The sequence below is a fragment of the Aotus nancymaae genome, unplaced genomic scaffold (genome assembly GCF_030222135.1).
Source record: "Aotus nancymaae isolate 86718 unplaced genomic scaffold, 86718_ANA_hifiasm-v0.15.2.pri h1tg000012l, whole genome shotgun sequence".
Taxonomy (NCBI): Eukaryota; Metazoa; Chordata; class Mammalia; order Primates; family Aotidae; genus Aotus; species Aotus nancymaae.
Window position 1 is genome coordinate 334,097 of NW_026988423.1, and position 144,179 is coordinate 478,275.

Genomic DNA, 144,179 nt, shown 5'->3' on the forward strand with positions numbered 1-144,179 from the left:
CGTTCGCCCGCTCCTGGCCTTCACCGACCAGCGCGCGGGGGAGATCCTGGCGACCTCCCCGGGAAAGGCTGGGCGGCGCTTCCACGCTGGGGGCCACCTGTTAATTTGCACGAGAAAGTGCTGCCGAGGGCCCGCACGTGGGAATCCGCCTGTGGAATGCGCCCCTCCCCAGGGGGCAAGGCCTAGGGCAGGCCCGAGCGGAGACATTGCTGGAAGACCGCAAAGTAAGAGCAGAGGCGTCGGAGGAATCGAAGGCGCAGCGACGTCAGGCCCCGACAGCCGGCGGACCCCTCCCAAGATGCCCACAGCCCTCCCAGGCCTTCGTCCCCGCGTCTGCGATGCGCTCCGGCGCCCTCCGTCTGCGATGCGTTGGCACCTCCAGTCGGGTGATGGCTGCGCGGGATTTCACAGTTTCACCCGCAGAGGGCAACCTTATTCCAAGTTCCTGAGCGCCCCAGGGCTCTCTCCCCTCCCTGCCAGGTTTACAGGCGTTTCCTCCCGTCTCAGGCACTAGGCATTTCCAGTCGGTCCAGCAGGTCTAGCTTCTCTCACATACGCACGTCTTGCCTCTAGCAGAGTGTGAAGGGGCTCTGCTGAGGAGGTGGCTGTCCTTTTATTCCTTCTCATTTTTTAAAAAAATGTATTTGGGCTCTGGGGTACATGTGCATACCCTGTATCCTGCAGGATTGCTGCATAAGTACATACATGCCTCCCCTTCCTCCCCGCCCCACCCCCCACCTAGCCCTGTGAGTGACGTTCCCCTCCCTGCGTCCATCTGTTCTCATTGTTTATCACCAGCCTATGAGTGAGAACATGCGGTGTTTGCTTTTCTGTTCTTGTGTCAGTTTGCTGAGAATGATGGTTTCTAGGTTCATCCATGTCCCTACAAAGGACACAAACTCGTTGTTTATGGCTGCATAATATTCCATGGTGTATATGTGCCACATTTTCCTTGTCCAATCTATCATCTACGGGTATATGGGTTGGTTCCAGGTCTTTGCTATTGTAAACAGCACCACAATGAACATACGTGTGCATGTGTCTTTATGATAGAATGATTTGTAATCCTTTGGGTATATACCCAGTAATGGGATTGCTGGGTCAAATGGAATTTCTATTTCTAGGTCCTTGAGGAATCACCACACTGTCTTCCACAATAGTTGAACTAATTTACACTCCCACCAACAGTGTAAAAGTGTTCCTATTTCTCCACATCCTCTCCAGCATCTGTTGTCTCCAGATTTTTTAATGATCGCCATTCTAACTGGCGTGAGATGGTATCTCAATGTGGTTTTGATTTGCATTTCTCTAATGACCAGTGATGATGAGCATTTTTTCATATGTTTCTTGGCCACATATTTGTCTTCTTTTGAAAAGTGTCTGTTCATATCCTTTGCCCACTTTTGAATGGGTTTGTTTTTTTCCTGTAAATCTGCTTTAGTTCTTTGTAGATGCTGGATATTAGCCCTTTGTCTGATGCATAGATTGAGAAAATTTTTTCCCATTCTGTTGGTTGCTGGTTTACTCTAATGATTGTTTCTTTTGCTGTGCAGAAACTCTTAAGTTTAATTAGGTCCCGTTTGTCTATTTTGTTGCCATTGCTTTTGGTGTTTTGGTCATGAAGTCCTTGCCCGTGCCTATGTCCTGAATGGTTTTGCCTACATTTTCTTCTAGGGTTTTTACGGTGTTAGTTCTTATGTTTAAATCTTTAATCCATCTGGAGTTAATTTTAGTGTAAGGTGTCAGGAAGGGGTCCAGTTTCTGCTTTCTGCACACTGCTAGCCAGTTTTCCCAACACCATTTATTAAACAGGGAATCCTTTCCTCACTGCTTGTTTTTGTCAGGTTTGTCAAAGATCAGATGGTTGTAGATGTGTGGTGTTGCCTCCAAGGCCTCTGTTCTGTTTCATTGGTCTATATCTCTGTTTTGGTAACAGTACCATGCTGTTTTGATTACTATAGCCTTGTAGTATACTTTGAAGTCAGGTCGCGTGATGCCTCCAGCTTTGTCCTTTTTGCTTAGAATTGTCTTGGCTATGTGGGCTCTCTTTTAGTTCCATATGAAGTTTAAAGTGGCTTTTTCCAGTTCTGTGAAGAAGGTCAATGGTAGCTTGATCGGGATAGCATTGAATCTATAAATTACTTTGGGCAGTATGGCCATTTTCATGATATCGATTCTTCCTAACCACAGGCATGGAATGTTTTTCCATCTGTTTTTGTCCTCTCTTATTTCCTTGATCAGTGGTTTGTAGTTCTCCTTGAAGAGACCTTTTACTTCCTTTGTTAGTTGTATTCCTAGGTATTTTCTTTTCTTTGTAGCAATTGTAAATGGGAGTTTGCTCATGATTTGGTTCTCTGTCTGTTATTGGTGTATAGGAATGCTTGTGATTTCTGCACATCGATTTTGTATCCTGAGACTTTGCCAAAGTTGCCTATCAGCTTAAGGAGGTTTTGGGCTGAGATGATGGGGTCTTCTAAATATACAATCATGTTGTCTGCAAATAGGGACAATTTGACTTTTTTTCCTAATTGAATGCCCTTTATTTCTTTTTCTTGCCTAATTGCTCTAGCTAGAACTTCCAATACTATATTGAATAGGAGTGGTGAGAGAGGGCATCCTTGTCTAGTGCCTGTTTTTAAAGGGAATGCTTCTAATTTTTGCCCATTCAATATGATATTGGCTGTGGGTTTGTCATAAATAGCTTCTATTGTTTTGAGATATGTTCCATTGATACCTAGTTTATTGAGAGTTTTTAGCACAAAGTGCTGTTGAATTTTGTCAAAGGCCTTCTCTGCATCTATGGAGATCATCATGTCGTTTTTGTCTTTGGTTCTGTGTATGTGGTGAATTACGTTTATAGATTTGCATATGTTGAACCAGCCTTGCATCCCTGGCATGAAGCCTGCTTGATCGTGAGGGATAAGCTTTTGGATGTGCTGTTTTCCAGCTTGGATTCATTCTCCCCATCACATTCAGGTATGCCAATGAAGTGTAGATTAAGTTTTTTCACATAATCCCATAGTTCTTGGAGGCTTTGTTCATTTCTTTTCATTCTTTTTTCTCTAATCTTGCTTTCTCATTTTATTTCATTGATTTGACCTTCTATCTCTGATATCCTTTCTTCTGCTTGATCGATTCAAGTTGTTGAAACTTGCGTATGCCTCGCAAAGTTCTCATGCTGTGTTTTTCAGCTCCATCAAGTCGTTTATGTTCTTCTCTAAGCTGGTTATTCTAGTTAGCATTTCGTCTAACCTTTTTTCAAGATTCTTAATTTCTTTGCATTGGGTTAAACATGGTCTTTTAACTCAGAGAAGTTTGTTATTACCCACCTTCTGAAGCCTGCTTCTGTCAATTCATCAGATTCATTCTCTGTCTTTTTTTGTTCCCTTGATGGTGAGGAGTTGTGATCCCTGGGAGGAGAAGAAGCGTTCTGTTCTTTGATGGTTTCATCCTTTTTGTGCTGGGTTTTCCCATTTTCACGGATTTATCTCCCTTTAATCTTTGAAGTTGTCGATTTCAGGAGGAGTCTCTGAGCAGCCTTTTTTTTCTACTGAGGTTGGAGGTGTATCTGTTTGCGCCTGTAGAGGCGTTGCTGGGCTCTCGGGTTCAATCATGTTGCTGGGTGGGTGGGCCCTCGTGGAGTTTGTCTGCAGGTGAGATGGGTCCCGCCCTCCCCGTGGCGTCTCTCCCAGAGCTCGTGCTTCCTGGCTGGGGACTAGCTGGTGTGTTTGCCGCCCAGCTCTCTAGCAGGGCTTCCGTGTGAGCTCTGCGGCCTGTTTCCCTGCTTTCAACTCTGCCTCGCTCTGTGGGACGGTCCGTCCAGCCGGGTCCAAACTGCCGCCCAGTCCCTGCCACACCCCGGGCGGTAGCTGCTGCTCAGATTTGCACCGACCACCCACAGCGCCGCACCGTCTGGCAGCGCTCTCGTGCACCGTGGGCTGCAGGAGGGATGAGGTAAGCGCAGGGTCCGAAAGGGAGCACCGCGGGGGTTAAGCCGGCTGCACATTCCAGGCGGGGACGTGCCATCCCCACCCCCACCCCAGCCCACCCCAACCCCCTCCCCCACCCCCACCCTGACCCCACCCCTCCCCCACCCCCACCCCACCCCTCCCCCACCCCTCCCCCACCCCCACCCCCACCTCCACCCCTTCCCCTTCCCCAACCCCCACCCCCGCCCCCACCCCTTCCCCACGGTCTCAATTCGACTCCCTGGGCGGCCCTCGCCGGCAGCTCCTTCCCTGGGCCTAAATTCAGTGCCCAAACCCGGCACCGCCTTTGGAATTGTGAAGTCCTCCAGCCCTCTGAGCCTCATTCGCTGAGAGCTGCGTTCGTGCTGGCTTTTCTCGGCCATCTTGGCGCCGTCCCCCACCCCCAACCAAAAAAAAGAACTGTTTATATTTTAAGGAGCTTCGCAGCCTCCAGCATAAGGAAAGCAGAGAGGAACTGATCATATAGGGCTTTGCAGGCGTTTTAGACTTTGGCCTTACTGGGGAAAGAAATGGGGAGCCATTCGCGGGTTCTTGAGCAGCAGGTGGACGTTGCTTTTCGCGAGGACGGTGCCAGCTGCTGTTTGGAGAATAGACTGCGGGGGGTGACTGCGCCAAATGGAGACGGAGATCCAGGTGAGACGCAGGTGAGAGAGAGCTCGGGCCAGGGCGTGGCTCTGGAGGTAGAGAGAAGCACTCAGACTCTGGATGTGTGTTTTGAAAGCAGGTTAAAAGAGATTTCCTGATTGTTTGTGGGGCATGATGACTCCAAACAGCTGGAAGAACGGAGGTGCTGCTGGCTGAGATTGGAAGATGTTGGGGTAGAGGGGTAAGAGGTCTTCATTTTGCATATTTTAGGTTTGAGGTGTCTACTAGAAAAACACGTGGAGAGGTTGATTGGGTGGACGCGCAGGTCTGGAGGGGGCTGGGCTGCAGATGGAAATACGGGTTGTCATGATACAGGGATGGGACTGAAAGCCGTGAGGCCAGAGAGGTCATCAAGGGTGAGTAGAGACGGAGCAGAAGCCCTCAGCCCCAGGGTCCCCGATTGTACATGCAGTCCGTTTCCTCCTCTCAGCTGCAGTTCCCGTGGTCTGGTCTTGCTCACAGAACCTGCTCAAAGAGCATCTATTAAATGAAGGAACCCGACTTTCATCACATGTAAACATCAGTATAATCCCACCTCATAAGATTGTTGTCAGAAAAAGTTAAATGCAGTAACAAAAGTGAAGCCGCCTCATGATTAGTAGACACCTGGTATATTTTTAAAGCGTGGGCGTCGTTATCTCACTGTCTACAGCTTGTATTACTTGACTGTATCTTCACAGTTTCCGATGCGCGTGAGGCAGACACTTGCTCTCACATTATTGATGAGGAAAGTAGGGTCGGTGGGACGAAGTCAGTCCCTGAAGGGCACAGCTGAGAGTAACACCAGGCGCGGGCCTGTTTGAGCACATGTGCGTCAGGCGCCGTGTTGATGATCTGCGTGTGTTTGTTACCCGGCGACAACACAACGAGGTGGGGATGATTATCTCCACCTGCGCATACGAGGAAACCGAGGCAGGAGAGGGTGCTTGACTTAGGTAAGTGGGTGGCAGAGCCTGGGTCGTGAAGCAGACCTCCCCATCCTGATTCAGTGTTCTTTTCCTGCCCTCGTAGCTCCTTTTCTTCATCCTCCTACTAGACTCCTGCCCGGGCCAAGCCTCACCACTCCCTCGCTTGAAATTGGCAACGTTCCTCTCTCTCGAGGTTTCTCTCCTACCAAGCCCGCCCGCCGCAGGATGTGCGCTCAGTCACGCCTGGGGAATATCCGCAGGTGAAAACACTTTGGCTCATTGCTCCCCTTCCTGGAAAGTCCTTTCACTTCCTCCCTGCCTTATGAACGCCTGTGTGTTCCTCCAAATTCTGGTGAACTCCTATGTGGCTTTCCAAATCCAGTTAATATGTCACCTCTTTGTGAAGCTTTCCCTGCTTGCACCAGACAAGAGGCATGATTTATATCATGTGACACTTCGTTCGTAGGTCTATCAAAACAAACTGACAGTTTCCTATGGGTTTGACTGACGTCCCTGTAAAATTGTGATTTTTCTCTCCGAAAGGTTTTTATGTTTTCATGTCTTTTTATCCAACATGCTGTTTGATACATGAGTACGTAAATGAATAAATGACCCATTTACAATCACTATCAAAGCAAATTTATGGATATCAAATACTCTTTTAGAGAAGAGGAAATAGGCTAAAAGGAGTAATTTGCCCAAAGTCACTCAACTGATTAAATATTGGAGCTTTGTCGGGTATAATTGTACGTGCCTATAATCCCAGCTACTCAGGAAGCTGAGGTGGGGGTGAGGGGCGGATAGTGGTGATTGCTTGAGCTCAAGAGTTTGAGGCCAGTCTGGCCAGCATAGTGAGACTCTGCCTCAAACAAACAAATATAAATAAACAAATACTGGAGCCTGAGCTCGAGCGAGGTGAGATTTTGTCTGGTGAAACCCAAGATTTCACACGACTGTTGCTTCCCTCTCTGCCATCCAGGGTCCTGGAACCCTCCTGCAGGTGGCGACAGAGGCTAAGAAAAGGTGAAGCATTCTGGCCAGAGCCCCGAGACCAAAAAGAAGCTGAGCTTCCCGAGAGCAGGGGCGAGGTGGCTGGAAGGAAGCCAGGCCAGAGGGAGCATTTTATGCATCCATCATTTGTCACCCAGAAAGAAAAGGTTTAGACAGTTTTAGTGTAAGCATTAATCATAAAATTGACATTGAAGAAAGGAGAAAGCAATGGAAATAAAAGGACAGTAAATAACAAAGTATCTTACAGGAAAAGCTATACCGTGCGCCCCAGGACACTGAGCTGGAAAGTAGCAGGGGTGGTCCGTCTCCGGCCGTCAGCTCATGTTATCTGCACGAGGGGTCCCTGTCTGATATCTGGGCACAGAGAAACGAAGTCCAGGTGTAGTACATTAGATAGGATGAGAGGGTGCTTATGCATGGACTCATGGCCACCTGGAGGGTCACAGCTTCTGGCTCATTGTGTCCCCAACTCTGTCCTAAAATACATTTTTACCAATGGCTTGCTGAAAAAACAGAGGAAAAATTAGCGAATTTGCCAAGGACAGGAAGCTCTGAGTGCTTGCAAGTGCCGGTGTGGAGAACAGGGAATTGTGCAAGTTGGAGCCCTGTGGGCCACGAGGGAAATGGAACGAAGGATCATTTTATCTTTGTGTTCAAAAGAATTAAACAAGGACAGCATGGAAGAGACGTGGCTTTAGCATGTGGAAAAGAATGGGGCTGGGGCGTTTCTTACCACAGCTGACACTGGAGCAGCATTGATGAGGCATTTGCCTTACTCCTCATGACACATTAGAAGTGGTAACGGGGAAACCAAGCCTGGGAGTATCTTGTGTAATTAAGTCGCAGAGCTGTCGGATGCATTGCGTTTCTGTAACCCTGGGATTACTTTCCTTCTTTGGCTCGCCATCTCTAACCAAGCTGCATGCTCTGCTGATTCTTTTTTGAGAATGTCTCTCACCTCCAGTCCAGCCAGCCATCCTGTCAGAGGCGTGCGCTGTGTCTTTCTGAGACTTGTACAACCTCCTCATGGAATCTCATTGTGCCTTTCCTCCCGTTAATTTTATATAAGCCACGTGAGCCAGATTACTAGATTTAGCAAAAAACACAAAGCAGAAAGCCAAGATACTCAGTTATATTGTTACATTTGAATTTTAAAAATGAATAATTTTTATTGTATGGGACATACTTATATTAAAAATTATTTGTTGTTTATCTGAAATTCAAATTTAGCTGTGCATTCTGTATTTTATCTGGCAACCTTGATAATCATGAAATCCATTTCCATCATTCCAAAAATATGCATTAGTTCCCTTTTACCTGAAGGACTGGGGCCTGGAATTTTTATAGGTAGGTAACATAAACACGAATTACGTGACTAGTTGGGTAAGTGCAATCTGGAGCTAAATTCAGAATTGAAGAACAAATGTTCCCTGACCCCAGACATTCAAATTCGGACTTTAAACATATATAATCAACTTAAATAAAAGCAAAAAAGAAACACACACACACACACACACACACACACACACACAGACACACACACCATGGTCATCAAAGAGTCTGGCTTCCAATCTGAAACCTGGGCTAAGCCAAACCACTTGACCTGGAATTAAAGGCCTCTGATTGGGCCTTCTGCCCTTCACTCTCACGACTCTCCACCGTGGGTCCTCCCATCTCTCCTCCACCAGCTGGTCATGGATGGCCTCCTTCACCCATAGCTGTCTTCTCACCATGCCAGTCTCACAGGCCACTCAAGTCCACAGTGGGCTTTCCCTTCCATGGTCAATTTTGACTCGTCTCTGTCCCAGGGACGCCTTTCGTGGTCACATCATTTTCTCTCCAACACCCCAAAGGGAATCCAGAAGTGACTTTGAGAGGCCCCTACCGTATGCCAAGTCCTCTAAACAGATGTTTGCTTATTTTTGTTCCCTCTTTCCTAGTGAGATGGTGAATCACTCGGGTAACAACCTTGTCTCACATGATTGCAGATGCTCTACTGAGCTTTGCTGTAACACCGTGCTCAATGTATACTTTCTTACTGACAGGTCCAAGAGGGTACAAACTCGTGAACTCAGTGACTGCAGACTGGAAGTAAGACCCTAAGCCAGGGCTTCCCCCACCCCCACGCTTCCTTTGCACACCTCTGTCACCTCCCAGTTCGTGGGCTTAAGTAACATCTTTTTTTTCCCCAGAGCTGATAAGAACTTACATTTGAAAGAGGGTTCTTTTTTTGGTATCAGTCTTGCTGGGTAGTTGTGCCTTATTAGAAAATTATCCACAGAACTTTGAAAGGCCTTCTCATGCGCGTGTTGAACTGAGCCAGACTTGGAGCTTTGAATGGAATGCCATTTAATCTTGGCAAAGCTCCTTTTGTTTGTAAGGAGGGAAAAAGCCTAAGGCACATAGGTGACTTGGGGACCATTTACACCCAGACCTGATCTGCTCGGGAAAGGTTTGGAATCTGGAAATACACAAATTGGACACTGAGCTTGAAAAAAAGAAAGAGACAAGCACTGGCCAGGCAACCTTCAGTTTTGCTAACGCTAGAGATTTTAAAAATATCATCCCATCTCAAGATTCCTTTGCCTGCCTAGCCTTGTTCTGGCTGAGATGTGCTGAGCTGAGATGGGCTGGGCTGGGCTGGGCTGCCGGCTCCGGGACTGGTTTGTAGCCAGCTGTGCCTTCAAAGAGCTCTATCTTCAAGACTTCCTCCAGCTCCAGATTCCACAACTGCCTCCAGGAGCTGCTGGGCCAGGGAAGGTCCTTCTGGAAGCCCACTTGCCCTTTGAATTCTGTTTTTACTTTTTTTCTTTATAAACAGATTCTCTTCATTTCAATGGGAAAAGGTGTCATGACAGCCATGTCTCTCTTTTACCCTTTGACTCCAAACTTCTTCATGGGAAAAAATGAATCAATGAACTAGAAGAAGTTTTTAATTGAATGAACTAGAAGAGGTTCACTGTTACTCGCCAACTTCAAAGAGGCCACATGAGGCCCCTTGGCCAGGACTACAGGGCAGTATTTTTTAATCAGAAATTATGACCAAAAAGAATAGGAGACCAGGACACGTGGGTGGATTTTACCGAGTTAGTGGTTTTCCTTAACTAGTCTGGCTTTGGTGTGGGAGAGGAGGAGAGTTGCATGTGCTTATGGGCCAGGTACTGTGCTAAGAGCTGAGGCTGCAGAAGTGAAGGCAATGCAGTCCCCGGCCCTCCCGCGTGATGGAGGAAGGAGTGAGGAGTACACCGTGTGCTGCAGTGGTTAGAAGCACCGGCTTTGTCATCACAGGGCTGGCTTGTTCCCTGGCCCTGCTGTGGGCTGTGTTGCATTGGCAAGTTACTTAACTTCTCTGTGCGTTATGTCTTACAGCTTAAAAACGGGGTTAGTGATAAAATCTATGTTATAGGGTTCCTGTGGGGATTTAGCAAGTTAAAGTACTTAAGCTCAGTGCTTGGCACATCGAGTGTTTACTGCTCATTGAGAAGATGTAGAGGAAGTATATGGGCATAGATACAAAGTGCAGCTGACTGCTTGGATGAGGCAGGGGATGCTTCAAAGAGGAGGTGACATATTCTTTGCACTCTGAAAAATGAGTGGGAGTTCAGTAGACGCGGGTGACATAAGGGAACCCAGGCAGTGGGGACCGTGGTCAGGGACAGAGAGAAGGTGATGACTGGAAGGAGCAGTAGAGAGCTAGTGTGGCCGCAGCCTGGGACTCTCATGTGGCTTGGGAGAGGGGAATAAAATTACAGGCTGGGTATAGAAAGGTGAGTTCAGGCTAGACAGGGAAAGGCTTTAAACTTCATGCCATTAATTCATTCATATAAATCTGTTATCCCCATAAAGATGAAGAAGGAAGGCATTAAAAAGATACATAATTTGCCGGGCATGGTGGATCTCGCCTGTAATCCCAGCACTTTGGGAGGCTGAGGCAGGTGGGTCACTCGAGGTCAGGAGTTCAAGACTAGCCTGGCCAACATGGCAAAACCTCGTCTTGACTAAAAATATAAAAAATAGCCAGATGTGGTGGTGGGCACCTGTAATCCCAGCTACTTGGGAGGCTGAAGCATGAGAATCGCTTGAATTCGGGAGGCAGAGGTTGCAGTGAGCCGAGATCATGCCATTGCACTCCAGCCTGGGCGACAAAGCAAGACTCCATCTCAACATCACTGAACCAGCAGGCGGCAGAGCTGGGTGTTGAGCTTGGGTGTGTCCGACTCCAGAGCCTAAGACGGCACCTTGACTTTATGACTGCTGCCTTAAAACAGCACTTTCGGTTTGCCTTGTGAAATGAGATTGTATATGAATTATACTGCACTGTTTATTTTTAGAGAAATAAAAGAACCTAGGAAAGGAGTCTGACACGGACCTTATGTGAATAAATACGCCCTTAGGCTGGAGTGTATTTCAGAAAGCCTGGGTAGGGAACTTGGGTGGTATCCCCAAGGCTCAGGCCCTAAGAAAGCATGGCCATCTGATACCCTGGTTCCATAGCACAAAATCACCATGATAACCTCAGTTCACATTTCTTTGGAATCTGTTTGACGGAGCTGTGTGATACCTGAAACTCTCAGGGTCATTTTGCTTTGATCAAGGGCTTTGCTCTTACAGGGGCGTCTCAGATCAGGTGGTGGAGGTCACCAGGCCTTGGAGAAAAGCCCAAACATCTTCCCATGGGACCAGGCCCTGTGATAGCATCTTTCCAACCCATTAATGGTCGGCTGGGCTTTTTTGCGTGGGTCCATTCTGAAGTTCCTCACTCCCTTCATTTCAGAGACACTCACTGCGTCTTTAGGTCCCTGGCACCTCCTCGGAAGTACCTGGGGAGAGAAGAACAGGCTACAGTGGGAAAGCCAGGCAATCCCCCTTCTCCAAACACTTCCCTGTCTGTCGTGCCTTTGTGTCTTCAATGCCGGAACTTGAAGAAATTGCCAAGGATTCCCTGACATTCACCCTGGGACAGCTGCCGCTCACAAGCATCCTAATGCAGATGAGCAAAGAACTCTTCCCTGCCCCACAATTCACTCTTTTTTTGTTTTTTGTTAGATAGGGTCTTGCTCTGTTGCCCAGGCTGGAGTGCAGTGGCACTATCTTGGCTCACTGCAACCTCTCAGGTTCCAGAGATTCTCCTGCCTCAGCCTCCTGAGCTGGGATTACAGGAGTCTGCCACCATGCCCGGCTAATTTTTGTATTTTTAGTAGAGATGAGCTTTCACCACGTTGATCAGGCTGGTCTCGAACTCCTGACCTCAGATTATCCCCCACCTCGGCCTCCCAAAGTGCCGGGATTACAGGCATGAGCCACAGTGCCCAGCCCACAATTCACTCTTATGCTCTGTCTTTCCCCTTATAACGCTGTCTACAATTTGTAGTTCTATAATTTTGTGATTTTCTTGCTTACTGTTCACCTTCTTACTCCCCTGACTATGAGATCCATGTGGCAGGGGCCACATCCATCTTATTTCCTGTTGTGGCCAGCACTGGGAGGGGGAGGGGGGCACGTGGTCTTTTCTCTCACACCTCTGGCAGTTCCTTTTCTCTCTGCTTCATCCTCACTATTGCATTCTCCTCTTCCTGGCCTTTTTTTTCTTTTTTTTTTTTTTTGAGACGGAGTTTTGCTTGTTACCCAAGCTGGAGTGCAATGGCACTATCTCGGCTCACCGCAACCTCCGCCTCCTGGGTTCAAGCAATTCTCCTACCTCAGCCTCCTGAGTAGCTGGGATTACAGGCACGCGCCACCATGCCCAGCTAATTTTTTGTAGTTTTAGTAGAGACAGGGTTTCACTGTGTTGACCAGGATGGTCTCGATCTCTTGACCTCGTGATCCACCCGCCTCGGCCTCCCAAAGTGCTGGGATTACAGGCGTGAGCCACCGCACCCGGCCTCTTCCTGGCCTTTAAGTGTTGGAGTCCCTCAAGACTGGCTCTTAGGTTGCATTTATCTCTCACTTTTTCTGAAACCTCAGCCAGGTATAAAGCTTCAATTAGTCTACCTGACATCTTTGTAGATCTTAAAGGCATCTCAGATTCCCAAGTTACCAAGGCAATACGTGGATCTTTCCCCTAGAACTTGGCCTTTTCCCAGTGTTCTCTGAGTAAATGGCTCCATCAGGCTGCAATATGGGTGAGACAGAAACCGAGGAGTCATCCTGACGCCTCCCCACGAGCCAGTCACGTAGACACGTAGATTTTTACCTATTGCTCAAATCCACCTCCCTCGCCCCATCTCTGCAGTGCGTATTGTAGTCTTCACCGCCTGCTCTTTTCACATGACGAGCTTATTAATGAGCCTTCCTGCTTCTGTTCTGGTCCACCTCCTTTCTTTGTGCTCCAGCCAGAGTATCCTTGAAATGCACATCTGATCGTTTTACTATCATTACCCTACCACACACACACACACACACACACACACACACACACACACACACACAATGTAAACTTCTCCAACAGCCTCCATTGCTGTTACAGGAAAAGCCAACATCCAGCTGGGTGCAGTGGCTCACGCCTGTAATCCAGCACTTTGGGAAGCCAAGGCAGGCGGATCACTTGAGGTCAGGAGTTTGAGACCAGCGTGGCCAACATGGTGAAACCCCGACTGCTAAAAATAGAAAAATTATCTGGGTGTGGTGATGTGCACCTGTAGTCCCAGCCACTTGGGAGGCTGAGGCAGGAGAACTGCTTGAAGGCAGGAGGCAGAGGTTTCAGTGAGCCAAGATTGCACCACTGCATTCCAGCCTGAATCAACATGGTTAACATGGTGTCAACATGGTGACAGAAAAAGACTCCATCTAAAAAAAAAAAAAAAGCCAACATCCTTTGTTTGTGTGGGCTTTAAAGGCTTTTGTAGCCCAGATCATACAGGAAGCTGACTCCAGTGATGCACTTTTCGGCTGATCTCATATGATCCCCTCGCCTCTGGCCTTTGTGTTTTGGGACACCTCACTCTGGCAGGCCACCCTCTTGGGCAGTGTCCCTTCAAGACAGCTCCAGCCTGTTACCTTCCAAGGCCTTCTCTTGACCTACAGAGAGCTCACGTTTCTTGGCTCTGCCAAATACTGGAAGGGCAGTTGTTCTTGTGGCCGTCCCCTCTCTCGGGCTAGCCTACCTATATATATACATGCAGCTCAAGCCACCTGGATGCTTTCTTTTAGATTGGAGTTGAATGCCAGTCTATATTGTTCCTTAAAATCCACAAGATTTATATAAATCTTTTAGAATGAAGTCCTTGAAGGGAGCTGGAACTCAAAGCATAGCACTTTCTAAACAAATCCTCTCTCCCTGCACCTTCAGCCTCCAGCCTTTCATAGCCAGGAGTGAGGCTGAGGTAAGGCTCACAGAATGGGTTTGGGATCACCACTTTTACAAATCCTTAATGTGCCATCATTTCACTTTGCAGTATGGAAACATTGCCTCTCTTGAGTGAATCCTTTTGGGGCCATAGCCAGTACTGAGAAGTTCTATTTACAGAATCCTGTTTTAGAGAGAAGATGCTCACTTGATGGAAGGAGTCAGTTAGAATCTACCATTTTCAGACAAGAAGGGGCATGTTCCTTTTGAAAAAGCTGGGTAGGTGCAGTCCTGAGCAGTTAGAGGCATAATAACAGCACCAGGAAGCTGAATGCAAGTGCATAGGGTTAACCTGGCTCCTTCGCTGATATGCCTGATGCCTGAAGTTAGAATGAAGGTCTTTTGAGACTCCTAACTTGGCCCCACAACCCCCCTTTTTTTTTTTTTAATTTTGTATTTTTTTAAAAAATTTATTTAACTTTAGGTGCATACTATATCTGGCATTTCTCCCCATGTTATCCCTCCCCACCCCCCCACTGACTCTCCCCTACCCCCGCAACAACTGTCCCCAGTGTGTGATGCTCCTCTCCCTGAGTCCACGTGTTCTTGTTGTTCAGCACCCACCTATGAGTGCTCACATGTGGTGTTTGGCTTTCTGTTCTTGTGTCAATTTGCTGAGAATGATGGTTTCCACATTCATCCAAGTCCCTACAAAGGACACAAACTCATCTTTTTTTATGGCTGCCTAGTGTTCCATGGTGTATATGTGCCACATTTTCTTTGTCCAGTCTATCATTGATGGGCATTCGGGTTGGTTCCAGGTCTTTGCTCTTGTATGCAGGGCTGCAGTGAACATACGTGTGCATGTGTCTTTATAGTAGAACAATTTATAGTTCTTTGGGTGTATACCCAGTAATGGGATTGCTGGCTCAAATGGAATTTCTATTTCTAGATCCTTGAGAAATCGCCAAACTGTCTTCCTCAGTGGTTGAACTAATTTACACTCCCACCAACAGTGTAAAAGTGTTCCTATTTCTCCACATCCTCTCCAGCATCTGTTGTCTCCAGATTTTTTAAGAATTACCATTCTAACTAGCATGAGATGATATCTCAATGTGGTTTTGATTTGCATTTCTCTAATGACCAGTGATGATGAACATTTTTTCATATATTTGTTGGCCTCATATATGTCTTCTTTTGAAAAGTGTCTGTTCATATCCTTCACCCACTTTTGAATGGGGTTGTTTTTTTCTTGTATATCTGTTTTAGTTCTTTGTAGATTCTGGTTATTAGCCCTTTGTTAGATGGGTAGATTGCAAAAAATTTTTCCCATTCTGTTGGTTGCCGATTAGCTCTAATGATGGTTTCTTTTGCTGTACAGAAGCTCTGAATTTTAATTAGATCCCATTTGTCTATCTTGGCTTTTATTGCCATTGCTTTTGGTGTTTTAGTCATGAAGTCCTTGCCTATGCCTATGACCTGGATGGTTTTGCCTACGTTTTCTTCTAGTGTTTTTATCGTGTTAGGTTTTATGTTTAAATCTTTAATCCATCTGGAGTTAATTTTAGTGTAAGGTGACAGGTAGGGGTCCAGTTTCTGCTTTCTGCACATTGCTAGCCAGTTTTCTCAACACCATTTATTAAACATGGAGTCCTTTCCCCATTACTTGTTTTTGCTGGGTTTGTCAAAGATCAGATGGTTGTAGATGTGTGGTACTTCTTCTGGGGCCTCTGTTCTGTTCCATTGGTCTATGTTTCTGTTTTGGTACCAGTACCATGCTGTTTTGATTACTGTAGCCTTGTAGTATAGTTTGAAGTCCAGCAGTGTGATGCCTCCAGCTTTGCTCTTTTTCTTAGGATTGTCTTGGCTATGCAGGCTGTCTTCTGATTCCATATGAAGTTTAAAGTGGTTTTTCCAGTTCTGTGAAGAAGGTCATTGGTAGCTTGATGGGGATAGTATTGAATCTATAGATTACTTTGGGCAGTATGGCTGTTTTCACAATATTAATTCTTCCTAGCCATGAGCATGGAATGTTTTTCCATCTGTTTGTGTCCTCTCTTATTTCATTGAGCAGTGGTTTGTAGTTCTCCTTGAAGAGGTCCTTTACATCCTTTTTTACTTGTATTCCTAGGTATTTTATTCTCTTTGTAGCAATTGTGAATGGTAGTTCACTCTTGATTTGATTCTCTGTTATTGGTGTATAGGAATGTTTGTGATTTCTGCACATTGATTTTGTATTCTGAGACTTGGCTGAAGTTGCTTATCAGTTTGAGAAGATTTGGGGCTGAGACAATGGGGTGTTCTAGATACACAGTCATGCCATCTGCTAATATACGCAGTTTGACTTCCTCCTTTCCTAATTGAATACCCTTTATTTCTTTTTCTTGCCTGAGTGCTCTGGCTAGAACTTCCAATACTATATTGAATAGGAGTAGTGAGAGAGGGCATCCTTGTCTAGCGCCTGATTTCAAAGGGAATTATTCCAGCTTTTGCCCGTTCAGTATGATATTGGCTGTAGGTTTGTCATATATAGCTTTTATCATTTTATGATACATTCCATCAATACGTAGTTTATTGAGAGTTTTTAGCATAATGGGCTGTTGAATTTTGTCAAAGGCCTTCTCTGCATCTATTGAGATAATCATGTGGTTTTTGTCTTTGGTTCCATTTATGTGATGGATTACATTTACGGATTTGCATATGTTGAACCAGCCATGCATCCTCAGGGTGAAGCCTACTTGATTGTGATGGATAAGCTTCTTGATGTGCTGTTGCAATCTGTTTGCCAGTATTTTATTGAAGATTTTTGTATCGGTATTCGTCGTGGATATTGGCCTGAAGTTTTCTTTTTTAGATGAGTCTCAGCCTGGTTTTGGTATCAGGATGATGTTGTTCTCATAAAACGAGTTAGGGAGGATTCCCTCCTTTTTGTATTTCATACAGTTTCAGAAGGAATGGAACCAGCTCTTCTTTGTATATCTGATAGAATTCGGCTGTGAACCCATCTGGACCTGGACTTTTTTTGGTTGGTAGACTATTGATTGCTGCCTCTACTTCAGCCCTTGTTATTGGTCTATTCAGGTTTTCAACTTTCTCTTGGTTTAGTTTTGGTAGAGTACAAGTGTCTAGGAATTTATCCATTTCTTCCTGGTTTCCTGGTTTATGTGCATAGAGTTGTTTGTAGTAATCCCTGATGGTGGTTTCTATTTCTGTGGAATCAGTGGTGATATCCCCTTTATCGTTTTTTATTGCATCTGATTCTTCTCCCTTTTCTTTTTTATTAATCTGGCTAGTAGTGTATTTTGTTGATCTTTTCAAAAAACCAGCTCCTGGATTTATTGATTTTTTGAAGGGTTTTTTTTGTGTCTCTATCTCCTTCAGTTCTGCTCTGATCTTAATTATTTCTTGTCTTCTGCTAGCTTTTGAGTTTTTTTGATCTTCCTCCTCTAGCTCTTTCAATTTTGATGATGGGTGTCAATTTTAGATCTTTCCTTGTTTCTCATGTTGGTTTTTATTGCTATAGATTTCCCTCTTGACACTGCTTTAAAGATGTCCCAGAGATTCTGTTAAGTTGTGTCTTCCTTCTGATTGGTTTCGAAGAACATCTTTATTTCTGCCTTCATTTCATTGTCTATCCAGTCGACACTCAGAAGCAAGTTGTTCAGTTTCCAAGTGGTTGTGCGGGTTTGAGTGTGTTTCTTGATCCTGAGTTCCAGTCTGATTGCGCTGTGGTCTGATAGACTGTTTGTTATGATTTCCGTTCTTTTGCATTTGCTGAGGAGTGATTTGCTTCCAATGATGTGGTCAATTTTAGAGTATGTGCATTGTGGTGCTAAGAAAAATGTATATTCTGTGGATTTGGGGTGGAGTGTTCTGTATATGTCTATTAGGTCTGCTTGGTCCAGCTCTGCATTCAAGTCCTGAATGTCCTTGTTAATTTTCTGTCTTTGATCTGTCTAATGTTGACAATGGAGTGATAAGTCTCCCACTATTATTGGGTGGGAGTCTAAATCTTATTTTAGGTTGTTAAGAACTTGCTTTATGTATCTAGGTGCTCCTGTGTTGGGGGCGTATATATTTAGGATTGTTAGCTTTTCTTGTTGGATTGATCCTTTTACCATTGTGTAGTGTCCTTCTTTGTCTCTTTTGATCTTTGTTGCTCTAAAGTCTATTTTATCAGAGACTAGGATTGCAAACCCTGCTTTTTTTTGTTCTCCATTTGCTTGGTAAATCTTCTTCCATCCCTTTATTTTGAGTCTACGTGTGTCTTTGTCTGTGAGATGGGTTTCCTGAATACAGCATACCGATGGGTCTTGACTTTTTATGCAGTTTGCCAGTGTGTGTCTTTTGATTGGGGCGTTTAGGCCGTTTACATTCAATGTTAATATTGTTATGTGTGAATTTGATCCTGCATTTTGTTACTGGCTGGTTTTCTTTCCCATTAGTTGACTCATTTTCTTCATTGCATTTTTGGTCTTTGCCAGCTGGTTTGCTTTTGCGGTGACTGGTACTTGTTCCTTTCCATGCTTAGTGTTTCTTTCAGGAGCTCTTGTAGCTCTTACGAAGCTTAATTTGGCTGGATACGAGATTCTGGTTGAAAGTTCTTTTATTTAAGGATGTTGAATATCGGCCCCCACTCTCTTCTGGCTTGTAGGGTTTCTGCTGAGAGATCTGCTGTGAGTCTGATGGGCTTCCCTCTGTGGGTGACCTGACCTTTCTCTCTGGCTGCCCTTAGCATTTTTTCCTTCATTTCAACCCTGGTGAATCTGACGATTACGTGTCTTGGGGTTGCTCTTCTTGAGGAATATCTTTGTGGAGTTCTCTGTATTTCTTGAATTTGAATGCTGGACTGCCTTGCTAGGCTCGGGAAGTTCTCCTGGATAATATCTTGGAGTATGTTTTCCAGCTTGGATTCATTCTCCCTGTCATATTCAGGTACACGGATCAAGCATAGATTAGGTCTTTTCACATAATCCCATATTTCTTGGAGGCTTTGTTCATTTCTTTTCATTCTTTTTTCTCTTGTCTTGCCTTCTCTTTTTATTTCATTGAGTTGATCTCTGATATCCTTTCTTCTGCTTGATCGATTCGGCTGTTAAAACTTGTGTTTGCTTCACGTAGTTCTCGTGCTGTGTTTTTCAGCTCTATCAAGTCATTTATGTTTTTCTCTAAGCTGGTTATTGTAATTAGCATTTCGTCTAACCTGTTTTCAGGGTTTTTGGTTTCTTTGCATTGAGTTAGAACGTGTTCCTTTAGCTCAGAAAAGTTTGTTATTATCAACCTTCTGAAGCCTGTTTCTGTCCATATGTTGCACTCCTTCTTGGTCACGTTGTGATCCCGTGTTGTTGAGGAGTTGTGATCCCTTGAAGGAGAAGAGGTGTTCTGGTCTTTGATGGTTTCATCTTTTTTGCGCTGGCTTTTTCCCCATCTTTGTGGATTTACCGGGCTGTGGTGTCAGAGGGCTGTTTGATGAGGTCGCTTGTCTGCCTGTGGGGGCGCTACTGGGTTTCCAGGGACGCCTTCAGGTTACGAGGGAAGCTTCTTGTGTCCTTTTTGTTTACACTGGGGGTTTAGGCCCGCCTCTTCTGCTGACCTAGTGGTGCTGCTGGGTGGTCAAGAACGCCGTCCAGTTGCTACGTGGGCTTCCTGTGTTTTTTCTTAAAACATGTAGCCCAGTCCCACCCCTGTAGCCGTGGGTTGTGCCCTTCCCCCACTGGGCTGGATCATTAGGGTTCAGCTCAGACTGTGGCACTGACTATGAAACCCACTAGAGTCAGAGCTTCAGCCCTCTGGGGTTTGTGGGGGAGGGTAGGGACCCGCCCAGCCACACCCGGCTGTCTCCCCCTTTCACCTCCCTCTCTCTCTGTGGTCATGGGTCATGGGGTAGGGACCAGCCCAGCCACACCCGGCTGTCTCCCCCTTTCACCTCCCTCTCTCTCTTTGGTCATGGGTCATGGGGTAGGGCCCTCTCTGCTGCTCCCACTTAGGCTTATGGCTCCCTCTCTCTCCAGGCAGGGGGAGGGGGTGGTAGCTTGGTGTGCATCCTCTCCCGGCCGCCTTTTGGGCTTATGCATCCGTTTAGGTATGTGCAGCAATCCAGGACTCCATCCTGGATTATTATTCAACTCCACACTTGTAATTCCTGGAGTTTGGCAGAGATCCCCTGTTCTGTGTATTGCTGAGGCTTTGGGGGAAGCGCTGTATCCGGACCTGAGCGCCAGAGGGGGAGCCTCGGACTCGCCTGTCAGATGCACTTTCTGGGTGAAGCAGCACCCCTCCCCGCCTCCATCTGCCCTGCGTGGGCTTTGCTCACCGTTGGACCAGACCCATTGAAATGCACCTGGTACCTCGGTTGGAGCTAGGAGAGCTCTGGATTTCTGCGTCTCTCGCTGGGTGTTGTGCGCCGGAGTTGTGTCTATTCAGCCATGTTGGATCCCCTCGGCCCCATCCCTTTTTAATCTCTCACCGTCCCAGTCATTCCCTGTACCTCATCTAGGGTCCCTCCCCAGCGATGCCTCCTGGCCTCAGCCTAGAGGAGCTGCTTGTGTCAGAGATTATAAGAGGCATCCCCCAACCCTGGGCCACACCCGGAGACCCAAGTTCTGCTTGCACCCCAGCCAGGCTGCACAGCCACACTTCTCTTGAACACTACCCAGAATCTCCACTTCAATCAAGTGGTAAGAAGGATCCTTCTGTCTTGCTCAGAAATCCCATGGCTGTCTGGCCCTTGCCTCTCACTGAGTCGTTGGTCCATTCACAGGGTATGTCTGTCTCATCTCACCAAGGTCGGCACTGGATGAATTCATGGAGATGCAATTTGTCAGAAGTGCTCGTGACCACAGGGGGGCGCATTTCATGCACACTGCTGTAAATGGGCACAACGTTTCTGAAAAGCAATTTAGAAATGTGTGTCAAGAGTATTAAGAGTGTTCTTGTCGTTTGAGAAATTCCATTTCGGTAACTTCCATTTCAAAAGCACTTTCTAGCAGGTTTGTAATGGGGAGTTTATTTTCACCTTGGGAAATCCATCTTTGATGTCGCGTCTTCTGAATTCCATTTGATTTGCTCCTTTAATAACTTCATGAAACTCTGTCAGTTTCCCAGTTATATATGGAGCACAGAAAGAGAGTGTAGGCGGTCAAGGTGGATTTAAGGCTGTGTAACTCTGTGAATGATGTTGTCTAAGAGAGAGGCTGCTCCCAAAAGACATATGGTTTCCAAAAGCAGACTGGTGTGGTGCTGAGTGAATAAACATTGTGCGGGATCTTGTACAACGGGAAGTTTTATGAGCCCCTCACCTCCCGTTCTGATTCAGCAAGTCATGGTGGTTTCCAGGAATATCTATTTTTAACAAGATTTCCTGTAGATTTTAATGCTCAAATAGAGGTCTGATAATCACAGTTTAGAATGTAATCTACCATAGTCTATTTCATTTTTAAGAAATTCTACTAGATCTTATTTTCATGGAATATAGTATGTCACATGGGATTCATGCATTCAAGAAATATCTGAAATACTAGACAAGCATTCTCACTGCCAAGTTATAGGGAGGAGTGTCATTACAACAAATATTACATAACCAGTATGCCACACTTGTAAGTGCACACACTGCATACACAGCAGCGTATTCTGCTCAGTAGCAAGCAGAGGCACTTTGTTTTTTTTCCTAGGGGTCATGTGACAACGGGCGCCTGTTTCTATTTCTCCTTTCCAGCACTTCTTAGGCCCCATCCAAAAGAGGTGCTCTTAGAAAAAGCTACGTTTCTTTTTTCTCATTTCTGCCTAATTCACCTGTTGTCTTTCCAGTCCACCTGTCGGCCAGTTTGGTACATCAGAACTGCAATTATTTTTGCTGTTAGAGAATCTATTGGTAGAGTTAATAATACAGTTATGACCAGTGGTTTTCAAAATGTATCATGCTTTGAAATCACCAGGAACACTTTTCAAAACCGAATGTCCCGGATGCACCTCAGTGCAATTACATCAGCGTCTCAGGTCCTCAGATGATTCTAGGTGCAGTATGGTTGAGAATTATTAATTTGGCTTAAGTTCCACCTCGAGTAGTAATAAATGTAGCAAGGGCCAGGCGCGGTGGCTCATGCCTGTAATCCCAGCACTTTGGGAGACCGAAGAGAGTGGATCACAAGGTCAGGAGATCAAGACCATCCTGGGTAACATGGTGAAACCCCATCTCTACTAAAAATACAAAAATTAGCCAGGCTTGGTAGTAGTGGGCACCTGTAATCCCAGCTACTCGGGAGGCTGAGGCAGGAGAATCACTTGAACCCGGGAGGTGGAGGTTGCAGTGAGCTGAGATAGCATCGCTGCACTCCAGCCTGGGTGACAGAGCAAGACTCCATCTCAGAAAAAAAAAGTGTAGCCTGAATTGAAAAGTCAGGAGAAAAAGCTGTCTCTCTCTTGTGCCCTCCCTCTTTGATGATGTCATGGTTGCCTCTGCGGCCACCTGTCCTCCTGTGGTTTGGTTTGCTTTTTTTTAATTCTTTTTTTTCCTTACAGCCTTCCATTATTCTTCTATGGTGTGTACCTGTATTGAAGTTTTATTACATTTAGACCTGGAAATCTCCTTTTATAATCTAAGCATTTTCCCTTGGAGTATGGCCATGTTATCCAGGATACTTTAAAAAAAAAAATGGAGGTTCCTGGTCCTGGCACTGTACTCACTAGATCAGAACCTTTTTCTCCCTGTCTCTCTCTTTCTCTTTCTCTATGTATATACACATATGGGGATTTGTTAGAGGAATTGGTTCACGTGATTATGCAAGCTGGAGAACGAGGGAAACCACCAGGCCCAGTCCGTGTCCAAAGGCTTCAGAACCAAAGAAGCCAGTGGCGTGGCGCAACTCTCAGTTTGAAGGGGAAGGCCAAGACTCCAGGGAGCCGCCAATGCAAATTTCAGAGTCCAAAGGCCAGAGGACCTGGAATTCTGACATTCAACAACTCCAGGTAGGAGAAGGGCATCCTAGCTCCAGAAGAGAAAGTAAGAATTTGCCCTTCCTCCATCTTTTTGCTCCATGTAGGCACCCAGCTGATTGGATGGCACCTGCCCATGCTGAGGGCAGACCTTACCCGCTCAGTCCACCAACTCAAACACCAATCTCCTTCAGAAACGCCCTTGGAGACACAACTGGGGCAGCTCAGTGATTCTAGTGAAATGCCAGAGCACTCTGTTTTTCCCTTTCAGCAGGAGAGGGATGGACTTGGTGCCACTGAGGTGCTGGGGATAATTAATGCTTGAGTAGCTATCTGTGTATCCTTTAGCCCAATCAAGTTGACACACAAAATCAACCGTCACACTCAGTGATTCTTTAATGTTCGAGTATTTCTGTCCTAATTGCACCAGTCCACTTACAGATAAAGTCATGCTTAGGGTCTAAAACACTGAGGGTGAAGGCTTAAGAACAGGCTTGGCTGGGCACGGTGGCTCATGCCTGTAATCCCAGCACTTTGGGAGGCCAAAGTGGGCAGATCACAAGGTCAAGAGATTGAGACCATCCTGCCCAACATGGTGAAACCCCATCTCTACTAAAAAATACAAAAATTAGCCAAGCATGGTGGCACCTGTAGTCCCAGCTACTCAGGAGGCTGAGGCAGGAGAATTGCTTGAACCTGGGAGATGGAGGTTGCAGTGAGCTGAGATCTCGCCACTGCACTCCAGCCTGGCACCTGGAGACAGAGCAAGACTCTGTCTCAAAAAAAAGAACAAGCTTAATAGGAATGTGATACATTTCAACTACACAAAGGTGAACATTCCGAGGGCAGAGGTGAGCAAAGGGCTGATTATTAAGTTACCAACTATAGTGACTCTAGTTCAGAGATGTAAGTAAAAATCCCTAAGACTATCCAGGGCTATCCTTAATAGACCGTGATATAAGGAAGAAATTTTCCAACCCAGCTTTTCTATGGATAAAGCACTGACTACCTCCAGCATTTACATTCTGTCGTTTACCTATTGCTATAACAATGCTGTACTGTGTAAGATACAACCAGAAAACATCAATGGTGCACAACAGTAAATTCCAAGTTTTGCTCACGAGACAGTGGATTGACTGGGTGATTTTGCTGGTCTAACTGGGTTTGATGGTGTACCTCCACGAGTTTTGCAGTCAGTTCTAGGTAAGCTAGTTGACGTTACTGGTTTTGAGTTTCCTCATGTGTCCCTAGCCTTTGCCAGAGTATCTGGGACAACCGAGCTTGCTGCAGGTGGCTCATTCTCCAGCAGCCTAGCCCAGGCATGGCAGGATCCAGAGAGAGAGAGAAAGTGGAAGCGTGCAGCTCTTAAAGCCTCGGTCTGCAGCGTGTGCAGCGCCGCTCCTGCTGCCTTCCGTTGGCCATTTCAAGTCACAGGATGAGGCCAGCTCCAAGAGTGGAGAAATAGACTCTACCTCTTGATGAGAGAACATATAAAGTCACATTCTAAAATGTGTGAATATAGATTTATGCAAACAATCAGCTTCATTCACTGGGGCCAGTTATGTAAATAATCAGCCGCATCCATCACCCAAGCTTTACCTGTTTACCTAACGCGTAGTTATAAGGCATTAAGTTCTGAAGGTTGTCATATTGCTCCCAGGCATCAGAAGAGTTTGTGTGCACATACCTGGCAAGGTAAGGCCTTGCATGTCAACAGCTTGCTTTGAGTATCTTATGCTTTATCAATGATGTACATCAAAGGGGATATGCAATATATTCAGGAAGTTATTCAAGATATTCAGAAAATTCTCACATAGTCAACAGATGCATTATGGTTACCTTGAAGATCCTGTCTTTATGCTGCTCCGAAATTCTAGACGGTCTCTGATTGCCAAGAAGATGCTGTTGTTTCAAAGTGGGACACATCATTGTGCGTTGAATATGGCTCCGTTTAAAATCTGCTCAGTCTGGCTTTCGCTTCCTTTTCTAAGTGAAGAAATACAAATCCCTTCGCCTCCAGCCTTTGGCACTGCACTGTCTGACCGAACTCTATGACCCGAATTCATCTTGTGACGTGAAGTCCAGCACATGGGGCCTGAACACCACACTCTGTTTTTGTTTCCTCTGTCTCTTTTACCTTCAACGTGATGTTCCTCAGTCTCTGCAAATCCAAATCTTAACAGTCCTACAGTGTCTTCTTAAATATGGCCTTCTGCTTAAAAAACCCTTCACTGATAACCCCAGACAAAAGTGTGTTTCCTCTTTATGTTTCACAGAGACAGGAAAAATAGCAAGTAAACTCAGACAAATTTGAGAACAGTTCTACTGTTCACTTACTGTTAGACTTAGACATGGTGCTTCATTTTGCTACACCTATTTTTCTTAACTTTCTAAAATGCGGATAATACCCACCTGCAGGGCGATTATGATAAAAATACTGTATGTAAAGTTTCTAACGTTTACAAGGTCCTTGATAAATGATGGCTGTTTTTATGACCCCATATACAAGTCATTGCCTTCTTATTTTCTATATTAATGCCCAACCAATGCCTGTGTTACTGTTGCTCCCTGCATTCCCTCTTCTTAAGGACAGGAGTTATGTCTTCCTTCTGATTACTTTTCTCTGCATTTTACAGATGAGGAAACTGATTAAGTAACTTGTCTAAGGCCAGATAGTTGGCAGTACTGGAGTTGAGATTTGAATTTCTTTTAGGAACTGCTTTCTAAACCCCTACCCTGTATGTACTGCCTTGTCTTAGCCTGGCTTCCCCCTGGAAATAAAGCCTGAGACCAATGTTTATTTGAGACTGGGTTGAAGGAAGCGGGCAGGAGTGAAGGACGGGGGAGTGAAATAGGAAACGGACAACGGATAGAGCTGGACTGGTGCTCGATCCCGCCAAGCCCTCTAAGTTTCAAAACTGTGGCTTGGGGAATGAAAGGAAGCCCCGGTTATGGGTTAACCAGAGTGAGCTTCCTGCACTTTTGGTGGTGCAACTTAGTGGAAAGGAGTACCCGCTGGCATCCTACCAGAAGCACTCAGGGAAGCCCCAAGGCAGGAGGCCAGAAGAGCAGTATCTGTGAAAATCGCTCAAACGCTTGCAGAGAATTGGTTGCCACCATACCAGCACTGAAGTTAAAGATGGGCAAGGTGACTGTGAAGGGGTGTACAAGAGGTGTGCGCTACGTGCCTCTTAGCAAGGAGAGAGTCAGTGTGTGCCGAAAAGTACTGTAACCAGGAGAGTTTTCCTGAATTTCACCTTGATGTGAAGATGACTAATTTATTTATTTTAGAAGCATACCTGTGGAGGAAGGATTAAGAATTTTTGTTAAGGCTGGTTGCAGTGGCTCACGCCTGTAATCCCAGCACTTTGGGAGGCCGAGGCGAGTGAATCACTTGAGGTCAGAAGTTCAAGACCAGCCTGGCCAACATGGTGAAACCCTGTCTTTACTAAAAATACAAAAATTTTGGTGGTGCATACTTAGTGGAAAGGCAGTACCCTCTGGCATCCTACCAGAAGCACTCAGGGAAGCCTGAGTGCTTGGACATGGTGGCGGTGCCTATAGTCCTACTACACGGGTGGCTGGAGTGGGTGAATCACTTGAACCCCTGAGTTGGAGGTCATGTTGAGCCAAGATCAGGCTATTGCACTCCAGCCTAGGTGACAGAGTGAGACTCCATCTCAAAATAAATAAAAATTCTTGCCCTCAAATTCCTTTTAAAGAGTTTTATGGGAAGGATTGGGCTCACTTGTGTTTTGAAACATGTAAAGTAGGTGAGATTATGAGAGAAGAAACATTTTCTGAGATGTTCTTCTAAATCCACTGAAAGGGAAGCCCGTGTTAGAAAGTTACATGCATTAAAAACTATGACTTGAATTCATAATTCTTTTTTTTTTTTTTGAGATGGAGTCTTGCTCTGTCGCCAGGCTGGAGTGCAATGGCGCAATCTCGGCTCACTCCAACCTCCGCCTCCCGGGTTCAAGTGATTCTTCCCCCTCAGCCTCCCAAGTAGCTGGGACCACAGGCGTGTGCCACAACACCCGGCTAATTTTTTTGTATTTTTAGTAGAGACGGGGTTTCACCGTTGTTGGCCATTGAATTCATAATTCTTACCATACAGTAGAACATTCCTAAAATAGAAATGCAACACAGCTGTAAGTTTTCCTGAGCCTTCTTTAGGATCAGCCCTATTGTTCCCTTAGAACTTTTAGACTTAAATTTGCAGGTACTGATTTGATCTCTTGGTCTGTGAATCTTCCCCTCAGGGACCACCTTTTGAATAAAAAGTCCATTTAGGACTGGAGGAAAAAAAATATATTTTTAAAAATTAAAATCATTGCAAATAAACCAGAAAGGAAAGTTATCTAACTTTGTCTGGAACATGGATTATCCTTTTACTTTTCAGTAAAGTGTCACATAGATAGCATGGTCATTTATATTATTCAACAAGAAACTTAAGCTGAATTAAGGTAGTGAAGTTCAATAGAAAAAATGATGTGAGGAAGGCCAGAGTTCAAATCTCCACTGTGCCATTTCTGAACACTGTGCCAACTCTTAGGCAAGCAAAGCTTTCTATGACTTAATTTTCTTATCTATAAAATGAAGACAACGTCATTGCAAAATTATTGTGAGGATTTGTTCTTCACAAAGTTGTGAGGATTAAATGAAATTGTATATGTGAAAGGACAAAGTACACACATAAACATGAAGTATTATTTTACTTTAAGAATGGCTCAAAGTTAATAAATTCATGGGAAAACTAGTGTCAAAAAGCCTACTTTTGAATCGGGAGAGGCCTTGTAGAAGGACTGGGTTGTTCGCTAAGTTTGGCCCACTGTGCCCTGTCCTTGGTCTCCTGCTGGGGTTACATATTATTGAAAAAAAAAAAAAAAAAAGACTTTTTTTTTTCATTTCTTTTTTTTTTTTTTTTTTGAGAGAGAGACAGGGTCTCACTATGTTGCCCAGGCTGGTTTTGTACTCCTGGGTGCAAGCAATCTTCCTGCCTTGGCCTCTCAAAGTGCTAGGATTACAGGCATGAGCCACCACACCCAACCAAAAAACAGACTCTAATCAGCAAGCAGCTGGTTTCTACTGATCTTCCATTACAGCTAGACACATGGCACAAAGGAAGAGATCTTGCCTTTGTGATAAATTTTTATGTAATATGTGAACTAAGATAAATGAAGTCAGGTCCTTCCTTAGAAAACCTTGCACAAGACTGCACATCCCTCATAGCTTTCCAAAAGCCTTCCTTAGAAGTCTTATCACCACTACACGTTACACATGTATCATCTTCCTCTCTCCGTTAATTTTTCTATTTTATATGAAATAATAACACTATTCTCTGGGCTTGTCTATCCAAACTCATTGTGCTGTGTATTTCAAATACATTAGTACACATCACCTAGTTCTTAACCATCCAAGTAGCTATTACTCTTGATAGAATGTAGTGCAGAAATCAAAGATCATAGAGATTAATTTACTTTCAAGGTTGCAAAGCTAGTAGAATATGAAAAAAATAGGTTTTGGAATCCAGGCCTCAACCCTATGTTCAGTGCCTCTTTCCTCATTTTAATTATTGCTTTGGTTAACAAGAGTTAATAATTAATTTGCCTGTTGCTGAGATCACAGTTGATATTTTCAAACGTAACAGTAACTATACATTTTGCACACCTTACACTATCGCAGTATTCCATCAATGGAATATCACCAGGAAACTATGGGTCAGGAGAAATACAGTGAAAATAAAGACTCCTATAATGCTGGTATCTTTAGGAATGCATGTCTCAGTAATCAAGCAGAAATAAACCAAGTGAGAATGCTACTCAAATATAAATAAACAAAGTAGGCAAATGATTGGTGTTCAGTTTTGCCAATTTTATTGAACCAATAAAATTCCTACTAATAACAATGAAATAAATTTCTGCAAGTATAAATGTGATACAGTTTAACAAAACCCATTGTTCTGTACCTATAAATAGATTTTTAAAATGTCATAAAAAGTGCAGTTATGAATTGTTAACATGTTAATACACAGTTCCTTTATTTCAAATGTGTTTGTCTTGACTCACTAACAGTTCCTTCTGCATCTGTCCAAATAATATTACCCATCCCTCCAAAAAAAAAAAAAAAAGCGGCATTAAAGCACTAGAATATTACAGATAAACTGATCCATTTAGGTCAGCTTTAGTCAGAACTGTAAAATCAGCAACGTAAGAAAAACAAAACCTAGTAATACATATGAAAAGCTTTCTTGGGTTCTACAACCGTCTTAACTGCTGACTCATGTGGAGGGCATTAACAGCTGAAAAGGCTTATATGGTTAACTATCTAGATTCTAACTACAGCAGGGTCTGGTTTGCCAGAACAAGTTTAAAGTGGCTGTTTATTAAGTTTGCTATTTTCAGAATAGAAACTATAAGACCGCCATTTGACATTGAAACTTGTGTGAATCCTAAATTGCATCAATTATCTATTTGACAAAAGCTTATTCTAATTTAAAACCTTACAGAGTAAGAGACTGATATATAGAGCAGTCTTAAAGATCACGTCATCTGCCTTACATTAGTCCACTCGTGCTTCGTAAAAAAAAAAAAAAAATTACAGTAACAAAGCACAGGACTACAAAGGCAAAAACATCACAGCTTCTGATTACATTGAATAAAAAGTACCAAGGAACGCAGAAGATAATTCTGTATTAATACTGATGAATTAAAGAACTATAATAGACGTTTCACAGCATGCTACATATATCGCTCACAACTGAAGGATAAATGTCTAACGTTGAAAGTCAAGAAGTTGGCAATCTGATTTCATGTGCAATTCAGCTACCAAGTCTTAATATATACATTCATTATGTAGCTGTCCTGCAAAACCAGGATTTTTTTTTTTTTTAAAGTTTTCAAGTTCAACTTCTATTTCATAAGTTAAAAGATACATCCAGTTCTTCCATGACCAGGAAAGTTATTTCAGGCTTAAAGGAGCTAATCCAAGTAGAAGGCCATGTTCCAAGTTGGCCTGACAGGTGTCTTTATTACCCTGCTCAGACTGCACGTGTATGTGCCTACACTAGCAGTACTGAGGAGATACCAAACTGGCTGTGGTTTGCTTTCTGTATCTCTTATTTTGGGTTGAAAGGAGTAAATGTGAAGAGAAAGAGGAAGGGGAAACTGTATTTTCTCTCTAGAGAAGACTAAATAATGCAAAGGAAATATCTGCACTAGAGACATAGTTTGGATCACTTTCCTTGGTGAACAAGGGTACCATTTAACTCTTTTTACCTTAGAGAACTAGCGAAATTCAGAAAGCAGAAATCTCTCAACATTACAAAGGAAACTTCTTGGCCACCCAACTGATTTCTTTTATTCTACCTTTTGATCCTTCCTTATTAGACTTGGGGAGCCAGTTGAAAATGTGCAACGATATTAATTTAAGAAAGATGTATATTAAGTTTTATTCTGTTTCATAATGTATGGACTTAACTAATCAGGATTTGTGAACAATATTTTAACACTATAGACCAGAGAGATTCTCTCTGATATTTTTTCGGTAGAAATTATACATTCATTTTTTTTAAGAGGTTAACTTGAGGGGTGCAAGAAAATAGACTGTTTTTAGCAAAATTTACATAACAAAAATTCTATTCATATTTAGACTAATGTTTGATGTCCTATAAACTGTAAAATTGGGTATTTCTTCTAAAGGCTATTTTGTGGTATGCCCTGCACTATTTCCACAAGCATTCAAAAGAATCAGATATTCATTCTGTTTCCCCCCATATACATATCTAAATATATTTTTTTTCATTCTGTACTTCATGGTGGTACAGTCATAATTACGTTAAAGCTAAAATGAACACTTCATGGCATATGATTTAATACAAACCACCTCATTCAGTCTCCATTATTAAGTCTCATATCTTAACTAGGACATCAATTCATTCCTGAGCCCTTTAAAGGCATTTATTGGATACTACTATCAGGTTGAGTTGTTCATGAATGAGATGGAGAACATCCAAATAGCACAAGAAATAATAAGAATCTATACTTGTCAAACGGGATGGTTCATCAGGTCAGACAAGCGTCTGCAGTGTCCCATGTTAGAAACCTGACCTAATTTTACATCTGTGAACAACCTCCAGTGCACCCAGCTGGAGAGGAACGATTACATCTTCTTCCTCTTTGCATTTCCTCTTCCTTCTGGATATACCTGATGTGTGGCTAGGAGAATAAAGACTACAAACTCAATGCATTTTCTTTTCATCCCATAGAACATTTTTTTCCTCCCGTAAGAACAAGATAGGAACAGAGGTTAGAGGCTTAGTCTAACTAACAAAAGCCTAGTCAAACCCTTATGGACCCAATCTTGTGGTATTTTATCTATGTTATAAATCAAATGGGCTTCTGTGATCCCATGGGACCATCTAAATACCCTTTGCCTTATATCCTTCTATTAGAAATGTGTTTCAAGGCCCAAACACCACCAATAAAACAAATGTCTGGAACACCGCCCTATTTGTATGCCAGAAATTTCCCATTCCACTGAAGGGTTCAAGTCCTTCTGGATTGCTGGAGAATTTTTACTTTACATTCAAATAGCTTGGACTAATAACAGTACTCATAACCTAATACAAATCCAAGTTAGGATGGCAATTCAGTCACTTTAAAATCCTGCTAAATGCTTAATTCTGCATAATAGAAATAGTTCAATTTCTGTATCATGTATAAATATAAAGATTCCAACTTTGATAAAGGCAAAAATCTTTTACGGTTTATTTAAAATATGGAAGTTGTGTTACTGAACAACAGTGAGTGAATCCATGAAAAGGTTGGATACTCTGAATTTATAGGCTCTTTGGGGATGAGGTAGAGGAGAGCAAGATATTTCGGCAGCTTGGAAAGGGGTAGAACAGAATGGGGTGACACGATTTACACTTGATACTGCATAACATCTGGTAGGGTGTCTAGGGCAAAGGTTAGCCAAAATATAGCTGGATGGTTGAGGGATTTAGAAGGTGTTGGGGTGAATCCATAGTTTCAATGAATGGAGAAAAAGGAACTCAGAAAAGTAAATGCTGGTGACTGTCAGCAGGTGGCTGGTGATGTTTGGTTTGCATTGTGAAAGCTGTTCAGACCAACATGGGCTGAGGGAAGGGGAGGAGAGTGAGCACGTAGAGGCTGAGGCACTTGGAGGAAGAAGCAGCAGCAGGAAAGGGTGGACTGAATGCAGGTTGGAGCACCCGCATAGGAAATATTTTCTCTAGATTAGGTGTATGATGCTGAGGGCAGCCACACTCTTAGCACTCTGTTCCTTGTATTTTCTGAAAACTTTTCCTTCCTCATGGGGCTCTGCCTTGACATATACCTCTACCTCTATTATCCATTTCACCCCAGCTCTTTTTGTTCTAGATCTCACCTGGGCATATTCTAGGTCTGTTAACTAAGCCAAATTAGCATTGAATTAAGCTCCACATACAGTGGACATGTAAGTTCTGTTGACTGAGATAAATACATTCATGTTACAGTACTGCTTTGAAGACTATTTGATTCTCAGTCTCCAGAGGGATATAATAGGGAAACACAGTTTACATTGATGGCCACCTAGAATAGGTTCTGATTACATAAATAATTATTAGGTAACTTAAAACTCAATCTGAACAGAGGAGCCACGTCTTTCAGTTTGCTGTTGAATGGTATGACTAAGCAAATGTCGTATAGTATTTACGTAGCATTATTGTTATATATTCTTTACTCCATGTAAGACCATCTCTTTGCATAAAAGCAGTCCTATTAAAGAGAAGAATTTAAGATCTTTCTTTCCAGAGAAATGATTTAGAATTGCCTTTAAAATACAACCTAAAACACTTTATTTTGCTAACACAGTGCAAATCATTTTTATAACATGCACTAAAATTTATTTTTTCCATGATGAATTGTCCTTAGAGTTGAAAAGAATCTTACCATCATGTAGGCATACACCCTCCCTTCACTAAAAATGGTGAGCTATTTTAAGTACAGATCTTTGTTGATCATTTTATTTTGCGGTGGCATAGAAATCTAAGATTTTGGATTTTTAAAAAAACTTTCTAAGGGGGAAAAGGAAAAAGCAGCTCTGGAATAATAATTAGCTTTCAGACACATTTAAAATCTTTAGGAGACATTATAACAAATAGGAACTCTGGTTCAAATTTTATAGGATTCTTATATAAAACTTATATTGAGTTTTCTGTTGTAAAAACAGCCCTGTGTTCCTCTGCCATTATTTGGGCTTAAAACCATAATTAAAGGCCAAGGCCATGCCCCAGATTCCATGTTAGCCATCTTTTATTTTAAAAATACCCCAAATGGGACAAATTTGTACTGGGACTGAGACAACGTACTTAGTTCAAAAAGGTGAAGGAGGTAATAAGCTGTCTCAAAAGCCTCTTTTCCCCTTATGGTCACACATCCACCTGAAGAAGCCTCGTCTGAAGAAGCCAATGAGGCACCTGCCTGGCTACTCCCATAGTCAGGTGGGTCAAATAACAGATTATTTTCAGATGGGAGAGTATTTCAGTATTTCTTAACATGATGATCTAGAAGTTACAAATTATCATTGAAGCTGGAAATCTTGAAATTCCCAAGTAAATAGACATTATTCAAGCATACACATCAGTGGACTATTAGACTAATTTTAACATAATAAGCAAAGAATTAAAGAATCCACATTCACATGTGCTTTTCTCACGTACACTTGCACAGTTAAATTTGGCACACTGTGAGCGCAAGGTGGAGATTAGCATATTGCATAATCACATCATTATACCAATTGAACCAGATATCTCTTTTTAAAAATATCACATTTTAATATAAAAAGCTATACTATAAATTACTACATAGTAAATTCAATACTCTGAAAAAATACCACCCTGGAAAACCGCATCAGATTTCAAGTTTGCATTGGATAAAGAGAGTTAACAGCAAACTCGTTGTAAAATGGTATTCACAACCTGAAATGCTGTGCATGCTGCGTATTAGTAGGTGCTTTAGCACCTTCAGAAGTCAATTCTTCTAGGCTGGTTCACTGAGGTTCGTAAATATATTGTTTTTTGTTTTTGTTTATAATTCCAAGTCAACTTATTTTCCTGACTATTGATGAGATAGATCAATGCTGAGCTAAAAAGAAACTTTGCAAGGAAAGAGATCTATTAAAGGCACTAATATTTTCATAGCCTAAACTCCAACAATTTACATTTCCAGGGAAAAAAATAAACAAAAACTAAGTGGCCATTTTAGTTACTTAAACCTTGTTTCCCCTTTTGGTCTAAAGCTCATACGATGTTCTGTGAGAATTTCTCCTTCTTTTCAATACATACTAGTCATTTTTTATCCTGTTATACAGTTCACCTGCACAAAAATATAGGGCTATTAACTGAAAGCACATAGTAAAAAAAACAAATTCAAGAATAAAAGACATCCTCAACTGGAAAGCTGTGAAGTTAGGGAAGTCAAATGGACATTTACGTTGCCATTTGTGTCTTGCCATTCTCCTATTTTCTTTGTGTTACAGATCTACATAATGTGATATTTACTAAAACATATGGCATAGGTAATAAAACAAAGATATGGCACAAGTTCTCTGAATTATCTCTTTAAATAAATCACCCGGTCTTTAAAAATATTAGTGATTTTTTCCTCACATGGAAGATTTCAGACAGGATCCTGGAATCCAAAAATGCAGAACTACCTTGTTAATAAGTTTACAGTCATCTTTGTTTTCCTATCTAGAACAAAATCTAAAAGAAAGCAACCCAATGTATTGTACCAGAAGAGGATGATAAATGGAAGAGGAAAATGATTTAATGAAATACTAGTTCACAATTCTTTCACAAAAGAAAAGTTAAATCCTGTATCACAAGTAAGTCTAAAATGAAATCATTGAGGGAACTCTTAACAGAACATTTTACCTATATTATTTACTATGAAGAAAATGGATGTGTTTTCAAAAATTAGCATGTATGTGTACAATTCAAGTCACCCTTAACTAACCAAAAAGTATTTAAGAAGCAGTGCAGTTGTGTCCTACTGGATAGTTGTAAGCATCTCTTTAGGCACTTCACTGGTTCGTTGACATAATACAAATTAAAGCTATAAACACATAATGTTGTGCTCTCTGAAGATAGTCTAATCAAGCAACGTAAACCAATGCAAAAATGTGACTTTTTGGCCGCTTATTCCTCCCCTATGACTTGATATCTTTTTTTAACCAATTGTCCAAGGAAATTTTTATGGGGAAGGGAAGGGAATGCTTTGGCATTATGAAAGGAACATTGTTCAATCCCAGTAAGGTAAAACTGAAAACAGCCTGTTCAATAAAGAAATTTGAAAACATTTCTTTATGGCTCTGTTTAAAAGGACACTTTTGCAGTGACATCAGGGGAAGTTTAGTTGAGTATTTTTTGAACATATTGCACTCTGTTTTTTTGTTCAATCACATTAATGCATAGAAACACAATTTTTACCTTTGAATAATAAACTGTCTAACCTATTATAAGAAGAAAAATCATGGAAAATAATTTCTAAAAGCCTAACAGGAAAAAAATAGGCATATTAACCTTCCTTTGCTTAACAAAATATAGAAAAAAACTATGAGAAGGGAAAAATGTGCAAAGAAACTTTTCGGTCCGTCTCGTGTGGGTTCAGGGTTATATGTGCCGACTAAATGAACTGTAAGCAGCACTGTGAGCACTGATTATTTAGGATGACTGAGGATTACTGTCAGTGATAGAATTGTGTATAATTCCACTTTTAATATATACATCTGATAGGAAAACTGAAACTTCCGTTTTAGAAGAGAAAGAAAATAGCTGAATTTGGCATTTCAGTAGCATGCTATAGAATTCATCATGATTAATTTCACATTAAATTATGGACAATGGCTGTATCACATTTCATGTTATCACCAATAGCAGTAAAACAACAACAAATAAACAAACAAACAAACAAAACAGTGCCTGACAAATAATCTCCTGAGGACACAAATAATAGGTGTCCAGTGAGCAGCTTGGTTCAACAGCGCATGCTTTTCCTCCACCAGATCTAGGACACAACATGAAAATTTTAGAATGGCCAGAGAGGTCATTCTTTGCTGAATTCCAACATCTGAAAAACAATTGCTTGAGCAGATTGTAAGCGCTTGTCCTTATTGTTAAAAAAAAAAGGGCGGGGTTGGGGGGAGAAAAAATACACATACACACAACCCAAAAGCGCCAAAGTTAAGCATTAATAAGCCAGATTTGTGATTTATGATCAGTATCCAAAACTCCAACTATAAACAATGCAAAGTAGTGCTCCTCAGTATTATTTTTGCAATTGTTAGTCATGTTAAGCATCAAGGAAAATAAAACACATCATTGCACATTACAGCCGCAAAAAACAAAAACGAAAAACAAACGGCTAAACTTTGACACTAGATGACTGAATAATTTTTGATGCTATATCACAAATAGCTTCTGCTGTTTATCTTATGTGAAAGGTCTTTACACATGTATGATGTTTTCCTTGGGTGATACTTCAGGTCAAATGCCGAGTTATGGCACGAAGAGCATAAAGAAGTTCAGCTTGCATTCGTGCTTCCATTAAAAGTAGATTGACATGAACCTAGAAGCAAAAATGTTATCAGTTTAGAAACTATTACAAATACCTAAAAAACTTTAGACTTTTCTCATACATTAGACATTCACAAAGGTTTTTTATGTGTCTATAAGCAATATACAAACACACGCCTAGGCATATTTATCCATGTTCATGATGCAACACTCAAACCTGTGTCTGTACAAAATGGCTCTGCGAGCAGTAAAAATAACCCATAAAATCTAAAAAATTCTGATAACTTTATTAGAATAAAATTTTATTTTTGTAAAGTCAATCTTTTGGATTATAAACTAAAAATCAGCCTTTTTTTTTTTTTTTTTTACTGCTTATGCTTATCCTGAAAAAGCTTTTTTTTTTTTTTTCGAGAACGAAAGAAAGAGAAAGAAAAAGAGGGAGAGAGAACAGGATTCTTGCTCTATTGCCCGGGCTGGAATGCAATCTAAAAATAGGTATTAAAAACCTCTTTTATGCCGATAATTGTACTTAACAACGGAGACAGGAAGGAATAAGGGAGGAAAACAACAAACAAACAGCCAACCAATATTTCATTTAAGTCTGTGAAATGCTATGCAGATGCTGAAGAGTGATTTACTTCCAATTATGTGGTCATTTTCAAAATAGGTGCAATATGATACTGAGAAAAATGTATGTTCTGTGGACCTGGGGTGGAGAATTCTATAAATATTCACTAAGTTTACTTATTCCAGGTCTAAGTTCAAATCATAGATGTCCCTATTAATTTTCTATGTCGTTGATCCGTCGAATATTAACAATGTGGTGTCAAAATCTCCCGCTATTATTGGGCAGGAGTCCAGGTCTCTTTATAAGTCATTAAGAACTTGTCTTATGTATCTGGGTGCTCCTGTATTAGGTGCATATATATTTATAATCATTAACTCCTGTTGTTGCATTGATCCTTTTACCATTATGTAATGTCCTCCTTTGTTTCTTTTAGTCTTTGTTACTATTAAAGTCTTTTTGTGAGAGACGAAAGCTACAACTCCTGTTTTTTTTTTTTTTTTTGCTCTCCATTTAATTGGTGAATCTTCCTCCATCCCTTTGTTTTGAGTCTTTGTATGTTGTTGCTTGTGAAATAGATCTGGATACAGCGTACTGATGGGTTTTGACTTTTTATTCAATTTACCTGTCTCTTTGATTGGGGCATTTAATCCATTTAAATTTAGAATTAATATTTGTGAGTTCAATATTGTCATTTAATGCTAGCTGGCTATTTTGCCCATTAGTTGATGTAGATTCTTCATTATAGAGATACTCTTTACGTTTTGTTAAGTTTTTGGGATGACTGATACTGGTTGTTCCTTTCTGTTTGTAGTGCTTCTTTCAGAAGCTCTTGTAAAGCAGGCCTGGTGGTGATGAAATCTCTGAGTGCTTGCTTGTTCGCGAAAAATTTTCTTTTTCCTTCGCTTATGAAGCTTAGTTTGGCGGGATATCAGATTCTGGGTTGAAAATTCTTTTCTTTGAGGATATTGAATATTGACCCCCACTCTCTTCTAGTTTGTAGGGTTTCTGGTGAGAGGTCTGCTGTGAGTCTGATAGGCTTCCCTTTATGGGTAACATGACCTTTCTCTCTAGCTGTCCTTAGAATTTTCTCCTTTATTTCAACCCTAGTGAATCTAGCGATTATGTGTCTTGGAGTTGCTCTACTTGAGGAATATCTTTGTGGTGTTCTCTGGATTAGCTGGAGTTGAGAATTGTCCTGCCTTACTAGATTAGGAAAGTTTTCCTGAATAATATCCTGAAGAATATTTTCCAACTTGGATTCATTCTCTTCATGACATTCAGGTATACCTATCAATCGTAAATTAGGTCTTTTCACATAGTCCCATATTTCTTGGAGACTTTGCTCATTCCTTTTTACTCTTTCTTCTCTAATCTTGTCTTCTCGTTTCATTTAATTAAGTTGGTCTTCGACCTCTGATATCCTTTCTTCTGCTTGATCAATTCGACTGTTAAAACCTGTGCATACTTCACGAAGTTCTCGTATTGTGTTTTTCAGTTTCATTAATTCACTTATATTCCTCTCTAAGTTGTCAATTCTCGTTAGCATTTCGTCAAACCTTTTTTCAAAGTTCTTAGTTTCTTTACATTGGGCTAGAACATGTTCTTTTAGCTCACTAAAGTTCCTTATTATCCACTTTCTGAAGCCTAAATCTGTTATTGGAACGCACTCGTTCTCCAGGCCTTGTTCTCTTGTTGATGAGGAACTGTGATCACCTGTAGAAGGAGAGGCATTCTGATCTTGGGTATTCTCAGCCCTTTTACGCTGGTTTCTTCCCATCGTTGTAAGTTCATCCACCTGTCATCTTTGTAATTGCCTACTTTCAAATTAGGTCTCTGAGTGGATGTCCAACTTGTTGATTCCCAGCGCTGAATTCTGAGCAACCCACTGCGCTGGTCAAAACAGCGGCATTAAGATTCATGGTGCTTTTCTGCCTGGGGATCTCCGGTCTGGCTTCCCTCTTGAGTCCCTTCTTCAGTCAGGTAAATGGGCGACTCTGCCTTCCCAGAGCTCCAAACGTCGATCAAAATGGGACCCAGTCCCGTTTACTCTGCACCAAGAACTGCCGCGCCAGGGCACCAGCAAAACCGCGACGCCGGCCACAACAGTCACCATGGCGACCCGTGGGACTCCTCCGCTGGGAATCTTCCAGTCCGTGGGTAACAAAAATTCGTCTGAAAGTGTGGCGTCCTCTTGTTCTGTGTGGTTTCTCTGGGAGCTACAATCCCGAGCTGCTAGTGATCAGCCATCTTGGATCGCTCTCCCTGAAAAAGCTTTAAACAATTTTCCTAGTATTTACTTGAAAGATACTAAATTGAAAATCTATGCCTAAAGTTTCTAATTTGTGTTTGATACCTGTTAGACATACGTAGCTTCCCTAGAACATTTCTTTTGGAGTCACATCTCAGCTAGTAAGTTAAAATGAGTATCCATAAGTTTTCAAAATTTACTACAAAAAAAAATTTTAATATTATATTATTTTGATATATTTCTACCAGTTGGATATGTGGTTGGATATATTCTACTGATGAGTAAAGAGAATTTCTAGATACAATGTAGAAAAGGAAGAAAATCTAGAGCAAACATATAAATAGGGGATAAAGACCCATCAGGGAGAAACGCTAGATATAAAATGGGTATTTACCTGATGTGATTGGCTCTAAGACTTCAAAAAATCTGTTAGGTACTGAGGCCATAACATTCTCTGCTAAGATCATGCAGTTTATTAGTGAATGTTTCCTTTAAAACGTTTCTTACTCTCAAGCTTCAAAACTGTGGTATAAAGGAGATTCTTGAACTTAAAGATTAAAAGACCTATGACTTAAGGCTAGCTTTTATACTATGATGTTGATAAAGATCCTTAACATTTATTAGGTTTTAACTTAATGTTTCCTATATATTTCTTTCAAATAAATATTTTTATGTAACAGTATATTTGGCTCAAAGGTCCTCAATTATATTGTCAAAATACTAAATTACTACATTGTGGTAAGAAACTAGTCTTTTTTTTTTTTTGAGAGACACAGTGTCCTGCTCTGTTGCCCAGGCTGGAGTGCAGTGGCGTGATCTCAGCTTGCTGCAAACTCTGCCTCCCAGGTTTAAGTGATTCTCCTGGCCTCAGCTTCCCAAGTAGCTGGCACTACATGCATGCGCAACCACGCCCAGCTAATTTTTGTATTTTTTAATAGAAATGGGGTTTCACTATATGTTGGCCAAGCTGGTCTCGAACTCCTGACCTCAAGTGATCCACCCTCCTCGCCCTCCCAAAGTGCTGGGATTATAAGCATGAGCTACTGTACCAGTCGAAACCATTTTCTTAATAGGTTAACTCTAGTGGTTAAAGAATCTCTAAATGGAATATAATATATAATTACACCTAACACAAAATTTCAGTAGGTCTCATTTTTATTAATAGAACTGTACACAGTTTTCAAATGTACTTTGAAGATATCAATACTTAGATCTAGTATTTCAAAGGCTCATGCTAAACTTTTACTTTATACACTATGTTGAATAAAGCATATAACCAAAATTGGGTTATTATTCAATAAACCTGAATTTAAAGAACATTTAAAAAACCCAGATAGATAGTGGCCAGGCACGATGGCTTACACCGCTAATCCCAGCACTTTGGGAGGCTGAGGCGGGTGGATCACCAGAGGTGAGGAGTTCGAGACCAGCTTGGCCAACACGGTGAAACCCTGTCTCTACTAAAAATACAAAAAATTAGCCGAGTGTGGTGGCAAGTGCCTGTAGTCCCAGCTACTTGAGAGGCTGAGGCAGGAGAATTGCATGAACCCAGGATGCAGATGTTGCAGTGAGCCAAGATTGCACCACTGCACTCTGGCCTGGGCGACAGAGCAAGACTCTGTCTCAAAAAACAAAACAAGAACCCAGATAGCCAGATGATGCCACTTCCACGTAAATGGCAATAATTTATTAATACTTTCATGTGTCATTTTTTATAACCATGACTTCCTATCTGAAGAACTGTCTATAGTATAGTGCTTAACACTGAAACACTTACTTTTTCTGAGTGTTTGAACTGCCGCCAGTAACTATCATACATGCGCTTTGTAGTTCTCTCAGGATAGCAGGTCACTGTCTTAATGTAAACCTTCAAGCTTCTTTCAAGTAATTGATTAACTTCTCCATAATCATAGTCATCATACCTATGAGCAATATAACAACAGCTTTATAATGACAAAATCAAAATATTTAATTTCTAAAGTTATGGACATTTATTGTTTAGTAATTAAATACTAAAAGCTCATTAATTAATTGAATCAACAAATGTTTACTGAGTGCCCATTATGTGCCATGCACCCTTCCAGGCAATAGTGATATATTAGTGAACAAAATAGACAAAAATTCTTGGTCTCATGGAGCTTAAATTTTGTTGAAGAAAAAAGGAAAAACAATTAAAAAGGTAAACTTTGTAGTCAGATGGTGATAACTGCCACAGAGAGGAAATGGAACTTGGTCTGGGAGGAGAGGGGTTGTTATTTTAAATAGGGTGAGCAGGAAGGCTTCTCTGAAAGGTTGATACTTGAACAAATACCAGATGGTGGTAAAGAAGCAAGTGTTAAGGACTTGAGGTAGGAGTCAAGTGTTTCAGGGAAGAGGGAGTAATCGCCGAGTCCCATGCTGCTAAATATTCAAGTAAGATAACTGGGAACTGACCACTGGAAGTAGCTATATGGAGGTCACTGGCAACCTTAGTAAGAGCAGTTTTGTTGGTTGATAGGGACAAAAACCTGATGCTGTGAACAGATTCAAGAGAGAATGGGAGATGAAAAAATGATGACAATAAAGATATACAATTTTGTCAGAGAATTGCTTTGCATGAAAGCAGAAAAATGAGGCCATAGGCCACAGGGAAATGAAAGGTGAAACTGAGATTTTCTTTAAAGATGGGAGAAATTAAAAGTGTGTTTCTATGCTGATAGAAAGATCCAATAAAGAGAATAAAGCTGATTATGCTGGAGAAAGAAGGGAGTATTGCTAGAACTGAGATCTTTAGAAAATGAGAAATGGGATTTTGTGCATAAGTATATAGGAACACAGTAATAACAGCAGAGACAACAGAGTGAGCACAGTTGCAGACAGGTAGGTAAATGTGGTATTGGGAGCTTGTGGAATTTCTCTGTTGTATTTCAGTTAATTTTTAATCCAAATATAATGTTAGTTTAAAAAAAAGTATCTTGATGAATTTATGTAAGCTTCATTTTGTAGCATCCAACGGATAAATATACCCACTATAACATTTGTTGCCTGCATACAATACATATTGATTGCATTTAAATTGAGCTCCACTAGTGTTTATTTTTCTTAGGTAGACATGATGTATATGTGTTTTAAAATAACATTGTCTAGCATGGTAAATGGACAAATAGCTTGGTTATTACATACGACCATAATCTTTTACATGGAATATTGTGTTGTTAGTCGATTTATCAGTAAATTTTGGAGTTCTTTAGTTCAAATTATAAAAAATACTTCACTTAACACATTGAATTCGAATTCTCATAAAGTCTTTCTTATCTATGGTCAAGCTGAATATATCTGTAATGGTAATTCTTTTCTGTCTGCTAATCTATCTCCATAAAAGCCTCAAAATCACAACTCAAAAAGGCACATTCTCCAAAAAGTGCTTTCTTGATTAGACTATTCAATCTCATTTACTCAGTGTCCTCTCAATGCTAATGTTCCAAATTTAGAGTCATTAATTTATATTGGCTGATATGTTTCATTTCAGTGTTATATGACCTTATGTAAGCTTATGAAGGCACAATCTATCATTCCTTAAAAAATAATTTTTTAAAAACAAAACTATACAAACCACAATTTATTATAGTGATCTAAAGGGACACTACACATGTTTTTTTTAAACTCATCTATTCTTCCAGGAAGGATTCTCAAATTTGATCTAATTCTATCCTATCCCCAATGATTACTGATGCTTTTTTCCCTCCACGGTAAATTTATATGTGCATCAATGTTAAGATTCATAACACTTAAGAAAAATGCTTCTCCATAATTTTTAAAATCAGAAGTCTACATGTAATATTTTCTTTCCAGAGTCATATACTTCTAAACAGGACAAAAATAAAACTCATGCTTGAACTTTCACTTAGAAATGTATAAAACTGTCTCTACAATGAACGTACCTGATTCCAAACATACAGTGAACATAGTTAAATAAAGCTCTGCGCAGCATGGTTGTGTCAACATCCTCGTGGGTGGCCATAGTGTTGTATGTGAGATTGTAGACCATCCGAAACTTTTCATCCAGAAGATGCCCAATATCAGAATAAAGTCTGTTCACCAGGGAGAACCCATGATTTTCCCAGGTATAGTCCTAAAAGAATAAAATGTATTTAATTACAAAGTGGGTATTTTCCATGTAAATTCTATGTCTTTATTAAATACAACTAATGAAGCAAGTATATGAGGATATTTCTAATTGAGTTCTAGGTTTGCAGCTTTACTAAGGTTTTACCAAGAACCCTTCATATCAGTTAGATCAGAGTGTCAGGATGTTTCTTCATAGGGTACGGGATTTGCCATATTAGTAATGAACTCTGGGCACCTCCTATAGTCAGGTACTATGCACATTATGCCCTTATCTGAAGGGCCCCAGGAAATCTTGGAATATTCCTATGTGAACAGACATACCCAGTGACATGGACAGTTAGCAGATCATCTAAAATAACCAAGAAGGAGTTTGTCATAATTCAATCATATACCTCTTAGGAGTCATATCACTGTGGTGGCTATTTCCTAAGGGTGAAGATTAGAGTAACCCTTAAGCCCATGACTACTAGTGTATGATTTTATTCCAAGAAAAAGTGATGTCACTTGTTTTCCTCCCTCTTCCCCTCCAAAATATGGTATAAACATTATGCAAATACCATGTAATAACAGAAGTAACTGAATAAAGCAGACCGTTTCCTTTTGTCTTCTTAGGGAGAAAAATGTTGAAATAATTATCCATCTATTGGGACCTCCAATTAGACTAGGCTGAAACTAGGTGAAATAAAAAGATTTCTAGATCCTATCAAAAATTCTTTAGATACCAATTTTTTACATTTCAACACCTGACAGTTAAAATGACAGTATTTTCTAGTTTCTCTGAATTAAAGACATATTATACCTGAGCTCGGAATGTTGGCAAATGCTCTTCTCCTCGTCTGGCAAAGTCTTCATACCCAAAACCAGGGTCTTCAATATATCGAGAGACATCAGATGTTATAATCATGTCATCTTCAAACCCTAAGGACGATAATAAACAATCGAGTGTTAAGGATACTGTACATGGTTAAGACAATGAATTGTTAAGAAAATGAATCCATTTTCTTCCACTTGTTAGATTTTCCATGGATTTCTAAAGTGAAAACATTGACTTCTTGACTTAAATTTATATAAAATATATACTGCTAAATTTTTAAATATAATTTCATTACCAAATACTGCAGCAGTCTTACCATTTGACTAGTTTTCCAGGTAAACTGACTAAACTGAAATATGTAAACAGTGGTAGCGAAGGATCAATATGCTAGTTTTACTGATTTAGAAATGGAAGACAGCACAGGCCTGTGAGTATAATGCTTAACCAGTTTTTTGTTTTGCTTTTCTCTCTCCAGGGGATGAAGTGGGATAAGAGGAAGGAGAAGAGATGAAGGTGAAAGACCACTCTAAGTTTAAGATAAACTTTGTTAAAATTACATGGTGTTTTATCTTGATGCATTCACAGTAAAAATTAGTTCAATATAGTTTATTTTTAGCTTACAAAGAAGGACATAGGGAGAAGGATCAGGAAGGACACTCAACGGGAAGGAGAGCAGACTTTTGGATGCTGTTATTATCTTAATTCACTTGAGTGCTAAATAGGGGAGGCTCAGTTTGTGAATATTTACTTAGTTTTATGCCTAAGATATATGCACTTTTCCATGCATATGAAAACAAAAAGTATACAACATAGGGACTAATCAGACTATGATTAGAATATTACCAATGTGGCATTCAAGAAGATAGCAAGGCAATAATAATATTTTAAGAAAACTGATTTCTGCATACTTGATGACATTAACAATTTACCACTGAAAAAGTTTAAATGTCCAATGTATATTAATTTATGTAAAAATAGTTCTATCTCACTTTTTATTTTAGGTTGGTTTGTCTTTATAATTACATTTTTTTCTGATTTTAACCATTAAAAGGGAAAATTTACTAGCTTCTAGTCTAGAAAATGAACATGTATTTCTCAAAATAAAAAACTAGCTCTTTCCCTGAAAGGAATAATATTTTCATTGTAAGTATTTTAGTATTAAATGTCACATTTCATAAATAATAAATAGTAAAACAGTATTATGGTATAATAAAAAACACTATAATTCTTAACTGGGAAAATTTTGAGAGGCTTAAAAAACAAATGTAATTATGTTAATTCTTCCAAAAGAAAGACCTAGTAGTAATACTTCATTATCTTTAATCTTTGCTATTGTATGAAAATCCTAACAGTAAGTATTCTTTTCTCAGAAGTTTTCAGCTGTCTTTAGGTCACTGCTGTGGACTTAACTGGGTGCTTGATAATCACAGCAGGAAAGACTTAAGTACTCTGGCTACCTAATTTTGGATGAATCTTATTAAGTTCTTACCAAACTTCTTTATTACGTATAAAGAAAAGAGACTGGCGTTTATTGAGTACTTATGATATACCAAGTACTGTACTACATACTTAGTATCTATTTTTTGTTTCATTACTACAGAAAGAAATATCCATTTAAGAAATAAATTAACTGTAACTTACTAATACCATTGTCAGTACTGTAACTGTGTCAATAAGAAATACAATGTGTAGATGTATAAGATGGTGTGAAAAACGTCTAAACATTAAATGCTTAAATTGATCTGAAGCTTTTAAGTGATTTTTCAGTCCTGTGAAGAGAATTTTCAGGCTTATCCCCAGCCCAATCCCATAACCACTTTATTTTCTCCTTGTGCTCCAGCACTCTATTCAGGTCAACAGAAACACTTTTAAAATGGCATTTTCAATGCATTATCTCTTAACATTTAAAAACCAGCTTACACTTTCCTTAATTTAGTTCATTACATAATAATAGAACTGAAGCAAAAATTAAAAAATGTAGTAGCAATCACCGAGGCTGCTATGAAAAGGAGTTTTATAGGTTGCAAAGTAAAATCAAAAACAGTAAATAATAACTAAACTCTATAAAACAGTGTCTCTCTAGAAGTGGTTTTTCCTTTGACACTGCACAACCAAGTGGTTTTATTTGGCAAATATTCATACTGGAGTTGACTATTACATAGTTGGTTCTTTAGTTTTTGTTTTGCTCATATACATTTTCAAGTTGTATGACTTCTAAACATTTTAAAATAAACAGTAAAAAGTAAGTAATCAGCCAAATAAGAGAAATGATCCTAGGAAAAAATCACTACGCACCAATTTTTAATTTAGGAGTCAATTAACACCTGTTTCCTAGACAATTTTTATTCACAGAAAGAAATGTACAAAGGTCCTTCAATCCACAAATACTTTTTTTCCTAAATTTATCTTAAGAAGTTAAAATTAGCATTTGATTATTAAACCTAAAACTCTAGTTTTAATTCTATCTAAACAAATATTTCAAAGTCTGTGCTCAAAAGAAATAGTATTTTGTTCATTATCTGCATCATTCTGCCCCTAAGAAGTAGTTACTGACATAATACAGGAACATTCTGTTGCAGTAATGGAATGCCTAACTGGAAAAACAAAAAATAGTAAAAGCTAGTTAACCAAGCTACAGAATATGACCCCTGTATAATACTTTAAACATTTATTTTCTTCAAAAGACTTGAAAAACTATTCTTAGAATCCTTACAGAGAATCTGGAATACTTTATAACACTGGTCAAACCAAGACTTTTTTAATACAAAAAAACCCTTTTTATTTCTATTTTAAAACATGGTAAGTCTATACAACTCAACTAGCTGTTGTACTGAGTCTTTTTTCTACATTTTCTTTGTGCAGCCAGCAAATTTGGTACTAACAATGATTAAGAGTGAAATATATATTTTATATATATATATAGTGTGTATATATAGTATATACATATATAGTGTGTGTATATATATAGTGTGTGTGTATATATATATATTTGTGTGTGTGTGTGTGTATATATATATGTGAGGGTGTATATGTATGTATACTGACATTATTTCCTTGAAATAGCCTCTTCTATTAAAATTATAACATATAATTTTTTGGCTAAGGTCCAAGACTTGCTAGTCAAAATTCACTTTTGAAGGCAGTAGTCTCTGCTTAAAGTTTTAAGAAGGTTGAGACTGAAATCTTAAATATATTTTTAATATTTCAAAAGACAAGATAAATAAAACATTGATATTTTTCAAGTTTTAGTGATCTTAATGAAGCTCGTAGAAATTAATTTCTGAAAACACGGATATTACTAACTTTTATCAAAGTGTTTACATTTTTAAACATTTGTTTACCTAGAAGGTTCATCATAGATTATTTTCCTTCACCCTCACTTGTTCTCTCTAGCTGATTTTTATAATCAACTTTTAATTTCTGTTCCCAGTTATATGCTGATAACTTGTAAAATTCTACCTTGAACTTGAAGCCCTCTTCTGATTTCCTGTCTCTTCCACCCTTTGTATTCCAAGAGTGGTTTGCATACTAGCAGCACTGGCATTACTTACAGGCTTGACAGAAACGTGGCCTCTCAGGCCCCACCCTAGACTGATTCAACTTCTGCATCTCAACAAGATTCCCCAAGTGACTCATATGAACACTGAAGTTTGAGAAGCGCTGTGCAAGACATTTCCAGACTGGCTGTTTTATAGACATCTCTACTTGAAATGTCCAAAATATGGCAGGTTACATATTTCTTAAGGTTAGCAAGATCCTTATGGTAGGGCCTCTACCTACCTAACCAGATTTCTCTTTACACTACCTGTTTGATGATGTACATCCTAACTACAAAGAACCACTTGTTCTTGGACCCAGCATCCTGTTATCTTACTATTGTGCTTTTGCTCAGGCCTGGATGCTATTTACCATTTCCTCCTGTGCCCCTCAGCCATTACCTGACTCCCCACACTCAACTGTATTAAGACTTACCTTAGAGCCAAGGGCTCCAGGCATTCTTCTTCTAGGTTCCTCTTCTGTCTACACCCTTTGCCTATCAAGACTGGATTCAGTGCCCTCTTCTAGGCTCTTACATCTTTCACATTCTGCTATGTGTTACAATTATTATTATTATTTGCTACTAGAATGAGAGTGCCCTGAGGGCAGGAATCATGCCTTATTTAGCCTTAAAACCTTAGTACCTAACATCATGCTGAAACTATATGGGGTATTCAATAAGTGTTTGCAGACTGAATATTAAAGCAATAACCGAAATACTAAGTTTCTTTGTTTGCAATTTTCTGCTGACTAGAGGCTGATTTTAGTGACAGTAATCTTCAATGGATTAAATTAATTAAAAGGATTAGAATGATTACTCAATTTGGTAGGTAACATTTTTCATAAAAAAGATCATAGGGAGAAATGATAAAAAAGGTTCTTGTTCTTTCTGGTAAAACTGGGAACTACCGATTAATGTTTTATGTTAAGTTATGGCTGAAACAATTCTCAAAATTTAAGAAATTGATGAGTTTTAGGCAGTAGTTTTGAAGAACTCTATTTTTAAAAAAATATGTTTTGTGTGATCCCAGCTACTCGGGAGGCTGAGGCAAGAGAATTGCTTGCACCCAGGCGGTGGAGGTTCCAGTGAGCCAAGATCGCGCCATTGAACTGCAGTCTGGGCAACAAAGTGAGACTCCTTCTCAAAAAAAAAAAAAAAAAAAAAAAAAAATATGTAGATGGATTACTTTTAAAGGGTTTAAGCTTTGTATTGAGTCTGTGTTATTTTAATATCACTATGTGGTCTTCAATATCTTTCTTAGTTGTAATTGAAACCTATTTCAGTCTCTTCAAGTGTTAGAAAAACTGTTTTCAAGAATACAGCAAAGAATCTCAGCTTTTAACACAAAATGAATGCCTCCAAATTCAATCTAAGAAAATGACCTAAATGATACATTTTTATAGAATTCCAAAGAAATGTAAATGCAAGTACAGTGTAATTTTAGAACTAATCTGGAAAAGCAGCAGTGTGAGAATAATCTTCCCACACACACTGCACCCACAAAAAAAGGCAAAGATTTAAAAAAAAAATTATCTATTGAAACAATATTTCACTTATTTAAAAAAATCACAAAAGTAGGAAAAATTAAATATGCCCATCTAACTTTATAGGCAACTTACCTACTTTAAATAACATTTTATCCAGGATGGGGTATGAACTACAAAGCTCAAAGTTTCTCTCAACTCAATGTGAAATACAGTCAAGGATGAACCACCCTGAGGGAAAGCAGTACCGTGAGGGTAAGGTAGAGGAGGAGAACTAAGTAAGAGGAAGATGGTGGCAGAATCATTTGTACATATCCATATGGAAAACACTGAAGTCGCTCTGTCAGGGTTCTAAGAACAACTAAAAGGAAGAGAACGCAAAAAAGTACCTGAATGAGGAAATGAATGAAAAGTATCTCCAGAGACCACAAAAAGACTTTCTTTCTTCTCCTTCTCAAAACGAGTGCTCATTTCTTCCTGAGTCGCCTCTTCATCTTCCCTTTCTTCTTGAAGTCTTTTCATCCTTTCCATTAAGGCCTCTAGCTCACTTAGAGAATCAACAATCTGGAACCAGATAAGATAATGTTGGGTGCTATTAATATTAAAAGTGTTCCAGTAAATGTGACCACCTCCCAGTGTCACCTAACTGTGTGCAGTGGCACAGGCACAGTTATTAACTTCTTGAGTTTTTCACCAATTTCAAAGGGAATCATGACAGATTCCAACATTTTCAGAAGTATGATTTTTTTTCAGTTATAAAAGCTTATATGTATGTGTATATAAAATCTAGAATTCTAGGATTTGGTATGTATTAAATAGTATAGTTTAAAAATGAGACAGCACAATTTTTTAACTTTTTGCTCTCAGAAGATATGTTTTCCATTGGTTGTTCCAGCATCTTACAAATACAAGTATATTGTTTTGTGATCTACTATCCAAAGGATCTAACATTAAAAGCATTGATCACTGGAATGCATCACTGTTTAGTATTCATGATTTGCAGTAATTTGTATTTGCTTTAAAGGTCTCTTTAAATCAGAAAATTTTACACTAATAAAAATTATGCAAAAATATTTTAAGTATATAATATCTAATTGGAAACAATTCTCTCTAGCTATTTTTAATATTAGAAGTTTAAAGCAAAAATAGTAAAGAAAAATGGCTAAGAAAACTAACCCCAAAGTTGCTGCCTGAAAGGGATGCATTCTCTATGTTGTTGTCATTAGCAAGATCGCAAACGCAGAAATTGTTGACTGATATTAGCCTGAATCCATTGGAGATTTCTGGATCTCTCTCTGGATTGATACCACTACCAAAAACAAAGCTTGCCAAAGCATGATAATGTGCCAGTAGGACCACAGCATGTACCAGTTCAGGCAAAGACCAATTATTTTCTCCAGTTTTGACAAGTTTCTGAAATGAGAAAGCAAATCAGAGCAAATATAAAAATTCTAGAATGCTACAAAGCAATTTCAATGAAAATCTACCAATTTTCATATATCCATTTATAGTAATACAACTTAAAACTCTCTTTAAAAAATGTTTCACATGTTAAAGATATGATTTTGGCCAATGCTCCATTAAAACTACCATGCCTAACAATACGATTATATTGTACCTTCTTCTAAATCTCTTATTATCCAATAGATCTGCTTCCAAAGCATTTTTTATATATTATGCTATTTTAATGAAATACTTTCAGAGAATCAAAGAACACTGAAGCTAGATAGGACTTTAAAGATTATCGAACAAAACCATTCACTTTAAGGTTTATTGGAAACTTCATCCCACAAAATCACGAAAAACCCCAATTCAGCAAGACAAATTTCAGTTATCCTCTAGCTATCTTCTAATAGAGAAAGACCCTGCAGCAGATGACAGAAAATGTAGAATACTACCTCACATTTGAATAAGAATTTTAAAAATTTCAAAGCACTTTTTCATATTCTGTATTTCACTTGACCTTCCAGCTGAATGATGGGATCACAAATGAAGCCATTAAAAACAGTAATTCCTCCACCCGCTTTGTCCAAGAGTGAATTCCACAGGGATTCTTTCCCATTGGTGTTCATTTTCTCTCCCTTTCTCTCTCTCACGGTGTGTGGGGGTGGGTGTGTGTGTGTGTGTGTGTGTGTGTGTGTGTGTGGTGTGCGTCGGGGGGAATCTCATCCCTCTCTTTTCCCCTTTCCAAATCTAAAACTTTCATTTGGCTTAATGGCTAAAACGAAACAAAAAAATAAAACTGCTTTCTTTTGCTTTACTCCCCATTATTTAACTTCACACACATATATAATTTATTACCAAAAGCTCAGGGAAAAGAAAATCAGTCAAATTCTATCACCCTATGGCGGGAGAGATAGGGAAAGATTTGTTAAAGAACAAAATTACAGCTAGATAGAAGGAATAAATTCTGGTGTTCTATACCACTGTAGGATGATTAATAGTTAACAGTAACATACAGTTTCAAATGGCTAGAAGGAGGATATCGAACATTCCCAATACAAAGAAATAATAAATGAGATAATGGGTATCCTAATTAATCTGATCTCTATACATTTTATATATATCAAAATATCACTATGTACCTCATGGATATGTCAATTAAAAAATAAAATTTAAAAAGAGACATTAAGACAAAAACATCATTATTGTAATTTGAAATAATGTAAATAAAGGTCATTATTTAATAATAAAAGAATATACACCAGAAAAATATACTTGCTTTACATCTCTATGCACCTAACCTTGTAGCCACAAAACATATTAAATGGTTGCAATACTGACTGAAAAAAATTCTACCACTCTTTTATGTATCTTCTTTTCTCTATTATACAGTTATAACCACATATCTCTATTTTTCTGATTTTCAAATTTGACATTTTGACGTGTTCACTTTTCATAAGGCCACACTGTCATTAATTTTTAAGCAAGGTCTATACTATGTATCAATGGATGTACAAAACTACTTCTCCTTTCCTGTAACATTATTCACATTCTAATTTTGTTTTATTTGCTTCTATAAATAGCATCTTCATGCTATAGTTTTGTTCTTATTTTAGAAACATTTCCTAATAGGATTTTTAGAACAAAGAGTATTAATATTTGTATGACTTCTGATAATACTGCCAAAGAACTTTCCAAAAGGATTGGTAGGATTTACAATGCCTTCACCAATCTTTGCAGGATTATCATTAAACCTGAAAGGACAGCCAACACTCATCATCTCTAATTTCTTGCCTCACATTCATTTCTGCTTTAAAAAATTCATTACAATCTGGTTTCTATTTCAAGCAAACTCCTGAAGCTACATTTACTAAGATTACACATGACCTCCCCCAAATGGTCAAATCTGATTATTTCTTTTTAGTCCTTATTTTATTTCATCTCCACAGAATTTACATTGTTTACTTTCTCCCTTCTTGACATTAATCTCTCTTGACTTCAACAAGTCCACATTTTGGGGAGGGAAGTACACTTTCTACCCTGAAATAGAGCTTTCTCTATTGCTGTATTTCATCCACAATCTTCCTTCCTTGTGTAATATCTTTTTGGATGGGCCATTCATTCCTTCAAGCTGACCTTTGCTTATCTGTAAACAACTATCCAATTTTACTTTTAACTCACATTTTACCTTGAATTAAAGACCTGTATTTCCTTTAGTAACTAGATGTCACTTTGTGATGTCATCACTTGTTGCTGTCAGCAACAGTATGCTCAGGTCACGAAGAAGGACACCTTAGTCATTCTCTTGTCCTACCTATCTTCTCCATCCTCATATCCTACCAGTCACCAAAGTCCTGCTTATTCTCATGCAGAATAATTACTATAATCTTATCCTTCCTATGTATCTCCCATGCCTTTAAAAAACAAATCACCTCTCAGGTATAGTACTGTGACTGGTCTCACTGCTTCTAGTCTGTACAATATGTAATTTATCTTCTATATCTTCTAATGTATTTATAACTTGGCACAAAAACATTTAATGATTCTCAATTCTCTATCATATTGATCTCCATGGTCTTGTGATCAAATGTACTTCCAAAAGTAACAATTGGGGGGTCTAACCCTGGATATTATGTGTATTTATTTGTAAATTTATACACATAAAATATATTTTATATAGAATATGTCCATATGTATACTGTAATAACATAAAATACACAAATACAAAAATTTAGAAGAATATACAGAAATATTTTGTAATATTTTGGATAATTTTCTTGTGTATACCCTGAGTACCATAACAACCCTGATGACCATAACTTTCTGAAATAAAATACAAATTCTTTAATACAGTATTCATTGGGTCATACAATATGATCTCAGTTTTCCCAGTTCCCACCTTACATAAACATCCCTATACTTCAATAATCTGAAACTGTTGGCTATTCTTCCAATATACCATAATATTAAATATTCTTTCTCTGAAATGCCCTGCTCTACTTGAAAACTCCCACTTGTTCAAGACCTAGCTCAAATGTTACCTCTTTCAGAAAGGAAACTTTCTGGTCCCATTCTCTTTGTTCATACATTCATACACTGTTGTGCAGTGATTATTGTCATTACCCTTTTCTTCTTCTTCCCTAGACTCCAAGCAAATTCATGGGCAGGGTCTTTATCTTTCCCCACCAAAGTATCTGTCACAGAGTAATTAACATATGACATTAAAAATAATGATTAGGCTGGGCGTGGTGGCTCACGCTTGTAATCCCAGCACTTTGGGAGGCCCAGGCAGATGGATCACAAGGTCAGGAGTACAAGACCAGCTTGGCCAAGATGGTGAAACCCCATCTCTACGAAAAATACAAAAAAAAATTAGCCAGGCACAGTGGTAGGTGCCTGCAATTCCACCTGCTCAGGAGGCTGAGGCAAGAGAATCGCTTGAACCTGAAGGCTGGAGATTACGGTGAGCTGAGATTGTGCCACTGCACTCCAGCCTGGGTGAAAGAGTGAGACTCTGTCTCAAAGTAAATAAATAAATAAGATTAATTCCTCTGTCTAGCTAACATATTATCAAACCACAACATAAATCTAAAGACAGCATCGTGCTTCAGCTTCCCAGGCAGATCATCAAATCTGAGAGCATACAGACTGATAAACACTATGTTTGGTTGAAAGGGCAAATAACAAAATAGTCTAACGAGAGGATAAAAAAACCAAGGTCATTTATATGCATTAGGAACAGAGATTTTAAGAAGTTTCTACTGATAATTTAAATGATAGCTCCCATCTATTGAATAATTACCATGTGCCAAGAATAGTGCTAAGCATACTGAATAATGACCTCATCCTGGAGGGCTTTGATGGAAGAAGTACCAGTGCTCTCAGTCAATCACAACTCTATTTCTCAGCTAAGCTTGAGTTTTAAAAGGCATTTAAGCATTCACACACCAGCTGGCAAATCACTTTTTTTTTTTTGCAAAATCACTTTTTGAGAATCTAAAAATTATGAAATGTTAGAACTATAAAAGAGTTTAAAACTCATTTAATCTAGCTCCCTCATTCTGTAGAGGGGAGAACTGAAGCCCATAGAAGTTAATTTACTAAAAGGACACAGACTTGTAACAGAGTACAGACAAGATCCCAGGCATCCTATTATGCTAGTGTATTTTCTTTGTTCTACCTACTACTTAAAAATAGAAACCAAATTTTCTCATAGTCATTCACCAAAGTACTTGTATAAGCTAATTCATGATTAAAGTATTCATTTACGCTTAATTAAACCCACTGACTTTCTAAATTTATCTTTTCTACAATTATTAAGACACTATTATTTATATTTCAAGCTCCTAATATACAAGTGTTTAAAATTAAGTCCTAAGAAAATTCCTTTTTATTTCAAAGAAACACTCAGTACCTGAATGTGCTCTTTTGTGATCAGCCAAGGTCGGTGTGCTAGCAGCTTATTAATTTCATTAAGATTTTTCAGTCTTTGTGGCACATACTCCAAACCGTTCAACCACTCAGCAATACCTCCAGTCTTTAAAAATTCATCCACATGCATGTTTATTAAGTAAGAACACTGATGTCTAGCTGCAGCCTAAAGCACAAAGAAAGAATCCGTCAATAAAAGTGTCACAGTAGAGCTTCATTCCACTATTTCTAAACAAATAATTCAGATGGAGTTAATATATAGCCAGTACCTCTTTTCTTATAGAATCCTTTTTCTAAAACGTCCTTCATAATGATGTAATCGATTCAATACATGAAGCTGATATTTGTATAAGCAAATAATTGTCACCTGAAGCCAATTATGTCCTTGTCTGGAAGTTGGTATAGATTAAGCCAGAGCCCACTTTCTAGCTATGAATAGGAAATACACTTCCTTTTCAATATGATAAATATATCTACTATATTCTACTTAAAACATAATAAAATCTTATTAACTTATATTCTAATAACTCAAGATTCATCCTAATTTGAGTACTTCTCTTATCCTTTTTAAGATAAATGTGACTTCAGTCATATTTGCACACATCCTCCTACTCAGATGACATGGAAGCTCACTGACCCTTTTCTTCCTATGCATTCAGAATCAGCCCTCAATTGACTTCTTTTTTCCTCAGGGCTGCTTCTCAGTAAAACAGTACTATTTTATTCTTTCTATTCTCTGTATCTTATTTCTGTTGCGTTTTGTGAGCATTCTAAGTCTGCTTTCAGCCTTACTGTCATCAAAACCTTAAGCTATAATTTTAGCTCAGTCAAGTTCATCATTAAATAAAACACGGAATGTTGGTTTTTGTTGTTGTGTAAAACTTCAGTGAGACTATAAAAAAGACAACCAAATCAAACGTGGTCAAGCTTCATCTGCTGACTCCTGGCTAGTTACGCCAGCCCTATCAGTCCAGTTTCTTCCCCAACTTCTCCAAATAGATAGCACTTGCATCATGTTCTTGTTCTTCTTTTTCTCCATTAAAGTCCAACACACAGAAAACTTTGTGATTCTCCTCCCTGACCTCTACTGCCTGCCAATAACTAGTTAACCAGTTTGTAATAAGAAATAGAAGTGTTACAATTCATTCAAGAATTCTTCTCTCATTCAGATTCTCCATTAATGCTGACTGATAATTTCCTCTTATTTGGCCAAATTAGTGATATTCTTTATGTATAAAATTACTAAGAAAAAATGTCATGAACTTGGGTTTTTATAAAAACAAGGTATCAAGAAAAAAGCCAAAACTTGTGGGATACTATTTTGCATGCTATAAGCGTCTTTAATTGTAAGAGATTAAATATGAAAAAGATTTTATTGGAAATTAAATGAGAAACATTGAGTGCATTAAGTGGCTTAACATATTACAAATGTATCCAAGAAACTTGGTATCTAAAAGGCCATAGGCTTCTTCAATTCCTAAATTATACTTAGCTTTATACACACATGCACACATACACATATTTTGGAAGGGAGAAAGGTAAGCGAGGAAGATGTTATCTGAATACAGGAAAATAAGCACCTACCATTATTGCAATATAGTGCCTGTATGGTAGAGGAAGGGGACCATCCATGCGCAGCATGTAAAACTGGCTCCGCAAGAAAGACTCCAGGTACTGAGTGTGTAAACTCATGACCTGGGTGATGTTGTCCAGACGACCAGATGTAGAGTATTCTTCCACAAGAAAGTTAGTACGTTCAACCACTGTGTTTGCTTGCACAACCTTATAACCAAACACAAAATAAAGTGACTATTGAGACATAAACACACCCTTGGTTTACATAAATTATGCCACTATTGAAGCAAATGAATATTCATTTGATATTAACAGACACTGAAATTATGCAGTTGCTCATACTGGAAACAGAAATTTAAAAAAAAGCACCATTCATTTTTGGCTCTGGTACCACAATTTATTAAACAACAAATGTTAAATTATCAAACATTATACACACAGCTATGAAAGTGAAGAAAAGCTGCTTCCATCTGTTTTGCCAGATTTTTCAGGGCCCATTTGCCTGTCCATTGTCACACCAATGTGTGGTAAAGCACAAGCAGCAGCATCTGATTACGTACATTTACAATTTCATCTCATCATCCTATGAAGATAAGCACATAATTTTTAGACAAATATTTTCAGTCTAATCCTTTGATTGCTTTTGTGATTCAACATAAAAAGAGCTTTCTCAAGTCTTGTCAGGGACAAAGGAATATACAATAATTTGTAGAAAAGTGTTAACTGAAAAATTAATGAGGACACTTGAATACTGGTTACTTCTATCTTGAGCCTAAGAATATTAATTACTAAATACAAGGCAAGTTATTAAAATGGACATTCTCCATCCTAGGAAATCAAAAGAATTTTCTCAAAAATAGATTATTTATATATAGCTTCATACACAATGACAGTTTGGGCATCACACCAAGAACTGGCTCTGAAGGTGTTAAGAGCTTATTAGCACCTTGTAGAAAGACCCAACCCTGTGGAAGTTAATGGACATGAAATGCGTAATTCTAGGAGTGGTTCATTGTTTATTTGTATTTCAGAATTAGAGGTCTAGACTTATTTTAGAGATAAGGAAACAGATAAGAGATTAAATTCAAGCTCATGCACCTTATTAATAGCAGAGCCTGGTCTAGAATCCAGATTGACTAAAGTTCAGACTAATGATCTTTCCAAACATCCACACTGTTATTAAGGAACTGTTTACTCTCCAGAGCTGGCTTCACAGTCTTTTTAGAAAAATAAGTACAAATTATACAAAGGCACTACTGACTTAGGGAAATTTAATCCCAGAGGAAATATAATGTTTGAAAAGTATAAATTGTGAGGAAATGTTAATTATAATGGTATAACTCATTATGGAGCCAAGAATACTTTGATTTGCTCACTTCCTCACCATTTTGTCAACTATAGGGACTAAGACAGTTAAAAATATAATGGGATCCAGATGAAAGACATATAATTATGAATAGAATATTTGTTATTTTTGTTTTGCTTTCCCCAGCAGAAGTTTCTTCTAACTGGATGCTTAAGATACATTAATAGATTCATATGATGCAATGGATCCTAAAAACCAGATTATCTTCAAATATATACTGTGAAAAATGACTGTGCTTCAGGATGTCTTTTTATGTATTAGGCAGTTTAGAGCAGCCTCAAGCTATCTGAGGAAAATAGGCATAAGCAGGGCAGTTTCTCCAGTGCATGATCCTCACCCAGATTAACTGTTGTTACTAAGCTCCCAAAATGTTACTGTCACTTTGGATTTGCACTTAAGTGGTAAAGTCACTAAAAAAGTGATTTGATAATGGAAAAACTGTTGACTCTGGCAATGATCTGGTATTATTCTATTTCTACTAGTCCCTTCTTTTAAGACAATGCTTGGCACATAATCGGCGCTCTATAAATATCTATGAAGCTGAAAAGAAAATATCTCCATGGTTTTCTGATATCTGAATAAGAAACTCAAGAGCAAAATATATTCTTACTTCCATATTAAAGAGATATTCTTTGATAAAATAAAATTATTCTTAAATCATATTTTGTATATTTTAAGACAGATAAACTTACTTCCTTCTCTGGAATAAAGGCACTTGGTCCTCTTGTCAAGGGTTGAGATACTCTGATTCTTTTATCCTATTTTTAAAAGAAAAGTTTGATCTATTAATGATGAATTTCTAAGAAATGTTAAATTTGTACACATTTATTGCTAAGGTACTAAAATAAATACAATAAATAATTAAATAAAATTATGTGTAACCAGAATAAGTGTAGGGTCTCAGATCAAAGAAAATCCATAGGGCCACTGTGTGGATGAAATAATGGGCAAATGCCTACCATAGTGCTAAGTACAGCATAGCATCCTCAAAATGTCATATCCTTTAGTCACAGTCTATACTACAGACTTTAAACCCATATTTGATATGCCTGAAAACCATTAACCTCCATAATAAAATTGTGTCTTATAGTAGTACTCTGTTAGAATCAATTTGAAAACTAAAGGTTAAATTCAAAGAGAATTACATAACAACTCTCCAAAGCAATTACCTGTGTTTTTTTTCCCTAAAAAAGCAATAAGCGTATCTAATATGAAGTTTTGAAACTTTAAGAAAAATGTAAAAATTAGAGGGAAGGTTAGTTCAATATAAAGAATGGAGAATATGCTAATTTTAATTGTCCTATTTGCTATTCTATTGGTGGTATTAACAATTGATAGATTGCCAATGGTATGTCTGAGTGCTGATTTAAGTTTTTAAAAATTCTGTTAACTTTTTTAAATTGAAAAATATTTTAGTATCCTCATTTAAGTGTGATATAAGCCATAAAAATTCTAATCGGAGAATAAGGTCCTTCTTCTCTCCCCTCCGTTCTCCCCACCTTACCAGGCAATCTGAGTCTTTTTTGGTCCTTACAATCAAACAGCCTACCAAACACAAAATAGTTATTTAAATTTCTTAAATCCTTTACTTCATTAGGAAGCAGTTACAAAAGAAATTGGTGAAAGGAGGAGTCAGGCATTCAACATGACTTTTTTCAGAGGCTAATCAAATACTGTGATAGACTCTGAGGATACAGGGTGAGGCAAGCAGGCTCTCTGCCCTCATGAGCTTAGCACACAATCTTCATCAATTTTCAAGGTTCTGTTGAAATAAATATATTAATAATACTCTTAACCTGGTAAAGTTTCAGAAATAACTAGGCATCTAGTTATTGATAACAAAGGCCTCAATCTCCTGGTAAACTACACTGGAGGACTGCACGTTAACAGGACAAAGAATTCATATATTGGTATTTCTTGTCTATGTCAATCAAATCTAGATTTACCCAGAGAGATAATTTAAAGGAAAATAACAGGTTTCTTCCTTTTGCTAGCCTCCATAAGATACAGAAAAAAAAATTTGAACACTCTCTGTATAACTGAATTAACTACGAGGTTATAGTAAGCTAGGATCGTACCACTGTACTCCAGCCCGGGTGACAGAGTGAGACCTCATATCACTAAACAACCACAACAAAAAACTTAATGAAGTAGTATATGAAAAGCAATTTTCTGGACAAGTATTTATTTCAAATGAACAAAGCAGCTGGAAAAACTCATTATGAGGAAAAATTAAAATCTTAAAAAAATTGAAATCTTTAAATAATAAAAAATACATAAAACTTAGAGAATACGTAGGGGAGCAAAACAAACTCTTTTACATTAAGATGCACAATGGGATTTTGGAAACAAAGAATGATTTATTAAGTTTTCTGGAACAGAAAAGATTTAAATCTGAAAAAACATTTTCATTATAAATGGAACTGAAAGGTACTGCACTTAAATGAATATAACATCCCTTAGTGTTTAGCAATTGAAAAAAAGCAACTGAATTTCATTTGTGTCAACTCTGATTTCTTCATTTATTTAGCAAACATTAATTGAGCATTTACAATGTGCTAGGCATAGTGAGGACACAAATAAGAATTAGACTGGAAGAAATGCATACAACTAACTGTGGCATCTGACATACACCACAGCAGATGCATACAAAAAGTGACAAGACATCATTTTAGCAATTATCATTTACTTAGTCATTTTCCTACTGTTGAACATTTTAGCTATATACAGTTTTCACTATTGTAAGTAATCCTGTGATGAGCACCTTCATATAAAAATACTTGGGACATATTTTGTGGTGTTTACAATAGTTTCTTTAGGAAGATTCCCAGAAGTGGACTTACTGTGGTTTGTGTTATAAATATCTTCAAACTTCTTGTTGCTTACTGCCAATATGCTAACAAAAATGTCTTACCAATTTTATTTTCATCAGCTGAGAAAATGTCCACTTAACTCACTAATTTCAAAAGAAAAATGCAGCATCCAAAGATGTGTCTGAAGCATTTTATTGTATGCTTATTTGTAGTAAAAAGTTCTTAAGCAGAGACGTGGACAGATAAGTGTTTTTAATAGTGTTGAGGGTGACATAGCCCTGGGCCTGAGAGGGAAAAGTCCCAGCTGGGAAGCTCTGGTAATAGTCCAGGAGAGAGAAAATACGGGCTGACCTAAAACATTTGTTTGTATACCGAACATAAAGGAAAACTGAGACAAAATCATCACGTATTCTTCCTCAATTATATTTTTCAGTGTTGCCACTTTTCAAACGATCAGCTCGTTTCTGCTTCTCCATGAGGAGAATCTTTTCTGGTAAGGACTCTACTACTATATTGTCTCAGTTGGTTGCGCTGTATATTCACAGGAAGGTGAAAATTTTAAAAATGATCAAAGCTGTTCATAAATTCTACTTTAAACACATTTCATTCTGAAAATTTGTTTCCACCCACTTTTCTATTGCTGTATGCTTTTAAAGTAAGATCAAATACAAAAGAAATAGGAGGGACTATATCAAAAATATTGATTTTTTAAAGATAAGACCATAAGCTAGAGTTCTGGTCAAATTATAATGTCTTTACCCCACCTTTCTTTCAAATCCCAAATGTCCAAGGACCAAGTTCCTACTTGACTCATACTCTAACTTTTCTGAAGTCTCTAGACCTGTATTGCCCAACATGGTAATAAGCATCAGCCACATATGGCTAAATTTAAATGAATTAAAATTAAAGAAAGTTACAAACAGTTTCTCAGCCACATTAAACACATTTCAGGTGCTCGGTACCACGTAGGGCCATGGGAACTCTACGGGACAGTGCAGACATTTCAATCTTCCACGGCAGAGTTCTACTGGACAGTGCTGCTCTGAACTCATTTGGTTTTGCTTTTTTAAAACTGCATTTTCAGACATTTTTATACCTTTCTGAAATGTTAAATGACAGCTCTGCAGAGTTACTGGTTTGATGGTCACACCTACTCAATCCCAGAACCAAGCATTTTAATGTAATTGCAGAAATGCTCTCAACCAATCAACCTAATTTGCCCAAATAGGGGCAAATAAGGAAGAAAAAAATTATCAGCCAGTTTCAAGGATCCTTGTCTCAATTTCTGCTTACATTACAGTCTCCAGAAAGTATCAAGGGCACATTCACTTTCCTTCCTTCTTTCTCCCTTTGTGGTAGTACATACATACATACAAAACACCCAAGATTTACCCTCTTAAATTAAGTGTACAATCCCAGTATTGTTAGCTATATGCATAATGTTTTACAGAAGAGGTCTAGGACTTGTTCATCTTGCATAACTGAAATTTTATTGCCATTGAACAGCAACTCCCATTTCTCCACATCCCCAGTCCTAGGAACCACCATACTGCTTTTTGCTTTTTATGTAAACATGGTCTTCTGATCACAGCTGAGATTCTCTCTGTGTAATCCCCAGCTTTCCTACCTCTTTGCACAGATCAGATCTACCTCCTTCTAGGCAGTTCTCTCACTGCTGAGCTTCCGTATCACTTGCCTCACAACCCACCAACTTTGATCGTTTACTTTGATATGTTTCCTAGATGCTCCCTGCACCTCCTTCCTTATAAATACTGATTCTCTCAAGTCAATGTTCTCTTCTATGGCTTCCATATTCTTTCCATAAACAAAATTCTACTCACATTTATTATGGTCACTATATTGTAGGGAAGACAATGGAGCAGATGAAAAGGAAAATAAGGGCATATGATATGAAAATGAGCAACCCATCCAACTGTCTTCTGAATCTTTTATACCTAAAGAAGAACTAGCTAGCTCTTCTCTGCCCTCCAGTCTGGCTTTGAGTATTTTGTGACATCACCTGGATGCAACATTAGCATCTTAAAATCAACATGGTTAAAACAAATCTTCTATCTCAAACCAGCTGTTCCCCCTTACTTTCCTCTGTAGATTATAAAATCACCACATATACCAGCACCCCTGGCTCAGATTCACAGTTATCTTCGACTCTTTATCCTAGGGGCCCGCATTCAAACAGTTGCCAAATCCTCTTTTACCAACTAAATCTTTAAGTCATCCTTTCCACAGCCCCTTCTCAGTTTTAAGATTTCTCTCATGCCAAGAAATCTTTTCCCCTCACAACTGAGAATAATGTCAATTCTAGGCTGTAGCTTTTCCCCATTATTGGTAAGCTCTGAGAAGACATCACATAAAAATGTAAAACACACAAAGCATAATATATTTTTATTTTTCTTCTGCTTATTTTCCTCAATGTCAAAAATGACCCCAAAACTAAAACAGCTATAATATATTTTCTCAACAGATGCTATCTGATTAGAAACAAGGGTTGCTCTATGCTGTGAGTGAAAATAAGCAGTGGCTGCACTAATTCTGAGGAATAATATTGCCACATTTTTCTCTAAATATTTAAGCTAAAGCTACTATCTTACTTGGGGGAATAAACGAGTTTGATTATTTAGTCAAAGATCTAGTGAATCTTACACAATGGCTTTTAAATAATAAATCTTGTTCAGTTTCTGTGAAGACCCAAAGCAAGTCCTAGAGTTTCTTTCTCTGTCACTAGCCACATGTGCCTATTTAAATTTAAGCTGATGAACATTAAATAAAGTTAAGAATTTCGAGTTCAACTGCACTAGCCGTATTTTCAGCGTTTAACAGCCACATGTGTCTACTGGGTACCATTCCGGACACTGCCAAAGCTTCTTTGGTATAGTGTTGCTTCACAATATAGCTCAGCTGCTAGGATAACGCAAACATATAAAATGGCTACAAAATCAGGGATGAACATAGCATAATAAACATGTACTGAAGTACTTTCATAGAAATAAAAAATTGATTTGGATGTTAAAACTGAAAAACCTAATAAAACCAACCAATTAACCTTAATAACAGAAAAGTTGAGAGATACCATTCTTCAGAGTCTTAATTTGATGACAACTTTGAAATCACTAACTAAAAAGAATGAAAAAAATTCTCTAAAATGTTGACTTGTGTTAAAAAAATGTAAATTTAAGAAATTTTAAACAGTAATAACTTTAATCATGATTTTCAAAATTTACTTTTTTTATAAAATCCCATAATTTTAATCAAGAAAAAACTAGTTATATAATACAAACTCACACCTTCTATGTGTCACTTGTATGTGCTCTAAGAGATTATTTTACAAGGTTTATAATCTCAAGAATGCTACGATTAGGAAAATTCATTTTTACAGATACCTCATTATAGCTGAAAAAAGTTATGTTTGAAATTCATCAGTTGGGATTATGCTTATTAAATAATTATCTGCTGAAAAACAAAACACTGAAAGGATGAGGATGAATTATATTTAGAAAATTACTTATTTTGACACCTAACAAGCTAAGCAACTTATTAGATCTCTTTATATAAATTGATCCCAATAGATTTTTAAGATATTTGTATTTGGAAGTTAGAAACTCTTAAAATTTTAAGTCTTCAGGAGCAATCAGCAAATTACTTGCCCCTAAAAGACTGACTTCCAAATAAAATTAATTGCTGCACTTTAAGCTACTAAATGCTTTTATAGTAAATTATTAAAATTAATATTCACTTATCTTTTTCAGTATATTTCATTAGAAATGGAAAAGCAAAAACATACATTTCTATCCATTAAGATGTAAAGGTTGCTTGTAATTTATCTCCATAGAGAAGAAAAATATTAAGAGCAAAATATGTAATTAATTTACACAGAAACACTTAAGTATCTTTTTTTAAAGAAAATCTGTTCAACATATAAAATATACCAGCAAAGTAAAATTTGACTCCATAGAGTATGCCACAGTTTTTAAAGATATCCTTAGAAGATAATTTAATAGTGTCAACATTCTTTTTTAAATGTACTACAATGACAAAATACCTTAAATACAAAACACGTGCCCCAAACAAAATTTTAAAGTGTGAATGTAAGAAAGACAATTGTAATGGTATATATAAATAGTAAATTTCAGTTTTTGACTCTTTTTTTTTTGTTGTTGTTATAGATATTCCATTTTGGCAGAAACACTGTAACCAAAAAAAAAGTAGGTATGGACAGGCAGCTCTATGCTATGAAATAATGCTGATGTAACCCCAAGTGAGAAAACAACAGGTTTCAAATGAATTATAATGGATTGGTAATTTTATAGTAAACTTAACTTTAAAGACAGTCACTGACTGGAACATAAATTCTGTTCCCACTATTTCTAAAAGAAAAATCCTAGGGGAGGGACAGTGCGGGGTGGGGAGTTGGGGAGAGACAGCATGGGGAGAAATGCCAGATATAGGTGAAGGGGAGGAAGGCAGCAAATCACACTGCCACGTATGCACCTATGTAACAATCTTGCATGTTCTTCACATGTACCCCAAAACCTAAAATACAATAAAAAAAAAAGAAAAATCCAAAAGACGACTTAAAAAATTGTGACTTCTATTCAATATTAAAATATGTATTGATGTATATGAGATTACAATAACTGAGATCCAAGGTTGTTCCATAAGAAAAGATCTGAAAGCAGAAAATGGCAATGGCACTAAGGGTGAGAATCTTTTAAATTACCCCAACATCTCTTCTTTTACTTGAAGCGAGAGTGGTTCAAGCAACCACTGAGCATCAGAAGCCCAGCAGATACTACAGGGGTGTCAGAAATTCACTGACACTACAAAGAGCACTCAAAATTCTCCTTCATAATGGGGAATCTAATCTCATCTCATCCTAGAGGCCTGAGACTTTAAGAGTGAACTCCTTTTAACTGAGCTATTAGAAACAAGGCTATCAAGTCCTGCCTGCAACAGTTTTACCTCTGGGTAGTCATCTGAGGAACATTGAAAAGATCTTATTACTAATAGCATGAAATCTAGCCTTCTTCAACAATATATAAGAAATTCAGTTTTTAACTTGAACTCAACATTTCCACTCAAAAGTACTGTAGGTATCAACTGTATTATAGCAATTTCTTTAACTCCTCTGTCTCTACTAAGTCATCAGTTCCTTGCAGGCTGGCTGTATAGTACTTTGTTCATCTTTGACTACTTCAGCCTTAGAATGGTGTACATGTGAGGCAAACTTCTGGTCTAGTTTTTACAGCTTTATGTAATAATGGTCATTTGCATAGCAGTATTTTTTTTTTCTATTTCACTTTTCCAAAAGAATTGTTTCTAAGAAATAATATATTATGATTAAGCAACTGTCATTAAAAAAAAAAAAATCTTGGTGTGCCATTTAGTAAGAACCATTACATGATTTTACTTGTTTTACTAACTGTGAGCCCAAAGCTACACAAGCTCACCTAGTGAGTACTCTGGAAATGGCAGCCATGAGTACTGCTATTATTAGTGGAAACTGGGAATAGTACTTATTGTAGTAGAAGCAGTTAAGTATTCAAAGGTGAACGGATTCATCCGAGTACTAAAAGAATTAAAATGTATAAAGAATTAAAAATGCGTATCCATAGAGCAAAGGGAAGCTAATGAGTTTAATTTGGATTGCAGTATAGCTGAGTTTCTAAACAAGCTTTTGCTTGGCTAGTAACAAAATCCCTTAATTTTTACTCATTAGAACACAAGTGAACTTGTTCAAAGTGCAAGCAAGTTTTTATATTTATAAACTGACTCTGGAGTGGCAAGCTTCTAAAAACAAAAGGACCACTTCAAGGTAGCCCTAGAACCCTGTACGACCCCAGCATTGTACAAATCTACAAAAATGGAAATAATTAAGAACGAATGCTGTAAGAGTGTCTTTAAACTACACCATTAGCATTATACTACTAGTTAGTCCTTTAAACTGGAAATAAATCTAAAATCACATTCATGTCCAGTGTCACTCAGAGGCAAGTGGCAAGGAACATACTTTTTCTATTTTCCATGTAATGCCACAGAGTGACATAAATCAAAGCTAGAGTCATCTGTAAATTTAAAAGGTAATTGGCAGTTTTAAAATGACTTGTCTTTTCTGTGCTATGTGGAATTTAGCTATATTTGAGCCAGTGTATTCCTGAGGATCTGCCTTCCATTTCATCTCTATTGAAATGCTATCTATACTTCCTTTAAGCCTTCTCTCAAATACCAACTCCTTTGGTCTTCCTTCACTCCTGCCAACTCCCAAGCTTTTCTATGAATTTAAATTTATTTTTCTTAAGATTCAGTTATATTGTTTCTCTCTCTTATAGCTATTACCATGTATCATTATTTTATCACTCCTTTCAGACTATAAGCTCCTTAAAGAGTAGCATCAATTTCTAACACGGTATCTGTAGCACTATAGCTCAGCAAAGTGAAAATAATGCTTTCTCATATATTTTTTGAATGGAATTAAGGCGATAGGAGTCTGGCTACAGGCTCTTTCATTCATTTCTCCTCCTTGAACAGAACAAGCACATCCTGTGGATTTAAGGAAATTAATGTTCTCTGTACTCTTATTAGAAACACCAGTAAGTTAAATCAATATATAAGACACAGTCCTAAACATCAATCTACTTACTATCTTCCATGTACCCTCTGCCTATTTATTTTCTTAGTTATTAAAACAAATAGTATCTGTAATTTCTCATAATTTGTACCACTTTCTTAGACATCAGTATTACTGCATGCTATGACACTAATCTTGGGACAACAAAGCCTCCTATATAAGCTTTTAAGTGTTGAACACTTTCTAAAGGGCTAAGAGCTAAAAAATATAGTTGTCGAATATGCTAGTAAAATTTTTAGCTAAAGCCCAAGAAAATGAGGAGGTAACTATAAATCTTTGTAGCTGAGATAATGCATGTCCATCTTAAGCACCTAATTCAATGGTTCCTTATTAACATAAAGAAAATATACTTTTCTACCACTAATTGTAAGATCTGGTCCCAAAAAAGTATTAAGAAGGGCTTTACTTCTATATGAACAATTTTTAAAAAGTTTCTGTATAATGTAATAATAAAACTTCACCTTGAATTTTAGAAAGCTTTACCTATTAAAATAATGTCTCAATTAGATGAAAAGAAATTAACACTGGAGGATTTAGAAAGTAAAATTTCCATTAGAGACAATTATAGTTATATAACATTCTAATATTACTCAGCAAATGGTTGATAGTTACTAGTACCTTGGAGAAACAAAAATATGCTGTGAATGTAGTTACCTGGTGTATGAGGGAAAGTGGAGTTTTAAGTCAAGCTTCCATATTCAGCATCTACCAGCTTGACCATAAAATTATAAAATCAAAGGGCTTTAGGTTATTCCAATGGAACACAGAATGACAGGATGGTTTTCAGATTTTTCAAAACACAATGATAAACAAAATATAAGTCACTTGCTCAGCTTAGAGGAATCAGGGAAAATGCATTAAATGCACTTGATTTCTAGAGATTTACAAAACAAACAATAAACATTTAGCCATATGAAAACCAACACTTCTTTACACACTGAGTCATAAATAACAAGAACTCATGTTCTCATTTAAATTGAGAAAGTAGCTTTCACACAGCCTCCCAGGATAACAACTGTGTAAATTCAAGTATTTTTTATTTTACTTTGAATTATATTAAACTTCAGCTTTAATGAAACTTAAAAGAACAGAAGTCTTTATACCTAGTTTTAAAAGAAGCAGTCATGTTTTCATTTTTGCCTGGAATAGAATGAACGATCTGATCTATACAGTAAATGCACAAAGATTTCTGCTCTATTTTGTTAATCCTCAAGTCTATAAGCAAAAAACTACAAGATTGTGTTTTAATGTGCACAGGTAAACTTAAAACCTACTGTAATCAGAATTAAAACCATTTTATGCTCACTTAAGTAAACAGTTCACAAATGTCTTAATATCGGGACCTTTATATATTCTTAAAAATTATTAGACCCTCTGCTTCTGGGCAAGGAGTAGTTTGCTGGTGTGGACATCGATGTCCATGTGAAGGGTGGTGGTCATGTGGCTCAGATCTGTGTTATCCAGCAGTATGTCTCCAAATCTCTGGTGGCCTATTACCAGAAATATGTGAATGAGGCTTCCAAGAAGCAGATCAAAGACATCCTTATCCAGTATGACTGGATCCTGCTGGCAGCTGACCCTGTTGCGGCAAATTCAAAAAGTTAGGAGGTATTGCAGTTATACGTGTCCTTATATTTTAAAAATACATACTAAATTATACAGTGGGTAGAAAAATTTAGTTCTGAGATTTAATTATTTCAGGAGCAATAATAGCAACACAGGATTGATGAAGTTAAGAGTGACAAAATCTTTCCAAGATTAAATTTGGTCATGGGTTTACGAAGCTTCATTACACGATTTTTTCTGCTTTTGTGTTGCTTGAAATTTTTCATGGCAATTTTTTTAAGTGACTAGCAAGGTACTTGAGATAAATAGGCATTTAAATGAATAATAATTATCAAAATGCAGTTTTATAATTTATAATACAAGTTAATGAAAAATGAATATTATTAATAAAACTTACACTGAAACTAAACACTGTAACTTCTATAAAAAAGAATTATTCATTTGATTGTTTTTAAAAGCTCTGTTATGTGCAGAATGTTTGTGTTTCCCTCCCTCAAAATTCATATGTTGAAATCCTAACCCCAATGTAATGGAATTAGGAGGTGGGGACTTTGGAAGGTAATTAGGTCATAAGAGTAGAGTCTTCATGAATGGGATTAGTGCCCTTTAAAGAAAAAGACCGCAAGAGCTCCCTGGCACTCTTCTGCCCTGTTGAGGATACAGTACAAAGATAGCTGTCTATGAACTAGGAAGTAGACACTATTAGACACAATTTGCTGGCACCCTGATTTAGGACTTCTCAGCTTGAGAACTGTGCGAAATAAATGTTCATTGTTTCTGCCACCCAATCTTCAGTTTTTGTTATAGCAGCCTTCATGGACTAAGACAAACTCATTTCCTGGAAGACCTTGAACTAAGTACTTGAAAATACAAAGATAAATCAAGCATAAGGGCTGGCCTCAAGGAAATGCCAAGTAAATAAGTATGGATGCACAATTACAATATATGTTAGGAGCTATAATGGGAGTAACCAAAATAGGAATGCCTCACTCTGCCTGCAAGAGTATGGACTAAAACAGTCTTCCAGATGAGATAAATCTTGGGAAGGAGCAGAAATTTGTTCAGGATACCTGGAAAAGGATAGTTAGGTCTATGAGGATACACCACCACCAAAAAAAAAAAAAAAAGAGAGAAATATAAAATACAAAGACATGACACATTGAGGGAACTATGTTGTTCTACACAATTCCTGAAACTTTCTCAGGGAGTAAGACTAGAGACATTAGCAGAAGTCATATCATGAATGTCATACTAAAGAGCTTTGATGTTATATAAACAATGGACAATATAAAAATAATTGTATTTGTCTTTTAAGAAAATATTTCTGACATCCATTAGAAAGTGGAATGGGGAAGGGGAGGCTGGAGGAAATATGAGCTATTAGTAGGCTACTATATTATCTAGGCAAGAGAAGATTTGGGTTAATTAAGCAGTATGGATTAGAATTGAGTGACTAATGGGATATCAGGGTAAAACAGTGAGAGAAGTCTAGGATGTCTCACAGAATTCTGAATTAGATGACTGGATGAATGAATAATGGTGACACCAACTGATATAAAAGAAATCAACACAATAAGGCAGCTTAGATTTAGTTTGATTCTCACAATCCAGGGATACATGTTTATAAGACAGCCATGTGGAAGGATATGGGTTCAGGGAGATGAAAGTGTCAACAATCAAGTGTTTCATTATTTTCGCATTTAAAGACCCAAACTTTTATTATGCATTACACTCTAATATTTAATAACAACTTTATACTAGGTTATCTCACCACCTGTTCACAGACTTTTTCTCAGTGACTCTAATTTGCTTTCTATTTCTAACACTACTACCCCAGGTTAGCCTATTATTTTATCCCTAGCTATTGAGGGGGTGGAGTGGGGAGAAGAACAGTAGAGGCAGAAAGGCAAATCTCCAACATTCTGGCTCTTAATCTAACTTTTCAACTTTTGTTTTCCAAGTGTTCCCCTATATAAACACTTTACTTCAGCTACAGTGGTCTGCTGACTCTCCAAACATTCTTTTACTTATTATTCCTACACCTTACTTAGTTCCTTTGTTCTTGAGTCTCTATGTAGAATGCCGCAACTCTTCTTCATAATTTACTGCGTTTCTAAGTCATCACATAAGCCTCAACACAGTTCCTAAATTCTGTATATTGACTCATTCAAACCCACAGTGAGTTTTCTCATCTTCTGAATTTCCATTTATATGACACCTGGTATCATTTTGTGAAAGAGAAGATAAACTTCTTTTATACACCTTTTATATAATAAAGGTGTTTACCTTCTCTTTCACTAATTTGATTATAAAAGTGTTCCATCTTAGTGACTAATTCAAATCAGGTGCTCAAAAAATGTTGATTGATAACATACTATTTCTATATATTCAGTCTCTTACACATTTAATAATATTAGAAACTATTTTGAACAATAACCACCTTAAAATATTTTTTGGCATCCTGGATTTATGCTAGTCCTAAAATACACACACACACACACACACACACACACACACACACACTTTAATAGAATTACTTCACAACATCCTATCTTGTTTTGGCAAGAAAATTCTCAGAGTGCAGTTTTTGATAGAAAGAAAAAGTTATAATTATGCTATAATTAAGATCTGTGAAAGTAATTATCTTCTAATAATCACAAAGACTTCCTTTAATTTGTCATTCTCCTAATATCTCCCCCCATTTTCCAGATTACTTTGCATACAGATGCTATTCAGGCCCATTTGTTTTCTTTATCATTCTTTTTTAGTAACTTAACTAAGGATAACAGGATTTGTTATCCTTTGCCTGTGTTTGAGGTTTCAATGTTAGTGTACTAAATCAACAGTTTTTCAGTTAGTTCAAAATAAACAGGATCACTCATAGGACCTAAACATTACTACTTTTTAAGCACTGAAAGGACATCAGTGAAGACCAGAGAACTGCACTAAGCATTCTAAGTTTAAAACACTTTCAAATCAAAGAAATCAACCAACCAATCAGTACATAGGAACTAAATTCATTGTTACAAAGCTCATGTAATAGCTCTTTTAAGAACAGAAAGTGTAAAAACTGCCTAAAGGGGTTTACAAACTAGTTGGTAAAATTAGAGACAGACACCCAGAGTAATAAACAAAATAATATATAACTGAATGCTAGCGGTAAGGTGATATGATGAAAAGGGTACTAAAACCTGAGTTATTTTCCCTTCTTAGCACTGAAAAGATCAGTGCTTTGATCATTTTACAAGGAATCAATTTTCACATTTGAAAAATGAGAGAGAAAGAGACATTCAATGAGGCCTTTTGGCATTAACATTCCATGCTTATATAGAATGCTGTGAGATTCTAAATGCCAGTAGAAAGTTTTCAGAAAGAAAATAAGCTAAATGCTTTAAAATTACTTTCCCATTATTTTGCTAGTTTAAAAAATGTTTTCGTATTTTAAAAATAATTTTGGGCTGGGCGCGGTGGCTCACGCCTATAATCCCAGCACTTTGGGAGGCCGAGGCGGGTGGATCACGAGGTCAAGAGATCGAGACCATCCTGGTCAACATGGTGAAACCCCGTCTCCACTAAAAATACAAAAATTATTTTGTACATGGTGGCGCGTGCCTGTAGTCCCAGCTACTCGGGAGGCTGAGGCAGGAGAATTGCCTGAACCCAGGAGACAGAGGTTGTGGTGAGCCAAGATTGCGCCATTGCACTCCAGCCTGGGTAACAAGAGCGAAACTCCGTCTCAAAAAAAACACAACAACAACAACAAAAAAAAAAACAACAAAAATAATTTTACTTAACCTATTAATAAACTGATGGGTTCTGGATTTTTGGTAAAATGTTATAAAACCAAGATTAGAAAAAAGCTCTATTATAGATATATACCACATAATTTACACAATTTCATAGCAGAAAAACTGTAATTTTAAATATATCTAAAATTTTCTTCAATGTTGTACACTCTATGTTTTCTCTCTCCCCCACCCCCACCTTTTTTTTTTCTTTTTTTTTTTTTTTGTAGAGACAGGGTTTTACCATGTTGTCCAGGCTGGTCTCGAACTCTAGAGTTCAAGCAATCTGCCTGCCTTGGATGCTGGGACTAATGGCATGATCCACCGTGCCCAGCCACTTTATGTTCTTTATAAATGATCCAGTTAAGAAAGCATACAATACTCTAAAAAAAAGAAATAATAATAATAATCTATTTATTATCAGGATTTATGGTATTCAATGATTTTCTTCTTTCCCTAGTTTAATAAATCAAGGGATTATGCTATGGCATTTTATGTAAATGATGAGAGCAGTCTTTTAAATAATCTTTATATGATTAATAACCTTTATAATCTAGTAGTATATGAATGACTTTTCAAAGTCCTTACATATATTTATTTTAAAAATGTATTAAATAATTTTAGCTTCAGCATGAAGTATTACTGGGCCTGTGTATATTAGTGAGTTTTAACTTTATGTAACTGTTTTGTAGAGAGTTCATTTAATCATAACAGGACTTCAAATACAGCTGTTCCTTTCCAAGAATATAATCGCCAAAAAATACATTTTTAAGAAGAGCTACATGACCATCAGTATGCCAAATGCGTTCATAAGTATCAGAGCACATGGGTTGGCTGGTAGGTAGTAATGCCTCACTTAAATGGCTGGCCATTGGTGCTGGTGTTGGCTAGAGTTCTTTGCTTTTCCTTCAAGTGAGCTGCTTTTGCCACCTCCAAATATGGTAGCTTGGGTCCAAAAGGAAACATCCAAATGTGCAAAGAGTAAAGCTGCAGATCCTCCCCATGAGTTTTTATTGTTAGGTTTTCAAAAGCTACTTTTACTTTCAAAAGCAAAGAAGTTTAGTTTGCCTGGTTGTAACCCAATCATTTCTTCACATTATAGCAGGAACAACTCTTGTATTTTTTCAGTAGTTACATGAGTGGTAAGAAGACCTAAGAATTAAGGTCCACATGACAAAGTACATTTCCAAATTAGTAAAACTAGTCCAATGATAGTTTTTAGAGGATTTTAAAAATAATTAAATGGTGATTTTACTTTATGGTCAAGAGTAGAAGTAAAATTATCAAAGCAAAGTTAGGTCACTCTTACCCATAATGTGAATAAAAATATTTTTAATACGATTGGATAGCTATACATAACTGTTTAACCTGCAGAATTTAGTTGGCAACTGTTTTTAAATAGTTTTAACAAACCAACAGACGTGCATTTCAGATAACTCATATAAATAACAAAATTATTTTTGTTACTGCTATATCATTTCTTAGAGAAAAACATGAAAGTACCAAATAAGAAGGCTATATGAAACACAGGCACCAGGTTAATTTCATTAATAGGTACTGAAATAACATTTAGTCTTGTATGCCATAACATGAAATATAGATTCATAAGTCTTGAGAGATAATATTCTTCAAGATTATATGGCAACTGGGTCCTTTTCCATAAAAGTTGACAACTTTTTTTCCCCCAGAAAATGTATGCTTTTTCTAACGTAGAGAAAAAGATGATATTTTTCGTATTACAAATTAAAAAATGAAAATGTTAAAAAAATACACATTTTTCCAAAGAAAATAAAAAGTAATATGTTGTAATAATAATAGTGTAGTATCTAACCAGCAGGTAAATATTTAATCTTTCAAACTTTAATTTACTCTTTCATAAAGTGAGGATGGGATCTCAACTTCATAAGACTGTTGAGGATTAAATGAGATAAGATACGAAGGAAAAAATCTATTATATCAAGAACACAGTGAACATGAAATGAAAAATAGCCCTTTATTCAAAGTTTCACTAGAACCATGTCTGGCAAGATTTACTAATTTACCTCTATTCTAGATCATGCTTTCCCAAGAGCTTCATTAAGAAGTAAATTATTAGTAGTACTACACCCTCCCCAGTACCCATTTGTGGGCACTTTCCTTCTGCCTCTGTAGGTTTTTTCTTTTTCTGGTTATAAAAGTAATATTTCCTCAAAGTGGAAAGTAAAAACAAGCAAACAAAAATTCATTATAATCTCACCATACAAAAATAACCATTATTAACACAGTGGTTTCTTTCTAAAATGTTTTTCTAAGCATACATACGTATATGCATAAATGTAAAATTATTAAATATGGCCAGGCACGGTAATTTTTAAATTACTAAAATTTAGTAATTTTAAATGTATATGCATAAATGAAAATTATGCATAAAATTTTATGCATAAATTTAAAATTACTACATATGGCCAGGCCATGCTAAATATGGCCGGGCACAGTGGCTCATGCCTGTAATCCCAGCACTTTGGGACGCCAAGGTGGGAGGATCACTTGAGGTTGGGAGTTCTAGACCAGCCTGGTTAATATGGTGAAACCTCATCTCTATTAAAAATTTTTAAAAAAATAGCGGGCTTTAGTGGCAAGCACCTGTAATCCCCAGCTGTTCAGAAGGCTGAAGCAGGAGAATTATTTGAACCTAGGAGGCAGAGGTGGCAGTGAACTGTGATTCTGCCACTTCACTCCAGTCCAGGCAAGAGAGTGAGACTCCATTTCAAAAACTAAATAAGTGGAAATAAAAAATATAAAATTACTAAATAGAAATGGGAATTTTATACTATAATTTTCTTTTTCTCCATTATTTCCTCCAAATCCTAAATTTTAAGAACTTCACAATATTTAATAGTACTTTTAATTTGAATTTAGGTGACAAGTTCATGACAGTTCTCTACAGTGCCCTCACAGATGGCATACTTCAAAGACATTTATGACCTATAATTATCTAATTATATTTTTAAAAAGAAATAAAACCACTGATTTTCTATACCAAATTTATCACATCTATAATTAGCACACTTACTAAATTAATCATACTATTACAATAATTAACTAAATCCAATAATTAAAAAATAGAAATTGTCCTAATTTTCAATTACAGTAATTCGATTATAACACACATATGTGCCCGAACTATGCAAAATCATACAATAAAAATCACAGCAATTATGGGGGAAAATGAGGTTAAGGGCAAAACACTAAAAAATCTGCATGAGTTATACATTAAAAAAAAAAAGAAATCTAATAAAATATGGTACCACAGTTTTAAACAGGTTAAATGGTTAAGAAATATACAAATAGTACAATAATATATGGCACCCTACCTTGAAAAAGAAAATTGCCTATGGAGGTGGTTACTGCAAGGCCTATAGCCTCTAAGTTATGAATCAGCAGAGGAAGGATGATCTGAAGTAAGATGGAACAATGTAACACCAGATACGAATGGATGGAGCTCGTAACACACTGACGAACTAAGATAGAGGGTAGATGTTTGAAGTATGTATCCTAATACACAAAATTCACTGTTATGCTCAAATTATTCCCTAACACATCAATTGAAACAAATCTGCATAAGTGTTATACCAGAACTGTGAGCATTTTGCATTCTACCACTACATCACTTAAGCATAGCTACTATTAAAACAAAAAAGAAGACTAAAGAAACTTATTATGCCAATATACTAGACTCAAGACTCTTTAATAAACAGAGGTTAAATTGTTTGTATTTTTAAAAAGTTAATTTGACAAAGTTCACAGGCAAGATAAAGGGAATGAGAGAAACCCAAACTTGGTAAATCTGCCTTTAATTAGGACACAGAGTTCATTATAAATAATACTCTATAAATAAATATTCTTCTTCTTTATATATCATTTGGCCACACTAAAAGGAAAAAACAAAAGCAGCTAGTTTACATTTGCATTATGTGAAATGCATTATACTTGCATTTTATGAAAACAAATTCAGAGAAAGATACCCAGTTTTAACAAGAGAAATGAAAAGATGCTCTGACACAATTATAGTGGTTACTGCAAGGCCTACAGAAGAGAATAATAAATATTTGTTATATATTAGCTATTCCTAAATAGGAAAATAGTAATAAATATCTCAGATAATCATTAATTACTTCCTGGTACATAGAAAAATATGTGTGAAAACAATAATGACAAACAAAGTTTGGAAACGCTAAAGTTGTAATCAAGTAAACCAGCAAAATTTCTATTGACCACAAGGTTTTTATACATTTTTAAGAAACACAGATAGTTAGAATTATTCACAGAAAACCTGGTCTTTAGAAATGATGATCAGTAGACCATTCCTTCCAAACAGTAGTAAAATCCAAATTATCTTAATATTCATTCTGCTTTTAAAGGTTCTTAAAGAGGAAACCAAATCCCTTACCTCTCTCTATAAAGACTATGTCTATCTGCTCTCAATCACAAAATGCAAATGTATTTACCTATATCAGAGTTTGTAGACTAATAAATGAAAATATGAAAAAATGCTTATCATCACTGGTCATTAGAGAAGCAAATCAAAACTACATTGAGATACCATCTCACACGAGTTAGAATGGTGATCATTAAAAAATCTGGAGACAACAGATGCTGGAGAGGATGTGGAGTAATAGGAACACCTTTACACTGTTGGTGGTAGTGTAAATTAATTCAACCATTGTGGAAGATAGTGTGGCGATTCCTCAAGGACCTAGAAATAGAAATTCCACTTGACCCAGCAATCCCATTACTGGGTATATATCCAAAGGATTATAAATCGTTCTACTATAAGGACACATGCACACGAATGTTCACTGCAGCACAGTTTACAATAGCAAAGACCTGGAACCAACCCAAATGCCCATCGATGATAGACTGGACAGGGAAAATGTGGCACATATACACCATGGAATATTATGCAGCCATCAAAAACGATGAGTTCGCGTCCTTTGTAGGGACATGGATGAACCTGGAAACCATCATTCTCAGCAAACTGACACAAGAACACAAAATCAAACACCACATGTTCTACTCATAGGTGGGTGTTGAACAATGAGAACACATGGACACAGGGAGGGGAGCACTACACACTGGGGTCTGTTGGGGGGTAATAGGGGAGGGACAGCGTGGGGTGGGGAGGTGGGGAGAGATAGCATGGGGAGAAATGCCAGATATAGGTGAAGGGGAGGAAGGCAGCAAATCACGCTGCAACGTATGCACCTATGCAACAATCTTGCATGTTCTTCACATGTACCCCAAAACCTAAAATGCAATTTAAAAAAATAAAATAATAATAATAATAAATGAAAATATAATCATCAGAGGACTTGGATTAAAAACTTTGGCAATTAGTAAAAATAGTAGTTCATTTCTTTAAAAAGGCAATTCATTTCTGAGTTGGAAATGGGGTAAAACATCACGTATCTATATGCTTTCCTTTTATTTCTGGGCATTGAGAATTTCTCTTTTTATTTTCTTTTTTTTTTGAGACCGAGCTTCACTTTTGTTGACCAGGCTGGAGGGCAATGGTGCAGTATCGGCTTGCCGCAACCTCTATCTCCTGGATTCAAGTGATTCTCCTGCCTCAGCCTCCCAAGTAGATGGGATTACAGGAATGCACCACCACACCTGGCTAATTCTGTATTTTTAGTAGAGATGGTCAGACTGGCCTCGAACTCCTGACCTCAGGTGATCAGCCCACCTCAGCCTCCCAAAGTGCTGGGATTACAGGCGTGAGTCACTGTGCCCGGCCAAGAATTTCTATAATATCTTGGTTGAAAGAAAGCAAACATAGAAGAAAACAATCGAGGGAATAGTTGCTATAGTTTTAAGCAAGTTACCCTATGTATCTAATAATCTCATCTATGAAATGAGGGTAACAGCACATACCTCATAGGGTAAGTGTGGTATAAGGCCTAAAATCAAGGTTCAATATTATATGATCCTTTGACATCTGGTAAAATTGGGAGGATCTTAAATGCTAATTGCAAGTTCCCCTCACCTCGCCGACCTTGCTCATGGGGATAAGGTCCCCTGGCCAAACAGCTCACCTTATCAAATGAACAACGTGTAATTTCTACTTATTCCTAGGTGGCAGGTTCCAGTTCACTGCCAGTTCATGCAGTTATGTAAGCAACCCAATCATAGCTTCATGTAGAAACTTGGAGCATCTCACCCTCTTTATTCTACAAAGACTGTCTCTCACTGTCACTGGTTATTCATTCTGTTCCAGAGTACAACTTCCAAGTGCACTGCATGGTGTGGAGTGTCCTTTTCCCCTGGGCTGCAAGTGTATATGACTAATAAACTACTGTTGATCTCATCTGCCCAGTGTTAGGTATTATATGTTCAGCCACCACCATGACCCAAGGGTGGCAGTCCCTCCCATAGCAGTGGGTGAACTGAAGGCTATTTAAACAGGCAGGGAAAATATTATGAGTAAATATCTGTAAACTCTTATAAGAGTGTGACATTATCTATACAACTATAAAAGTATCTGCTGTTAGAATTATGCAATATTGAGTTCCTTAATACAACATAACTAGCCAAAATGTTTAGAAATTATCTTACAAGTTAAAGATTTAAAGAAGAGGCTGGGTTTAGAAAACTATCAACTGGCTCACAGTAGGCCCTTAATTCAATATTTTGTTCAATAAATGACCCAAATTATTAGAAATGGAAAAGAAAATTGCAAAGTAAAACCACTTACATAAAAAATAATTTATAAAATAACTGGTTATAGATACTTTATAATGTGATTCTATAGCACATTTTGCATTTTTGAGGATTAAAATATATATTTTTTTAAATCATTAAAAATAGAGACAGTCCATTGAAACCACATACTTTTGCTTTAAACATAAGAACAAGTATTTAATATTTAACTATGCTTCTTTTCCATACAGTAGTACATTAAATTGAAACATTATCCATGCTTGCACAAGAGAACATACATAATAATCTATAACCTCTACAAAAAGTTAAAAGGTATAATTTCCCAGTTTTAGCTATTTTTATAGTTATTCAGAAAACATCTTTCTCTCTAACCACACAGTAAGCTCTCTAAACCCTAGGTCAGATTCCATACACCTTTTCTTAGTCTTCAAAAATCCTAGTATACATATTAATTAAATTCTAAAATTACATTATTTTATAAAGTAGCCATCTTTTTCTATTTCAATTCCTAATAGATAATATCTCTAGATTAACATATAGTGCTCAAATTATATATCTGTTAAGTTCCTGAAATTTATACAGTAAGTTTTATTATATACCATATGGTATAAAAGTAGAGCAATAGAACTGCAGCTATCTTTTGAATTCATCATGAAGGAGAAGAACTAATATTCTGATGAAATATTAATAAGCCCATCAGATTCCTGAAGAGAATGACTGATATGACAACATGCAGAAATAGGCTATGGATAGGCACGGTACCTTCATTCATTTCCAGACTGTATTTATCTATGTCTATGCATCTGAGTCCTCATTAGCCTCCTACACACACATTATTATTCCCTTGGTGATTTACCCATAGCTACTTTGGATATCTATTAAACCTGTGAACATTTGTCTTTATCTCAATGCATCTTTAATTTGCCATGTCATTTGAATCTGCTCTCTGTACCATCCATCACTTAAATTATTTGTTCTCTATTGTTTCAAAATGGTAACAGCTTTTTAAATTTTTATAAAATATATATTTATTGTTAAAAACAAACAAAGCACAATGAAGAGAAGTAAATGGTAAAAATAATCTCCTGTAACCCCACCACCCAGAAATTAATACTGTTAATTTTTGATACCTTCCTTCTGTATTTGTTTTTAAAAATGAAAACAAAAATCTTCATATTCTTAAAAAACAAAAAAACTGTCTTTTCCACTCAATAACCTATTATACCTGTCCACTTTTATACATAGATCTATATCCCACGAGTTGTCCAATATTCTACTGTATTTATGTCACATAATTTGTTTAACCAATTCCCTCATTAACAGTAACCTCAGAGTAGTAAGCATTTACTGAAGATACTTTAAAGATGAGAGCTTATTCAACTGGAAATGAGCCATATATGGACATAAGATTTAGTCAAGGAGGAAACAACTATAGAAAGGGAAAAAGACAAAGTAAGATTACAGATGACAATGTGGTCTTATTCTTAGCTTCTAATATACAGCACTGTCACTGACCTTTACTGAAAGCTAGGTGAACAAGCAGCTAGAATCAAAGGGCTCTGCCTCTTAAGTAAGTATGGATGCAAGAGTAAACCAGGGAGACAGATCGCCAGTGGAGTCTTTAAAATAAGTAATTTGTAGACCCCAAATCGTAGGAGTTGCCTAGGAAAAAACTGGCATAATTTGTTAAGCTTTTATTTTTAATCTTGTTATTGTTTCCAGTGTTCCAGAGATAGTTCTGTTTAAATGTAATTATGAATGACCCATAATTTAGTCAGTATTTTTATTCTTTATGAGAGTAAAATTACAAACAGAGCCAGGCAACCCTTTTTTCTCAGGCATGGACCCCATCCTAAAAATTTATATCTAAGCTTCTCAGGTTTTCTATCAATTGGATAGAAAGATAATAATTATCATTTATTAATTCGAAGAAGGAATTCTGTAACATTTCAAAATACTCAAATAAAAAGTCCTATGTAAAAGAAAAAAAGGTTAAGTTCTGCTACCTTAATCAGTCACGCAATAACTGAGAGGAAATATTCTCATCCCTTACTTTTGCCATCTTGCTATTTTAGACCATGAAAATGCTTTTTAAATTTTCCTTTTTCATGAGACTCAAAGTCAAAAGCTGACTCTCCATTGCCATGGAGACAATTCTATTTAAGGTATTATATTAGCCCTTTCCTCACAGAAGCAGGATAGAAAAATGGTCAATAGAAAAGCATGATTTACCATGGTTTAGAATTCAGTAACTACATATGCTTCTGGGGCAGCCCATTCATAAGGAAATTTGGAATTGGAGTGGGGGAATTTAATACAGCCCACTATTCACATAAGTAACACCAATACAGGTTAAATTTTAGTACTAACTTAGAGGCAATATGAGGAAATACCCATTACCTCAAAATTAGATGCAACCAAAGAACAAAATAAAATTGCTTATAGTTACTGTCCTAGACAGAACTGCAACTAACTGAAACAATCTTTGCTTTTCAAAGAGCAATCTTCTATTTATCTAGTCCATGTATAATACACATGCCATGGGTTTCTTTTGTTTTCACTTGCAGGCTTCCTGTCTCCAAATGGAGACTTTCTGACACTCACTCCATTTTTAATTGAAGAGTAAGTTACTATAGGTGAAAGAGATCATATATATATATTTAATATTGTCCAAGAGATTCAAAAGAATTTTTAAAAAAACAATGTATCAATCCCAAATCTGTCATCAGGACAAATGTTATCATTTCTTCTTTGATTAAAAAAATGTTTTCTTTACGAAAGCTTAAAATATCACTCTTACTTGAAATAAAAATCATCTAAGATGGAAAGACCTACCAGAGTCTACTAATGTTAGTGCCAAAACACTTATTTTTATGTAAGCAAGCACTTCCAAGAGATATTTCACTTGATTTCAGTCGTAAACAAGCTTTCAAAACCTGATTCCTTTTTCCCCTAAGCTAAAGTTCAGAATGTAGCACAATAAAATAAGACATATTTTTCTTTTCTTTGAGTCAAAGTATTGCTCAATCCTCCACACTGGAGGGCAGTGACTGCGATCTCAGCTCAATGCAACCTCCACCTCTAGGTTCAAGTGATTCTCCTGCCTCAGCCTCCCAAGTAGCTGGGACTACAGGTGCATACCACTGCGCCCAGCTAAATTTTGTATTTTTAGTAGAAATGGGGTTTCACCATGTTGACCAGGCTTGTCTTGCACTCCTGACCTCAGGTGATCCGCCGGCCTCAAGTCTCCCAAAGTGCTGGGATTACAGGCATGAGCCACTGCCCCTGGCCAGTAAGACCTATTTTTCTTACAGTTAGAGCATATTGTATCTGAAGGTCTCAAATCTATATTTTTCAAAGCAAGCAAAAGGAATCTTCCTGATTCTAGCACTGGTACTGCCAGTATCATCTATCTCAAACAACTGATAATAGATGTTGAACTAAAAACAGTTTTCATTTGTGAAAGCATTTGGTTAATAATACTAGACCGGTGGTTCTAAATTCTTAAGAGTATCAGAATCACCTGGAAGGCTTGTTACACTACAGATGGTTGAGTCCCATCCCGAGAATTTCAGAAGATTCAGCAGGTCTAGGGGTGGGGGTGGGGCAGTAATCTAACAAACTCCCATTTGATACTGACGCTGCTGGTTCTAGAACCACACTGCAAAACCACTGTCCTAGACATTCAACAAACTGATTCTCCTACGGAATTGTTATGCCTTGCTGGTAAATACTTAAACCTTTCTCAAAATCAACCATTTTAAATAAAACAATAGCTTCATTCTGGGAAAGGGGAGGTAGGAACAGTAAATTGTAGCAATTTGGGAAGGATATTAATTCAATGAAGACCAAGTTAAATTCTTAAAAATTGTTATCTAGTTTGGTGAACTGCTGAATTACAATGACATTCAGGAAAATAAACACCTGACATGTAGTAAATGGTCTGTGTCCCCTCTTAATTCAACTGGCCTTAACAAACAAATATCTATTATAAAATAATGAAGAGGAACTTAGTATTCGAATGTATATTTTTCCTAGAAATAACTGTAAACCAATTTTGTGTTACGTATGTTCTAAAAAAGGTATGTATCAAGTTTCTGTGAATTCGATCTAGCTTTTCTACTGACTTAAGTCTTCATTTTAGAAATCCTTTATCTTGATTGATATACAATAGACAGCACACTGCATTTTAGTTTCTAAGTGCTCTACACTTTCTGTCAAATAGTTCATGATCCATAAACACTACAATGTGTTAAGAAGACTATAAAGGTTATATAAAAAGAAATAGCCTTTTATAGTAATAATGAACTTTTTACAGTCATGTAATATATACCTATCCCTGAAAAGGCAAAGGACAGGTTAGGCATGCTACAGGACATATTACTTCATTTTTGTGACATCAGAATACTTTTAATGAATAACACAGTGGTTTATTAAATGCATAATTTACTAAATATACACTGTCACAATGAGTTCAAATTTTAGTTCGTTTTAGCATCTAAAACGAAAAATGAAATGCTGCAGCACATTGATGGCAGCATCCTAGGTAATTTCTTATTCAGTGCTTTTTAGAAATCCAATTGTTTCTATAAATATCTGTGTAACTCTAAATAGAGTTATCACTGAGGTACTTATTATCAGTTCTTCCCATTTTCCATTGTGACAAATATGTTCTCCACAATAGCTCTAATAAAAATCTAAAAATTAGTAAAAGAAGACAAAAATCACATAGATGTTAGCAATAATTAGTAAATGAGGAAAGATAAACAAAAAAACACAGATATCTTGGTAGTTAAAAAATTTAACATCAGGCCGAGTGTGGTGGCTCACATCTGTAATCCTAACACTTTGGGAGGCCGAGGCACCTGAGGTCAGGAGTTTGAGACAAGCGTGGCCAACATGGTGAAACCCTGTCTCTACTAAAAATACAAAAAATTAGCCAGGCGTGGTAGCAGGTGCCTGTTAATGCCAGATATTTGGGAAGCTGAGGCAGGGCAGTAGCTTGAACTCAGGAGGTGGAGATTGCAGTGAGCCGAGATCTCACCACTACACTCCAGCCAGGGCAACAGGAGCGAAACCACCGTCTCAAAAAAAAAAAAAAAAAAAACAGTTTAACATCAATTAAGAGTAAAACATTTTCTACCACTATATGCTTATACATCACGGGGAATTTTTTTAAAACCACATGCATTTAGATTAGTGATTACTTCACAAGATAAAATAAGAAAGATCACCCATTTCAATGCATGCATTTTGTGCATTTAATTTTCCCATATTTAATCATAAAACTACATAAAAATAACAAGTTCATCAAGGGACCGACTCCCTACCAAATCTAATTTGAAGGATACGCATACTTTATTAAAATGCTTAATTGTCGGCTGGACGCGGTGGCTCAAGCCAGTAATCCCAGCACTTTGGGAGGCCAAAGCGGGCAGATCACTTAAGGTGATCCAGTCCAGCCTGGACAACATGGTGAAACCCTGCCTCTACTAAAACTACAAAAATTAGCTGGGCATGGTGGTGGGCGCCTATAATCCTAGCTTCTTGGAAGGCTGAGGCAGGAGAATTGCTTGAACCTGGGAGACGGAGGTTGCAGTGAGATGAGATGGTGTCACTGCACTCTAGCCTGGGCAACAGGAGCAAGACTCCATCTTAAAAAAAAAAAAAAAAAAAAGCTTAATTTCAATTCTCATTTCAAAGGAAGAATTCTGACTAGGGCTTGAATCTTATACATTGCACTGGCTGTGTCAGGCTTGATCTGAGTATCATTAGCTCTCAACCATGGAAAGCATCATACACTGATGCTTTCACAAATGTGCATAATCAATAATGGTGCCACATTAATTACATTGATTAAATGATCAGTGTGCAATTTTAAAAGCTTATCCCCGTAAAAAGCATTCTGGGCCAGGCATGGTGGCTCATGCCTGTAATTCTAGCACTTTGGGAGGCCGAGGCGGGCAGATCACAAGGTCAGAAGATCGAGACCATCCTGGCCAACAGGGTGAAATCCTGTCTCTTCTAAAAATACAAAAGTTAGCTGAGCGTGGTGGCACATGGCTGTAATCTCAGCTACCTGAGAGGCTAAGGCAGGAGAATCACTTGAACCCGGGAGGCAGAGGTTGCGGTGAGCCGAGATTGTGCCACTGCACTCGATATTCTTCTGCCAGGCGCGGTGGCTCACACCTGTAATCCCAGCACTTTGGGAGGCTGAGGCGAGCGGATCACGAGATCAGGAGTTCAAGACCAGCCTGGCCAATATGGTAAAACCCTGTCTCTACTAAAAATACAAAAATTAGCTGGGCCTGGTGGCAGGTGCCTGTAGTCCCAGCTAGGAGGCTGAGACAGGAGAACTGCTTGAGCCCCAGGCGGCAGAGGTTGCAGTGAGCCAAGATCGTGCCACTGTACTCCAGCCTAGGCAACAGAGTGAGACTCTGTCTTAAAAAAAAAAAAAAAAAATTCTGAATCATTTGATTTTCCATTTTTTAATTACTGACATCTACCACTTCTGCTCATCAGAGGAAGGGTTTCTGCTGAATTACCTTCCTTTTACAACACTTCCCAATACCAACATTCACATGTTCCTGCATCAGGTACCACTTTTTTTTGTCCCCTCTGGAGTAAGTGTATGGTTCATTTATTACAAGACACATTTCTTGAGCACCACACTATATTAATGTTGGTTGGGAAGGTAGGTAGGAAATTAGGATTTTAACACAGTAAGATGATTAGTTCAAAGCTTTACAATTATTTACTATAGAAAAACTACTATGCTTATGTATATGGCCTGTAAGCCCAAAATATTATTACCCAGCCCATCACAGAAAGTTTACAAAATCCTCCTCTTGACTGTCTTGTCAAGTGAAAGGCATAACCTTGAAGATCTCTATGAGACCCAGACATATGTTGAAAGTTATCATGCTACATAGGTAAACACCCTGATGTTTTCATTCTAAGTTTGTTCACTGCCTAACAGGTGAAAGCACTTAATGTTTGCTAAATGAATAAATTAAGGATATTCATATAGTACTCAGTGATGTATAAATGTTAACAGGCTTAACGTTTCTTGCGAAAGAATCTGAAGGCCAGTAAAAGGTAATACCATTTGACATAGAATTCTGATAAGCACAAAATGTCAATCTGTATAATTTTATGAAGAAAGAAAACTTTCTACATTCCTATCTACCTAAACATATATTTACCCTCATTTTTAAGAGCACCAAATACTAAATAGGTTTCTTGTGTAAGCAAAATACTTACTAGTTTATGCAAATTTTGAGTGTTCAATAATGCACTTTGCCTAGAGAATATCAGAAACTAGAGTGTTAGTTATTTTTAATAGCTATGCAATATAAAACCTGATCTCATAAGATTATTAACTATATAGGTCATACTCTATTAAAACAATAAAACTACAATACAAATAGGTATTCCACATCCCTACTAAGGATTCACTAATTTCAAATAACATACAAAACAGTTTTAATAAAAGAATTTGAACAGTATATGGGATTTAGTGCTAAGGTATCTTACTTTAGCTTAAATGCCATTTATTTTTATTAAAGTTTTTTTCTTTAGTGGAGCACATTTGCTGGACTGACTCGTTTTACTTTACTAATTTACACCAAAAAATTAAGAAATACATATTAAATGTCTCATTTTATATCAAAGTGGAACTTTCTTCGTAGGTGAAGTATAATTTCTTTTTCATTTGTGTTAAAGACAAAAACAAGTAGTAACAAATATGCCACCCAACTTAAAATTCACCATGCTGGGCCCAAGCCTTGGTCAGTACCATGTGAACAAGGATAAGCCAGCTTGATAGTGGCCATCAGGTGTCCCAACATCTTGCTCATTACCCTACTTTATCTCTTTCTTCATTTCAACTTCTATCTAAATATTGGATGGAACTTCATTAACACAGGTTTTCTATTAGACACAGCAATCAACTGGCAAACACATCCTTGGAGTAAACATATTGAAAAATATTTTTTTGCCAAAATCATTACCTTTTTAATGTTGAGTAAACAAGTTAGGAAAGAGAGTCTCCAGTGAAGCAATTACTTGAATTTCAGGATGTATGTTCCTTTGGAAACAATATTATACCTAGTGGTTAGGTTTCTAGGCTAATTAGCAAACGCCTGAACATACCTATAATATTAATAGTACTCTGGAACTTAACCACGTATCTTACTGTGTTTCTATGGAAAACTTCAGAGTCAGAGTTCTAACTTAAAAATAAATAGCAGAACCACATCTGCCCATAAATCCCTCTCCTTAGCACAAACCTTTTGTAAGACTGGAAACTCTTCTAGAGATGTAGGTTTCTTTGCCTCCTTTTAACAAAATTTTGTCTCAACATATAATGAAAGCCAAAAGAGTGGTGGAAATGAGCATTCATGTTATTATTTACCTTCATAAATAATTGTTTAACTGAAAAAAAAATTACCAAAAGTGAGACTGTTTCTTAGAGGTTCAATTCAAGAGACACATACTTAAACTCAAAATGTTTCCAGATAATATCACTTGTCACAGACAATAGAGCAGTATTAAATGATTCAATGTTATTGAACTAATTAATGACTGGTTGGCAGGAGGAGGAGGGCAAAGTATACTGGTAAATTAGGGAAAAAAAATCCTGAGGTTAAGAAAGAATGGTCACATAATTGGGATTTATACAGATAAAAGAGATAATTATATAGGTTAAAACTGTTCATAAGAACTTTAATGTGTTTCTCAATTGATTTAACCTTATAAAATGATTTTTTGAATTTCTAATGTAAAAATAAGATAGAATACATATGAATTTGAAATCACTCCTATAAACTCTTGAATAATCAGGTCCTATTTTCATTCGTTTTACATTTTATAACAGCCTTTCACACAAAGAAAAACGTGAAATATAAGACAAGGCAGTGTTCATACCTGTATAACGAGCTAGGCTTTTGAGTTCGACCTGATTGCAAATCCTGAGTCTGTTACTTATTGGTATGATAACCTTTAAGAAGTTAATAAAGCTGTGTGAGCCCTAGTTTCTTTATCCAGGTTAATTGTGATGCTTGAATGTGATAACATATGTACAGCTTAAATGCTTAGCACAGACTATAGCATATAAACAGTATTCAGTAGAAGATATTGTCATTATAGATATTATAAAATGTGTTTTGAAAGTAAGAGTCACAATCGGGCCCGGTGGCTCATGCCTGTAATCACAGCACTTTGGGAGGCCAAGGTGGGCAGATTATTTGAGGTCAGAAGTTCACCCCAGCCTGGCCAACATGGTGAAACCCCGTCTCTACTAAAAATACAAAAAATTAGTCCGGTGTGGTGCCAGGCACCTGTAATCCCAGCTACTCAGAAGGCTGAGGCAGGAAAATCGCTTGAACCCGGGATGGGGAAGTTCCAGCAGAAATCCTGCCACTGCACTCCAGCCTGAGTGACAGAGCGAGATTCCATCTCAGAAAAAAGAAAGAAAGAGTCACAGTCTCAGATAATTACAATGATCTTCTACAAAACCCAACTTTAGTTACCCATGAGGTAAATGTGATTTTTCTAAATATTCAGTATATTGATAATTGAAAATATAAATTTCATTTCTTCAACTGACCAGTTCCATCTTTTCAGTATAGGAAGATGTAAAAATAAAATATGTATCTAGAAAGAACAACATATCCTTCCACTAAAAGTAGCTATTAATTAGCAGAGAATAAAAAGAAAATAAGTCTTACTAAAATACATAGTTTATACTTGTAAAGAAGTCTCTGGTGGTTCAAGAAATAATACGGCCCTAAATCTGCTATTTTTTTTTCGGTCATATCTATTCACATATAATATTTTCAATACATTCTTTGTAAAACATAAGGTTAAATGCCTATCATACCTTATTAGAAGTTTTGAGCAGTATAATGCCAGATATTTCAACCTGCCTAAATAGGAATAAAATGTCTCATAATATTCATATGTCTCTCAAGGGGCAGCCAATATACTGGCCTATAAAATAAATGACTCACTTCTGGGTGGATTTAAAAAGTAAAGGCTAGTTATGGGGTAGTCTGGGCTTATGAACAATTTTATTTTACACTCACTAAGGGAGTGCCTGGTGGCCAAGGGGATCACAGCTGGTTTAGGAGACTTTCAAAGTAAAGGGCTTGTGAGAAAGTAGAAGACTGAAAGGCTAAGCCAGAATTCTATAGACAAACTGGAATCCTAGGCTCACCTATAATCTTGGAAGTTTGAAAGTATATCTTTAACTACTCTAACGCAGCCATCACTTAAAAAATACTAGCAGATTCCAAGAGGTGGAGCATGTGTTCATTTAAAAGCAATGGCCACTTCACATTTTGGAGAAGGATCAGCAGCTAAGGCTGGTGTCTTGACCCTGTCTCTTGGTGGGATAGTCTTGCTCCCTATCACAATTTCCTTCAAAAGTGATATGACATTTAATTGAAACATTTTCATGGCCACAAGGATGATGAAATGCTTGAAAGCAAAAACAAAGAAACAAAGAAGTGTAAGCACCAACGCACTCAGTGTACTTTCTCAAATAATTTTTGCTATTGCACTTCTGAAAGTGTTTCTTACAGAGAAGAAAATAAAACCATAAAGAACAGACATGTTTTGGAAAATAAGAAAAGTTTTCTTATTATTTGTTATATTGTATTGCATATAATGTCAATATACTACTGATATTTTCAAGATAAATGTCTTTAAATCAAAATCCTATTTTGCTAATAAACTCTCGGTTAACTAGATCCAAAGTAAGAGGCAACCTAGTAGGAGAAAGGTTTATGTAATTGTTAATTATAATTCAATATGCTAAGTGCAATAAATGCAGTGCAATTGAATAGCATGGCAGTTTAGAGGATAGAGGGAGAAGGAAGAGAGTTGGAAGATTACAAAAGGCTCTTTGGAAATGTCATCAGACTTTTGAAGAACATCTTTGAAAGACAAATAGGAATTCTATATGGTAACTACAGGTTTAAATTATATGCAATATATATTTTTAAATAGTTTATATCACACAGGTTTAAGGTAACTGTTATAGGGATATATGACTCAACGTTTTGGCTTGGTAATGCATTTACTTTATATAGTGAATTCCCCTTCCTTCCCACCATCACTACTCCTATCACAGTGATGTCTAAGGGACAACTTAAATACAGGTAGTCACTTGTAGGTCTCACCAGAGCTAATCAGATAGAGTAAATAGACCCTTATGCTTATGCCTTCAAGACCACACTTTTGTGTATAGTGTATCAAACCCCGTCCACCCTGCCCTCTCAAACCCACCACACACACATACAATAGAAAGTCCACTATACCTTTGTGGATTTATTAAGGAACTCCCACATTCAGAGCTATCCCATCTCCTGTTTACTGTCTTAACGAAGCTTGTTATCAGGACCCTGCATTAATAGTTCCGTCTCTTCTCTCTGATTTTTTCTTACTCCTTCTGCTCCCACACTTCTCAGCTTTCAAGGCAACCAGGCTAACCTTGCTACTCAGGGTCGTTCCTTCCCCTGCAGCCAAGAACCAACCAATTAATTATAATCTTTGGATTTGACCCTTCTTCAGTTGTTGCACAGTACTAAAGTAGAATATTCCTTCAAAGTGAATGAACTCTGTTTTTTTCCCCTCCCTGGTTTCTATCAGATACAAAGATGCTCATGAAAATTAGGGAAAGACTATTTTCAGTTAGCCAGTTACTATGGTAGTAGAGAAGCTTCTAGGATGTCACTGAAAAGGTGGCAGGCAGCATCTGCAAGTGATAACACACACCAAACAGGGGTAACTGAGTTGGCCTTATCAATATTTTCTGTCAGTGGTATTAAGCTTTTTATTTTCCCCATAGAATTACATTTATATATAACCATATACTGGCATCAGTAGTAACTCTGGCTCAGCAGTTCATAAATGTCTTGGTTCTGGAACCCCTTCACACTCTTAAAAATTATTGAGGACCCCAAAGAGCCTTTGTTTATGTGTGGGTTAGAACTGCCATATTTATTGTATTAGAAATTAAACCTGAGAAAACTTTTAAATGTTTAATTCATTTACAATAGTAATAAAATCTATTACATGTTAACATAAATCACAGATTTTTATGAATATAATTGTATTTTGCAAAACAAAAAAAGTGAGGAGAGTGATATTTACATTTTTTTGCAAATCTTTTTAATGCCTATTTAATACAAGACAGCTGAACTTTCCCCATTCGATCTGTTGTGATATATTTTGATTGAACAATGTGAGAAAAATCCAACCTGTGTATATATACACAGCTATATAGTTGGAAAAAGAAGGTAAGTGTATTTTCTTTGATACCACACTAAAACTCAACAAGTATATCTTCTTAAAGGTTAACTGCAATGTGGTATCTGAAATCATATCCATGATCTCAACTGTTTATATCACATTAAAATCTATTTGTACATTTTAAAGTTTGAATAAATTTTACCCATACATGATTTTGATAAACATTTCCTCAAAAATGAGCAAAGTGATCCTGAAAACTAGAGGAAAACAACTGACAATATTCATTGCCAGTGATAAAAAGAATGGTCAGATCCAAAGATTACCTTGGCCATTACTCTCTTAATTGGCTGCTTTTGGCTGAAAAGGAAAGAAAGACCCCGATTAATAATGTTTTTCTGTGTTGGTCATTTGAAAAATATTGGTTCAATGAGTTATGTAGATTTTTCAAATAATGACAATTCTTTTATACATTATCAAAAATTACATTCACTAATATCGTACTTGATCTCAAGGGGACAGCTTTTAAAAACTGGTATGCTTTAAGGCTACTGGTGGCAGATGCATATTTTCAAAAATTCTAATTTTTCCTTGAAACCTTGAATTTTCTCACTGGCAGCAAATATTATCAATTAGTTTCCTTGAATTTTCAGGATCACATTACTCATTTATAAGATAATGTTTATCAAATACCTAGGTCTCAGTAACCAGTTTATCTGACAAGTGCTGTTTCAAGTAAAAATGGAGCTACATGAAAAAAGTGGCTAATTCAGCTTGCAACTAAAATAACTGCACAAGTTTTCCCCTTGAGCCAAACAGTTTGCTACGCAATGGATGCACTTTATATACTTGCCATTTTGTCATACAAGATATTAAAAAGATGGACACAAAAGGGTCAAGATTTAACAAAATTTAAATTTTTACTGCTTCTTCAAGGACTTTAAGTGATACTGAAATTTTTCCCACATTGTTGAATGTGCGGTGGTAAAGAATACAGTGGTAACTGTCTGGTGCCGCTATCCTGATTTACACTAAGGGCTAGCATAGTTTTACCCCCACTGCTTTTGCACTCAGTGAAGAAAGTAAATAAAGTCTTTGTATAATTATGAAAACAGTTTTGACCTCTCAGGCCTTCTGAAAGGGTTTTGGACCTACAGGGATCCAAGGACCACACTTTGAGAATTGCTGCTTTATCTTACTAAGCAATTAGCCAAACAACCGTTAGATAAAAGTAGCCAGCTTACTCTTCCACTCTTTCAGTTAATCTACAATAGTATGTCGAAGATTGGCTAACTTTCATATTTCCAACCAATATTACCTGGAGAATCCTAGGTACCTTTGGGTATTCCACAGATGCTGAAGCTGGGAGTAGGGATATTCCCTATTAGAGGACAATTAGAGTAGGGATATTCTAATTGCAGAGGACAATTAGAAACACCTTATTACAAAGGCAGTATTAAGAATTAAATGGATTCCTTTGTTTATCAGTTGTATGACAGAGACCAGGCCACTTAAATCTTCTCAGTTTGTGAGAATCAACTGAGATAATGTGAAAGTACCCCAAAAACTGTGAAGGTCAATATAAACTTAAGTTATTATAATCCAATTCTTTCAAATGAAGAAAATTAAAAAGATGAAGAGATAGGGAGAAAAGATTAAGAGATTTTTACTTCCATAACTCTTCTCTTAAACTAAAATAATTAAATTTTTTTTGCTTTACTAGATTTACCCCCACTTTTATTGAGCACAATTACCCTTAACTCTTAGTCTTTTCAAACTAAATACCAATCCCCCTTATCTGCTGATGTGTCAAGGAGGCAATTTAATTATTTGAGAATCAAAAGCCAATGCCTTGAATTACTATTTAAGTGCAGGGGTGGGAAAGGGGCCGGAAATACAGATAGAAACATGGAAATCAAAAATAAGTTTAGAGAAGTCATTCTGACTAAAAGCATAATTTTTACCTCTCAGTTACGGGCAATAATTAAACAGGACAGAAAAATGAGTATTAACCAAATTACTCAGTATGTATTGAAATATAGTCCCATAACACAGAAAGAACTAAGATATTCCGGGAAAATGGAAAAATATATAGACTTGTCCTTTTCTTTCTTATAGTCGTACTTCATGGTTTATAAAGTTCTTAACACACATCTCTCTCCAACTATACAGCAACCTGTAAGGCAAGTAAAAATTATCAACATTTTACAAAGAAAACGCTGCTTCGAAATCAAAACACCTGTCAAAGACCTAACTACAAGAACATTTATGGCTTCCAGTATCACTACATTAGTAGTTATGTTTTGTATTTATTAAATGGTGGGGAATTGGGGGAAGCAGCAGTACTCTTTTTACAAACTAAATCTTCTATTGAACCTGAACTATAAAGCATATAAATATACGAAGCAACTTTAATATTTTTGTAATAAAGTAACAACTATTACTAACTAAATTTTTGTTCTCACATGTCAACATTTAACTAAATAAATATGGAAGGAATTCTTTTGAAAAGGCCCTCATAATCAATGACGGTCTTTCACATTCATGACACAGTAACAAAAAAAATTCAAGTATCTGTACAAAGATAGCAGAACAAATTGTAATTCAAGACCTGCACAAGAATAATTTTGTAACAACAGATAATGGTGGTAGACACGAGTGTGTTAAAATTATGTACATATATATGGGGGTACCCATATTTTTAAATTACAGTTTTAAAATAAATTAAAACACACTTAAAATTTTAAGACAACTCCATCATTTTAAAACCCCAAAGAATCTTAAGAGTCTATTAGAAACAGTTTGAATACCATTGCATAAAGTTTTGTCATCAAGAATTTACTACTTGATCTCTGCTTAGAATACTTCAGATAATCAAGTTGAAAACTGCCTTTGACAATCAAAAATATGTAACACAAGAGAACAGATTAACCAAGGCATAATATAACTAGTGGTCCACAGACAGAGTGACTACAATCTATTGGCTAAATCATATAAAGTTGCTATTACTTAATTTTGACTATAAAAATAGGCTCATATGGTTCAATCTAGTATTTTTCATTTTGACAATATCCTTGTTTATAAAACCATCAAAAAGTTGTGAAAGTATATGATCATATAAGCAGTGAGAAGTATAATAACAATACAAAGATATAGCACTATAACTATCTTAACATTAAGAAAGTTTAAATGTTAGATCCTGTAAACATAGAGCACAAAACTATTCATTCAAGTAGCACTAACTGCTCAATACTCAAAAGTACATTGTAATATGCCACTTTTTTATTTACTGGAAGATGAGTGGACTGATAATTACCTCCCTTCCTTAATGTAGTTTGACATATCACTTTTCAAATTAAAGGATTATGTTCTTCTAGTTATCACTAGAATTTCCTCAAGTAAAATATTAAACTTAAAAACTCATTAACTTTACAAAATAAATAGGAGCATTTCCTCTTTTATTAAAAACTTTACGGAACTATCTCATAGACAATGGAGCAAGTTAGACTTAATAAGAGTTATAGATTTTAGGGTAGTTTTGATGGTTCATTTATTTCTGGATATGATTTACCTCTCCATTCTTTTTACTGACCTAAGGTTACCAAATTAGGTACTTTCAATATTTTAGTAAGTCTCTTTATTTTGGAGGACGCTAAATCAAAACTGTAAAGGGACTTCTAAGAATAAAGGTGATTCTCATAAAATACACAATTCAATATTCAGGCATTGTGTTAACCCAAATTATTTCATTTGAAGGTGAATTCTGTTCCTCTTGAAGTTCCCCCAAAATTCAACATACTGCAACAAATTAAGCCACTTAATTAGAGAAAAACACTTTCTGCTACATATAAAGGTGACACTTCTTCCATCATTATACAGAAACATAAAAGCAAAAGTAATTCACACTGGATCAGCATGAGTTTCATTCTTCCATTATGAATTACACTGAACAAACATTCAAAATGCTATGACTCACCTGGCTATACTACTGAATACTTTATTAAACAGAAAACAAGATAAATTCAAAGAACCACATTTTTATGAATTATAGACTTTTAACTTATTTTATCAACAAGACATGTCTTCATTAGAAATAAACTCTTCATTGCTATTTTAAGAATGATGAAACATTTAAAATGCTACATACCGATTCTCTTAAGAGCACTTAAAAATGGCACTCTTAAAAAGCTGCAAATGTTGCCAAGTCATGTTATAACTGGCTCAAAGAATCCTATTTCCATTAAGTTATTTCATGCCACTGCATGAATCAATATTAAATACCTTGGAGTTACTAAAAACTGGAATACTGGCAGAGATGTGCACAGCAATTATAAAATATGAAAATGTGAATACTCCTTTTCCACGTTTCTTTTAATAATGGCTGGAAATGAGGATGTTCTTTCTAGGTAAACAGAAATAGTTTATTAAAAGCTAAAGGAAAGATGTAATATCTTAAATGCCAGCAAAGTGTCATGGATCCATAGCCACAGCTCTCTCAAAAAAAAAGTGAAATACATTTTGAAGCCTAATAATACCTCCAAACATTTTATTAGCCTAACAAATTGCCAGAGGCATTTAAAAAATTTTATCCAAGTCAATTCAGTGCTCTTTTACCTTATTCAATTAAAAAACTTGCTCTCATTTTAACCAGGCTGCACTTGAATCAAACGTGTCTTAAACACACATTTTTTCATGTCAAAGACATAACATCAATTTTAAAATTAAGAAATAAAATTTTTTGAAAGCTAAGTTCAGATGACATCTGGCCCTGCAGTGAAAGAGTTAACATTCAACTAAGCTGATCTGCACTTCTGATCCATTACATTTCTCACAAGCTGCCCTACAATGAGCTGACCAAGTATCAACTGTAATTTGATCCTGGAGTTTATGGAAAAAAATAACTGCACATACTCAACATGCACATTTAATAAAAATCTGTTTCAAGAGAAACATATGCAATAAACACAATTTAAGGCATATTTAACTGTTCAATTAATGTCAAATCTGCAATCCCTTTGCTCTCAAATAAAATAGGAAGAAAAAAAAAAGCAGCAGCCCTACTGCAGGGAAAAGAGGCTTGAAAAACAACTTTGATTGGCACTTGGCCTGACCCACAGAGGAAGAAAAACAGTTTTTGGACAAAGAGCGCAAATATTTGAGCTTGCTTACTTATGTGCTTTTTTTCTTTCTTCCTTTAAAAAAAATGTAAAAAGAACAATCCCAAAGTGAAATGTATTTAGAGAAACTGACTAAAAACGATACCATATTCATCTCCGCTTTCAGTCCCGATGCATTTGCACAGCTCAGCAATTTTAATTCATTTGCAGTGAACAAACAGAAGCATCTCACCTAACGTTTCCACTTAATAAAATGTAAAAATAGAGTCTGAATACGAATAAACTATAATACTACTTTGGGGCAGCTGTGAAAATGTGATCAAAAACTCTAGGGACCTTTTTTTTCATTCCCTTCCCCATCCCTCTCGCCCTTCCCCACGAGGTGATTAAGCCAAGTAAGCTAAACAATACCGGAGTAAACTTTCTATCAGTCACTCTAGGTAGCGGCAATAAACTGAAATCAGGTGTGTCTGATTTTCTGGATCAACACAGGGGGAGGAGGGTGCTAAGAAGGAATAACCCACATCCACCTCAGTCTCCTCCTCCCCCAACCCCAGCCTCAGAAACTGGCCAGGTCGAATTGCATTTCCCATGGGCATAAAGTTCAAGATGCTTTACTGGTTCCTTTCGAGACTGAACTACAGGCACAGGACGACCATCCAAACAGTTAGAAAACGGGGGTGCTGGGCAAGGCAACCGAATAAACAAAAACACCACTTGCAAAGAGGGGCCCGGTTCCTCGGGATCCGACCCGGCTGCGCCGATTTCACACCGACCTCCATCAACAGCTCAACTGCACGGGGAGGAGGACCAAACTGGTCCGTCTCTCCCTCCGCCCAAGGAGCCGACCCGGCATAGCAAGGGAGGGAAACGGGCCGGAAAGGGGACCAAAGGCACCAAAGAAAAAGCAGGGAAGAAAAAATACTCCAACCCCTCCGGACTTGGATCCAAAGCAGCAGCAGTCCAACCCTCCCGCCCTCAACCCACGCCCCCTTTCTCAGTCCCGGCGCAGGGACGGTGCCTGGGGACCCCTCTGGGCCTCCCCCAGCGCGCGCCCGCGGCCGAGCTGCCCGAGCCCCGGCCGGCAGGAAGCGACCCTCGCCGGCAGGACCCAGAGCCGAGCCCGTACCTTCCGCAGCACTTTCCGGCAGTTGGTACAGAGCAGGTAGTTGGCGGCGGCCGACGGGCTGCTGCCGCCCCGGTTCATCGTGGCTGCGGGCTCCGAGGCGAGAGCGGGCGGAGGGCCGGGGCCGGGCTGTCACTGCGGCCGCTGCGGGGCCGGTCCGTCCCCCCGCCGCCAGCCGCTATTCCGCCTCAGCCTCCTCAGGGCGGGATGCCGGGAGGAGAGGCGACGGCCCGAGAGCGAGCGGCAGTGCCTGAGGCGACCCCCGCGGCAGCTGCCCCAGCGACGGCGGAGACGGCGGCGGCTGCACCTCACCGGCCCGTTGTTCCACCCGCCCCCATCCTCCAGACCCCCGCCCCCGCCAGGCTAGGACGAGCAGCCACCGCCGCCGCCGCCGCCGCAGCGCCTCAGTGCAGCCCCGCCTCCGCCGCCCCACCACCACCTTCACCACCTCCACGCTCCGGTACCGCCCCTCCCGCCAATCGGACAGCTCCGGCTCCGCCCCCAGGGCGCTAGCCCGCAGCCAATGAGCAACGAGAGCCGGACTGGGAATCGCGCCGGCCAATCGCAGGGGCCGAGGACGCCTTGAATCTCCGGGCAAGTTAAGTTTGTCTCCGAGGCTCCGAACTGCAGGGAGATGGCGGTTAGCTAAGTAGCAGGGTAGCAAGGAACAGTTTGCTCTCCTCTGCCAATAAGAGGACGAGGGAGTGTCATATGCAAATATACCGCCCTTCAAGCCCCACCCCAAGACAAGCCACGCCCCCTTCTCTAGGTCCCTGCAGAAATGGTGAGAATGAGATAAATAGTTGGGAGCTAGAGCTCGCTAGAGAGTCTAAGATTGAGCTAAATATTTCCTGATCTCTCGAGAAAGGGGGAGGGGGCGGGAGGATTAAATGTTCCTTCAGGGCAGTGGTTAGGCTTTCTCTCCACCAGAATCTAACTTTAGCTGTGAAAAAGACTGCAGTTATCCAGGGATCTCAAAGAACTTTATGCATCATTTATTGTGAACCTTGTTCTGCAAAGACCAGTTACTTGAGGCTTGGGAGGCGGATGGGGACTAAATGTCTGAGTTATATGTATATTTATGCAAGTAATCGAGTTTGAGGGGAGAAACACAAAACCTCTGCTTTAGCGGTTTCCTCCTCTATGTGTAGAAGCACCTTCTCGCAGTTATCTTAAGAGATGAAAGTTTCTTTACTTGTCCAGCACGAAAAGGCCAAAGGGTCTTGTTTTCTCGCCCAAAAGTCCTTCCTGAGGCAGCTGTTCGGATACATGCAGAACAGAGCCCTGCTCAGAAAGAAAGGTTCAGAGAACAAATTGCCTTTTAAAACTATTAGACCAAACCTGCCTCTTCCAAAGCTGAAAATTGTGAGTCAGGGTTTTAGCGTCCACGTGACGCGGAGAGAAGGCAGACGTGACTGGGGAAAGCGCAGGCTGACCGAGTGTTGGGGGGACAGACGCGCAGTGGAGCCAGGTCTCCCGAAGGGCCTAGCAATGCGCGTGCGAGTCGAATGCGGGCTTCCGATGCTGGACGCCCGCAACCTGCTCCCGAGTGAGAACAAAGGCAGGCGCAGGGAAAACCTGATTGGTGCCGGGCTCTCACTCGCATGCTCCGGGCCTCAGAGATAACTCGCATCGCCTACTGGCACGGAGCTGGGCTCCCCGCTCAGCCATGGCCGTGGCCACAGGACTATGCATTATGACATCACCTGTTTTCGATTTTTAGAACCTAGTCAGTGTTCTCGGCTTCTCTTTTAAAGGTCTCTAGCGTACCAGGATTTGTGAAGCCTCGCAGTTCGTAGAATGAAATCTGTGTGGAGATGCTTGAAAAAAACAGTTTCACTGGTTTGCATTTCTTTCTTTTCTTTTTAATTTTAAAAAAAAGAACACCCTCGTTTCCTTAGGGATTCAGGGTGGTGTTATGCAAATGGGAAAGGTACACTTGGAGGAGCTAGCAAGTTTAGCATATCAAAGCTATTAGACCAAATTGTGCGGTTAAAACTGCCAATCTCATTTCTCAACAGCTGTCTCCTCTCTGTCCCTTTTTAGAGACCAACACGTATAAACCAAGTCTACACAAGGAACAAAGGAAATGGAAATCTGCTGGTGTCAGGTTTAAATAGATTAAAATAGAGTAGAGAACCCCAAAAGAGTCTAAGTTATGTAGTTGGGTAAAGGTGTTGATCCATTTAGCCAGTGTTGGCTAAAGGTCGCTTGATGCTGTGTAGACATATATAACCTAAATAGCAATAGTGTGGGGAAGGTGCTTAAGATTCAGTTAGAAGAAGCTGTAAAAGCAACCGAATTCAGAAAAGGAAGGAATTACCACATACCCTTCGATGCAGAGAACCAAGAAACGTAAGGAGAAAGTCAGCAATGCAGAGTTTTTCTAAGAAACACATATGTGTGCCCATTTAGTGGTAAATTTCTTGGGCTATATTCTTGGCTGGTTCTGTCTTTTAAAGCAGATTTTTATGAGAGTACATTTTAAAGGAAAGGAGACATTGAAGGATGAAGTGAATTTTTGTGCAGATTCCATTTTCTCAAGTAGTATTTTAAATTCATATTGTTTTCTAGCACATTCTTCTTATAACCTTTTCTTTTTTCCCTTGACAGCTAAAAATCCTTTCGAAATGAAATCCTTTAAGTTCTTTAGTAACTCAATCCCCCAGAAAGTAAAGCCAAGAGAATCTAGCCCTATACAATAACACCCTCTAACAAAGATTGCTAACTGGGGATTTTAGAGGATTAATATCTTCTCTATAATATATGGTCTTATATTAATAAGTCTTATATGTATTAAGACTTATTAATATCTTCTCTTATAATATATGGTCTTATATTAATATCTTCATATAATAATATATGGTCACATACATGTATCTGACCATATAATGGCTCTCTCCACCAAATTCCTCCACACTATTATAATATGTACGGTCTATAGTGCTATTTACTTGGCAGTTAATTATGTATTGCATTGTGACATTTCTTATACTGAACCGTCATATATGTGTTTATGTACTGCCCTCAACTACGCAATGCCAGTTCCTTGTTCTTAACGCAGCAGCCACCCTTTCTGGTCTGTCCTCACATCACACTTGTTCTTCTCTCCCATGGAAATGTCCGGTTTTGGACGTCTCCTTTCTCTTCCATTCTTCACCTGGCTTGTCTTCCTTTCCGAGCCAGCTGAATACCATAAAGAGAATGTGATTCGCAAACCCAGGAGGGAAGGAAATGAAAGCCAGTTCTTTGTATTTTACGTAGAACAAGGAGAAACTCCACCCTTTTGTTGTCTGGTATGTCTCAAACAAGAAAGAACTTTAGAAAAGAAGGATATGAGCGAAAATTACAACCAATATTGAGAACTACTTTTTAATTTTTTTTTAACGAAAGTTTATTCTTAAATATACAACAACTCCAAGACAACACTTAATTCCAGCTATCGGTGGCAAAAGATGCTATGGCAGGGAATACAGATGTTTAAATACGAATGAAATAAAGGACCACCATCTCCTCAGGGACGAGGAGCAGCTTACTTTTTGCCAGATTTCTTCATTCCACCTGTGGCCAGAGGCCCTGCCCCTTGGCCTTTGCTTTTAGCTCCTGGAGTTTCTTCTGCTCTTCTTTTTGCTTCTGCTTGAAAGCCTCATCTTCCTCGTCCATCTCCCTGGCCTGCTTCTTGGGCTGTTTCAGGGGCTTCTTCTTGTCACCTTCCTGGACGGACATGGTACCTGTCACCCCTTCCTCAGACCCTGCCACTGGACTACTTTTTAATACTTTTATTACAAAATTAGGATGATACTTCATTAAACATTGCATATCATTTCAAAGCTGTTATAATCATTTTGCTTACTTTGAAATATTCTTTTAAAATATGATTTTTTTTTAAACAAGGAATCCATAAAGTCACATGGCTTGGATGTACCATAAGTTACTTAATTCTTATGCTACTGTTGAATGTGTAGGTTTCAGGTTTCTCATAGTTATAAATAATGAAATAAACTTCCTGATATGTAAGTTTCTGGCAGCATCTCTGATTCCCAGGCCTGGAATTTCTGAGTAAAGGGATATACATGTGTCTTAAGGCTTCTGATGCAACTTGCAAAAATATTTTGTGGAAAGACTTGAATAGGAACACAGGTGAGAGCAATCGTTTGAAAGCTGTAATTCTGCATAAGGCCCGTCAGTATTCCACATACCTCTACCTTTAATCCCTTTCCTTTCTTCCTTCTGCCTGGTGAATATCTTCTCCTGTTGAAACATTTGCTGAATGAAGCACTTGTCCGAGTGACTGGAGTGCCCCTCTATACCTCTTCTTTACCAAAAAGCTCACTATGGAAATGATAGATTTAAATCCTGTTTTCTCATTAGACTTCAAACCCCTTGAAGGCAGGATAAAGTAACATTTACTTTGTATCTTTGGCTCCTAGCTTACTCCATAGGGAAGTGCTCAAAAAAATATTGGAGAAAGGAATGAGTTTCACTCTTTAAGTGCCCCAATAAGTGTGAATTGAATTGTTCACAAAAATCTGCTACTTTGAAGCAGAGAGTTTAGGTTCATCTTCTTATCTCTCACCAATTCTTCTCTGACATTGAACATATTGACTATTATGGGTTGGGCATCATTCTCTCTTTTATAAAATGAAAGTTGTTGCCTACAAACCAGAGGTGTAGGAGGGATGAAGGAAAACTTCTGTGTTCAGCACTTTTGAAAGAAGTTACCCTGTTATTAATATGCTGTGACTTTTGGACTTGAAATTGTTTACTGCTTTAGATATTCTCACTCTATTGACCGAAGAACTGAGATCGTCTATAGTTTCTAGATAAAGAGTTAATTGAGAAAAATCAATTACTAAAGATATTTTTAAAATTCCATTTCTTGGGACAATAAGTCATTTTCTAACATTTTGTCTCTTCCGGCTTCTTTTTCTTTCTCATCGGGACACCCGTTTGGATTGCTTGGAAAGTGCTGCATTATTTACACATTTACAAATACTGTAATTTGTTTCTTGCACAAAGGAATTTGCACTTCACACACTTGTAAATTGATTGCTCCCTTAGAGCTGTTAATTAGATTCCTGCTATTTTTTTTCGTAAGGCCCAAGACCAATACTACTCCAAAGGAAAAATAAGAGGGTCTGTTCCCAAAAAGACCACTACTTTAGTTCCCATCTTATTTCACCTCTTCAATCACCCACCTCCACTAAGATTATTCTTATCAAAAAACAAATATTCCACCAGGACCCAAATTCCTGTCAGCTTTCTTTTCTTAACTTTCAGATCAGAGTTTTCTGTATTTAACCTCGGTATAAAGCAGACTACAAAAGGCCTACAGAGGTGAAGGGTGTGTTTATTTGTTTGGCTTATACAATGTCAGCCACCATGATGCTTTTTAAAATTTTTTTGAATTGCTTTCAAATATTCACAATTTAGCATTTTTTTAACACCAAAAATCTAGATTTCCAGTTTCTTTAGAAAAATTATCAGATCTGGTGACACTGGGCTTATTTTCCCACATGGCAACCATCTGTCGGGCTCCATACCTGCTATTTGATTTGGACTAAAGTCCCTGCCACTCCCTAGGGGTTAAATTGTTCCCACTTTATTTCTATTATCTTCTCATCCTTTGTAGGGATTTGAATATGCAACTCCGTAAACCTTCTCCAGTATCTAAATTACTGATCTGTTAGTTATCACTGTTAACTTTATCAGAGAACATTAATTAAAAATAAATTTGTCATCTCTTTGCTATAACAAAAGCTAAGGACATATGCGAGCAATATTGTGATGTATGATGATGTCAGGTACCCTGAAAAAATATATATGTGTATATTGACATGGTTTGGCTATGTCCCCACCCAAATCTCAACTTGAATTATATCTCCCAGAGATCCCATGTGTTGTGGTAGAGACCCAGGGGGTAGTAATTGGATCATGGGAGCCAGTCTTCCCCATGCTATTCTTGAGATAGTGAATAAGTCTCATGAGATCTGATGTGTTTATCAGGTGGTTCCTCTTTTGCTTTTTCTCCGTCTTTCTCTTGTTTTCACCATGTAAGAAGTGCCTTTTACCTCCTGCCATGATTCTGAGGCCTCCCTAACCATGTAGAACTGTAAGTCCAATTAAACCTTTTTGTTCCCAGTTTTGGGTATGTCTTTATCAGCAGTGTGAAAATGAACTAATATATATATACACACACATATATACACTATATATATATATATATCACAATGGGGGGAAAATGATCTAACTAAGAAGGAACGACTATGTCCTTTATGTTGTAACTCTACTTCTTACCCTTATTCTGCTCAAATTCCTATTCTAATTGTTGCTTTAGGATAAAGGAGCCACAGGGAATGTGGTTGTATTGAAAGTGCAAGGAAGCCAGGCCTGATGCATTGAGAGGGTTTTATTTGATGGAAAATCACGTAGAGGCTAGCAGCCCTGGCTCTGGAGTTAGACATAAATTTGAGTATTGACTTTGCCTCTTACTAAATGAATGACCTCGGGCAAATTACTAAACTTTTGTATGTTTTCAATCTCCTCATCTGTAAGATGGAATAACAATGCTACCTAACTCAAAGGGTAATTGTAAAGATGGAGTGAAATAACGCTCAGCAAAATAGTGCTCAGCAAAGTGACCGAAACATTGTAAGCCCTAAATAAGTGCTTGCTGTGATCTGACACGATATAAAGAATGTTACGGTCTCCACATGCTGTGTCACCTTGGTCTAGTTACTGAACCTTTCTGCATCTCAATGTTTGTCATCTGCAGAAATGAAGATATGAAGATTAGCTTTGTCATAGTTTTTGAAGATTAAATGAATTCTACATAGAGCACTTTAAAACAATGCATAGCTTATAACAAATGCCATGTAAGTTATATTATTATATACCGTTGTCAGGAGTCTTTTTTGTTATTTTTTATTTTTTGAGACATAGTTTCACTCTTGTTGCCCAGGCTGAAGTGCAATGGCGCAATCTCAGCTTACCGCAACCTTCACCTTCCAGCTTCAAGCGATTCTGCTGCCTCAGCCTCCTGAGTAGCTGGGATTACAGGCATGCACCACCACACCTGGCTAATTTTGTATTTTTAGTAGGGATGTGGTTTCTCCATGTTGGTCAGACTGGTCTCTAACTCCTGACCTCAGGTGATCCTCCCACCTCGGCCTCCTGAAGTACTGGGATTATAGGTGTGAGCCACCACTCCTGGCCCAGGAGATTTTTTTTTATTTGCCTTTTTCTTTTTTCCAGTGAAGATCTTTGATTTTGGGATACTTGTCTCAAAAGTAAGATAATACAGAATAGTAGAAATAGCACTGTACAGAAAGTCAAGAGACCTAGGGTTTAGTTCAGTAATGCTGTGAACTATATGATATTAGACCTCATCTTCCTTATCTATTAAATGTGGAGGGGTGATTAAATTGTGTCAAAGCAGATCAGGTTTTGTGGGGACCAAAACTTACATGCTATAGGAACCTTCCTTGAAAAAAGGAATATAAAATCTTGGCTGCAAAATTATTAATAGTTATGAAACTGAATACTCACGTAAAATTAGAAATAAAATCACAATACATTTTTGAAAGATGAAAAATACTATAAAATCACAGAATCCAGATAAATAATATATTTTTATTAACTGCCTGACACAACCCTATATTACTTTTTCCCTATATCTTTCAGGCTGTATATTCCAATTTCCTCTTCATATGTTAATGACTTTTTTTCTTTTCTTTTCTTTTCTTTTCTTTTCTTTTCTGGACGAGGTCTTGCTCTGTCACCCAGGCTGAAGTGCCATGATGCAACCTTGGCTCACTGCAACCTCTGCCTCCTGGGATCAAGCAATTCTCCTGCCTCAGCCTCCCGAGTAGCTAAGACTACAAGTGCATGTCACCACACCCGGCTAATTTTTGTACTTTTTTAGTAGAGATAGGATTTCACCATATTGACCTGGCTGGTCTTGAACTCCTGAACTCAGGTGATCCACCCGCCTCAGCCTCCCAAAGTGCTGGGATTACAGGCGTGAGCTACCATGCCTGGCCTATTAATGACTTTTGTAATACTATCTTTTTTAGAGGGAATGGAAAGATAATTCAGTCTTTCCCCAGCACACATTCCCAGTGCTGAGTGTCCTAGGACATATGTGTGTCATGAAATAGTCTGTAATCTTACATCTTTGTGATATTATGTCTGGTGAATTGGCCCAGTGGGCAGTGGGAGTATTCCTAGAACCCATTCTTTTATTGGGACCACTGGAAATAACAACCGTACCTGAAATGACTGTGATACCCATAAATTTAATTCACTAAACTCAAGCTAAAGGTATATCCATCTCAACTTCCCCTTAGCCAGATCAACAGTGATACCCACAGCTTCTCCAGTGCCTCCAGCATGAGGGAGACTGTGAAAGATGGAAATTGGAATACAAAGAAACTGTGGTCTTTACCAATAGTGGTTATAATAACTTACTTTTGGAATGTTTTTAAAAGTATGACCATGTGAGTAAATTGCCTGGACCTCTCCCAGGGCCTCAAAGGGGCCAATGCTAGTGAGAGACCCTAAAGTTTAAACTTTATTAAATTCACGATTAATCCATGTCTGAGTAGAGAATTTCGAAGACCTCTTTAAACTCCATAATTTTGTGAATTTGTTTTGTCTTAGTATATTTTAATGAGAATCTAGTGGAAACAGTGTATAGGAGAAGTAGGAGAATTTTTTCAAGTAGGCAGGGAAAAAGTAAAAGCAGCTCTATTCTCAGATATCACTAGAGTTATATTGGTTTTCATTTGTTCTCTCAGGGATTATTTTTTCTGTTATCCACAGTCTTCTTGATCTTCCAAATCCACTGTCCCAAATATTCAATCCTTCTTCAGAAATGAGGAAATTAAGACAGAAATATTATATATATATTTATATATATATATTTAAAACCTTATTGTAAAATATACTGGCTGTCTGAGTGTTAAAAGGGAATAGATTAATAGAATAGAAAAATTCACACAGGCATAAGGCAGTTTGGGAGTGGGATATGGTTAATGAAAGTACAAAGGAGTTATAATTTGTTGACTTAGAAGTCTTAGATAAAGTAGTATTCTATTGTAAGGAATTTACAGGAAATTGATACAGGACATAGGTGGGATCGAAGGAGCCCTTTGAAGGGAATAATTTATACTTCCACTTTCAGATCTTCTGGATGTGACTATGGCATATCCAGACTTTGAGCATCTTTAGGGACAAAGATGGAATCTAAGAAGTGCTCAAAAAACTCACTGAATGAAATGATTGGATATATTAGAGTTTGTTAACCAGAAATCAAGTGAACAGATTATTTTAACCAAACAATTCCCAAATGTCTTAAAATTCTAAATATATTTTTATACAAAGGTAAAATTTGCCTTATGAGCAAGAAGACAATTTCACAAAACATATGTGAATCATGGAAACAAAGACAGCAATTTGAAAGATGAAATGTCTTGAGATGATGCATTCTCACATGAACTGCAAGCTTGGAATCACAGCAGCAACTTTTGAGATTCTGTAAAGCTGCAAAATTGGAAAATTATGGATTGAAATATATACTGTCCAGATAATGCTTTATTAGTCATTTATTTATTGAACCCTTACTGAGTAGTAAGTCCTGGTGATAAAAGTGACAAAGGACAGGCTTATAATCTAACAGAGACTGAAGTATAATCTCTGCATTGGTACAGAAGAGAAATAGAAAATATAAAGTAGAATATAACAAAGGTTATCAGCAGAGTCCTGAAAGATCTTCTGTGCATTTATGCCTGTAATGGGTACATCTCAGTGGTAGCGTCAAAGACATACGATGCAAAACTCTTGCTGTGTTTCAGTGCAATTTACAATGTCAACGGGAAGATAGGCTCAACTCCTATAAATACCAGAGAACAATACAAACAGTCTATAATGAAATCATCTCCTAATTCCATGTTCATTACTTCACTCATTCATGCCTTCAAGCACTCCATGTTTGTGAAGTGCTTACTACCTGCCAGCCACTTGACTAGTCATGGTGACAAGTGATGAACGTGAGTCAGAATTTGTAACCTAGCAGAGAAGATGGACTTTAAACAAATAATGCCAGTGTGTAATGAGTGTCATAGTTGGGGAAAACACAGGAAGGGAACACAAAGACCAGGGGATCAAACCTGCTCTAGGCCTCCCTGAGGAAGTGAAATGTTAACCAGGAAATGGGCCGTCTCCTGGTTTCCAACAGTAACTCCCAGAAGACACTCTACCTAGTAGGTCCTTTCCAAGTGTTCCAGGTCCCCATTTTAATATAGTTCATGTTCCAATTGCAAAACTCCTGTGAATCCTGGCTTTTTACATTGCAGTAAGCAAACTTTGATGAGGAGTGCAAATCTTCCTTTCTTTTCTAATGGGCACTATCCCTATTAAAAATTCACCAAAATTTTAATATCTTTTTTCAAATTAAATAATATCACTCTATTATCTAACATTTAGCATTTCACACTTAGCCCCCCACTCTGCTGAGTTCCATTTTTGTGTGCAAGTGATATGTGTGCACCTTCTAATAAGTATATCTATATTATCTGTCTTAAGACAGTAAAGTACTCGATGATAATCATCATATTTCTAATCTATATTCTGTAATCCCCACCATCCTCATGGTAGTGATAATCATCATAGATATAGTAATAGAAGCAACCACTATCATTTACTGAGTACTTAGCATGTGCCAATAATTATTCAATAACCTACGTACATTATTTTGCCTAATATTTATTAAAAAATCTATGAAATTATTATTATTATCCTCATTTTACATGTGATTTATAGGAATTGAAAGTTTGGTCAGAGTCACACAAGGTAGAGCTCTGATTTGAACCCGGATCTGCTTGATGCCTCCAGCATTTACAGTGTTATATAAAATCATGCTTTGGCATGATTCAGTTAGTCATTTTTATAAATATTCTCTGAACTAATTATCTCTGTTGGGTTATAAAACTATAAGGTCCACTAGAGTAAATCTCTCGTACACTCACCAAATATAGCTCACTGGACACCTATTGAAATAAATGCTATGAACATAAAGACCCATATCCATTATTCTCTATTCTAGTATTTTATTACCTACTGGCATATTATGCTAAAAAAAATTTTGGGTGATCTTTGGATAAGAAAAATACGTTTGTTGGCACTCAAGTCAAAATTCCAAATGTTCTGAGATATAAGTCTGAAGATCCCTAAGCACTTGGCTAGTCATGGAGATGAAGTGATGGACGTGATAAAGATAAAGCTGATAAAATTAACAAGGGTAGAAGAAGGAGGTGCCGTTGGTGCTGTCACATGAATATAAAGGCAAGTACAGGTCTAATGCAATGAGCTGGGGTTAGAGTCTCTAGAAATAAGATGAATAAACTCGTTTCCACATAACCTGCCAGCAAATTCAAGATGTTCATATCAACCTGTCCTATCCACAGCCTCCTCCAAATAAATCTTTCTGCTGGTGGCCTTGTTCTAAATAATCATGCTCTGTACTATGTGAGTCAACCAAGGAATAGACACTTGACTCAAATACAGTCATTCTGTAACCTAGCCATCCATCTGTATGGACTAGCTCAAGATGATAATCTGAGCCAATCAGATTCCTTTCTTGGAATTTGGCATCAGGAAACTGTGATACTAAGCCAGTTGGCAGCAAAGTCAGATTGTAAGAGGATGTCATGAACCATATGCAAACTAAAACGAAGAAGGAACAGAACGGATAGGAAGTAAAGGGTGAGGAAGCTGGGAGGGGCAGGAGGATGGGGCAAGACACAGAAAGAGAGCAGAGACGCTTAAGACGCTGGTATTCAGAGTTCCTTCAGTCCTGGCGCCTTTCCACTTCCAGTCCTCGTGTATCTTTGTAATAATTTCCTTCACTGATCTCATCTCCTCCCACTGCTGATTTTGTGAAGTAACTTAATTCTGTTTCTTTCAACCAAAAGAGACTGATGGAAATAATCTTCCTTCATTTCAATGTCAGGCACTTATACATATGAAATATTACCCTTAGTTCTCATTAGTAAATGGATGTGAAAGTCAGGACATTCCAAAAGAAAGAACTAGAACTTACTGAGCCAGAAAACCCCCGTTTCAGTTTTTACACAGAAAAATTCTTACAGTCTATGTTTCACTAAGAATGTTTGCTGTGCAAAAACCTCAAACTTTTTAGAACCTTTTTTTGTTTCAAGTTAGAGAACAGCAATCAGTAATCTGTTACCCAGAGTGCTTCTCCTCCCCAGGTTTCAGGTTAAAGTGATTCTAGTATGTCTATGCTGTCAGCTGCCTACACAGAAAACCGAGAGGCAAAGGCTTTCTCCCTTTCCACACATTATCCTTCCTTCAGACTTAAGGGCCTCCAGGTCCGGTTTAATGATTTCCCAGAGTTTATGAACGAAAAAGAAAAACAAAGCAATAAAAACAAAAATCAAAGTTAAATTTCCTCAAAAGCTTTTAAGAAGGAAGTTGTCAGGACAAAAATAAAGGGAATGACGGCACTTTATGTCAGGAGGCAAATTAAATATCACTGTGGTAGCCTCTGTGGGGTGGATATAAAGGGGACCAGGTGTATACTAGGAGGTCATTTAGTTTTGGAAGTGTAAACATGTGTAAATGTTTTAATTTCACTCAACTTGCCAGAGGTAGAATGTCCCTGGACAACTAACTGATATGTTTCTTTAGGGTCAATTGCTAACTTTAGAGGAGACTCAGCTGATCACAGTAGAGCTGGACTGTTCTGGTCTTCCATTCCTGTGTATCATATTTCTCATCTCTGCGGGAGCCACTGCTCCTTCCTTTCCTTTCTAAATGCATCTCTCTCTCTCTCTCTCTCGCTCTCTCGCTCTCTCGCTCTCTCTCTGCCTCTCTCTCTCTCCCTAGTTTATCCTGGACTCATGCTGAGCTCAGCAACCCCTGAACTCATTTTCTATCTGATATGTGAAGTAGTTCTGAGGCTTCACTAAACCTTTGGAAAATAAAGGAGGTACTTCGCTCTGCCATCTTTCAGGTGTGGTAAAGAAAACGTCCTCCCTGGGCAGTACTAGAAGGGCTGTGGTTGTGCCGGCCTTGCTCTTGATGAGATCGCACTGCTGTTATTTCTGTACATACCAGACCTGTCACTTCGCATTTTCCATTCTCAGTGAAGACATGAACATCTAGGCATTCCAGTTGTCTATGGGGAACTCGAGGGTCCGGGAATGGACGCAAATGGAAACATTCTCATTATGCAAGCGTAACTAGCTGTGTCCTAAAATGTATTGCCTAAGACTTCTATAAGGGTAAAATTGAAAATTTTCTGTTATTTTTTTACCTCAATATTGTATAATCTAGTCACTGTTCAAAAACTCTTCAAACTTCACTTTTCATTACTTTATAGGGTTTTTTTTTTTTGGTGAGGAGTAAATAAAAGACATATGTAAAGCACTTAGAACAGTGTCTCTCCTATCATGAGTATTCAGTAAATGGTAGCTATTTGTATTATTTTTTAAAAGTTGCATACAAAAACAATATATTTTTTAAATATCGATCAAAATGTACTCAAATTTGAATGTTTGGGGTTCCCTAGTACCATTTAACAAGACAGCTTGTTTTGATTTAAAAGGGCCTCAAGTGCTTGGTACCACTCAGGCTTTAGCATTAAACATCTTTATTGCACTTGTGTTTGCAAAGTACATTTTTGTCTTCTGTTAGTCTATCCAGTCACATTCTAAGGAAACTTAGCATCAGTGATACTGTTGAATAATGAAGAAGCTAGGGTCATGGAGAAATTAAATGGCACGAATGTATTCTTCATTCTAACCTCTCTCTAAATGAAGAAAGATGATTTCTAAAATGTGGCTTTATGTATGTATGCAGGTGAGTGTATGTGTACATACATACACACACATACACACACACACACACAGACACACACAGACACATACACACATACACACACACAGATACACACACATACACACACACATACACACACACAGACACACACACAGACACACATACACACACATACACACATACACACACAGATACACACATACACACACACACATACACACAGATACACACAGACACACACATAGACACACACATACACATACACACACACATACACATACACACACACACATACACACACACAGACACACACAGACACACACAGACACACACATACACACAGACACACACACATACACACATACACACATACACAGACACACATACACACATACACACACATACACACACACATACACACACGTATATATACCTTTATGTGTCCTGCTTTCAATGAATTCTTTTTTTTCTAAGCTAAAGACCATCCTTTAAGTTTTTAACTGAAAAATAACAGTTTGCCAGTTAATGAAAAGGAAATATTACTCCCATTGAAGAACTGGAACTCTAAGGTAGAGTTCTTTGGAATACTTCAAGAGCTTTGTCTACTAGCTTATCTAATGATTTCTACTTTGACTCTGCAGGAAGCAATTACCTTTTGTGATATGAAGAAAATGTGAAAGATAATATGCCCAGTATATTCTGTATGACTCAAGGAATAATCCACACAAATTATAAATAAGTCTGGTTTTTATAAATATGGGGCCAGGCTGAGAGTCGCCTTGGTGGTAAATAGCTAACAGTATTTAAGCATGTTCCGAGCACCACAGTTCTTCTTCTGCAGGGTCTTCCTTGCCTCTTACCATTGCCTTCTGTCTGTAGAAGCCTTTTCTAAGTCTGGCTTAGTCATCAAGCAAAATGCCTTATTTATTTCTGGTTGTTTACAAAACCATAGACACATCCTACAGAATATTTATACTGTTGTCTATCAAAGCATTCACCGGAAGAAGAGAAAAGCAATTCCTCCACTAAAAATATTGTGGCCTATGAATTATGAGAGCGCATGAAAAAGTCCTGCTTTGCCAGGTCATAAGCAAATGATTTTGTTCTCTTGAGTTAATGATGCAATTTGTTTAGGCTGATTTCGCCTTCCTCAGATGTCATAAACCCAATTTCTGCCTTTCACCTATAGTCCTCAGCTCATTGTGCAGTGACAGCTCAGGCAAGAGGGCGGAAGCAACGTCTGAGTTCAGTCCTCCTAAGAATATTGAGAAGAGTTTCTCTCTTTTTCAGAGAACTAGGGGGTATATTTAGCCACACAAGTATAAGTTTCTAGATAGGGAGGGTAACCGAGAGGGGTAACATTCTTCTGAGTGGAAAAAGCAAAGGAAAGGTAGATGCTTTATGTGTGGGTGTCACAGTTTCCACAGCCCTGGTGCTTCCCACAGTAGCTCTGGAATGAAGACCAGCAGTCCGTTCCCCCACATAAGGCAACAACCCAAGGTGAGCAGAGGCTGGAGCCATACCCTGCCAGCTCTGAGCCAGCTCGTCATTTTGTTCTCTTTGCCTTTTGCCTTCAGGGCTCCAGCAACATCGTTTGACCCCATTCTGGAGTAAGATTAGGTGAATTCGTCAGAGCCCATGGATCAGCACTGGTGACACAAAGTCAGAAGAGCTAACGTGTCACTGGGACCCGGGGCTCTGAGGAATAAGCAGTTTCAACGATGTTACGTGATTTCAAGGCCTTTTCATGTCTCTTGCTATGGCCCTGTCACATATATCTGATCTACTTCCAATTTTTCATGTCCCAGTCTCCCAATCCTTTTATTAATCTGCTTCTTTCTAAACCATCTGCCCTACTTCCTGCCACCTTCTAACTAGAGCAAACTGCTAAACCTAGGACCTTTGCTCTATTGTTAAATTCTCCTCAAAAGTCACCCAAATTATCCTGGTAGCAAAGTAGAAGAGTTTAAAAATATTTTTGCAGTAAAAAACCTCGAGATGACTTACCTACATATATCCTGGTTGCCACCCATGGTTCATGCTCCTGCCAGAGGGAAGTTACGGGTGGGATTTTCCTCCACACACTTTGGTCATCCTGCGTTTCATGCCGCCCATCATTAACCAGCTATGGTTTAAGCAGATGAAAGCAAGTGTCCTTGTGGAGTGCTAATGGAGACATTGGTGGCGTTCACATGGCTGAGAACTTGCAGCTCATCTCTGGCCCCACCCATGAATTGAATTCCAACCCCAGAATGTTCTTCTGAAAGAAAGACCATTTTCATTGCTAGACTCTAAGCTTCATGAGGGCACGCACTGTGTCTGGATTCTGTTCATTCATGTATTTGAGGTGACATAGAATGAAGCTTCACCTATTGTAGGTGAGTCTTTGTTAATTTAAATTCATACCTGATGAAGTTATGACTCTAGCACAGCACGAAGTTCTTTTCCATTAAATAGCACAATGTCAACTGGATATGACAGGGTAGAGTTTAATGTGCTAATTTAAATACACAGAAAGGAAAAGATCATTATATCCATCATGTGCCTTTGAATAAACATTAGTTTATAAGGGCTGTAAATGTATCTCAGAGAACAGGATTAGGAGCAAAGTAGAATAAGTAAAACTTAAGGAAGATCTCAAACACGAAAGGTAGCGGGTCAAGATAAAATGCATTTTTTTTTAATTATAGAGATGCAAAATTGATAAAGAGTTCTCTGCTTAACTGAAATACTAAGTATTTTTCTCAGGACCTTAGCACCATTATTCCTCAATAAAGTAAAATAAATAAAATAAGTGATTTAGACTAGATAAGATCCTTCTAAATTTAAAAGGGAGATTATGATTGTAAATGATCAAAAATATGTGAAATATAAATTAAACTGAGAACTTTATTCTTTCTTTTGGGAATGGGTCTAAGCCTGGAACAAAGGATCTTAATCTAAAACACCATACTGCTTTGGATCTTTGAATTTCCTAAAACTGTGCAAACATTTTGTATATATATTTTTCCTGAGGAGTAAGAATCTGCAGTTTTCATCAAATTCCCAAAGGGGACCCAAAAACCTTAGAGTATAATCTTTTAAGTTGTCTCTTTATCAGATTTGGCAGATCACTTTGAATGTGTCAGGTATCATGCTAAACATTTATATGTAATAACTCATTTAACCCTAACTTCATAATACCATTGCTTTTCTAAGAAGTAAGTTAACATTCTCAAATTCATACAGCTGATACGTGGTGGTGCTGGGATACCAACTCAGGCTGAATCAAAATGCCCTGCTTTTATATATTACATAGAGCTATCTTCCTTTTGAGTAGACAGAACATTTGCCAAGAACCAGAGGCTTTCAGTCTTAGCCATCATTTTCCATTTAAATCATCCTTATATAGTAGCGGCCTCCTAAGGATCCGAAAGCCTTACTACGATCAAGAGGCATTCTGCCGTGGAACAAGCCCTCTAAAGCACAGAGGCAGCCCTCTCCAGACTGGGCCCCTCAGGTTTTTTCCATTGTAAAACTAGTCTGCAGTAAGCATAATTTTGTCTCAACTGTCTATTCTAGACTCAAGTCTGGCCACATGGCACAAATGGACAACCCATACATTTGGAGAAACTCCGAGAAATCCATCCCAAGCACTGAATGGTCCTGGCCCTATTTCAAAATTTTACTAACGTTGCACAAATTGTGATTCCAGACACGTTATACCTTGCTCCCCAGGATAATGGAAGGCACAAAAGAGGCAGAAATTAAAATGTCAGTCCAGCTGGGTACACAACGTGGGCCAACAATGACAATGGAACCCATCGCCTCCTAGGTCACCTGAGGGTGGTACATCTGTGCTTTCTGTAAAAGAGTTGACAAAGTAATCCAGAGCCGTTTTCTTGATGTTCCTTAACTCACTGTAAATACAGTGTGCTACTTAACAATAGCAACTAAGATTTGACAAGCAACAGGAAACATTTTTAAAAATAGGTGAAAAGCTGAGATCAGAATTCCCGTGAACTTTGTAATTCAGCTACCACTGCCATTATTCAGGAGCAAAATCATTTGAAATATATGATGGAGGCTGGAGTGGCAAGTAAGATAAAGCATGCTATTCTCTGCCCAGGAAAAGAGTGAGGATCATCCAAACCTTTTTATTAACTTCAAATTCTGAAGGTTGAGTCATATGCCATGTCACTGCAGATAGAAAAAAGAATATCCACAGCACAGGTGACACCTGAGAGGTCATACACCCTGGGGAAAAAGCCGAAAGCATCAATCTGAGAAAAATAAGTGAAACTCAGGACCCACATCAGAACTATGGATGACGTAGGGATTGAAGGGGTGTGGGATTCGAGACATTGGTAATATCCTCACTTTTCTCCCTGTTTGTTCTTTACAACCCCAACCACTGACAGAAGCCACTTGTTTGACCTGAACTAATCCGTTATGTTTTCTGTGCCTCTGAAGGAGCCGATTTCCGTGTCTGCTGTGTTACAGTGGTGTCTTTGCTGAGTTTGAAACTGGATACTCCAAGCAAGTAGATGCCTTTTCTTCAGATATACCAGGAAAAACAACCTGAAATTACTTCAGCAAAAATAACCTTTCTGCCATCTTCATCAAGTTAGCATGGAAAACTGATACTTAGTCATGGAGGAGCTTGATTAAACTGTTTCACTTTGTCATTTTACATCTTGATACAGTAATATGGATACAGGTTATTTTCTTGCAATACTTCTCACCTTCTTTGCAATTGTGTTTTTGCTCGGCTGCCTTCTCCTCGAGATTATATGCTTCATGAGGACAGTTTTTCTCATCATTATATCCTCAATATCATAACGTTTTGGAAGAAAATGAATAAAGAAAGTCCATGCAAAAAAGTCATCTGGTCTTTGTCACAGGAATAGTGAATTCTTATCAGGTTAATCAAATATGAGTTGCATTACTCAAGAGTTTATAATAACCAGTGGTTGTAAACTGAATTTTTATCATGTATTATGTGTAAATGTAATGTTGAATGTAGTTGTAAGTTTCAGGATAGGAATTAGTGTTCAGGCTGCAGTAGGCAACTGCTACTTTTGTCATTCTTTGGGTAACTCTTAGCCAGCTTGGGTCTGCGAAATTGCCCCCTGCTTTGCACTCAGCCCTGTCCTTGTTCTAGGAGTCTCCTCCCCGAGATGCAGCGGGTCTAGCATTAGCATGTGATCCTCTGTTCCTCCAGGGAACAGCCCCCGCTGCGGTCATGAGGCTTTGTGCATCCATACACTCAGCTGCTCTTGTCAGAGGAGCCCCTGAGTGGGAGGCTGTCCTTTGCTTTGAGGAGAAATGTGCTGGACCTGTGGGGCTCATACACTGAAGCCACACAGGGAAAGGTGGGAGTGGGGAGGAAGAAAAAGAGACAGAGGGTCCCAATGACACCATTAGAGGCTTTAAAAAACCCACAACTTTCTGTCATTTGCCACAAAAAAACACTAGTACAGAGACTATGTTATGTTACTTAGTTTTTATATTTTTAAAATAAAGAGCTCATTTAGATGGCTCTTAGTGGAAGTGAAGTTTGGTAGGTCTTGGTGTTATCAGGAAATGTGTTGTATTATTGGACTAAAATCTGCTGACCTAGATACAATGTTCCAGCTTCTGAAGCTACAGGACTCAAATTCCTGTAATCTCTCTTCCACCTGGCAACTTCACGTGAAGACAGAACTTAGGTCTCATTTTACTCATTCTTTCATTCAGTAAATATTTACTGAGTGCCTACTATGTGCAGACACATTTTCTTCTCCAGGCTGTATGTTTAGACCATTCTTTAAACCATTTCTCATGTCACAGATATTCTGGACCAATACCACTGCTCTTTCCTTAGAAGGACTCCCCTGTGTCAAATCATCCTTTTTAAAAATATGGAACAGAGCATGATAGCATTAATTCATTTGTGTTACACATTTCTTAGATCCTAACCAAGTGCGAGGCATGAAGATAGCAAGGATGAATGAGATACGGTTTTGTGATCGAAGGACTCACTGCCCGGAAGGAGGAGGCGGCCGTGTAAATAGGCCAGTCGAGCACAGGCAGCTGTAACAGACCCTAAATGAGAAAGCAGCCAACTCTTCTTGGAGAGGGGAATCCCTGAAGGGAGGGAAGTCAGGAGAGGAATGTAGACCTTTGACAGGCGGATGGAAGTGGGAGAAGGTATCCCAGGAAGAGTCAGTGGCCTGAGCAGAGACAGGAGGAATGGATCAGCCTAGTGAGTCCAGGGAACTGCAGAGGCTTTCCTAGGGCAGAAATGTGAAATGTGAGATAAGGGTATAGAAGAGGTGGAACTGGAGAACTGGGGATGAGCTCATGATAGAGCCTTGAATGCCGAGCCTTGAATGCCAAGCCAATGCCTTGATGACCTTGGATTTTTTTTTCTACAAGTTGACAGGGCACATCTAACGTTTTTAAAGAAGGGGGACAACATGATTGAGTTTATATTTTAGAATGATACTTTGAAAGTGTGCGACCCATGGACTGGACCTCTAGGAAACTGAAGCAGAAAATCCAGCTGGGAGACTAGATTATCTGGATGAGAGGTACCAAGAAATGCCACTCTGGCAATAGCTGTGAGGATGGAAAGCTGGGGATGGTTTAAAGGCAGTGAAGATGAGAGGCCAGGCTGTGCAACAGGCCTTTGCTGCTCAAAGTGGGTCAGGTGACCAGTAGCATCCGAAGCACCTGGAAGCTTGCAAGAAATGCAGGTCCTCAGGGTCCACCCCAGACACATTGAATCAGAAGCTGCAGGTGAAAAAGATCCCCAGATCATTCACAGGTACATGAAGGTCTGAGAAACACTGACCCAGGTGCTTGGCATACAATGGTGAAGACACAAGACAGCTGATGTTCCTGCCTTCCTGGAGGTTCCACTCCAGCAGGAAGGCAGGTTTGAAACAATAATTAACCCTGAATGGTGGCTTGCATTGAATAATGATTGTGATCAGTGCTGGAGAAGTGGGAGAGCACGTAATAGAGGGACTCAGCCTGGGCTGTGGGCTCAGGGGAGGTTAAAAAGACAAGCAGAGGTGAAGCAGGTTAAACAGCTGGAAAGTGTATGTGCATGTGTGTGCGTGTGAGAGGCTGCAAGGAGTGCTCCGTGAAAAGAGACTGGCACTTGTGCAGACTGGAAGGAATTGAAAGAGTGGTAGCAGTGGGTGAGCCAGGAAGAGGGCAGTGCAAAGTGGGGCTTGAGGTCAAGCGGGGAGGTGGTCCCACCTTCTAAATCATGCAAACGGTAGCAGGGGGTGAGCCAGGAAGAGGGCAGTGCGAAGTGGGGCTTGAGGTCAAGCGGGGAGGTGGTCCCACCTTCTAAATCATGCAAACGATTTTGATTTTTATCTTAAGAAGAAAATGGGAGGAGAAAGCCCAGAGCAGTGTAGAAAGACTGTACATGAGAGAAAAACTGAAACAGCCTTCTCTGGTGGTTCTGACCACAGCCCGTTCATTAGCGGAGCCTGTTCCTTTGGGCATTCTTAGTTTTGACTGTTTCAGAAAGATATATTGAGTACATACTCTGTTTTAGGCCATATGCTAGACAAAGAAGAGATATTAAAATATCTAAGATGTGATCCCTGCCCGTAAGGATATGACAGTTTAGAAATGACGTTTTGCTTCATTAAAGAAGCTAATAGTCAAACCAAGAACTTCCAGTGAACCATTCCGTGTCTTCTCACATGGAGTGCTTCTGAACCAGTTTTTTCACCTCCTGTTCTTATACACTTGATTTTTTTTAATACAAATTTTTACATTTTTCTTGGTTTCAGGCCATCCTCCCAGCCTGCTGTATCTTTTTGCATCTTGCTACTAGCTCTGTCTTCCAACTTTATACTACATGCAGATCTGATGATCATGTCTTCTTTTTGTTAACTCAAGATCTTATTTAAAAAATGGATCCAGCACTTTGGGAGGCTGAGACAGGCAGATCACTTGAGGTCAGGAGTCCAAGACCAGCCTGAAACCCCATCTCTACTAAAAACACAAAAATTAGCTGGGCGTGGTGGTGCGTGCCTGTAATCCCAGCTACTCAGGAGGTGGAAGCAGGAGAATCGCTTGAACCCAGGAGGCAGAGGTTGCAGTGAGCCAAGATCGTGCCACTGCACTCAATCCTGGGCACCAAAGTGAGACTGTCTCAAAAAAAAAAAAAATTGGTGACAGGTCTCAGAGGGTCCTTAAGCCCTTTAGCATGGCACCAGTAGAGATTTCTTTCCCGGTGGTTCTTAATTGATTGGTCAGTACCCATAGGGTACCATGCAATATTTTTACCTGGGAAGCCTCTCTCTGTTTTATAGCTAGAAATAAGTGCCCTATTTATGGGCACCACAGCACCTGTGAACACCTGTGCCACACTATTTGTGACATTACATTTTAATATTGTTATGTGTCTGTCAGTATGGGGCTGCCATTTTATTCATCACCATAGTCTCAGCATTGAGCACAGCGCATTGCATGTGACTGACACTCAATAAACAATGTTCAGTGACGTAACCTGCATGATTTCTATGGACTTTCCAAACACCCAGGCTATTTGATAAATTTTGAGGGTTAAAATATAAAATTTAGCCCTTCTGACAGTTCTCAGGTCTGCAGCCAGTTTAGCTCTGTGTGGTTAGGAACTGGGTCCCACAATTTTGCATCGGTGTTGGCTCCACAGAATCATACACTTAGGTCTTTGGAGCACTTCCTGGATGTCACAGGAGTTATCGGTGTCTTCAGATCATCTCAGAGATTCTACATGTGATGCAGTGAAATCAGGAGAGAAGAGATGTGTGACCTCCTTGTCACTGACCTCCAGTTTCATGGGCAGGACGTGTAGAAAGAGCCTGGAATTTGAGAATAGAATTCTGGTTAACAGTTATACTAAATATAATAAAATTTAATTTGGGAAAGCTCATTGAAAGAGAAATAAGAAAAAAAATCTTCTGATGTAAACCATCTTGAGATATTTATAGTGTTTCGTTCTGTCCTCACGTGTTTTGCCTTCTTCTTTGATTAACTAAATTATGAGTACCACAGACATTCATTTTTGAAATTTGCTTTCATTAATTCCTCTCCATCTTTTTTTTTTTTTTTTTTTAAGGTATTCGAGTTTCTATCAGTTTGGCAAAAATACTTGGCAACATTTACTGGGATTTTTGAACATCCCACATCCAGTTCTGTGTTAGGGATTTCATAGATATTATCCTATTTAATCCTCATCTATGAGATGCAGGTACGTTACTCTGCTTGATTTATTTTAAAAAAAAAAAAAAAAGAAAGAAAGAAGGAAAAAGAAAAGCAATAGACAGAGGGAGGTTAGCTCATCCCACTCTTACCTTGGTCTCTGCCTGTCCCTGTAGTCTGCTGGTGCGTTGCAGAGCTGAGGCTTGAATGGGACCCGATTCCTTAATCCAGCACACAATTTTACAAAGGGCTCAAAAACGTAGAATGCCATGCTGGAAGTGTCCTTAAAGATCATCTAGCTTAGAACATAATGTCTAGTTGTGGACCTGATTTGCTCTTACTTTCTGGGCAAAATGAATCTCCCAGAGTAAAAAAACGTTAAGGGAAATCGACGAAGTGGGAGGGGGGCTGAGTGGGTTCATTCCAAGTCCCAGACTCCCAGGATGGACTTTCATGTCCGGAATTTTGGTTTTTTGTTTATTGTTTGTTTCTGAGTCAGAGTCTTGCTCTATCGCCCCGGCTGGTGTGCAGTGGTGCCATCTTGGCTCACCACAACCTTCACTTTCTGGAGTTCAAGCCTCGAGAATTCGAGCCTCAGTCTCCTAAGTAGCTGGAATTACAGGCTCCTCCCACCACCCCTGGCTAATTTCTTTATATTTTTAGTAGAGACAGGGTTTCACCATGTTGGCTGGTCTTGAACTCTTGACCTCAAGTGATCTGCCCACCTTGGCCTCCCAAAGTGCTAGGATCACAGGTGTGAGCCACTGTGCCTGTCTGGAGTTTCAGAATTGGATGGTGTACACATTTTTTTTTTAAACCTCATTAATGTCTTTCTTCATCATTAAAATGTTCGTTTAATAATCATGTGAGGTTGGGGTCTAATTTCGGTTTTAACTGCCACTAACAATGTGACCATAGGATTTTATTGTTGTTTTTTTTTTTTTTTTTTTTAAAATAATACTTTATTTTATTTATTTTATTTATTTTTTTTTTAAAGATGGGGTTTCACCATGATGGCCAGGCTGGTTTTGAACTCCTGACCTCAGGTGATCCACCCACCTCAGCCTCCCAAAGTGCTAGGATTACAGGCGTGAGCCACCGCGCCCGGCCCCAGGATTTTATTGTTGTTTTTGTTCAGCATTTACTGTGCCATATTTTAAGACACACACTTTAGGCAAAAAAGACAGCAGGAACAAAGGTGTGGTATGTCCACTGAACAGGGAGGGAGAGACCTGGACGTGGGGACTGGCCAGGCTCACTCTGGGGAGTCTACAAAACAAAGATTCTGTTTTTCTGCACAACAAACTGTTTGTTACCTTCAAATAACACAGAAAGACAAAAATCAGTAAGTTTGTATTTCCACAGGCAGTGAAAATGTGAAGATCTGAGTGGTGTGAAATGAAGTCACTTTCAGAGAAAACGTTTTGCTGAAATTGAGAGTGAGCTATATATGGTAAGTCATACACAGAAAGCAGGAGACCTGTCCAGGGGACACACAGCCCCACAATGTCCCCCCACCCCCCAAAAAGGCAACTGGAAAATGAGAGAAGAATGCAAAGTACATGGAATCAGCTATGTACATAGTGAAATATAAGTCACAACCCTATGTGTTTTGGGGCTACAGTTGTAAAGATCAAGATAGAAAATACAAATATTCACCTCTATGTCTTAGTAATCTTTCTCCCCTACTCTTTCATTCCTTTCCTCCAACATTTTAGTCTCTTAAGCCTTTTTTGAAGGATTCATTGTCTCATTTAAAAATAAAGATGGGTAAGGGAGTATGGTTTTCACCTGAGCAAACCAGATATGGCAGGCTCCGTGAAGTAGATCCATGTTTTCCTGCTCTGTTTATGTAAAAATAACTTAGGGAAGCTGAAATATTTTGTATGTGTATTAAAAGTTAAAGAGAAGAAGGTTTTGGAGCAATGAATGAGATGAAAGCCAAAGCTGTGCCAGGAAAGATGAAAGCCAAGCAAAGGGTGGTTAATCATCCTAGCCAGACATAAAGGAGAGAAATCCAGTGTCCCCCGAGAGCTGAGGGGCCCCGCTATCCACCATGGAAATGTCTCTGACATCTAAGTTACTGAGCTGGTTACTAAGCCTGCTATTTCTGCTCTGTCAAAGTCATTCAATTAAAACTTAAAATAAGCCTGCAACTGGATAATCTTATCCCTCACAGAAGCCTTATGTAATAAATGCAAATGTGCATCTGAATTATTAGGCTTCTATTTTTTTCCCTCAAAGCTGCACTTAATCAGTAAAAGCTTGTGAAAGCCTAAAGATTTCTAAAATAAATGTGTATCTAAGCGCATCTCCAATGTTGTCCTGAGAGAAGAAAAGGCCTTGTGTGAAGAACAAGAATTGCTGGGTTCTGGCACTGGTTTAACTACTTAATTTGGACTGGTTCTTGCAAATCGCTTAGGCTCCGAAGGTTGAAAGATCCTATGTCTGAGTGAAAGGAGTTCAGAAACTAGGATTAAAAAACAAGGGTTTGAGTCCCAGCTTTGTCATGTGCGAGCTATGTGGCTGGCAAAGGATTTACTGTCTGGGGGTTTGTTTTCTTATCTATAGAGTGGAAAGTAACAGTAGCTAATTCATAGGACTGCTGTGAAGAACATGTGAGGCACTGTATATAAAAAGTTATTTGCACACTGTAAAGGGCACCAGGCAGGTTGGCCTTTGCCATCACTTCCCTACTTACCTGAGGCTTACAGAATGCTGGGAAAATAAGTGAGAGGTAAAAAGGCATTTTTAATAGAAAGTACTAAATATGACTTCACAATTCCTCATAGTTTAATTCTGACGGTAAAGGCAAATGAACTAATCAGAAAGCCAGCCCCATCTGGGAGACGTGTGAACACCGTCCATCTACAGTCAAAGGCGAACGATACGGTTTTTTTCTTCTCTTGTATTCTAGAGGCTGTTGGGGGTTGGGTGGCTTGGAACAGAAACTGCCACACAAAAGCATTTGCTAGACTACGGCATGGGGGTTGGGAGGACGCTGTAATGTGACAGGCATAAGATAACTGAAGTGATCACACAAAAAAGGTATCTTCCAGTTCCATCTGAGCTACAGTCTGATTTCGGGGTTGAGTACAACGTCCCCTTCACAGGAATCTCAAGTCTGTGTGAGGGCTGCGCTGCGTGTTTTCCACCCAGCAACAGGGTGACGTCAGCGGCCAGGGAGAACGACCAATCAGCAGGCAGAATGAATCAGAGCGTGCTGGGATTTTGCTCAACTGTCTCTTAGCAAAGCAAGCTGTGCTCTGAAGTGCAGGGGTTATTTGCACTTCCTCTGCACTTGAAGCTGAGCCCGAATGGCTCTTTAGCTGAAAAGATACCAAGGAGTGTGCAAGCAGTTAAGACGATCTGCATCCAAGCAGCCAGTCTCCTAAGTCATAAGAGTCATATTTGTTTTTCTCAAAGTGTTTTTTTTGCAATAAAAAATTCAGCATTAATAAATATTCTGAAGTCTTGATTTATATGTTGTGCCTTATAATTGCTTGAAACTTGTTTTGTTTCATGCATTGTGCTGCTGGGCAGCTCTTGGCACATCAGCTATGAGTAAACTTCAATACTGCATCTTAGAGAGTTTGAACTTGCCTCTGATGTTTCAAGTCTTCTCTTTAATGACAAGCAGCCTGGAAATCAGCAGCCGTTTCATTTCTGGGGCAAGAGCTCTAATTCTCCAATTACACTAAAATGTGTTCTGTGTGTGCTTTAAAAATAAGTCTAAGCTGGAAAGATATGATGTGACTTGTAGATACTGCCTCATGGGTGGGGGTGGGGAAGGGGCTTTGTAGCATGTCTCAAAACGTGAAGCTATTTCCCAATATTTTGTCAGTTTTTCTGATCCTGGTAGTCAGTGACAGCTGTTTTGGAAAGGGGTGCAATCGAAGGGTTAAATCTACCTACCTGACATCCCTTTTCACACATCTCAGGCTGATTAGACCTCTCAGGCCGTTTCTCACTGGTATCATCTGAGCACAATTTCTGTGCTAAGGCTAGAAAGCAGTCTTTCCTGTGAGTGGTGAAAACACATCTTTCCAAAAGAAACTGTATATCTAAGAGAGGGAGTGATTTTTCATCTTGTCTTCTGTCAGAGTCCTTGGTAGGTCTCGGGAAGCACCACGGACTGCCATTTCTCACTGCAACCGACCCTTCCACAGTTGGCTTCTTGGCTGAATGCCTCGTTTTCCTCATTACTGAAGTGAAAAAGGGTTTACAAAGCTAACTAATTTGAACTAATTAGGGACGGGCTATTCTGAAATATTAAGAAGGCTGAATTTGAGAATATTCCTTTAAGAAAAGCAGACATTACATTCAAAGGTTGGTAATAGGCTGGAGGAGAGTGTAGGCTCTCCAGCATTTGAATCCCCGCTCCATCCCTTACCAGCTCTGTGCTGCCAGCCTCTTCTGTATCCCACAGGTGCAAACTGGGGCAATGCTTAGCTCCAAGGACGGTTGTGAAGATAAACAATTTCTCACCACCAAGCACAGGCAAAACACATAGTAGCTACTCAATAATTCACAGACCCTCCACCCCCTTTAAACTGGAAATAAACAACTTGTTGGCTAATAGAAATCCCAGAGGAACCTGCTTTCACAAATACTGTAGGAGTTGTAATTAGCATGTAAAAAGACTGCTTCCAGGCCTTGAAAGCATGTTGTCCTTTAAAGGCTCTTAGGCAGATTCAAGAAGCCTTGTTTGCCATCTAGCATTAATTTGCTTAGCAAATTCTCACTGCTCGGGCAAAATTAAATTTCAGTTTAGGCTGTGTTTGACCACAAACTCTAAATGAAGGTGGCTTTAGTGTGATCTAACTTTCACTTGTTTGGGAGCCTTGGGATTAATGCAATGGGCCCTCAAGTGATTCTATAAGGCCCTGGCGCTCTACAAGAAAGATGTAAATGTGAAGTATCTGAACCGATGCTGTCATCTCCATTCCCCTTCCTCAGCTGAACATCCCTCAAGGGGTGCTTCTGGTGCCTAGAGAAGTTCAGAAAAGCTCTGGACAGAGCAGAGCATAGCAGGCGTCTGTGCAGAGGTGAAAGCCCCAGGAAGGTATGAGGTTATAGCAGCTGTAGAGCCCAGAGGCTTCTGGAGGAAGTTGGGTAGGGGATGCATTTCCTGGGTGAGGGCAAATGAGCTATTTTGAACTCTCTGGTTCCTCATTAGTCAGTAGTCAAGAAGACGACAGAAATGGCAACATTCTGCCATTGCCACTGGTCCTTTCTCCTGAGAAATGCATTTGCTGACTGAGATACAACTTTATAGATTCGCTGTCCACTTAAGGCTTAGCTTACTGCAACACAGAGAAGGTCTCTTTTGTCCCACTGTACAGAGAGATAAACTGACAGCCTCCGGGCAAACTCAGGGACTTGTGAAAGATCACATTAGGACATCAGGATGGAGATACTGAGTGTGAAACAATGAAACAGAAAGTTGAGATCTCCAGACAGTGCCTCCATTATTCTAACCACTTCACGGCCAAATGGAGAAGTTAAAAGTGAGTACCTTTAACCGAGAGTGCAGGACCTGCCTATTTCTGAGTAACTGAATCTCTGTATATTGTCTCTACGAGATCTTTACCTATGTTTGGGCAAAAGGAAGCCAATTCATTCCAAGTGCCATTTTTCTTGGTCAGAATAGTTTGATATGGCATCATGGGTTAAATACATTTCTTACTTGGAAAGGTCACATTATTTGGGAATATCATTAGCTAAGATGAGGTATACAGGAGGAGGGTGGCCTCCTTATTCAACATGACAGGTGTCCTTATGAGAAGATGACAGCCAGGAGCGGTGGCTCACGCCTGTAATCCTAACACTTTGGGAGGCCAAGGTGGGCAGATCACCTGAGGTCGGGAGTTTCAGACCAGCCTGACCAACATGGAGAAACCCTGTCTCTACGGAAAATACAAAATTAGCTGAGCATGGTGGCACATGCCTGAAATCCCAGCTACTCGGGAGTCTGAGGCAGGAGGATCACTTGAACCTGGGAGGTGGAGGTTGTGGTGAGCTGAGACCGAGCCATTGCACTCCAGCCTGGGCAACAAGATCAAAACTTGGTCTCAAAAAAAAAAAAAAAGAAGATGACAGTGTGAAGGCAGGTGCACACAAGAGGAAAGCTGCGTGAACACAGAGGACTGGACTGGTGCATCTATAAGCCATTGGAAACCACCAGAAGCCAGGAAGAGGCGAGGCAGGGTTCCCCCGAGGTTTCTGAGAGAGTTCGGCCATGCCGATGCCTTGATTTTGGACTTCTCCAGAAGTAGGAGGCAATAAATCTCTATGGTTTTAAGCCACCTAATTTGTGGTACTTTGTTACAGCAGCCCTAGCAAACTAATAGATATGACAACAACCAAAATGACCAGACTGGGGAAAGCTGCCAGCTGTGTGTGATTTTGAACAAATAACTTGACCCTTCTGGAAGAAAGTTTTGTTACTTTTGAAATAGGAGTGGAGTAGGTGGCTTCAAAGGACTCTAAACTCTTTTGAGAGGCGGTAGTATCTCCCTGTGTTTTATAGCTTTCCTTCTGATCTATGCCTTGACTCCTTCCCATGTGTCTGTTTCTGCTTGCCTATGTATTGGTTCAGGGCCCAGTTATTTCTTGCCTGGAAAACTGTAAAACTTTTCCTGCTTTCACTCTCTCACTGTACAACAAAAGTGCCTGTGGAATCTTTGTAGACAGAGGTCTGATAATGTAATTCCCCCACACACCCCCTCTACAGCTGATGCTGCTTACAGAATCCTGTTCGAACTTTTAGCTTGACACCCGGCTCTTCGAATCTGAACCAAACACCTCTCTTCAGGTTTGTCTCCCACGAACTCCCTCTCAGTTCCCCTCATGTCCACATTTCACGCGCGTTCTAGCCATACTAAAATATTAAGTCACGAACTTCTCTTTTCTTAAATCCTGCACCCACCTGCTCTTAGAGACTTCCCACCTATCCTTTTACTTTCCACAAAACAGGGAGTAATTTGAGGAATTTGTTTCTTTCACTGTTTTTGTTTTGTTTTGAAATAGGGTCTCCTCTGTCATCCAGGCTGGAGTGTAGTGGTGCAATCACAGCTCACTGCAGCCTCAATTTTCCAGGCTCAGGCTATACTCCCACTTCAGCCTCCCAAGTAGCTGGGACTTGGGCCTACACCACCATGTCCACCACCACGCCCAGGTGTATACCACCATTTTTTGTAGAAACTGGGTTTTGCCATGTTGCCCAGGTTAGTCTCGAACTGGGCTCAAGTGATCTACTCACCTTGGTATCCTAAGGTGCTGGGATTACAGGCATGCACCACCGTGCCTGGGTATCTTTTTTGTATTTTTAGTAGAGACAGAATTTCATCATGTTGCCCAGGCTGGTCTCGAACTCCTGACCTCAAGTGATCCACCTGCCTCAGCCCTCCACAGTGCTGGGGTTACAGGCATGAGCCACTGTGCTTGGCCTGTGTTTGTTGTTTTGAGACAGTCTTACTCTGTTGTGCAGGATGGTGTGCAGTGGCATGAACATGGCTCACTGCAGCCTCCACTTCCTGGGCTCAAGTGATCCTCTCACCTCAGCCTCCCATGTAGCTGGGATTACAGGTATGGGCCACCATACCTGGTCAATTTTGTTGTTTTTTGTAGAGATGGTGTCTTGCCATGTTGCCCAGGTTGGTCTTGAACTCCTGGGCTCAAGCACTCCTCCCACCGCAGCCTCTCAAAGAACCGGGGTTACAGGCATGAGCCACTGCACCCGACCTCAGTTCACTGCTTTTTCTCTGTTCCCTAATACTTTCCTCAACATATAGTAAAAACTTGATAAATATGAGTTGAAGAAAGGAGTAATTTATTCTTCAAGATGCATTTCAAAGGTTTTTTGTAAATGAATACCTGAGTTAGGCGTTCCCTCCCAGACCCTGCTGGACTCTGTCACAGTTTTCTTAAATCAGGTCTTCCATCTGTCAGTCTCACCAGATCCATGCATGGTGCTTTGCACTAAACTAAATAAATGTGGTGGTAGATGGACAAATAAATAATAAACAAGTTCTAACTACTATAAATGTTTGTATGTACTGTTGTTTACTGTGAAACTCTTCAGCTCATCTGAGGTAAGTGAAAAAATTTAACCCCTACTCAACCAACTTGACTTATTTAATCAGCTTGTGGTCTGATGGCAGTTTAGTTCAGTCAGTCAGACCGTGTGCAGAACGTTGGTTTTCTCAGTTACGCTCCTGTTTGGGGTTAGTTATCGCCTCAGCATCAGATGGTCCTGGGAAACTCTGAAGGGCAAGGCCTCCCCTTCCGTTTCAAGGGGGACAGTGAAAGAGTGCAGAGGGTCAGCACAAACTCAGCAGGGTGGTCAGCAGGCCAGCCTGAGGGCAGTGGCCGGGAGTTGGGTAGTGACTGGAAATGGGTTCCTGGCAATGTGGATCTCTGCTTTGGTAACCCCTCTTTTTCTCCATGGGTAGGTTTGGCCAAACAAGGCCCCAGGTGGGTGGGGAAGAAGTGAAGCCTCCTGGGAAGTGATGCACACACTCCTCCCCAGCAGATATCTTCATTGGAAATGGGTCCCAGTGCAAGGCTGAGCTGCTGGGCTTAGTCTTACATACAGATCAGAACCGTGGTTTGAATTATAAAGGTAATAACTATGTATCGGGCACTTACTATGTGCCAAGTTCTCTCTCTTTGTCTCTGATTTATGTCAAGGTCAACTTAAATCTGCAAGTCAACTAACTGCAATTCGGGAATTGAGATAGAAAATTGTTAGGTGATGAGCTGAAGGTCACACAGCTTGTGAGTGGCAAATACAGGAATGTAACTCAAGTCTGTTTGACTCAACAGACCTTGCTCTTGACCAATAAACATGCTTTCTCAGTCCATTGTATTCTATCCGATGTATCAACTAATTAATCAACTAAATAATATTTATTTAATACCTGCTATATTCCAGGTACAGTTGAGGTTCTGGGGATAATGTGGCAAACAAGACAGATAAAGTCCCTACTCTCATGGAGCTTACATTCCAGAGAAGGGAAATAGATGATAAAAAATATCTGCAAACAAGCTGGGTGAGGTGGTTCACGCCTGTAATCCCAGCACTTTGGGAGGCTGAGGTGGGAGGATCATGAAGTCAGGGGTTCGAGACCAGCCTTACCAACACAGTAAAACCCCATCTTTACTTAAAAATACAAAAATTAGCCAGGTGTGGTGGAGTGCACCTGTAATCCCAGTTACTTGGGAGGCCGAGGCAGGAGAATCGTTTGAACATGGGAGGTGGAGGTTGTAGTGAGCAGAGAGCCTGCCATTGCACTCCAGCCTGGGTGATAGAGCGAGACTCTGTCTCAAAAAAATAAAAATAAAAATAAATATATATATATGCAAACAGATAAAAATATATATATATGCAAACAAATAATTTTAGTGAATACTAAGTCCTATGAAGAAAATAAGATATGGCAAAGGATAGAAAGTGTAACTGGCAGTTTCTGAAATCATCCCCAGTAATCTTTGCCTCCTTGTATTCATGCCCTTGTATAATGACTTGATGTGCATGGACTTAGTAACTCACTTCTAATGAATAGAATACAGCAAAGATGAAAGGATGCTCTTTCTAAGAATAGGTTACAAAGAAACTTTGACTTTGTAAAGTATTTTGAAATGCTTTTTGCATATAGGATTCAGTGAGATGCACATGTTACATTCAGTAACATTACTACATTATTTTAAGTTACATTAAATAACAATTTGCCTTAGAGAAAAACTTGGGTCTTTTAAAACATTTTGTAGGAAGAACTCCTCTAACTATTGATATGCCTGCTAAACTTCTGTGAGCTGAGCCCGACAGATTTTATGTCTTCTACCGAATTCGGTTTAATGTCCCTGCCCAGGTCATTCTAAGCTCTCAATGCAGACAGTGAGCCCATTTTGATGTTCTCCAATAACCCAGATTTCTGAGAGCTAGAAGTATTAAAAGCCTGACCTTGACTTTTATGGGTACTAAAAGGCAATATTAAGGCTTTCAGGGAGTATTTTTGATATGCATTTTCTCAAGCTATAAAGAAATATGGAATGGGATTTTTTTTCCAATTAGACTAGGCCCTGAACAAGAGTTTAAAAATTAAACATTTATGAATGATAAATATACAAAAAAGGTATAATCTCACAAGAAATAAGAGAAATGTAAAGGTAATGATGAGATAATTTTTCACCTTTCAAACTGGGGAATATAATGCTTAATGCATATAGGATTTAGTGAGATGCAAAATCTTAAACAGCTCATGTGGGATAAATTACTGGAACAACCTTTCAAGTGAAGTAGTTAGTCATATGTGTCAAGATTCTTAAATATATTCATCCCTTTTGACTCAGTGAAACCACAGTGTCCTTAGCCCCTCAACTGCAGCTGGTCCTTTATAGATATTTAGTATGTATTTATGGAATTAATTAAATTGGATATAAACCTAACAAGCTTAAGAAAGTAATAATCACTTATAATCATGTACAGGGATGTTTATTGAAACATTTGTTTTAACAGGAAAAATGTAAACAACCTGAATGCCTAAAATAGAAGTTTTATTAAATATATTATATATAGAATGTTCATTTGATGGAATATTTTTTGTCCTGAAAATGAGGACTGAAATTTTTTTTAATAAGATGGGACAACATGGGCAAAGATCAATGTGTTAAACTGGGTATATCATGGTCCCCAATATGTGCATAGAGAGGCGAATACATAGCTATACACAGAAAAAAAAAATTTACAAAGAAATCCTCCAAAATGTAAGTAGAAGTCTCATAACTGGTTTTGTTGTCTTCTTTATACTACAATGTGTATATCATTTTTCTATAATAATCTTGATTTACACTCAGTATTACAAAAAAATTCAATATTACATATATTACAATGTATGCATTTTCAGAATAATTTTAAAAATCTAAGCCTATAAAATTTAGGCCATTAAAACTGTGAATCATACATTGAGCCAAAAGTTTACAGTAAAACACACACACACACACACACACATGCACACACACACTTTCTCTCTCTCCCTCTCTTTTGGTTTTCCCCAAATGTTAGAATCATAATAGTTTTTCCCTTTTATTGATTTAAAACCAGCAGAGTCAATTCGTGTACACATAGGAGGAGGCCACGTGGAACCGTGGTGAAGAATACGGTTTCAAGAACTAGGCTTCATTAGTTTAAACCTGGGCTCTGGCAATCACTAGCTGAGTGATTTTTGGCAAGTTATTTAACCTCTTGGTGTCTCAGCTTTTTCATCTGTATCTATCTCATAGGGTGACTGCATGTATTAAATGAGAATAGTACATGTGAAGCACTTAGAATCCTGCCTGGCACATGGTAAGTGCAACCTGTGTTTCTCTTGCCATTGCATGCTTTCTAAACAAGCAGAGCTCTGTTTAGTGTCCAAGGTTTGAAATCCAAACCCTCTACCTGACAGTAAGGCTTCTGAATTATTTAGATGTCAGTGTGCACGTGATTTATAGATGAAATGACAATAATGACGAAGTGAAAGTGAAGCTTCAATGTCTTAGTCTTTTAAAGCAAGCATTTTGAAATGTGCTTTATTCTGGGCACTTGGAGTTCTCTTGCCTTTAATTTGTCCAAAATAATATCAAGCTCTCAGTTCATAAAAGGGTTCTCTCAACCCAAATGGAGAAGCAGAAAAAGCACAGAAGTCTTGGTGCCTGTGAAGTACAACTGTCTCTCTTTGAACGCCGCGTGGACATTTGGGAGGTCTAGATCATATTCTTCTTCCTCCTCCCAGAAGTCTCCTTTCACCTGCTCAATTGCAAGACCCAATTCCTCTCCTTTCTGAAGTCCCTGAGCCCTTTTTCTAGTGCTTCTTGATGACAGTTGCCACTTCTATCTTGTATTATGATTATTATTGTGTGCATATCAATACAAAGTTCATATTTTATTCTTCCTGACATCACCTAACTATCCCTAGCATAGGAAAACCTGAGTAGTAGAACTTCAATTTTTTCATTAAATCACATAATAAAAATGTAGATATTCAGATCTGGGAAAAATTTTTCTAGATGACATTTCAGAACTGAAGGTATAGAAGTATGGTGAAAACTAATTTGCAGTCAAAGGGATCCAGGGTTTTAACCACTTACAGGCTGTGAGACCTTGGGAAGCTTTCTAACGCTTTTGACATCGTCCTTATTCTAAAATGAGGGCAACAATATCTGCTGATAATAGGATAGAAAGAAATAATTGATTCAAGTGGTTGTCGCTTGATAACACTCGTGAAAACCTTGTTCAAGGCCACGTTGCCTGGTCACTGCTGAAGCCCCTGCACCACACTTTCTTAGTCTGCTTTGGATCAGCTTTGAGGTTTTGCCTAAATACCGTGGCTGTGATATGAGGGTTTCTTCTAGGAGGAGAGGAATTGGCACTTGTTGATAGTTTGCTATATGCCAACAGCTTTACCTGTAGCTTTTGAAGCTGCTCCTGGTGCTGTAGCCTATGGAAATGGTGAAAAAATCAAATGAGCTGACATAACCTTCTCATGCTTCAAGTACTCTTGAGGGCTTTCTGAAGATCTTTCTCACTTTACTCTCTTTCATTCAGAACTCAACCACCAAGATATCTGGAGATAGCAGATCAGATCCCTGGACAGAAAACCTCTGAGAAATAAGAGAAGCATTCACCTGTTTGGGAGAATTGGAACTTCTGGTCCCTTGAAACTCCTTTCATTATGAAACTCTCAGACTAAAGGGCCAAATGGCCATATAGCCTTCCTGTGAATATTGCGGGAGATACTTTAAGTGGCACTTTCATGTCCCATGTGTGCTACTATAGCTCTGCCAAGTGCTGGCAAGGACACTAACTCAGGATCGCCCACTGGTCAGTCAATGGTTTTTTTTTTAAATTATGGACAACCTCTGTCCCTAAATAACAAGACTTTTCAAATGAGAATATTAAGTGTGCACTCCAGGCCTAATCTGACTCTTTTGATCTATGTCTTACAAAAAAGTGCAAACCAACCAAGCAAGTTTGCTTTCCAGAGGAAGAAACATCTGTGAGGACCTACTGTGTGCTGACACTGTTGGGCCCTCCATTGTTATCCCATTTTTTTCTTCACAGCAGTCAGGTGTCAAACAACATCATGCTCATTTTACAGATGAAAAAACTTGAATGCAGTTTACTTATTTGCATAAATCTCAAGTACTGGAGCTAGGAATCAAATTTTTTTTTTTTTTTAACTGCAAAGTCAATATTTTTTTGGTCGCACTCTACATCTCATTTTAAATTATTTTCAGGTAGGTGTGATGGCTAATGCCTGTAAACCCAGTACTTTGGGAGGTTGAGGTGATAGATTACTTGAGTTCAGGAGCTCCAGACCAGCCTAGGCAACCGGGCAAAACCCTGTCTCTAGAAAAAAAGAAGAAGAAGAAAAAAAAAAACCTAGCTGTGATGATCGGGATGATGGCAGTTATCTGTGATCCCAGCTACTTGGGAGGCTGAGGTGGGAGGATCATTTGAGCATGAGGGGTCCAGGCTGCAGTGATCCATTAATAATTAATAATTATATTAACAATTGAGACAGGATCTTGTTCTGTCACCCAGGCTGGAGTACAGTGGTATGATAATAGTAATAATAATGATAAATTATTTTCAGAGTGATGTGAAAAAAGAAATCATTTGTGTACTCATTTTATTTAATAAACACCTATTGAATGAGGAGTGTGTCCTAGAGATAGAGGAGACAGTTTCCCTCTTAGGAAGCTCACTCCGCAGTGTCTTCCCTGTTTTAAGGACTCTGTGACTTTGCCTCTAAGGTCAACTGATTCCACTGAAACATAGTTTCCTCAGGGATGACCTTGGACAAAATCACAGCAGTCACCGGGGCCATCATATGTTGAAATTGTTTTTAGAAGGTGATTTACAAGCTAGTTATCGGTTGAGTGAGTGGAATATAGAAACACACTTGGGTTGGACCTATTTGGTGTGTGGGGTGTGGCCGGTGGGCTGACACTTCAAGAAGTTGGGCTGGCACTGCATGTGACATGACAAAATCCAAATTAACGGTGAATGCTCTCCTAGCATACACTCTCTGGACAGAGAAACTGCTGGCAACACATTTTTCTAAGTGTAGAACTGAATTTGTTAAAATTTATGGAGAACATGTTTTCAGCTGATACGTGAATCAAAAGGGATACGTAAAGTTGTAGCAATGAAGGCTGTTCAGGAAAACTGCCAGGGGAAAGTGGGCCACCCTGTTCCCTCTGTTGGCCATGAGGCTCTTGTCACAGAGTCTATGGTGCTGTGACACAGTTGTTGATCGCTAGCCTCTTTGGAGTTACATAGAGTGGGATTCAAATCTCAGCCTTCTCATTCACTTAACACGCTCATGCTCAGATGTGTTACTTAGCCTACAAGAGCCGTTTCCTCAACTGGAATAATAGCTCCTACTTCTTCCTTTGTTTGTAAGGATCAAATGAAATGATTTCTGTTAACGTTGGCTAGCTCTCATCAAATAGTAAACAACATATACAGCTGAGTGCATTGGCTCATGCCTGTAAACCCAGCACTTTGGGAGGCCAAGGAGGGTGGATGACCTAAGCCCAGGGGTTCGAGGGTTTGAGACTAGCCTGGGTAACATGGTGATACCTCATCTTTACAAAAGAAGCCATATATATATATGTAAATTTTATATATATATATAAATTTGGCCAAGGGTAGTAGCGTGCACTTGTAGTCCCAGCTACTTGGGAGGCTGAGGTGGGAGGATCACTTGAGCCTGGGAAGTGGAGATTGCACTGAGCCAAGGTTATGCCACTGCACTCCAGCCTGGGTGACAGAATGAGACCCTGTCTCAAAAAACAAACAAGCAGAAGGAGATACGTGGTAGTCATTTTAATTAAGTATTAGTTGGTGGGAAATCAGCGTAGGAATAACAAAGATTTAAGTATTTGTCACACTTTCTTGTTTCGTGGTAACATAAGTTTTTTTTTTCATTTTAACATCCTGCATGTCTACTATTAGAATGATTTTGGAATTAACTCACATAGGATGTGAGCTCCCCAGGGCCAGGAACTTTATCTAATCATTTGTATGTCTCCTGCACCTAGAAGAGTGCTTGGTCCATAGTGGGTAGGCAGTCACCGTATATGTTGAATGAATAAATTCATTCAATCAGTCACTCAACCTTTCATATCCACTGCGGGGAATAACAAATTTCTCTCTTTAGCATATTATCCTGAATTAGGAAAGATAAATGTGTAAACAGAAAATGACACTCCAAAATGACAGCTTAAATAAGATAAGGACTCTAAGGTGAGACTTTGGAGGAGAAACAGGGATATGGGAAAGCAGGAGGAAAACTACAGGAAGGTATTTGAATTGATCTTAAATAGATAAGAAGAATATTGACAAGTAGAGACGATGTGGGCAGGGAGGGAGGGCAGGGAATGGAGATTGTATTCCTCGGAGTAAATATTATGAGCAAAAGTATATTTGCAGGAAAGAAGCAGGTATGTCTGGAGACAAGGAGAATTACAATTTTACTAATAAATAGAATACCGAAGGGAACTTAAGGACAAGAACTGTGTTTCCAGAACACTTTGTACAGAGCCCAGAACCTCATCCAAGGTTCAGTAAATTAGCTATGAGTCACTGAAACGGAGTGCTCTTGAAATGAGCATCCAGAAGCCCAGGGAGAAGATTGCTTAGCCACAGAAAAGAAAGGTCTCAGGCATGGGGATCGCTACAGACAACAGATGAAGCATGGTGCTGATTATCACATTGTTTCCAAACCCACCCACCAGCAGTGTCTGGGAGGATTTCACCACATTCTAGGTAATTAGGATTTTGGAACCCTAGGTTTATTCGTTTGAGACTTGCCTGTCTCTGCATTTTGACTCTAAATAACAAATATTGATGCTTCCATTACAGAATTCATCTGTTTATAAGAGCATGCAGTTCTAAAGAACATCTGTATAACACAGAGCTGTGTCTAGCTGGTGACATCCAGCCTCCTAATCTTGGTGCTTATTAGAGCAAAACACAGTCTAAATTCTGCACCTTCAAAGAATATTCAACTGAGCTGCAGTAAAGAAACTTTGGATTGTCTTGAAGTGTCTAAGATTTCTGTATGACAAGATCAGTCCCCACGTCATTTCCTCCTGCCTGGGTTAGTGGGAACAGTAACAGGTGAATTTTAGTGAACACACATGACGTGCCAGACACTGTGCACGATCTCATTTAACTTTCCCAGTGCCAATGAGGTGGCTTCCCACTATCGCATAATTGAGAAAATGAGGTTCTGTGAGATTAGACTGCTTGAGAAGTAAAACACAGCTTGGACTCAAAGCCAGGTTTATCTGATGAGCTAACCGCATTGCATTGCAATCACAGAGATTTGAAAAAATTAAATAAGATTGTATTTGTTAGAAACAAAGAACCGAGGGGCAATGCGAAACTTCCTAAAATTGGGGCTGATTTAATGGGGTGAAACGGGGAGGCTCAGACTGAATAAGGGGTAGAAGTCAAAGGTCATCAAATGGAGTAGAGACGATCACAAAAGTAACAAGCTCCTCCTTTTTCTTACAAGGCAAAAACAGCTTCCCACCCCACTATCAGGTACGGGTGGCAATTTCAGACTGGCTTATTTGTCTTTCTAGTAAAGGGCAGATATTTTCAGTAAAATCCACTTAGTGCCACAAGGGCAAGTCTACCAGGCATCCCTGTGCCTGTGATACAGCCCAACTTGAATCCTGGACGTCCACCGTCATTCAGCCTGGGGATTCACACTTCCCAGACACAAGCTAAGTATGTAGTTTGGATATTTGTCTGCTCAAATCTCATGTTGAATTGTAATTCCCCCGTACTGGAGATGGGTCCTGGTGGGAGGTGTTTGGAACATGGAGGGGGATCGCTCATGGCTTGGTGCTGTCCCTCCAACACATCCTCTCTCTCTCTTTCTATCACTCTCTCGCCTGCTCCTGTTTTCACCAAATGATATGCCTGCTCCCCCTTCACCCTCCACTGTGACTGAAAGCTCCCTGAGGCTTTACCAGAAGCTGAGCAGATGCCAGCACCATGCTTCCTGTAAAGCCTGCAGAACTGTGAGCCAATTAAACTTCTTTTCTTTATAAATTACCCAGTCTCAAGTATTTATTTACAGCAATGCAAGAATGGCATAATACACAAAGTTGCCAGGCACATGCATAATGTAAGAAGCATTATGCTTCTCCTGTCATACTCAGAGTGATGCGCTTCATGGAGTCAGCTCTGCCTATCAGCCCAGATCTGCAACTACCTCTGGAGTGCAGGGAAAAGAAGGGAGGGGGTCATGTGGATTTTGAGGCTTCCAAGCAATAGGCAATCAAGAAGGAAACTAAGAAGGCAAAATAGAATTAGCATTTGCCGGATTTCCAGTTTGGAATTAAGTCAGGGGAGTGGAGTAGGATAGAGGCAAAACCCTCTGTTCTAACAAAGAGAAATGTTTTCGTACGGTTTTATGTTTTGATATTGAAATTTAAGCTCTCTTAAACCTGTTCTGAGTGCTAGTGGCTCTAATTCTGTCAACCCCAAGCTCTTATAGCATGGATTTCATATTTCTGTTACCATTTGGCTTGAAGTTTGGACTGGGGTAGAGCAGAAAGGGCCCCAGACAATTGAAGTGAATTGTGAAGGTGGAAGGGAAGTGGCTCAAAATGCAGACCCTGCTCAGCAACATTTGTGTTTGGGACAAGAGCAAACAAAGCCACAGGGAAGCCAGATCTCTGAGTCATCTGCCAGCTGAGAGATGCCGCAGTAGGATACACAGTTGGCTAAGTATTCAGACTCCGAGGTACCTCCAGGAATGGCAATCTGTTCATCATTCTCCTGTCTAAATGGCTTCCCTTTGCTCTTAGAAGAGAAATGAATATCTTTAACGCGACACCAGGCCCTGTACAATCTGGACCTGTCCTCTCCATCACTGGGCTGTAGCCACATTGGCTTCCTCTCAGCTTCTGGGACATGCCAGCACCATGCTTCACGCTGTACCCCATCCTCAAGTTTGCACATGCTTTTCTGCCTTCCTGCGTGTTTATTGTTCCCCTCTCTTCACCCCACCAAAAAAACAAAACAAAACAAAATCATCTCCATTCCTCCCTGAAAGAGGATGTTAGCAATGTGAGTGCAGGTACCATGTTGTTCCCGTTCACACTCTGTCCCCACACCTAGAACCGTACCTGGCATGTAGTCAGTGCTCAATCAGCATTTGCTGAATGAATGAATGGAGCCAGATTGTTTCAAACAGTCACAGTTTCATCGCATAATATGGTTCTGTTGGACAAACTGTATAAACACAAAGGCTGGTTACGTAGCATAGTTCCACAATACATTGCAAACTAGATGTCAGTCAATCAATGACTTGTACCTATAGGATGCCAAGGGCCATGCTTGGTGCTGTCAACTTGACAGTGGAACAGTTCTCTGATTTCAAATTCTCCAAAGAAAAGTCTTAATGGTGTGGGGGGCGGGGAGCGGGGAGGGAGAAAGTCTAAGGAAAGTGCCCTGCGCCTTTCCCACGTGAGGGAGAGATAGAGAGGACCTGAGATGACGGTGGTATATTTTCAAATTCAGGCAGTAAACCAGCTCATAGAGATGGAATATCTTGGATTCAACATTCATTTAGTAACTAAGTATTGAGAATATACTAGGTTGTCTGGTATAAGAGTATCAAACAAGTCTGACAAGCCTGGTGGAACTGGGAGTCTGATCTGCAGAACCATCTGGGCTGGCGCTATAATAAATAATTGATTTCTGGCTTCGGTGGGTCCTCAGGGCTGCTGGCCTCAGTGCAGTGTGGCCTGTTGCTTGTCTTTGTTCAGCGTCCTCTTCAATATCTTCAGTGACCTTTCCAATTCATCACCATTTTCATCTGACCCTCTACCTTGACTCCATTCTACTCATGTTCAACACATGACCTCAAGTCCTACTCCAAGAAATCTCAGGTCATCAGGCCTGAAATGCCTCAATTTTCTCCCTAGAAGTGTATATTTAGCCTCATCTCTACCCAACTTAATTTATTCTGCTCTGTTTTAGAGATTGAAGAGTCTTTCTCTCGTCCAGTGTTCTTTAAAACTGTAAGCCTTAATTGGTTAGTGGAGCATGAAATCAATTTAGTGGATCGTGACTAGCATGCTTTAATGAAATAAAATAGAACAGAAAAGGAAATATCAGGGTACATATTATGTAGTAAGGGCAAATATTATCTTGCAAACTTTTTTATGTATATGAAGATGTGTATATCTTTGGGAATATACAGGGTGTTTAGTGAGATATTTTCCTTACAGAGGACTACGGCCACAATTATTAAGAGTACCATTCTATTTAAGGTCATTCTCTCCACCTATCACATTTCAACAGGATTCCCTTTGGCTATCTTCCGTATTCTTTACGTATTTAATGTATGACTTTCTAGTGGTTCTTTTCATTCCTCTTATAATGCTCTCTAATTTCTTTCCGCTTAAAACTGTCCTGTCTCAACTTCGATTTTCTTCAACTTCTGTTCTTAGTCAAGAAGTGCAAGCCAAGCAATAGCTTTTCTCCTTCCTCCTGCAACCCCCATGCCATTAACATTTCTTCCTAAGAGGTTACAAATGCTCTTCCCGTCGCCAAATGGAAGGCACATTATTTTAGGCCTATATTAGTGCATTTTTGTGTTTCCCTGTCACTGTTGGCCATCTGCTTGAAACTTTACATTCTGGATTTCTTTCCTGGGTCTTCTTCTCCCAATCTGATCGTTTCTCCGCTGCTCCTTCATGAACTCTTCAGCTTTTTCCTTAAGCTTGGGTGTTCCCCAGGGTATCAGTGTTACCCTCTGATCTTTTCCCTTGGTCTGTTTTGCGGGCTTCATCTTTTCTCAACAGTTGATGATGCCAAATCTATATCCCCAGCCCTTTGTTCTTCCCTGAGCCTTTTTTTTTTCAATATCAAAATGCCAGCTAGGTTTATTTCATTATCCCACAACACATCTCAAACTGAGCTCATCCTTGTCTCCAAACACACAGTACCTGTATTTCTTTGACCAAGCTGTTACCTGCATCTAGAATGCCCTTTCGTGCCTTTATTCACCTGGCTAACTCTCATGTACCTTTAAAATTCATCTCAGCTATTGCCTCTTTAAGGAAGCCAAGATGTGCTAAAAGTTCCACATCACCTGTGAATCTCTTTAAACACTTACCAGACCGTGTCAATGTGGTTTGTTTTCCTGTCTGTAGACGGTAAGCATCTTAAGGCCTGAGAAATTTAAATAATTTTTGTGCTCCTAGTGCTGAACGTAAGTGCCAGCATATTAGAAGTACTCAGTAAATACTTCCTAAAACAGTTGTCGTGGGAGAGAACCAGAACTCATCCTGTGAATTCATACTCCGCAAACAGGCCATCAGATAATTTCGCATTAGCCGACTCCAGGTGGATTTATAGTCTGATGCGCCCTATCGGTCAGCTTTCCCAGATTCACTGTATAATTGTTCCGCTTAATTGCCTTGTGCTGTGTAGACCTGGATATAGATACAAAGAGGAAACTTGATATCAAAAATTAGGACTCAATTAGCTGTTAACTAAAACTAATGACTTCGAGAAAAGACTTGACACATCTTATAAGTTACTGAGTGTCCCAAAGGAAAAGAATCAAGATTTGGCCAGATTTGTTTAGAACCTCATTAAAGAAACTCTTTAAAATTGTATCACACCCATTACTGGATTTAATTATACTCTCAAATTATTGCCAATACCAGTTTATTCTGTTTTCTATGGCAGACCCATAATAGAGTTGTAGCACGTTTGTCTAACCTTACAAGTAAAATGCTGTGTGTTGTTGCTGTGGCATTAAACTGAAAGGTCACTCAGAGGTTCTTTTTGATGGTCTCCCTCACTTCCTTCACTACCTTTGTATTTTTGATGCTCAGCTGTCATGCTCTTATTCCATTGTTAAAATCTAGGGAATTGAGAAATTGATGTTGGGAGCTAGGTTCAGAGACATTTTTTTCTATCAGCTTCTTAGAGGTTGGGTTTCTTTGGGCCTGGGGAGAAGGCAGCTTAGTCTATGTGATTATTACCATAAACTGCTTAACAAATACTTGAATTAATGAGAGCATGCTCTGTTGATTTCATTAGTTCTAATAATGCTCACAGTGAATGGTGATTTAATTTTCTACCTCATCAGTTGATATGTAGGATCAGAGGGCCAGTGATGTATCGAAAATGCTGTTGTGTCATGATTTGAATTTATAGTAATTTAGACTTCTCATGTTTACTCTGCAGCCTCATCAGGATCATACATGGGCTCGAAAATAAAAGAGAAGCCCCTATAGTTGTAGTTCACTCTTTAAAAATATAAAGAATTCCATATATTAGACTAGCACTGTGTAGGTTGCCAAGAGTTTTCTACTACATTTAATTCTCCAAACAACCCTCATAATCACTCCTGATTTACAAATGAGTAAACTAAGACTCAGAGAGGCTAGCGTGGCTCAGGCAAAGTCACTCAGTCGGCGTCAGGGCAACCATGCTGTTTGAAAGGCAATATTTTTTCAACAAACGGCTTTTAAAATTTCCTTTTAAATCTAGTTCAGTGAAATACTAGTTTTAGGGTAATGTATTTCTAACACCTAAATCTATCAACAGTTATTATCCAAGAATAATTATTTCTTTCTTATTTCTGGTTATTGTAAACCATTTATTGAAGTGGACTTCTTTTAATGCTTTTATTATTTCCTGGGTTTCTCTGTAGTTAGTGAAGATATAGAAATGTTCTCAATTTTACCTTTTGGGGAGGTTAAAATGAATTTAGTTGTGTTCACTTCATCCCAATCCATTAATTAATTTAATGATTAAAAAAATTTCCAACCATTCGGTCCTCATTGGGCCCATTATGGAGTCAGACTGTTAAAGCCAGAAGATGTAAGCGACCATTGATATGGTCAGGCTTTCTGTCCCCACCCGAATCTCATCTTGAATTGTAATCCCTATAATCTTCATGTGTTAAGGCAGAGACCAGGTGGAGATAATTGAATGATGGTGGCAGTTTGTCCCATGTTATTCGAGTAGCGAGTGTTCTAATGAGCTCTGATGGTTTTATTCGCGGCTCTTCCTCCCTCACTCTGCACTTCTTCCTGCTGCCTCGTGAAGAAGGTGCCCTCCTTCTCCTTCTGCCATGATTGTAACTTTCTCGGGGCCTCCACAGCCTCGCCGAACTGTGAGTCAATTAAACCTCTTTCCTTTGTAAATTACCCAGTCTCAGGCAATTCTTTATAGCAGTATGAAAATATACTAATACAACCATACAATCCCAGGTACGGCAGGTCATATTGCTTATCTCTCCTTCTCACTCTAGTTCATTTCTATATCATTGAGTTAACAAGGATTGTGAGGCTGTGTTGAGCTCAATGGGAGCAAGTGCTATAATTGATTAACAGTGCCAGCTGCTGCTAATCACTGGCCTCATTATTGTTCTGTGTTCATCCTTGATTTCTCTTCCTTTTGATATTTATCTCCAATGTGTCTCAAAGTCCAATCAGCTAAAGTTCTCAACTATATCCTGATTCTGATTAATTTTCATAATTTCTACATCTGTTGGGTATGGTAGGTTATTCTGTGGGAACAAAACCGCACATCTCTGCAGTTTAAATGGCAAATGTCTCCTTATCACTCAGGCTGCATGTCCCTTGCATATCAAGAGGAAGCTCTGCTCCACTTCTTTCTCACTCCAGGCCCCTCACTGGAAAGACTCCACAATCTGGAATGTCCCCAGTGACAGTTGCAGGAGTATGTAAGCACAGGGAAATCTCACCTAGCAAGCAGGTCCTTTAGTCTGGAAATGATACGCATCATTTCTGCTTCCAACCCATTGGCCAGAACCAGTTACATGGCACCAATAAATTATAAATGGAATACAAAAGAATTCTTCGATGTGCTTGGAAGGTGAGGAAAACAGACGTAGGTGAATGTTAGAATTCTGGTTCACTACCATCTCTCACCTGGATTCCTAAAACATCTTAACTAGTTTTTCTGCTTCCACTCTGGCCTCCCTGAAGGGCAACTAGAAAATCTATTGCAAAGATAAATCAAAACATCTCTCTCCAGCTAGTCATTTGATACATAAGAATTCTCCTTCGGGAGGGAAACTTCTCTTGTGTCCACAAGACCTTCTGTGTTGCCATGTATTCCTATGACAGGAATTGGTCAGAGCATCTTC

At 38.7% G+C, this 144,179-nt stretch overlaps 1 protein-coding gene, 1 long non-coding RNA gene and 1 pseudogene across 4 annotated transcripts; 1 reads left to right on the forward strand and 2 right to left on the reverse strand.

Moving 5' to 3' along the window:
- Positions 1-4,235: 4,235 nt before the first annotated feature.
- LOC105718867 (uncharacterized) lies at positions 4,236-7,770 on the forward strand. 3 transcript variants are annotated; one of them, XR_001107852.3, is made up of 3 exons: positions 4,236-4,622; positions 4,714-5,802; positions 6,522-7,770. It is a non-coding gene; the product is annotated as an uncharacterized LOC105718867 (long non-coding RNA). The 3 variants fall into 3 exon arrangements; XR_010342383.1 differs by having other exon boundaries at positions 4,237-4,622; positions 4,714-4,815; positions 5,315-7,770; XR_010342384.1 differs by having other exon boundaries at positions 4,238-4,622; positions 4,714-5,569; positions 5,646-7,770.
- Positions 7,771-28,625: 20,855 nt separating this feature from the next.
- SESN3 (sestrin 3) lies at positions 28,626-98,343 on the reverse strand. The gene is made up of 10 exons (XM_012454699.2): positions 97,936-98,343; positions 58,621-58,686; positions 56,572-56,769; positions 54,971-55,153; positions 50,290-50,526; positions 49,503-49,677; positions 44,077-44,195; positions 43,091-43,281; positions 40,948-41,092; positions 28,626-36,406 (listed from the first exon to the last, which is right to left on the reverse strand). The coding sequence occupies exons 1-10, from the start codon at positions 98,011-98,013 to the stop codon at positions 36,320-36,322; spliced, it is 1,479 nt and encodes a 492-aa protein (XP_012310122.2). The 5' UTR covers positions 98,014-98,343; the 3' UTR covers positions 28,626-36,319.
- A 3,121-nt stretch (positions 98,344-101,464) lies between these two features.
- LOC110568426 (translation machinery-associated protein 7-like) lies at positions 101,465-101,658 on the reverse strand (annotated as a pseudogene).
- Between the last annotated feature and the right edge of the window lie 42,521 nt (positions 101,659-144,179).

Excerpts from the sequence above, each read along its gene's own strand:
- SESN3 (XM_012454699.2), bottom strand. The coding sequence starts at position 98,013 with ATGAACCGGGGCGGCAGCAGCCCGTCGGCCGCCGCCAACTACCTGCTC. Across the intron at positions 49,678-50,289 it reads TTTCAGGCAGCAACTTTGGG|ATTGTTGATTCTCTAAGTGA; the intron begins GTTAGTTTTCTT and ends ATCTGGTTCCAG. Across the intron at positions 36,407-40,947 it reads AGTTCAAACACTCAGAAAAA|GTTCATGTCAATCTACTTTT; the intron begins GTAAGTGTTTCA and ends TTTTGCTTCTAG.